We start from the raw sequence: 142,713 nt of genomic DNA on the forward strand, positions 1-142,713 counted from the left end.
TGGGCTGTCTTTTTTTTTTTTTTCCTGGAACAGCGTTAACCTGCCCTGAAGTCCTGCCTCCTCCCGTATTTTTTCCGAAAGGGTAATCACGACGGCACGCCGTTCAGCATTCTTCTTGGAAACATAGGAAAGGGGAGTAATCTCTATGCAGATGAATTGACAGAGCGTGCTGTATGCGCGCTACCTTCAATCACGACGCGAGCATGTGGGGTCGAGCGTGAATGCCTGACGCCTGTGAATACATTATTAGTACCGCGACTGTTGCCGCAAGAGATGCAAAACAACGTGTAAAGCTGCTAGACATCTGAAGGTTTCTCGTCAGGGACACTCTTAAATAGCCTGCTATTCGAGGCAGATGAGAAAATGAAAGAGGCAGAACACGCGAAATGTTTACATTCCACGCTATAGCTTTAGAGCATAGCTTAGAACTTTAGATAGCGTTAGAAGCTATATGCTTACCTGAGGTGCACACCTAGTACACCAAATCGCGAAGCAGAAGAATATGCGCCAACACACCAGAGTACTCTACTTCTCAGAACGGCCGTCTTTGCCGCGAACGCACGAATAAAATGAAAAGTGCTCAAATCAAAGCAGCCAGACCGACCAACTGGACCGGATACACAAAAGGAGAAGTGAAAAGAGAGAAGCCAGAGCAGCTGAGGGGGCGAGGAGGTGAAACGGATATACGTCACGCTCGGTCGACGATCCTCTCTGAAACGCTTTTGGTTCCGGTTTTTCACCTCACGCTCGCAAATACCGACTGAGATGCGTTTAGAGCTTTTCTTTTTTGTGTATGTGTAGGGTATGCGAGATCGGCATTTTAAACCGGTTGATGAGTGCACGCCTCAACCTGCACGAAGACACACATTCCACAAAGAAGTAGTTTCGCTGAACAGACAGTCAAATTCACCGCAAACTTCAGCGATACTAGTTCAGGATTACAACTGTGGTTTGCCTAAAGCTAAAGCTCTTGCAGTTCAGGGCCGAGAAGTATATACCATTCAACTACAAATTTCAAACGGGTTCAGCGCGGTTGGTGACGTTTTCTCGCTTGCCGATATCAGTGATTTATCGGATGCCGATTCCCTCACGCTTCCCGTGTGTGGGAAGTATACGTCCTTGGCAGATTTCACGAAGAAAAGCGAAGAGCACATGTAGAGGGCAAATAAGCACGCAGTTTTAAAATTACCATACAAAAATTAACACAATAGATACGGCAATACAGTGAGAGAGAGAGAGGAAAAAAAAGTTCTTCGAGGAGGTTTTGCGTGAGCTCGACACTCCATGTATCACCCATCACCAACACAAAGCAGGTGTTTATATTTACATCAGTAGGGCATTCCGTGCATGTCTTTTCTTCTTGTATACAGGGTGTTCCACCTAAGGTGATAAAAAATTCTAACTGGGGACGTATACTCGCCGGAGGACTGTGGGACTTTCGGCAATTATCTTCTGGAATCTTTTGCTGCCATTGAGGAAGGCTTTTGAACAATTTTTAATTCTGGGAAATCTATTTTTTTTCAATGGAACATGGAAAATTGCCAAGCGAGGGTAACTTTTTTTTTTACAGAAATATAAAGTGCTCCACGGATAACCGTAGACCCAACAAAAACTATGCACAGTATCGCAACAGAAATAGTCAGGAAAAAAAAAAAGTGAAAATTCCGCTTTGGCCCCGCGCGCTTAATTGTCGCAAAGAAGCGCACGGGAAATGTGCGTCTGAAAGAGAAAGTGTTCCCGCCTTCATTTATTTTGCCTTCTTTGTGATGAGACGATTGTTTTGTTTCCTTTGTGATAAGAGGGTTGTCACCAGCATCAAGGTCAAAGTTCGGGGAAAGAAAGGTAAAACAATAGGCGGGAACACTTCCTCCTCTCCCGGAACCTTTCTTGTGCTCTTCTATGGGACAATCAAGCAGGCCGGGCTAAAACGGGATTGTTACGAATTTTTTCGACTATTCCTGTTGCGATACTGTGCATAGGTTTTGTTGGGACTGTAGTTATCCATAGAGGACTTCCTGCATGGTGGTAAATGTTTCCAGACGGTAACTGCCGAAAGTCCCACAATCCTCCGTCAAGTATGTCGCCAGTTATAACTTTTTATCACTTTAGGTGAAACACCCTGTATCTATCAAATGGAATTACCTTCTTGGTGTTTGCCCATCAATTACAACTGGTACTATTGCACAGCATTGGTATTCACATCAATACAGGTGGAACGCTGCTCACTGCTGTTAAGCAAATGGCTTGATGCATTTCATACGAAAAGTTCCAGTGCTCCGCAAGACTATTCTTTTTCTTTAAAGAATACGACTACCAGAAGACTATTAAATTAATGTTACCTCCTATGGAAAACCTGAGGTCCCAACTATGCTGCATATGCCAATTATGCGTGTAAGCAAAGCAGAGAAATTCAAAGGGCTGTGAAGCATCTCCCCCACTTTGGGAGACCGTGTAGCAAATTTGGGGTTATGCCACGTGGAATGAAAATGCGATGCCGACGCGATCCCCTGTTCCAGAGTTGCTACGCAGGGATAATATGGCAGTGCAAGAGAGGCGTAGTCTTTCTCTCTCTCAGTCCAATGAATGTAACATGTATTACAGCAGAAAAATATGAGTCTCTTCATGGAAAGGTATGGAGTGTGCTGGTTACCATGGCGACAGTATACCCCTCTCCAGGATTATTCCCCACCTGGCACCACACCTGGCACCACACCTGGTCTATCAAGCTTTGTGAAAATGCTGTAAAATGTTGCTGCGAACAGTGCACACCAGAAAAGAGTTACAGTTTTGCATATCGAATATTTGGACAATAGTACTACAAACAGCACATTTAACACATGTTGGAAGTCAACCCTTTTCAAATTTGGTTATGCAGTAATATAAAGGCAGGAATACTGGCAAAACAAATATTTCAGAAATGCAAAAAATTCCATAGCATGTTATAAATATTATAATTCGCATTTTTTTAGTACACCATACAAAATGGTGTCACTGCTACGGACGTTAATCGCTTTCTTCTTCAGCATCTTGAAGCCACTCAACAAACTCTGCCACCTAAAACAGAACAGAAAAATTACAGTATTACATCCTTCCTATCAACACTTATATGTCGGACTACTTCATCATATTATTCTTGCAGTCCTGCCAAAGCATTTCTGCTGTGGCATATACGTACTGCTTTTCTAACAGTTCCTTGCTCTGTAGAAGCAGCTGCATCATGGCTGTTGTACCACTCCACGATTGCGTCCTCGCTTAAAATGTCTTTACTATACAGCCACTGTAACACATTCTTTAGAGATGACATGTGTTGCAGGTTATGCAGCATGCATTCCTGAAAGCAGGAAGCCATGTGTCAGACCTCTTTCCACGCAGAATAATTTCTGTGCTAGTCAATAAAACTTTAACAACTGCACAAAGTTAAACTGCATGAAAGTTTGGTTTAGACGAGTCTCTCCTGAACCAAACCTCCTGGTGTTCTCACCTCAAAGCCACTGAGGCAGTCCCGTTGTGCCTCCAGGCCTTTGACGTAGTTCTTCAGGAGTGGAATGAAATGCTGTACGCACTTTTTCAGCTGTTGGAGATAGTCTGCCGAGGATACTTCTTTTGCAGCCAACAAGGGTAGTTCAACCACCACCCTCGACACCACAGTGATTACACCTTTCATGGTGATGTTATAGGCATACCTACACATAATGCAGAGACACACTGTATAGCGGAGCAGAATAGAGCTACCCAGCTGTGATATGGCGGAGAATAAAAAGCGTACCTAGACGAATTGATTTCCAAAATGAGGTTGTCACATTTCACTTTCTCTTCCATTCCACGCTGCAAGCTTTCAACAACCTCATTGTAGAACACTGCCGGTAAACGAATCATGAACAGTGATGCATGCAGAAAAGAATTCTATGTTGCACACCCTAAACACACTTTAGCTCTCCTCTACTTTGGGTTACGGAGAAAAGTGTGAAACAAAGCACCGTAAATATTTAGTTGCATAGAATTTAAAGTGGGACATTCTTCACATAGCATATAGTGAAGTGAAAGTGAGTAACATATTCTGTTCCACAGAAGCTTATATACCATATTTGCTCACATAACTGATGCGTGCCCAGCTTGTGCACCAACATGTTGTTGCTATTTTTGCTGCTGTACTTAACATACCCTGATTTTAGCAGCATGCCCAGCCCATATCGCACTGTCCAGCCATAACAGTGCAAGTGAGTGCTGGAGACAGTACATCTTGTAGAGGAAGGGGGCCACACAGACAAACAAATATAAAGTGAAGACACTGCGCGTCAGGAGCACAGAAAGCCCTGAACAAAGCAATGCTGGGAGTGTCAGGGCAACAGCAGCATGGACGTGGGCGCCCTCTAGAGAGCAGATGAGGATGTCCTTACCTCACTAACATAATTTTCCTCATCTCACTTTTTGCCAGCAGGGGGCATTCAGAGGGCACTTGCAAACATCTGGCTACACATGCGTGTGGCTCTCTTTGTTCAGAGCACTTTCATTTTCTCAGGTGTCGGTGGACTATATGAACTTTCGGGTTAAATTTTTACCCCTGAAATTATCACGCCCCCTCTATGGTGGAACATTTTTTGGTAAAAAGGTGAATTAATTATGCGAGTAAATATGGCAGATATTTTCACTGTTCGCAGTTTTGCCTTTGTATCGGAGCTGTATTAAAATTCAACTACACTGCCACCGTATTCAGCGTGACACACTGTGCAGCGTTTATAGTCAATCCTATGCAAGTTCTAAAGCATCTTGACCGATATACATCCACTGATTTTCTAAAACTAACTCCACTGAATAAAGATCTTGTACATTCACAAAACCAAAAACACTTAGGATTGACAAATGTGGGTCTCATCCACTACTGAAAGTATTTTACAAAAAAAAAAAAAATTAGCGGCCTTTCTCTCTCAGAGAGGTCCGCGAGGTTTTGAGAATAGGATTAACTAGAGTCACTAAATAAGCTACGCTTCAGAGTATGGACACTGAGGCGAAAAGAGCCGCCATGTTGTTTCGGATGACCCCCAGCCCCACCTCTATTTTGGCAGTAGAAATAGATGAAGGTGAAGTTCAGCAGTGGAAGAAGACAACACTTCGAAGAGCGCTAAAGGGATGGCGCTGGAGGTCATCCGAAACAACATGGCGGCTGAGTGTCGATACTCTGAAGCGTAGCTTATTTAGTGACTCTAGGATTAACTATGCTGACTTTTAACTTAAAGGAGCAATGAGGTTAAATTTAACGTTGCTCGAAATCCTGTCTCATCTCTCAAGCTGTCCACCAGAAGTCACCATGCAAAATATTTTCGCTCTGCAGTGAGTTATAGCTGTGCAATCGAATTTACAAAGAACAGTCGGAGAAAGCAGCCGCAGAGGGACGATACTTTTCTTGCGTGACGTATTGGAGGCTCCGTGCCTTTTTTTTTTTTCTTCTCAGCTCACGCACCGCTTATACATGCTCGAGCTGTACGTCACTGGTCACGTGAGGGGAGTAGCCTACGTCACAACGTCCTCTCGTTCTGCGATGCGCTCTTTTCATGAGGAGAATAATTTTTCGAAGGTGTGCGGGACAAAGCCCTCGCTCTGTAGGTCACCTGCGCTAGTCGTTCTTTCGCAGGAACTCATTTTATTCGTTGGAGAACACTCTGCACCAAAAAAAAAATTCAGGGGTCACCGCATTGCTCCTTTAATTTTGCTACCTCATTCTATCTGTTTAATTAATTAATCAATTTGGTAAACACTACAATTAAATGTATTACGTTAAATTAATTTAACCTCATAACAAAACAATGCCAAAATGTTAAAATGCAATTTCTGAAGTGCCAGCCCCCACATAAACAATCAGAAAGATATAAATTCTATGTAAGAAAAAATAGCACGAGCGTTATCTACTCAGAGTAATGTAACATGGCATTGAAGGTAACAACACTGCAAGGCCATCCAAGCATGTCACCAGGAATGCTCTTCTGCTCGACATAAAGTTTCGATTGTTCAATCTTTTCAGACAGACCCAAAGGCACGTCTGAAATGGCAGCACATTCAAGCGCCATGATTTGAAAATTATGGTGTTGCAAACATTCGAACATATGACAGAGGTGTGGCACATTAAAACATTTACTTCAATCTTTTAGCATTAGAAAAGTTGATTAGCTGCCATTACTTACATTTGATATCATCTGGGGGCGGAAAACCACAATCAGCTTCCACTTCATCATCAGAGCCTTCCTGCTGGCTGTCTTCCTCTTCTGACGAGGAATCCTCCTTCCCCCAAATGTCATATACTTGATCTTCAGCTTCATCATCTGTTCCCGCATCAGCGACATATTTGTATGCAATCGACTCATCTCCGAACAGCGCTTTGTCACACTCTAAAAGACCGGAGAAAACAAATCCCAGAATATAGACTGTGAGGCTTACAGGACCTCCTGCTTCAAGAAATGCAATGAGTGCTAAGTTTAAAGCATAGCTGTCGATCGGTTTTGGGATTACAGTTATAGTCCGCTGCGAGCTACGTGTAGGTTAGACATACAGAATTTCATTCAACAGCACATCACAGTTTTGGAGATAAACAAGGAGCACAAGTGACACGTTCACATGACAGGCAAGCCTGAGTGATGGGCAAGACACGTAAACATGTTTACATGTTAAACGTGTTTACGTGTCGCGCCCATTGCTCAGGCTTGCTTATCATGGAGTTTATCCGCCAGCTAGCCTTCATCTACACCATTCTATACATGTTCACATGTGGCCCTGGTTTTGCAATGATGTAAGCACGGGCTGCTGCATTTCTCTGTATGTATGTAACAAGGGAGTGCCACCGAGAAAAAGCTACCGTAATTTCACGCGTATTAGCTGCAGCTCATGCGCAACATTTTTTCGTCTCACGGGAATTCTGCGGCATATCCATTGGTGCGGCTTATCTGATGACTATTTTTCCCTGGTATTTTCCCCATATGCCGGTCTTAACGAAAGGGCCGACAGTGTCTCTGGAACAGCACTGCCCTGCAAATGCACGTACAATACGTAACAGTCAATACGTCGTGTCTTCTGGAAGGCCACTGACCCGTCGATCCATGAAAAACACACAAGGGCACAATCCGATCTTGGTAGAACACTAGAACTGGCCTCTTTTGTTGTACACCATGCTGACCCCAGAGTATGGACCACAGGGCTTATGGCCTTCTCTATGGTCTCTTTTGTCGCACAAATCAGTCGTGCCGTATATCCCGCGGCTTATCTGCACGAAAATTTTCAAAAGGTTCCTAAAAAGGGGTCCTGCGGCTTATCTGAGGTGCGGCTTATACGTGTGGAAGTACGGTAATTGAAGATTGTTTTGAGATATGATAAAACGTAAACAGCAAGTTTCATCTCATATAGAAGGCATGCAGTGCAAGTTCTTCAGAATTCTCAACTATCGCTTCCCTGATTTTGGAGCTTGTAACTCAATACCCCTTTGGCACAGTGCTGGACAAAAGTTTACGGAACACACTCCGGCACATTCCTTCCCCAGAGTAACAGAGTATCAGCAAATGGGACCGTACGGACTTACAGATATGGACCTGGACAACCCAGTTAACTGTTTGCAAGTCCGTTCAGTACCATTCGCTGCTAGCATGTCACTCTGGGGAAGGAATGCACCGGAGCGTGTTCCGTCAACTTTTGTCTCGCACCGTACAATAGGAGGATTTACCGTGATCTGTTGTTTCTGTATAAATGCTCGTGTAATTGTACTGTACCTGGAAGTTTTATGGAAAACTCGCCTTCCATAAAGCTGCAGATTTTGTACAATTTTCATTGTAGTGCTGTTGACTCTTTTAATAATGACACACATGGCGTTGCTCACCTACTTCGACGGCTCATCTATGGTGCATCCTGAACGTACCTTTAACTAACGCCAGTTGCAATGGGGCTATAGTAAACACGGTTTTTGTATTTATCGTTTTAGTGTTGTTTTATAAGTTATTTATTTTAGTTGTATTTGTGTTTCAGTGTTATTGCAGGGTGCACTATTAGTGAGGCCCATTCATGGGCACCTTAAAAATAGATATCGAATAGAAATATTGGTGGCTTTGATGCTTTACGGAAACAAATCCGGAAGCTGCTGACTGTGGTGTTATGGAAGCGAGATCACTCGATGTAAAATTCAATTATAAATGATTGGTTTTAGCAATACCTTCTGCGGCGTCTCCTGCTTCTTCAAAATCATTCTGCATTGGTGAGGACTGAAGAAGTGTTCTTTCTTTCAAGGTCACGCTCGGACCCACTATAACCTGCAGTGGCACTTATAAGCACGGGAACTGAAGTGCAGTGAATACTTTAACAGTACGGGACTTACACCAATTCCTAAAATACAACCTCGCTGTACCGTAACACCCTGTTTTACGACCACGCCGTTGGACAGGAGGCACATGCTCAGGTCACAGTCGTCACTCACTGTGACATTGTCCCACATGTACACGTCACTTAGCTTGACGTTTGACCCTGGAATAAAATAATGCCTATATTCTAGCTACTGGTCAATCAATGCATTCATAGGGTTCTTCGTTTTCGGGTTTTATGATTTTTCAAATTCGGGAGGGAAAAATCGGGTGCTATTTACTCACGAGAATTCGGGGAGAAATCGGGCGCTATGATCTCTGTTTGATATGTGACCGGGGAATTTTCGGGTGAAACGAAAGGCATTAGAACAAGCCACAGCTGTGACACTAGGACGAGAAACAATTATCTTTATATTTCCGCTCGGAACTGGAATGGTGAATGACCGCGGTATTTAAACACTTGGACGAGCTCCACAGAAGCTCGTCTTTTGAGTCCTGCTGGAGGGGATCATAAAAGGAGGACAAATAGGTTGTCACAAATAGCTCTCTTTGCTGATATTTTGGTTCACTTTTCCGACGTTTTACCGAGGATGACAAGTTGAAGGACCGCAAGGATTTCGGGTAGATATCGGGTTTTACCTGAATTCTTTAAAATTTGTTCGGGGGGGAATTACTATCGTGAAAAATCGGGTTTAACCCGAAAACGAAGAACCCTATGCATTCACAATGAGTTTGTTGCGAGCGACTCACCTATGCTACAGTTCCTACCAATTACTGAATTCTTCACTACGGTTCCATCGCCTATCTTCGTACCATATCCTATCACAACATTCTGCTTAAGAGTACAGCTCCTGAGGAAAACAAATGAATGTAATTAACTGCTCATGATTTTATGGCAAGCCTGATATTGAGCGTTTTTAGTGAATGAATGAATTTTTGCTGTTTCAGGCAAAAAGAAAAATCTCGTAAAATATGGCACGAGTGTGTGTAGACGGACTGGGAGAAGTGTGACAATGTTTGTTTCTGATACATACATGCAACAACCCATGTAGTAGTGACAATAAATAGAGCGTAGAAATTGGTGTGGGAGGAGGTGCGTAGGAGGTGCGTAGGAGGGGCGTAGGAGGGGCGTAGGAGGGGCGTAGGAGGGGTGTAGGAGGGGTGTAGGAGGGGTGTAGGAGGGGGGGGGTCTGAATAAATCGCTTTTTGAATCGCTCGAGTTCTTCACATCACAAATAGGCATACCGAGAAAGAATGACCATGCCACCTGAGAAATCGAGTCACTAGGCATGCCTTCCTTAGAGCTACAAAGTTTCTTGCAAGGGCCTGCACGCTAGACCTTCCACTTTGGACACGTATTATAGTGCAATTCTCTTACAAAATAGGCAATTCTCTCACAAAATTGATCAGAGCGCACCGTGAAAGTTGGAGTCCTGAAGCTGGTCGGTACACGTTATGGCGATTGTACACGTACAACTCCTCATCCCCGATAACTTGATCCGGAACCAATGGATAGGTCCATCTTTGTATCATGTCCTTGCTGGAAGGTATACAAGGAATCGGTTATATCAGTTACGCTCGTAAAATGATGAGTTCAGCCTCGAAAGCTTGGATAAGGGTAATAAAAGCTTGTGGAGGTAACTTACCTAACAGAGTCATACATGATCACATTTGATATTGAAGCTGCATAGTTGCTGTCGGACACGTGGACATAAATAGAGTTTCCCATAATCTAGATCAATGGGGAAAAAAGCATCGATACGGCTGTATGTGTGACAATAAGAGCACAATTTTTTTTTTTTTTTTTTCTGAGGCTGAAACGCACAACATACAAAATGCAACACAAGGCTCACGGTGGCTAAGAACATGAACAATTTAAATGTGACAGTCAGCGAAAAAGACGGACAACAGCGAGACTCGAATGCAGAAGAGAATGGTGAATGTGTGATGTGAGTGTAGGGTACTGGTTAGACCACTTAGACAGGAGCACAATTCCCTCTGCTGTCTGGCTTTGTCGACGACTGGTTTGCAGCTGAAATATTTCCTATTACCTCTTCATGCTCCAATATGCCTTTGACAAAATCTTCACGTGTCTGGTAGTCGAAATTGTCAGAAAATACGGGAGGTACGTGAGGAGAGCATATTGCGATGTGTGTGTTCAGCAGATCGTGGTGGACTGTCACCTTGGCATTCTGCTGAAATATCTCCTAGAAGCGAAAGAACCGTAAGTCGGGTCTGCTGAATGTCACGCAGGATACTGCACAAAAGCGTTCGAACAAGTTGTCAGAAATAAAAGTATCGCGTAAGCCCAGGTGAACAGCACATGGTGAATGAATAGACCCTGAAGTTTTCGGGTTTTATTTTTTTCCAAATTCGGGGGTAAAATTCAGGTCATTCACTTGATGTCGAAAATTCATGCAAATTTGGGCGGAAAAATTACCATCAGACTGAATTTGGGGATAAATCGGGCTCTATTGTCGAACAAACGTTCGTTGTACAGCCTATCCAGACTATCAGACGTTGAGATCAACTGTGTATTTTGTGACAAATTAGTATGTCATTGCCGTGAGGTGCCTAGCTTAGGTGCAGTTTTGCGGGTAGAAATCGGGTTTAACCCTAAACCGGTGAACCTCGATTCGGGGTGCAAATTCGGGGAAAAATCGGGTTTAACCATAAAACTTCAGGGTCTAAGAATGAATAGACCCTGATGTTTTAGGGTTAAACCCGATTTTTCCCCAAATTTGCACCCCGAATTGAGGTTCACCTATCTAGGGTTAAACCCGATTTCTACCTGCAAAACTGCACCTAGGCTAGGCACCTCGAGGCATCGACATACTAGTTTCTTACAAAATATGCGACTGTTCCTTACTTCTGGCACTCTGGATAAACGGTACAGTGAACGTTTATTCTACAATAATGCCCGATTTCTCCCAGAACTCAGTTTAATGGTAACTTTTCTGCCCGAATTTGCGTGAATTTTCGACATCAATTTATTGACCTGATTTCTACCCCCCGAATTTGGAAAAATATAAAACCCGAAAACTTCAGCGTCTAAGAATGAAGCATGCAGCAACTGCAAGCAAGGATGCAACTTGAATGTGACTCTTACAAGAGGAAAATCGCATTTCTTCGCTCTTGACATTCGCTGATGATGAAGCACCTTCCTGCTTTCTGGGCAAATGGCAACAGTGCACTCGTCGTCCTTGCAACGTGTCTTATGGTCGGGAGCTGCCTTGCGGTAGATCAGTGTCATCAGTGCACCTTTGTCCTTTGCCACTGTTTTTCTTCGGGGCACATAACAAAATGTGCCACATCGTTGAATGTCACGGTTTCACTGTTACAGTGGAACCTCGTTAGCGCGTACCCGCATAAGCCGTAGTTCCGGTTTAGAAGTAGTCATTCGGGTTCCCCGACCGAACACCCATTGAAGCCAATGCATTTCATGACCGCTTTACACGTAGCATTTCTTGACGCCCGTGTCGCTTATCGCGTACCATTTTCGTTGATCTGTTCTTACGAAACCGGTCCTTGCGAACGGAACGCGGGGGGGAAAAACCCTGTCAACTTCTAGAACACGCGGCGATGGTTTCCGTAATCTTCCCCATATCTCCCCTTTCTTATCTGTGATCTCCTTCTTTCTGGGAGAAAAAATGGGGGTCATGACCTGGTAAGGTCATGCAGGACCACGTGTCAGCTTGGGATCTTTCTTTCTTGGGACGCTGCCAGTAAGCGTGTTGTGCGCATAGCTCGGCGTTTCGGGCCTTCGAAGCTCACGATCACAATCATCTGATAAGGCGTAAGATCGGGCCCTGCTACAAACTCACGTGAAGGTCGACATGGCGTATCGGTGAGCTCGATCATGCCGCATATTAGTGCGCTCACCGGATAACATCACACCTGTAAACAGAGTAGGTGTGATGTTATCTGGTGAGTGTTATCTCATTCCTGCTGCAATATCGTACAATGGCCTCGCGTTTTGAGCGTAAAGGCACGTAAAGGAGAAGGTCGCGACATCAGCCGAGTTGACGGACGACGACATTATCGCCACTGTTGCTCCCGAAACGGCGTCCAACTCTGATGGTGACGAGGACGACGTGCCGTGCCGAGGCCGGCGCATCGCTCAACAAAAATCACAGATTTCTGCGTTTGAGCGTGAAGTAAAGATCGTGAATTGGTGGCTTCTATAACGGCATGCATTTTTCGGGTTTCTCGTGACGATAAGTGACATAATTAGTAATTTTCGGTTATGACGTAGTACCGCTTTGCACGTACTTTTCCCGCGTCCCCGCCAGGTACGCGCTAACGAGGTTCCACTGTACTTTAACGCTATTACCTGTGTTCTTCAAATATGGGTCGCAGAGGAATGGTTGACACGACACCACCGTCAAGCAGCACGAAATCTGACCTTATCAAGCCCTTGCAGTCAAGGTCTCTGATCATATCTCCAATGGATAAGTACGTCTCTGATGATATCACGGTTGCTGTCATGGTACTGTGTGTGCGTGACCATTTTGAGTTCCTGAAATCAGGTGAATTGTAGCATGTTGCTAACTATCAAAAGGCTCTATGGCAGTGTAGAAAAATGATTTGTGCTTACTTAATGTATTCACGAATCTTCTCCGTGTGTGAGCAACAGAATATGAACACCTCCTGAATACCAGCATCATTCAAATATTCCAACGTGTAGTCTATTAGGGGCCTGTTGACGACTGGAAGCAGTACCTGTGACGGAAATCACAAATGTGGTTAATGTGGGCTTTGAAATGCGACAAAATATGGGGTCAGTTCAGGGTGGAAGGATTTTTGACTGAACACAGTTGCAAGACAGACAGCAGCTATGTCGTCTGTTCCGGAAACTGTTGACATTGGGTGATGTTGTGGGTAACAAGGGTAGAGCCCTGAGACTCGGCTCGTTGTTGACATATTATAAGAATATGACATCAATCCGAATTCGTCGCGTACAGGAATAGACGACTTCAGAAAATCCTGGAGAGCTTAGCACCACTTCGAACTCTGGGTAATTTGCTTATCAGAAAGGAGGAGAAGGTCTCCCCTGTTTTGATTTCTCCATTGATTTCGATTTCTCGGCATATTGCCCACGAGGTGTCAAGGTCAACAAAAACGAAACGTGAATGATTGTTCTCCCATCCTCGTGACAGTAATCTCCCAGGATGCAACGTGCGCGCTCCGAGCACTGGAATTTGCTGAAATCGTCTATTTGCCCAGTATAGACCTATCCCTGCTTGTAAACAAATGACGTCATAGTGTTCGACAACGCCACCAATTTGGTAGAGTTGAACTACGATCGAAGCTAGCGGCGAACAATGTCGCGCTCGAAAGCCACGGTCTTGAGGGGATTACGATGGTCCCTGAAAGGGACGCGACCTTCGGTCCTACTTTTCTTTCAATAGGAGGCAGCGAACAAGCGCCCATTCGTGGAACCCAGCCCTCCCCTTGTGATTTGTTTCGGTTTCAGTCTGTCTACCAACATCATGATGACGTTTCTCGGGTAGAGGTCTATTGTCATCTTGGAAAGGGGTGGGGGGTTGACACCCGTATAAGCTGGCTACTGTCATGCATTCATACTATATGCATTCATATCAGAATTTTGTGTGTGTGGTTGCTGATAAAATCCTAGCGTGCATATGGAAGGAGGAAAGAGGCAGCCGCAGTCTTCCGTACATGCCGTACATGACCACCAGGTTTTTTGGTAGCAGGAACCGAAGTCCCTGGAAAGGTTGTCTCTAGACATTTCACATGCATTTTCACCGAACTCCAGAATGTCACTGCTGTAACCGTAGTGTGGCGTGTACTTCGCTGAAGCTTTTGCTGCTGCAGCTCCGACAACGATATGGCCAAAGTGCGACAGCAGCTATAGAGTTTACGTAGTCATTGTAGCTTACCCACGGCTGTTCCTCAGTTAAAGGAGCAAATTTATCATTAAAATTATCTGCCGTAATAACTGCTTGCAGTACATCTTCTTGTTTCAAATCTTTGTCACTTTTCTGCGCTTGCAAGATCGCCATTTTGCGTTTAGTGTCGATGACGATTGGATCTACCAGATCTACTGTCTACTCTACTCTGTGTCGTCCAGAAAACGAAAGTGAACCATGTTTTTTTTTAATTCGACGCCCAATATTTATTACAAAAAGCTGGGAGATCTGCGCTGATGGCATCTTTGCACCCTTATGATTTCTATGCTAGGGCGATCGTTCTTAAATATATATTATAAGTTTCCTGAGAAATGCGAGATTGCAGAATTAGGGCTAGTCTTATTCAAATCCAACGTCCCTGAGATGCGAACGTACCTTGCGATATATTGCCAAATTTCGCTTATGCAAATAAGCCGAAACCAGAACTGCGCACTTTCCGAGCGCATAAACGATGCGACCCGCCTTATCTGGGTCGGAGAGCGGAGCGGTCTAGTTGGCCAACAGATCAGCGTCCCCACCAGCTCCCGTGGCATTGGTTAAGATGATCGATCGCTTTCCACGCCGAGACAGGGAGGTGACACGGGTCCGAATCCTGTCACCCGCTGTGCTGTCTGAGGTTTTCCCTGGGTTTTCCGAAGACTTTCCTGACGAATGTCGGCACAGTTCCCCGGTACAGAAGAAGTTGGCCCAGATGCATACTAACTACTAACCCCCTGACCCCCACTCCTTCCTGCTGTCCTCTCTCCACCTGTCCACATCTGTACGCCACATAGCCACAGTTGCTTCGCCGCGCTAACACGGAATAGAAAAAAAAAAACCTCACATTTTAGCTAATTAATCGTCCAGTAATTGCATACACTGTTCTACAGGATGTCGTCTGCCTGACTGCATTTCCCGCCCAGCCAAGATGGCATCAGCGCTGCTCTCTGGAAAAAAACACACACACACACCCTGAAAACTACCATGACATTTACCTTATGATTTAAGCATATGTAATAAGGACGAATGTTCAACCCTCTTTAAACACAAAGCGGTGACACAGAACTTCGTGCCTATCCTGCCCCTCCATCTAGTTCATATACACATGTGACATAGTTTACTGCACCTTTGTACGTGCAACATTGCCGTTATTCTTTTTGTCGAATAACCTGTATATAACAACGTTTACTATGTAGGCCAGTCACTTTGGTGCATTTATAGAAGTCACCCATACTCACACCTCTAAATGGTTAGCCCTGTTTTATTGAGGCGTATCACATGTAGGGCACACATACCCCACCACGTTACAAAAGTCTTTGGTCCCACTCACATATTTTTTCAAAGCACCTCCTGTTCTCACCTTGTAAATTAAACAAAAAGTATACAAAATCCCCTTAACACACACCACCCCCCGACACACACTAACATTAAAGCATTTCCACACTCACACGACACCCATCAGTATAATAAATGCATCACAAGAGAACTTAATGCCTCGAGGTATACAAAAATAGCAGAATATTTACTCTTTAAATCAGGCCTACAGATGCATACCACTACTTCATCAGTTTTAACACAAAATCATGCAAAAAGTGAATAAATAAATTCCAAAGACATAATATTGTCTACTAAAAATTAGTATATAAATATATACTAACTAGTTGCACCGAAACAAGGAAGGCTGCACCATAGTAGTAGTATCAAATATAATACAAAATGCTCATTGCATGAAACTAGTAGTTGGCGAAGACGAGAATAACTTTCCTGCGCCAGGAGTTTACCGCGGTCAGGTCTCTCTTATCAGGACACCTCGGTTCCCACCTTCTATTTTTTGCTACTTTTGTTTTACGTCCCGTGGGTCTCGGACACCTCTCTTCTGCTTCCTGAGGGGCATCCCTGCTTGTTGGTCAGTACAAGTCTGTAGTGACTGACCTGGCCAGTAAGCAAATAGGGGTTAAAGGAAGCCAAAAAGATGAAAGGCTTCTGCAAGGGATAACGGTCCACCAGGACAATGCAAGCCCCAGCAAACGTCAAACACAGAGGCCACTGACACGTTGCCACAAGAGAGAGTCAGAATAACGTTGGCTACAGAAAATTCCAGTACTTCATGTCCGGATGTGGAGAGCAAATTCCAGTTGCCTGAATAAAAAGTTCATTCCCAGTAACGCAGAGTGAATATATGAGACACCAATATATGAGACTATATACACCAATTCCCCCCATATCTGTGCTGCTATGCAAGTATGCAGCATGTGACCACATATTGTCAAGTACTTTAGCCCGCTTAATACCATCATGATATGTCATTTGGCACCAAAGGAAAGCATAAAAGTCGTAGCTGTATTACTGCATAAGACATGTACCCGCACATTGGTCCTTTGCCACACTGTTTCTCATGGATAATAAAAAAATAATAAGAATAAAAAAATAATAAGAATAAAAAAAAAACAGTGTATTCACTTGTACGTCGATTTACCTCCAAAATTGGTTGCATGCAGCTTGTGGAAGCATTTGCCATAGTAAATATATTAACAGCAAAGGTATATATCGAACAACATGTATAACATTGGCACATCAACAACGATGCATATATATTGTATGTTGCAGCTCCCATACGAAACACTGACAATTTGTCAGCCACTGGGATGCTGACAAGTACATTACCATTACATTCACTTCAAGGAAATTGACTGCTGTGCGCTCTTTCCTTTGGCAGTCGGACTTACTGAAGCCCAACACACAAACCACGTTATGTAAGTAGGAATTGCAATCTCTTACTTACGAGAAATTTGCAAAACACTATTTTAAAGCAGCAGCAGCAACAACAAAAATGGAATAACAATGTAAAGCCTAATGCTGATAAGATGTCACGGCCTTTCTCGAACTTGTTTCATCTCCTGGCCTTGATATGAAGCGACTTTAAATGTTCAGACATCTGCTGCACTGGCAGTGAGTCATCTTCACATAGTACATATGTATATAGGACACACATAGATGTTACCTAGTGTGCAATAACACAATATTCCCTGTCCAATTATTATGCTGTAAGTGGAGAGAGCTCATGCAGTTCCCCATCACGTGTAAGCAATGGTTCCCGCTTAGACTTGTCCCCTTTGTTGGTTAAATTGCTGAAGAGAATGCTGAACGTGGAGCCAAGTAGGGACGACTTAGTTGCCGGGTTTCTGGGAGGTCCATCGTCCAGGCCGCAGTGAATAGAAACACCATCGCGATCACGCTGGAGTGAATCTCGTGTCCCCAAACGTGATTCCAAGGAGGACCGTGTTGGCTTGCGGAACCTATGGGACACCAACATGGCATGTAATGCATACAATGTGTTAAAGCTTGGGCTTTACTGGTCCTCCCCATTGTTTCACTCAACAGGTAAAAAGTATGTACTTCAGTTAGTTGCGCTAAGCAATTCGCTGCCGATAACAGTTTGACAGCACAGTGATTGCAGTGATTTACAGGAATTTGCAGCAACTGGAAAGGCCATACATTTTTGTTGCCCCAGAAATGCACCCTTCCCACCAGCTCCTGTGGCATAGTTCCCCCTGAAGTCGTCCCAGGACGTATACTAACCCCCCCCCCCCCCTGACCATCACTCCTTCCTGCTGTCCTCCCTCCGTCTGTCCACGTCTGTACGCCGCTCATAGCCACAGTTGCTCCACGGCGCTAACACGAAATTGAAAAAAAAGAGAAGAAAAAAAGAAATGCACCCTTCCATCACCCTTAGGTGCGAGGGAGAACAAGCATTGCTTCTTTATCTCTCCCATATTTAAGGGCAAGGGAAGAATGTGTTTGTGGGAGGCAATAAAAATGGCCTCCTAACCTGCTGTTTTTCCATTGCCATTTCCTCACTCTATATTGGCTACACCCTTTTTCCGAAAATGGCAGCAGCATCGGCGCAGCAAAGGGAACAGATTTAATTAACCAATTAGTCAATTTTAATTAACTTAAAACTTAACCAGTCTGGTTAAGTGCCACACTTGTGACTTCCTGGATCATTGCCCTCATTAATTTTCAGTAATGAACTTTTTCATTAAAATTGACTAATTGGTTTCACCAATTACTGCGATTGGAGAAAAGTGTTCCCTATTTTTAAAAAGTCCTGACCACAGCTAGTGAGGCGACCCTCTATTCAACATGAATAGTATTAGAATTCACATTTTACAAGAAAAAATAATTCACGTACGTCTTCAGCAGTAGAGAGGAACAAACAACGGAAATGGAAGACATCGCCATAGCAGCTGACCCCATCCAGGGCTTCAGGACTATGCCAACTGGCATGAGGACGCCTGCATCCAAGAACCAGCACATAACAATTAATAACGTAAGCATTCAAAGAAATCTTTCCACTGAATGTATTTCCCACACTCACCTGCTGCCAGTGGAATTCCCACTAAATTGTAAACTGTCGCAAAAAAGAAATTGCAACGAATCCTCTGAACTGTAGCCTTGGAAAGGGTGATGGCCCCAACAACATCCAAGAGGTCACTCTAATGAACAAGAACAGATAATGCGGTATGTACAAATATGCATAAGGCTCAAAAGTAAATACGTAATGAACAGGTAGTATAGCCAGGGTGTATACTAAACTGCAGCCTTCAAATTCCCTGACTTTTCCCAGTTGGTACACAACTGGCAATGGAGACTCAAACACACGGGGAATGAAAGCGACGTGTCCGCGTTTCGTTCCCGATGAGTTTGAGTCGCCATTGCCAGTGTTTATGTAATGCCGGGAGATCGGCACTACGTACTGCCCGCGACCTAGTAGATTACAGTGAGCATGTCATAATCGGCAACCACTATGAGGAGCCCGTCCACGCAATTCTCTAGGGGGCGCTACTCATCGGCCCGCGAGATGTACATCGTGATTAGGCAATGGAAATTTGAATTTTGAACGTGCAGAAGCATACGTACGAGTACCGTAGCAGACGACAGCAACAGTGCATATGAAAACACGTAGAATGACGATGATAATCAACTTTAGAAAGAAGCATCTCTCGTCGGACATCCACTGCTTGTACAAAAATACTATGGTACGCTAAAGTACAAAGCGCTGTAGAAATTGAGGAAGCAGTAACAGGGCTGATGAGTAGCGCCACCAGCAAGGATGTCCACGTGATCCACTAGGGGTGCTACTCATCGGCCTGCGAGATGTACATCGTGATTGGGCAATGGAAATTTGAATTTTGAACATGCAGAAGCAGACGTACGACTACCATAGCAGACGACAAACACAGCGCGTATGAAAACGCGTAGAATGACGTTGATAATCAACTTTAGAAAGAAGCATCTCTCGTGGAACATCCACTGCTTGTACAAAAATACTATGGTACGCTAAAGTACAAAGTACTGTAGAAATTGAGGAAGCAGCAACAGGGCCGATGAGTAGCGCCACCGCTAGCTTGCAAGTGCGGCGCTGGGAAGGGGTCCATATGACATGGTCGCTGTAATCTAGTAGGTCGTGGTAATGCCAGGCTTCCAGTATCATATCTCATGGCTATTTTTTTAAGCACTGTTCTAAATTAAATTGCACAGTGACAAGACATCGTTCAGCGAACATTTTTTATTTAATTTTTTGCATGGTGGCTCCTCACAGACTGCTCGGTAAATGACACATACAACCGTATTCTTATAGAATCCTCGACTCGGTCTTCCATTCATACTGCTCCTCGAGACCAGTTTTGTGCTTTATAAATCGACCTTCACTCCTAACGCCCCCCCCTCCCCGAGTGGAGAAAATCCGTGGCACTTTCCTCGAATAGTACACGGTAGTGCCAGTGCTTCCTGGAAGCCCCATGGCTCCCTCAAGTGGAGGAGCGTTTCTTTCCTCCACTCGCAGCAGCTGAGGCGGGGTCTCGAGTCGAAGATCGTTTAAGAATATGGCCGTATGTGTTACTTCATTGCTCCTTTAAGTTGAGGTGGAGTTAGGTGAAACAAAACTTACAACACTGGTCTGTGTTAGTTTCCTTTCATAACATGGTAACTAACGCGAAGAAACACAGACGGTTACCATGTTACCCAACCAACGCGCTTTACATCTTCTCGCATTTGCTTTCATACTGCATTAAAGAGCCTCTAATTGTTCACTTTAACAAAAGGCTAAGAATTCGTGCCCTTATAGGAAGACCTGAACTTGTAAGGAGAAGGGGTTCCTTAAAAGTGCAAAGCACAGTAGCTTTATTCAACTCTAACACGATCACAACTAGCAGTTTTGACACTGTTAAGTTCTTTTGTTTAGCTGCAGGGATGACATTCTCAATATAAATGTGGGACTACCACATCAGTTAGATTTTCGTGCACTTCTCTGCCCCGTGACTTCCCTCAATGTCGCACCTGAAGCACATGCAAAGCTGTACAAAAGCGCAAAAATGGACCTGCACAAGATAATATAGAGCCTGAAGTTTTAGGGTTCAACCCAATTCTTCCCCGAATTTGCACCCCGAATTGAAGGTTGCCTCTTTAGGGTGAAACCCGATTTTTACTCGGCAAATTGCCCTCGCTGAGACGTCTGCGGGAATGCACACTAACTTGTTTGGCAGCAAATGCAGTTACATCACCATTTGTACCGAACCAGTTTTAGTAACTGAGCCCGATTTCTCCCCGAATTTGGCGTACTGGAGGTTTTTCCACCCAAATTTGCATGAATTTAGAGCACATTTATTTACCTTTTTTTTTTTTTTTAATTACGTGTTAGCGGCACGAAGCAACTGTGGCTATGTGCGACGTACAGACGTGGACAGATGAAGAGAGGACAGCAGGAAGGAGTGGGGGACAGGGGGGGGGTTAGTGTGCGTCCTGGGCCGACTTCAGGGGGAGCTGTGCCGACATTCGTCCGGAAAGTCTTCGGAAAACCCAGGGAAAACCTCACACAGCACAGCCGGTGACAGGATTCGAACCCGTGTCACCGCCCAGTCTCGGCGTGGAAAGCAATCATCTTAACCAGGAGCTGGTACCCAATTTTTACTCCCCGAATTTAGAAAAAAATATTTCCCCGAAAACTTCAGGCTCTATAGATAGAGAATGGCAGCTAACACCATTTGGGCGGGAAATAGGCCCATCAAGGAAGGCACGTACCCGCACAAGCACAACATCCGCCGCTTCCACGGCGACGTCAGTGCCGTTAGCGATGGCAATACCGATATCTGCTTGGGCAAGAGCCGGTGAATCATTGACGCCGTCCCCGACCATGGCCACCCGTTGTCCCCGTGCTTGGAGCTGCTGAATTTTTGCCACCTTTGTGTCAAGAAAAAAAAGGAAGAAAGAGCATTCGTTAGTTGTCCGTGATGTTCCCATACAGCCTTGCTGGACTTGTTATCACCTTGTGGGAAGGTAGAACCTCAGCGTACACTTTGTGTATGTCAATTTCCTTGGCGACTGCTGCTGCAGTCTTTCTATTGTCACCTGTAAGGAGAATCACTTCCAGTCCCATGTTCTTGAGAGCGTGCACCGTGAGTCGGGCTTCGGGTCGAATCTGGTCAGCGACTGACATCATGGCAACAAGGACCCCTTCAAGGAAGAACAAATGTTTAAAGTGTCGTGCACGGGGTACTCCTTCTCGTGGAATGAAAGATACAAAGAAAAACATAATGAATACAAATATATACGTAATACATTACATAATAATTCATTACAAACCGTTATTATTATACGGTATTATCATACTGTTACTCTTATTACATAATAACAAGTACAGTCGCCGTCCGATTTTTCGGACTCGGCGGGGATCGCGCAAGAGTCCGAATAATCGAGCAGTCCGAAAAAACGAATTTCGCTTCAAAATAAACTTTACTAAGCCCTAGTAGGCTGGAAAAATTTGTCGATGCTTTCCTAACGCGCTTCCAGCTCTGCCTGATAACATCAGCTTCTATTTCCCGAAGCGACATTTCGTCACTGTAAGTACACTGACAGAGGCACCGCCGTCATCAAGTCCGCAAGTCGGCTTCACCTAACGCATGCGTGCTTTAGGTGAAGCTCGCTTCACAGGGCTGTCGCGCGACTCGCGGGCGGACAGCACGTGCTGGGCCGTTGGCCAAAAACGAAGACGCAACAGCGCTACGACAGACCTCTTCTACTCAGAGGAATGGGAAATCAACAATCATCACTGCCTATTTTTTTTGCCTCAGTATTTTAGTTGGTTGATTTCTTTTGATACGAATTTCAGATGATAGAAGTGTTTTCCGTCACCCCATGAGAGAAATTCGCGGGTTGGGCAAACAGAGTCCGAAAAATCGGTCGGCGACTGTATATCCGTTATTTAAGCACGAAAGAAGCCGCAACTTGTGCTTTCCTCTTTCTCTCCTTCTCAACAGGCACAACAATGTGAGGCGGCCTTCCATTGGTCCCCTCAAACAGTTTCTTGCATTGATTGTTGATTGTACAACGTATTGTACAAGTTGATTGGACAACGTATCCGCACTGCCGTGTTGTGCCTATTGAGAAGGAGAGGAGAGGCAAAGTGCAGCTTCCTTTGCAAACAAGAAAGCTTGCACACAGCAAAAGGGCACTAGTCAATTTCTACTATTCACCTGCCATGCCTGTGGCAGAAACAGTGACATGGCATTTCTCCCCTGTAATTTTTTTTTCTGCCCCAAGAGTACAACTGTATGCAGAAGACTGACACGTTTCAAATTTAACCTGATTCTTGCCCATATTTCCACACCCAATTGCAAGCATATGCCTTTCATCTTAAACCTGCTAATTTTGTGTGAGCCACTGGTTTGCTTTATAAGTAACCGACATGTTTGTGAGTTCAAACTAGCTTCCTGTGGTTTAGCACACGCTCATCTTAATTGAGGGCTGTGGAAAACAGGACAGCGGGTAGGAGTGACTATGTTTAATAGCTGAAACAACGGGAGAAGTGGTGTCACGAGATGATGGCAGCTTTGTCGTCATCACAAAGATTTAACAAGGGATATTCCACGTAGCATTCAATGACCTGATGTCACGATCTGTCACTTTTCTATCAGGACTACGTTTCGTGGCGTGAACAAAAGCAATTCACTATTTGAAAGATAATGACATGTACTTACCATCAATGGCACACAAAACAGCTGTCTGACCTTTCTCCTCATGCTCCTCCATGACAGCATCAATGGCACCATATACTTCAATTCCATTACGGTTCATCCATTCACGGTTCCCAATTAGCACAATGCTGTCTGAACGCTTGGCCTGGTCACCTGTAACAAACGTTTGTCGGTAAGAAAGAGCACTGAATCCCTGACTAGCAGACAGGGAGTGACTGAGCAGGAGTGAGCAAACGCAGAGCTGCAGCGAGCGGTAACTAAAGTCTCCGGATTACCGCGGGCACTACGTAGATCAGTCGGACCAGCACCACAAAGTGGGTCCCTCCCCACTATCGTCCTAATCAACATGACAACCAATTAAGTCATTCTCGATATTCTGATTAGTTACAATGGCAGAAGAAGAACATGGGCGAAGGGTAGTCTAATGGCGAAAGCGCCTGCAGCTGCTACATGGTGAGACGTGGCATACCAGACAAAATTCACACTCATGAGCATGATAACTCATGCTTAGGGTTCTTTGTTTTCGGGTTAAACCCGATTTTTCACGATAGCTTCCCCCCGACGAACAAGTTTTCAAGAATGCGGGTAAAACCCGATATCTACCCGAAATCCTTGGCTTTCCTTCAACTTGTCGTTCTCGGTAAACCGTCAGAAAAGTGAATCATAATATCAGCAAAGAGAGCTATTTGTGACAACATGTTTGTCCTCCTTTTATGATCCCCTCCTGCAGGAGTCAAAGACGAGCTTTTGTGGAACTCTTGCAAGTGTTTGAACACCGCGGTCATTCACTGCCCCGGTTCCGAGCGGAAATATAAAAATTCCTGTTTCTCGTCCTAGTGTCACAACTAGGGTTGCCACCAGGCCGGTATTATACCGGCAAGGCCGGTTATTTGTTCGCTCTGCCGGTAGGAAGGTGATACCTGCAGCCTTTTGCCGGTATTTGTGGCTCAACACCTTTCCATAGGGGCTTTTACGGGGTTTTCCTTTCAACATTCCACTACAGCTTGAATAAATCTGGAGCACAGACACAACTCCGTAGTCACCAGTCATTTTCTTAGTTATTCATTATCATTATCATTGTTGTCTTGAGCGAGTACGCTCGTTCTTTCTTTCCCTCTCTCTGTATACTCTCCACCCCTCACCCACTTTCCCTTTCCCACAAACATTTCCTCCTTTCCCTCTATCCCACATCCTCTCCCTCAGCCGGTATTTTTCACTACGAAAGGCGGCAACCCTAGTCACAACAGTAGCTTGTTTCGCATGCCTTTCGTTTCACCCGAAAATTCCCCAGGTGACACATCAAACAGAGATCATAGCGCCAGATTTGCTTAGACGTTTGTAGTGCCTCACCTGAGCCATCTGAACTCTGCAGTGGGTTGTACTGTACCGAGGACAGAGTGGCATCACCCCCGGCTACAGACAGCCTATCAATAATTACGCCCGCGTTGTCCTCCCTCGAGGCACGCCCTTTGGATGCAACAAGGTACTCGGTGTCTCGCAATTTCGGCAGCTTTTCGTCGACGCCTGACACGCGGCAGCGCAACCCGCAGCCGGCTACGGCTCCAAAGTCCTCGCATCTGCCCAGGCTGTCTTCTCCGAGCACCTGAAAGTTTAATTTAATTCTCAAAATTTAATTCCGCGCGTCAAGCAGTAAGCGCAACAGGGTATGAAAATATTTTAGGTTGAACAGAAACTTTGGCTGCGAGGAAAAGAATTATACAGTCAAACTCCTTTACAACGAAACTAAGGGGACAGCAAAAAAAATCTGCAGTAAAGGTTGCAGTTTATTCATTATTGTTTCTGTTGTTATCGTGATTGTTGTTATAATTTTCTTCGTATTTCCTTCACCCAAGTAATGCCTTCTGGCCTTTGGGTTACTAACAATAAAATAAATAAATAAAGGTATTTTCGTTAAAAAGGATGTCCATTATTGGACCTATAGGGCTCCAGCGGGACCGCAAAAAACTTTGCTGTAGTGGTATTTTCGTTAAAAGGGTGTTCGCTATAAAGGAGTTTGACTGTACTTATTTCTACAAACTTCAAAATGTTCAGTTTAGGAAGCTTACACGCACACAGAAGATTTTACGTATGGACACAGGACACAGGCTACATGCAAGGAATCAGGAAGTTATCGCAAGCAAATCTGATTGATTACAGGTTCTCTGATGCAACTGTGATGCTGGTTATACCGCACTTACTCACGTATAAGATGCGCATTTTCTTTACCTAAAAACATCATGCCATTGAAGTGGTGCTTTCAATACACGGGAGAAAGCCGGGGTGCGTTTAATGTATGGGGCACAAAAATGCACCAGCATTTCGGCACTCAAGTTGGGGTGCATTGAATATTCGAGCGAGCCCAATATGTGAGTAAATACGGTATACGTACAAGCTAGGAAATGATGAACATGTAAAAAAAATTTAGTCACTAGATCGCTAATGCTAATACATCAGAAAATTATGCCAGATTAAACAAGACCGAACTACCATAAACCGGGAGATTATCTTACATCCTTGACGAATGTCGTGATGGCCAGACCAATGGGATGCTCACTGTTGGCCTCAGCTGTACCCACAAACGCAAGGAGGCGGGAAAGCGAGCAGACGTGGTTGTCTACAAACAGAGCTATTCGGGTAACCATGGGCATGCCTTTTGTCAATGTGCCCGTCTTGTCAAACACGATGCACTTGACCTGAAATAGTAACATTGCTCACTCCGAGCACCAGCTAGACAGGCTCATTTCTGATGCTCCTACAGATCATTGTTGCCTGCCCTTGGTGTAAATAAATAAATACGTAACACAGATAGTGGTCATGCTGCTTTCTTATAATAGAGCCTGAAGTTTTCAAGAAATATTTTCTTCTAAATTTGGGGGACAAAAAACGGGTACATATACATGTGCTCTAAATTCGTGCGAATTCGGGTGGAAAAACTTCCAGTACGCTAAATTTTGGGGGAAATCGGGCTCTGTTACTGAAACTAACTGCACTGGTTTAGCACAAATGGTGATGTAACTGCATTTTCTGCCAAACAAGTTAGTGTGCATTCCTACAGATGTCTACAGTCCAAGGGTAGAAATCTTGTTTCACCCTAAGGCAGCAACCCTTCAAATCGGGGTGCATAGTTGGGGTAGAACGGGTAAAACCCTAAAACTTGAGGCTCTACTTATAAGTCGCAGTCCACTGTCCATTTCTTTTGTGATTACGTTACGATACCATGTTCATGGGGAGTATTTTCCCCCTTATGATACGCAGCACACAACTACGCATCTCATCGGAGAGTAAGAACGTTCTTAGATACTCAGGAAACCTTCGTAATATGCTTGCCTTGTGTAGCAATTCGAGGGGTTCTCCACCTTTGATGAGGATGCCATTTGTGGCTCCCACTCCCGTTCCTACCATGACAGCTGTGGGAGTGGCCAGACCCAGAGAACACGGGCAAGCAATCGACAACACCGTCAGGGCACATCGGAATGCAAACTGGCAGATCAGCTCGGTGTCAGACGTGTGGTAGTCCTAGAGATATTTATAGCACGACATAATCTAACACAGCACCGCTAAATGCCACAATATCATTAGAGCCTGAAGTTTTCGGGAAATACTTTTTTCTAAATTCGGAGGGTAAAAAATTGGGTAAATAAGCGTGTGCACTAAATTCGTGCGAATTCAGGTGAAAAAACTTCCAGTATGCTAAATTAGCATACTAGAAGTTTTTTCACCTGAATTCGCATGAATTTATGCTATTATTATTATTATGAATTTACGCGAATTATATGCGAATTAGCATAATTCTATGCGAATTATGCTAATTTGGGGGAGAAATCGGGCTCAGTTGCTCAAACTAACTGTAGTGGTTTGATACAAACCGTGATGTAACTGCATCTGCTGCCAAACAAGTAAGTGAGTGCATTCCTACAGACATCCCAGTGAGGGCAATTTGCCGGGTAAAAATCGGGTTTCACCCTGAAGAGGCAACCTTCAATTCTGGGTGCAAATTCGGGGGAGAATCGGGTAAAACCCTAAAACTTCGGGCTGTAAATAATCATGCATGACACAAGAAATCTCCTAGAGTTTTTTTTTATAAAAGAGACAGCTGTTGCACTTTACCATATATCATACAAAGAACTGATATTCCGTTTCTGGATCAGTTTTACCACATTGAAACATGCACACCACACCTTCCAGTTCCATGAATAATGTGACAATTTGTATTACACGTTTTCACTTGGCTCACAGATGTGATGTGTATTTGAACATTGAGTGCATCTGTTGCTCCATTACGAAATATTTTCTAAGCGGCCTTCCACGATCTCACTGTTGGCCATTTTCAAGATTCAATAACAAGTTATTCCCAAAAAGAGACAGGAATGCTAACTTGTTACCTGTTTTGCAAAGAAGCGTGTAATGAGATTCACATCATGATAGCCTATTGTAACCCATACAAACAGGGTGATCAGTGAAATTAGCACAATGGCAGGAACAAAAAAGCCAGCCAGCTTGTCAGCTAACTGCTGAATTGGGGCCTGAAAAATCAAAATGACACATGTATAACAACAACAGGATAAAAATATGAAATGAGACACAGTGAATTTCTCCATCAAACGAGAAAGATTATGACTGATTAAGTACCTTGGATGTCTGGGCTTCTTCAACGAGGCGCACAATTTGAGCCAGTGTTGTGTCCTTACCGACGTGGGTCGCAACAATTAATAATGCTCCATTGGTGTTGATGGAGCCACCGATCACCTGTGAGCCAATCCTTTTGGCCACGGGCAGCGATTCACCAGTTATCAGCGCCTCGTCCACCATTGAAGCGCCAAAGCAGACGCGCCCATCAACCGGAATCTTTTCTCCTGGAACGACCTAGGTGGGAGGCATCTCAATGTGAGGTAAAATGTGCTATGTCTGGGCAAATACGTAGAGATGCTAAACATCAAATCCCACGATGACATATTTTACTCAGAGTTTGAACCAAATGTAGTATACAGTAAAATAACATCTGCATAATTTCTCGAACGGTGACAAGCAGTCGTGTGTGCTTCGGTGTTACTTTGGCACAATGCTGCATCGCAGACGACATGTATGTGCCATATTTGCACTGCTGAGATACTGTCATTACAGGAGTATTGAAATTTTGTACTTGTGAGTGATGCAAGTGTGCAAGTGCACATATCACTTGCATGGAACCTACTACAGTAGAATCTCGATGATACGATCACGGATGATACGATCACGGATGATACGATCACGGATGATACGATCACGGATGATACGATCACGGATGATACGATCACGGATGATACGAATTTCGGGATGATAGGAATTCTTTTCCGGTCTCGGCCGGAATGCCTATTCTTCCCATGTATTAGAGTTCGGATGATACGAACGCGTTATCTTGCCTTTACGGATGATACGAATGAGCCAAGGACGCGACAGAGGTCGTTCCCCCGTGACGCGAGAGCGCGTGAGTCATGCTGCTGCGTCTTTCGAAAAGGGAGGGCAATCCTCACCACGAACTCCCTTACATCATGTAGCGCAATGCAAGCAATGACTTTCCTTTTGGTGGTGGTGGTGGTGGAGATAAGATCAAAGGGATTGAACGGCCCGGAACCTTATCACCTTATCTCTGTTTTGACCTGTTTATCCCCCCTCGCAACAATAAACCGCGAAGCTGTGTGACATCGCTCTGGCGGAAAACACCGACCAGAACCCCAGAACACGTGGAGGGAACATATCACGACAACTTGTGGCAACATTACGCGTCACCATTCCGCAAGTCGGCTTCACCTAACGCCTGCTTGCTTTAGGAGAAGCTCGCTTTAGACCACTGTCGCGCGACTCGCGGGTGAAAAGCACGTGCTACGTCTTTTGAATCATCTCGCGTATTTGGGCAGCATTGGCCAAAAACGGAGACACAAAAGCGTTACAACCGACCTCTTTCATTGACAGTAACGAAAAGTGAACAGTCACTGTCTATTTTCTTGCCTCAATTTTTATTTTGGTTTAATTCGTTTGATACAAATTTTTTCCGCGACCCCGTGAGATTCGTATAATCGAGATTCGACTGTACCTGGTATCATGTATGTTGATCTGTTGAACATATCCACGTCATTCCTGGTCAAACATTTCGAAATGCTGTTGGGGCATGCCAACCTCACCTACTGCAAGCAACCTTTGGAACCTCTAAGCAAACTTTAATTGATTTGAGCAGAGAAGACACAGTAAGATAACATTCATGCTAGCAAAGTTCCCCCGTTTGGTGTTTGACTTTTTCCCATAAAAGCTATCAACTACAAGACCGTTAAACCAGCTTGACTGCCTTCTGCGACATTCAACACTGACTCTGAAACATATGTACAAACATCTACCACAGACACCTACAAACATTTATCAGGTAGAACGAATTATCAGACAACCTGGGAAAAAAAGAAAAAAACAGCAAAGCACAAAATTTGACATATACTCTCTTATTTCCCCAAACGAAATTCTATACTACACGTGGTACCTTGAGTATATCGCCTCTTTGCACAAGCTGCACATCAATACGCTCCTCGGCAGTAATATTCAACTTTGTATCGACTTGGACAAGCGTTGCCTCTGTAGCTTGTAATGAAATCAGTTTAGCCAATGCCTCCGATGTCTTGCCCTAAAATAAAACCACACTTCAGAACAGACACACATCAGCATATCAACAATAAATTACAAGTTTTCCCCCACTTACTTTGGCAATGTGTTCCAACCACCTGCCAAGAGAAATGAACAGCAGCAGCATCGGTGGAGTTTCAAAGAAAGTTTTCGGGCTATGATCAGCCCCGATGAGGATAAAATAAGCAACGACGATGACGCTGTAGAAATAGGACACGTTTGTTGCCAACATGATGAGTACGTCCATGTTCGTCACTTTGTGCTTCAGTGCCTTCCATGCTTGTATGTAGAAATAGCGGCCTCCAATGAACTGCAGAACACACCAAACTTTTACCCAGGGGGCACATGAATAAAGGCTTATTACCATATCTATTTGCATGAAGCCTGCACATCAAACTGGGGGTTGCAAAAAAGAAAAAAAATCCCCATGAATGTGTGCACGTGTTATGCGGTGCCCCCAAGCATGATCGGCTGTGCCCTAATGATAGGGGTACAGTGCCTTGCAAACCTCTTTCACAACTACAGTAAACAGTGTTACTGTTAATATGTAATCATTACAATTTCAACTATCAGAATCATATATTGCTATTTGCACTGGAGGTAAAGCATTTTCGTGATGAACACTTTCCTCACATTAAAATGGAAAACATTTGGTCCAGCTTATTGTCTGCTACTCAGAGCGAAACTTGGCATAGACACTTTGTGTACAGAGCGAAACTTGGTAATTCAAGTCTGCATACTGTGTATACAAAAACCAACGTGCATTTGTTTAGTAAATATAATTTTGAAACCGGCACTGCAACATACCGCATTAATAGAGCTTGTTTGGTGCGCAACGGTAGCACAGACGTTCCCGCATTCAAAATGCCACGGGAATCATGCTGTCGAAAGACTGAACTTACCTGTACAGGAGTGGCAAGTAAAAACAGGAAGAAATTTTCAGCTGACAACCCTGGAAGCATGCAACACAGGGTGTGCTTTTTCAGAATCATGCGCTGAGCCATGTAGTACATCATCAGTATCATGGAAGGCACACCAAAGACCAGAGAGAACAAGAAGGAGTTTCTCCACCTGCAGTTCAGAAACAAGGTGTGCAATCAAAAGAAACATTGCCAAGAACTCAAGCACATCATGTACAAAACACTTACACAAGTTCATGGGAAAGAATACGGGGATTCTAAAATATTGAGGAATTTGGGAAGCAAGTTCAGACAACAAGGTGATTAGCTCTGGTCAATGTAGGGCTTCAGTCATTATTTTATTTTTACCAAATTACAGTGGCAAGCTAGCTGGTGTGTGTGTGTGAAAAAGACGTCATTTTCCTTGATATTGAGGCGACACAGGAAGACGGGTAACATGATGAAATGGGCAAGACAGAGTCTCCAAAGCGGGAATGAAGCTTTAACATCACATGTGCAATGAAGAATATGAGAAGCAAGGGTGAAGAGAAAGGAGAGAACACACTGTTGCAAGACTCACAACTTTCCTGCAAGAGACTGGTATGTGACATGAAGGTCAACTTCATGATTGATTGATTGATTGATTGATTGTATTTTCACAGACACTGTATACGCAAATACAATACATCTTCTGGGGCACTTTAAGAAAAATATTTGACCTATTCTGGTTGCACAATATGAAACAACGATACTATACCATAATAAATGGTAAAATGATGATGAGTCTTCAACAACAACAACTTTATTTTTAAGATGAGGAATGGGGAGTTAGCTAGAGGAGGATAGCCGAGTCCCTTTAGCTAAGTAGGTCAGTCAGCAGGTCCCTCTGCAAACACAATAGACGAGTTGCTCACACATCCTGGCGAGCAGGCAATTTGATAGGATTCCAAGAAAATTTGCGAAAATTCAACTTCACAAGAAGTAAGAGCTGTGCCTTCGAGAAAACAGGCTGATAATTTTTGCAATTCCTCGTACGTTCACATGCACGTCTGAGCCGAATCACCCCTGCCTCGTTACACCCCTTATCAATACGCAGAGTTCCCACAAGCAATGAAAAATGACAGTGAGATTCCGTTTGAGTGTTCACCCCTCGGATGAGTACTCTACTTACTTTTTCACTTCTTCTTTCTGGCAGAGGTAGCTCGCATCCATTCTGTGGTCAGTGAAAGGTGTTACACGAAATCCCAAGTCCTACATGGAAAACCCACAACGACCTGTCAGCCCCCAATCACACGTTTCACTGATTAACGTTTGTCTAGCAATTACTGTGAAAGTGAAATTTACCTTAATCTTCTGTACAATTTGCCTGGGCCCAGTTCTGTCAGGGTCAAACCTGAAGTGCCCTTTTTGTGTCGCAAGGCCTACGGAAGCAGACACGACACCAGGGATCCCAGATACATTGGTTTCGATTGTGTGCACAGAATCAGCAGACGTCATGCCATGTATCTGAGTATAGAAAGCAGGCATAAATCTCCACGCATGCATCTGTGATACTTAGGCCAAGTTTCACCAATGCTGATTAACATTTGAACCAAGATCAACAGTCCCTTAACTTGAATTTATTGATTAACTCTGCTTCAATAAAGGGAGTTATTGTCAATGAGTATGTCAATTGTTACGTTAAATTCTAAGCTGACGTGGTCCGACCACATTGAGTCAATTACTTCAAAAGTTTTAAAGAAGTTGAGATACTTAAAGCGATCCTTCAAAACTTCTACAATGGAGACCTAACTACCAGCGTATAAAACCTTAGTACGACAGATTTTGGAATATGCTTGTGACGTTTGGGATCCTTGCACAATCCTTGGGATCCTTGCGCTGGTGCTTCTTCCCTGAGAAGTGCTCACAATTTGACTCTTGTACAGTATACATGTTGTGTTAAATATTTCAAGTTTAGTTTTTCCCCACGGTGCATTAATGAGTGGAATGCCATTGATGGTAATGTTTGCCAGTTGTCTTCTACACAGTTCTTTGATTCACTCCTGCTATAGCCTCGACAGAGGCTGCAGTATAGTATTCAAATAAATAAATATATGAAACATCTATCACGTCACCAACAAACATTTATAAAAAAGGAATTGAGTGTTGACTTAAGGTTTTAGCGACCGTTGATCTTGGTTCAAAGTTAAGCAGCATTGGTAAAACTGGGACACAGTGAGTCCCAGTGTTGCTTTCACCGGAAGCAACAACAGTGGTTGTAATATCTAAACATTGGGTATGTATGTTTCACACTCACCAGAACTGAAATACTGAACAGGTCTGAGCTGCACTAGTAACAAACTAGTACTGAACTCAAACATGGTCATCTGGAAGCATTACTGCTTGATGCAAATTTTTGACAGAGGTTCATCAGAGGTGGCGTTGCCTAGCGCTATGCCCAAAATTCAACTGCTATAGAGAATCGGTTGCTATCTACGTGTGCTGCTGAGGGAACAAGTATGTCACTGAATGCTCATGTCTTTGCTTCAATGCTGTGATGCTGGTATATTACAGTTCCGTCTGCTACAAAGTACCACATTTACACATGATTTGTTGATTGAGCAATATAATCCTGCTTTGGTTCATAGTGCTCTCAATCTTGCACCAGCTGTAGACAACGAATGACATCAAGGCCACACCTGCCACTGTGCACGCAAGCTTATGCAAGCTTGTACTCTAAAGAAAAATACACCCATAGAGGAGCTGTACATGAACAATGTCAAGACCAAGGACACGTGACTTAGCAATACAGGGTGTCTTTTTTTTCTTTTTCGATACAGACTTTTCACAAAAAAACTATAAGGGCTATAGACATCCTGTTTTCACTTCTATCATCTCTGGGCCGGCGGATGTTCTTGGCCATCTGTTCCTCAACCGTCGAGTGTCTAATTACCTAAAAATCGTGAATTAACTTTTAAATTATAAAAGCTACGAAGTTGTCCCAATGAGAAGAACTGTTCCCTTCGGTCACCTGATATCGTAGCTGCCGTTTTCAGAACAAAAATCTGTTCAATAGATCATCCGCAAGAAACTTGTGAAGGAACACCATTTTTTTCTTTATTCTGTTCATTGCGCATCCTCGGAGACACGTCTTTCCTTCACCCTCAGTGTGAGAGTGCATTTATCACCACTTAACGCCTTTACATAAGATGTAATGATGCATACCACTAGTTCAGTCTCCCCATGAATGACCTTGAAGTCATCTAGCACAGAAGCAGAAAACCCGAGGCTGTTGATGAGATCAACCAGCTTTGCTGGCTGCACAAGCATGGGATCATACTGTACTTCAGCCTTTTGTGCTAGCAATGCGACTAAAGCAAATTTCACACCTGAAAGCAAAAATGTAATGAATTAGAAAGAGAGTTCTGCAAACACTGTCGGATCAAACGAGGAAAAGCAGAATTTCGCTTTCGAATCAAACCATGTTTCTCTTTAGAGTATTCCAATTGATGGCAACTAAACAGAATTTCATTACAAATCCTTCAGTGAAAACGAAAAATGTCACAACCTTTGACCTTGATGAGGTTCTTCTCAATGCATGCCACGCAAGAGGCACAGGTCATGCCAGTCACTCTCAGGAAACACTTTTCAGCGTCACCAAAGTCTCCCAACGCCGCTTGTTTCTCGTTGTTATCATCCCCTCTTCTATCTTGGCTCATGATATCTGCAACGAGTCGAAAACTGCATTCACGTGTCAGCGAATGAAAACATATTCGTGTGCAGCATGATGAGTATGCATGAGACGACACACAGGGAACAGGAAAGGAAAGCATTCGTAACATCATTTGCGCTGCGGAATTAGAGAAACGGAGACAACTTCCGATACCTTGAAAGCTGCTTTTGGTAGGGAAACAGTTTTGATGGCCAAACACATTAGAGGAACCACAAAGAGATCCTAAAAAATGTTGAGTTCTCAATGGAGGCCGTTCTCAAGAATGCTTTTTTAAGACTCAAACATGCATAATTTTTGTCATACTGCATTCCACGTGGGTGCAGTTCACGGGCGAAAATAACGGCAAGCACCTGACACACCTCCTACAAGCAGCCTGGGGTCACTTGTATCTGGTCTCGCACTTGCTAACTCTGAGCTAATCCACGAATGGGAATTCTGATCATCTGGTGTGATGGGGATCACTAGATTCTGCCGCCACGTCTAGCTTCTATGTCACGCCGGCAGTGGTCTTGCTGCTACACTCACCTTTTTTGGCTGTGGCTTTTAGTTAATATCTCCATTAATGTTTGGTACATACTCTGCACTTCCAAAACGTGGGTTGGCAGACAGTTGCGCGTCACCACCCAAACGAATTGCCCGCGGACGAAGCACGTTCTGATAGACAATGCAGTTCCGAGATAGCGAGTATGATGATGATATGTCTGACTATGAATGGTATGACTATGGCACTGGATGACGAGCAAAGGGCGAAGTCATCGATCGCAAAAGGTGCGGAGCCTCACGTATCAGCGGGTATCAGCGGGTATGACGACCTTGAAAGAGCTTTCGACACAATTTAGAGCTAAATGAAATGCTTTTGCGATCGCAACAAATGCGCACAAGTTCAGCTGCGTTCTACTCTGTTGGTGTGATCCCGACCGGCGATTTCGCGAAACCTCTTTTTGAATGATAACACTGATGTAATGATTGGACTTCGCGTTCTCGTCCATATCATTCTAAACAGGCTCGAATGTATACCCCAGCATGAAAACGCAGATTTCGCTATACTCTTCCAGTGTCGTTCATAACCCTTCATTGAACAAAATGTGTTGTACGCACAAGTAACAGGACGCAAGAAAAGATGACTACCCCCCGCAAGACTCATTTTTTTCTTAGCTAAGCGGAATATATGAAAGGGGGCGCTTTGCTTCCCCAGAAGTTTGCTAGACTAAGAGTGAGATGTGTGAACTTGACGCTGTTTTAAAATATTGACGAGAGACCCCCGTGGAGAGATCAGAATGAGCTGTTGCAGACCCAACACATTTTCATGTTATGCACCAGTGATGGCATACTACACTGCTGCTTTATGCAGTGCACATGTGGAGATGAGTTTTGTACAAACAATATTGTACAGAATACGTAGAACTTTACACAACATAAGAACAAATAATGTCTCATCAGACTTGTCTTGGAAAACACTCATTGAGCATAATAGCACCAATGCAAAAACCGTACTTTGGGATATGTTAGGCGCACTTTTCATCAGGCACCTCAGTATCTCAAATTAGTCCCGTACACATCCATTGTTCGCCCGAAGCTTAAGTATGCAGTTTCGGTCTGGGACCCGAGTTCAGCAGTTCTTGTTCAGGCCATTGAAACCATTCAGAACAGGGCTGCCCGCTTCATCTTTGGCAACTACCAACGCACAGCCAGTGTAACTTCTATGAAACATAACTTGCATCGTACTAACCTAGCTTTGCGACGAAAAATTATCAGTCTGTGCCTGTTCCACAAAATATATTATCATAACGATAGCTTGCGATCTCGCTTTATATTTCCACCTAAATACATATCAAATCGAGCTGCCCATCGTCAAAAAGTACACATTCCATCTTGTTCAACCAAATCTCATGGAGATTCCTTTTTGTACTGTATCGCCATCGACTTGAACCACCTCCCCGGTTCACTGACATCAATTTCGCCCATCTCTCAGTTCAAAAGTGTCATTAGTGATTATGTAACATTGTAATCAACATTGTTATTCTTATACTTTGTATTCAGCGTTTTCTACTTTGTGTAACTCGTTTATTTCAACCACCACTCCCCTCTGTAACGCTAACACCCTGAGGGTATTTAAATAAATAAATAAATGGTGAACAGCTTAAGAACCTGAAAGGAAGCTCTATGGGGTTCTACTTTTCATATCGCTGTCTCAAGAACCGAATAACTGAAATAGAATCGAACCAGCGTTAATATAGAAGACTCAACTTGGGTCATAAACAAAATTTCTTTAAATTAAGGGACTGCTGCATACAGAGAGTTGCACCATACTTCCTGTGCAGAACATCAAAGACATTTTTCACACAACATGCTGCACCACACTCACCAGGGCGCTGTTCATCAGCACGAAATGAATCTCCCGAAGGGCTCGTGTTGCTTCCATACACAGTCAACACACCACACTCGAACCCCATATCGTCAATCGCTTCAGCTATACCGTCTGCCGTGTGCCTCGACGCGTCAAAGAGCACCACTGCACTTCCTTCTTCCAGGGAAACCCTGATCGCGAACACCGACGAGAGCTCTCCGATGTTGCCTTCGATGTTACGCACACACGACATGCAAGTCATACCCTTCACGCACAGCACCGCCAATGACACGTTTCGGTCGCCGAACCGTCGTTCGAGTCTCAGTTGTTCGGCGGACATTACCACGGTTTCCTTGACATGGCCCTCAAATCGAATGGCGAGCAGATTAGGATCACGAAACGTCACAACGGCGGCACTGTCGTCCCTGAGGACATCATTCAAAAGTGTTGATGCCTCCTGGGTGCCGTTCCTGGAGTAGAACGCCATCACTGTGCTGCTTGGATGTGCGTTGCTTGGCGATTTACTCGACTTCAAAAATTGCGCGTCAAACCCCATGTCCGAGATACTGTCTCGTATGGTGTTTGAGGTGACGCGGCTCGATTCAAACGTGACGAGTGCTCGTTTCGTGGAAAGGTCCACCTGAAACATAGCAGAAGACAATTACAGGGTGTCTACCAAACTGCAGCCTTCAAATTCCCTGACTTTTCCAGGTTTTCACTGACTATTTCGAGCGAATTCCCTGACAAAAACGAAAGGGAACTTGGTGCCTGCTCATACGTTTTGATACGAGATCCAACATAAAACAGACCATTTATTAAGTATTAGTGAGGCTACCCTACTTTTCTGCGTCAGAGCTTGTCATATTGGTGAACTGCTACTCGCAGTAACGCCTCTAAACCGCCGGTCGGCACTCGTGATTCGCCGCGCATCATCACGGCACTTGTCTGCGATTTTCCCTGATTTCAGCTGCTTTTTAGCGAAATTCCCTGACAATTCCCTGACTTTTCCAGTCTCATCAAAATTCCCTGTTTTCCAGGTTTTCCAGGTTGGTAGACACCCCGAATTAGAACAACACATGAAGCAGTGAACAGGAGCGAAAAGGACAGGAGGAAAGAGTGGGTGACAGGTGTTCCATTTGAGCTGGCATTTTTCTGGGAAGTCTGCTGAGTAGTACAGTGAAAACATTACGACATATATACAGAATGTTCATTTTTAGCAGCAACAGATTTTTTACAAAAAAAGCTACGAGAGTAACACAGATGTCTTTTTTGCAGTTGAGTTAAACGGTTAGGTGGTCATCTTCTCGAAGAAAGTGTGTAACTGCGAGATGACTGATTGCCTAAAATTAATGAATTATCTATTTAATTAGGGAACTTTGGGCAAAGGCGACAAAGCAGGATGAAAGACAATCTTGGTTGCGAGTCATTTCACATTTAACAAATCCTGAAACACACACGTGCGTCAAAATATCCATCCATGAATTTTGATACGCAAATGAGCCAAGACTGAAACTGCAGTGACTGGGAAGGCAGGGTGTACAGCGCTGATTTCATGACAGAGGGTCACGTGATTTGGAGCGATAGAGATGATTAGAGTAGGTGCCTACTGCTGGCCAGATAAACCGCACTCTGGCCCAGATAAGCCTCCATCGGCAAAGGTGATACGCTCCTGAGGTGCGCTGAGGTGAGGTGTTTCTGCGCATCTACCTACCAGAATTCAGCGATTGATATTTCACGGCATGCACTCTTTTCAGGATTTTTAGAAGGTAGAATGGCTTTCACCGACGATTGTCATCCATTCTGCTATCTCGCTTGTGTTGGAATTCCTTAATTAAAGAGTCAACTGCTGAATTTTAGGTAGTCAGTCATTAGTTACGTACTTTCTTGGAGAGGATGTCCGCTTGGCCATTTAAATCACTGCAAAAACGACATCTATGTTGCTATCGTTGTTTTTTTGTAAAAAATCTGTTGTGGATAAAAATGAACACCTTCTATACTCTTCCACATTTAGGTGCAACATTACAGCCACAGCTCAGGCCCACTATTCACACTGCCACACCTACCAGGTGCTTCCCAGCTGTGATTATCCCTAACCAGTCCTCACCGTCAGGCTGGCTTACCATGTGCCTGCAAGTTCTCACTCTGACTTTTCTGACATTTCAGACATTTGCTTCCAAATCAACAAATTTGCTGCATCTCCTATACACTTACTTTGGCAGATCTCACTCCTTCCAGCTTGGAGAGGTTCCCCTCTATGGTACTGACGCAGGACTGGCAAGTCATGCCTTCCACTAGAAATTCTGCTTCTTCCATTTTCTTTTGCCTCTCAGAACCTAAAGGAAAGTCACAATTATGTACACTGCTTGCACAAATACAGTCATAAAAAGAAGCCTTTCCGGAAAGCTGCACAGTCTGTTCTAGTCACACTATAACCAGAACATCAAACCACATCACAGCATCAGAGACCTGATCCAGCAGGGATCTCAAATATTTATAAGGAAGTTATCACTCCTACACATTGGCACTGTGTTTGCATCTAGCAATATATGACTCAGACTCATGCTCCTGGACAGCTGCCAGCGAGTTGAATTTTTGAGGTTGCTCCTCTGGGTGCAACGGTTTATGAATACTTTCCGGTAACAGTGAACAACAACAACAACAACTTTAGTTTGGTGATGATGACTGTGGTGCTTCATTGCTGTAGTGGAACTTTGTACACCACCAACACAATTGTATATCAACAGTGAAGAGCAGCATTGAAAACTTGATTTCATAAGGAAATTCACACAAAATGATGTGTAGTTGAGCACTTTTGCACTTTCTCATAGTCCTGAAAAACACATCCTCATATGGGACCTTTTTAAAGGATTTCCTGTTAACTTAAACGTTATATTTATACTTTGAAGCAACGTCATTCTAGAGGAAACCAACGCAAAGTTACTTCAAGGAGCAACAACAACTGGGAGCAATGAGCAGTGGCAACTGGAAGCTATAGAAACTGCTTGAAACAATGTCGTAACTTTCTTCAAAACTATAACAGATACTGACAGACAGACATCAATCGATTTCATCCCTGCTAAATTTAGATATTTCTTTTAGGCGATCACATTGTTATGGTCACAGTACATTTAGCTAAAGCCACAAGCCGATATTTTCTTCTCCAAGTGAGCAGGCATTAAACAAAATCTAGTAGTGCTTGACGACACATTTTTCTCTCCCACCCCTCCCCCCAACTAGATGTGTTAGTGCATAACCGACTGCTACACTGTCAGAGCTCACGAAAACGAGTTTGTACCACTCTTCTGAATGCAAGACTCATGGCTCTCGGTTGTAAATGGAAAAAGTAACAGCGTCACGATTTTCTCAAGCCAACTTTCCTTATTAGCACTAATGCACATACGAATAAAGATGCACAATCCACATAGACAGCATCCTGAGGCTCATAACCATGATTTTTTTAATGACATGTGACAAGCTATCTGCGACATTCTGTGGCTAGCAACAGTAGGATGCTGCAAAGATGCAGGTAGCACAGCATATGTTTCAAGTAAACAACTAGAAGTGCTCTAGAAATCAAATGAGAAAAACATCCTTGAATACCAAATCCATACAAGTTTATGAATAAAGGCACTGGAACCTGCATTACGTACGTTACTGTACGAGTGCTTGTAATTATACGCCACAGTGGAGGTTAGACCTTGTCATTCTGTATTTTACAATGCTACCGATTTAAAGCTATGAATCTGGCCAAGGTCACGGGGCATAGGTATGGGAACACTATTGTGGACGTCCAGGTGCTCATAAATAATTAAATACCATTAGATCTGTATACCGAATATGAATATCTGAACACCCTAGTTTTGCCTAGGAGCATTCTCTCCATTTATTACGCAATGATAAACATTCCAGCGAGCTGCGAGGGTATTACGAGGTCCTTACATACGGGAAAACCACTCCCCCTCTTGTACCACATTCAAAAGGGCTTGTATGACCCAGATAAAGCACACATGGATTAAATCAAGACAGCGCTAACACTTTGGAATTGATGTATTACGTATACGTGACTCTTTCAAAAGCTTTTCTTACTTTCGTTCATGTGGAGTGCTGGAGCACAATAACATCTCTGACTTTTGCACAGAGGATAGGAGGAGGATGATATCTCGGTGAAGCACTATGATCCAACAAGTAGTTCTCATGATAACATATCGAGATAGCTGCCACTTGTTGATTAACTACAGCCTCTTGGAGTCAGTCACCTCAAAGTTCAGACGGAAACATAATTTCCACAATGCTGGTACGGTAATCATCAGCATAATATTTGTACAGTAGTCATCACCAGCTTGGGAAATGAGGGAGGATTCTCGCAAAATGCTGCCGTAGCGTCAGGTACCACAGAAATAACAACTGAAGCCCTTTTTATTGTGTGCCTTGAAAAGATGTCATTTCAAACGTCAATATGACATGGGTTGCACATATGTATACAAAACATTTGCGTGTCAAACACGGAAAATCAATTGCATGTGACATCCCGATACGTCACTGCCATACAGACACCCACACCATAACGTTACATTGGATGCGAACTTACCTATTCACATTATTCAGTCAACAGATGTCCACGTTAGGTGTTACGGATTACTAACTTCCACCACACGACTGCCGTACTTACAACGTAGGCTATACAACACCATTTCCACACAAAACCGCATAACATACACCGTAGGAGAAGAGGCCATTCAAACGTTTCTTCGAAGCAGCACCAAAAGAGCAAAAACAGAAGTGATGACGTCGAGATCAGCCGAAAGCGACCGACCGAAAGCACCGAAAGCCGAAAAAAAAAACGTGTGCGTTCGTGAACTCGTCTTGGCTAGAGATATCAAAATGATCCGCTTCCACTGAGTACCGCAGCGGCATCTGCGGGGCGTCGGCTGCTGGCAGAAGTCCTTCGGGAAGATTATTGGACTTAATCATGGCAAAGTAGGATAGCATATAGTGATTAGTGAGCCTTTTGTTTCAGTCATCACCGATCAGTGGGTGGAGGGCCGGTCGTGCAGCTGTGATATCTGTGCGTAAGTACTTTTCTCAGTCTACAATCCACATTTCCACTCGCTGCGTTGGTAAGTGGTACAGCATTTCAACTGGAGACAGTGTGATGGCCCAAATTAACAGTTCCTCCGTAGCATATGGTGCAATCAGAACCGCCTAGAAGTTAGATCAGGTGAATCGTGAGAGTCCGACACTGGATGCAGCGAAGGTAAGAGAGACCGGTGCCGTCTACTTGTTGCGCTCGGAACGTAATCGGTCTGTAACGTGAATTACGAGCATCGAAAATGTTTCTTTTAAAAAGTAGGCGCGGGCCCGCCAAAATGGACACAGAGGAGTCCGAAAGACATTTTACGTGTATCTAAAGCACATTTCATGAAACAATTTCAAGGCAACAGTTGTACAGGGGTATACCCGGCATACGGCTTTAAATTTCTTACAATATGAGATGCAAAAAAAAGATAAACAGAATACTGATCAAAACTTCGTCTGTCACGTGTTGATAAGTTGCCACGAAATCACCTCGCGTGCTCGCACTACATGTACTTGTACGCGATGAACAGGCGTGTGCAATTTGTGTTCAATTGACAGGTCCAACTTGTCGATGTTGAGAAAAAGAAGAAAAGAGAGAAGAGAGAAAAAACTCCGGTGCTCGGTGTTAGTTTGTCCTGTAGATCCTAACATTCGCACGCTGTTACCGAATAAAATGGAAGGAACACAGGTGCACAGCTGTATTATTCCACTTTTTTGTGCACCATGTATTATAATCTTCACCTATATTATTTTGCTGCAGATACCCCCGAAAATGGCAGCTCCAGAATTAACACCAGCACCTGTATCACAGGAAGACTTCGACGAATTGAAAAAGAGACTTCAGGTGAGATTTTAAGCGACATATTTTGTGAGGCGTATACAGTGAACCCTCGTTAATATGACCGCGTCCGTTCCCGCAGATTTTGGTCATAAAGCGAATTGTCATAATAATGAGAAAGCGGTCCACTGGGGACCAGAGGGCATGCACGGCAGAACAAAACGTACGCATGATGCTGTACAACAATTTATTTAATAAAAAAAAGTCTGTCAGCAATGACTGCTTGGAGTAGCTTGCAGTGATCAGCTTTTCTAACTGTACAAGAGTATTATTGATCACGCAAACATTATTAATGTCATTGTGTTGCTCAAAAAACAATAAGGCAACCTTCAGTGCTTCACTGCTTTAGCAATCCGAGAAGAGGTATGAGTAATCTTGAGGACAACAACGCCTCGAGTCACCCTAATCCTTTGCGCCCCACTTTAACTGTGTCACTTTGTTCCTGAGAAACTTAAGCAGCCACTCAAAGGGGTGCGTGACGCGGTCATAATAACGGGAGGATAATACGTGTCTTTGACCCAAGCTGTGCCCAAAAATCTCGGTCATAGTCCGATAAGCGGAATGTCATATTAACGGGAAAAATTTACATGGGGAAAAAAACGTTCCCCACGAATTCGGTCATAAAGCGTGAATGTCAGATTAACGGGGGTCATACTAACGAGGGTTCACTGTATATACATAGAGCTCTGTGTTGTAAGGTTAAACCCAGAAAAGCCAGGTGTTCCCCCTCTCCATTTGCATCAGCACCACTCGGGGTAAAACCTGAAAAACTAAGCACCGCAAATCTTGCGTCGGAGCCCCACATGTTTTGTAGCGATCAAGTTGATTGGAATGAATGCTAACCTGTTGGGCAGATAGACCTCTTTCGGGACCAGATAAGCCGAAGCTATAGGGTTTCTGTGCTCGAGGTGCGAGTGGTTCTGGTTTTGTCTCATTTTGCGTAACAAGATTTGGTGATTTATATCTCAAAGTACGTGATCGTTTCAGGATTTTTTAGAAAGAGGGTGGATTCAAATAATGGTCGCCTCCAATTCTGCTGTCTCGCATTTTTGCAAAAACGTCAAATTAAAAAGTTAATGAATGAATTTTTAGGTAATTAGCCGTCCAGCAGTCACATGCTCTTTTTCACAGCATGTCTACCTGGCCGTATAACCCGCCTGCAAAAGAGTTTGGCATTTGGCAGAGAGTGGCATTTTTTTAAAATCTGTAACAGATAAAAAAGAAAAAAAAAAACACTGTATATGTATACATGTCAGAGTATGCCCTGATTTACAAGCTGAATGTCAAATGGTAATGAAATATATACGCTTATTTTCTGCAGATGATCTTTGATGCTGATCCAGAGCAGGTAAATACTGGAATGTCATATTTTCATTGTACTTCAAAGAGGTCCTCACAGACGTTGCTCCTCACACTATTTTCAGTTTCACAACGATTACTCGATCACCCGGTTTCTGCGAGCGTTTCGGACAATCGATAACGCTTTCCAAGCCATACTAAAGTGTAACAAATGGAGGAGTGAATATGGAGTAAAAAAGATCTCTCCCGACCAACCAGATATCAAGAAGAACCTCGAATCAAAGAAAGCCATGGTTCTGGGCAATAGAGACTTTTGTGGAAGGTAAAGTTACCCACTGTCCTCGGATGTTTTGTGCTTTCTTTCTTCTTCTTCCCCCCCCCCGACTTGCGATTTTCACAAACTCCATATTTCAGGCCCGTGGTGTACATCCCGGCATGCAAACACAACGTTCAAGACCGTGATATTGATGAACTGACTCGGTTCATTGTCTACATCCTGGTAAGTGGTTGAAGTGGGGGACCATAAAAATGTCTATCCAGGACTCTGGTCACTACAGGGCAGGGGAGCAGCAAAAAGGAAGGAAGGAAGAAAGAAAGACGCATGATCAAAAAATAAAAAAAAAGAGAAAGAAAGCATCAGCAAAAGCACACCAAAAGGAGCAGATGTTGTCATTGAGCCAATCTTCTATCTTTCATAATTAAGCTAGCTAGCTAACTCTTTAATTAGGATGGTAGACTAGTAATTAGGACAGTGCCCCACAAGGTTTCTAGTGCGGCCATAGTTTGCCCACTTGACCTAGCCGTTTATTGTAATTAAAAGGCAAAGCAACAACAAAGGCATTTCCCTATTCTAACCTCTGCTTACCCTTTGAGAAGAGACTGTTTTCTCCAGATTAAACTTTTTGCTTACAGGAGCAGCTTCATTTGTGTGCAGTTAGTCTACCTATCCTGCAACATTACTGTGTATTTAACAAAATTTAGTTTCAGCCAGCCTTCACATCTAAATCAGATAAGACCAAAACTAACTAAAAGTTACTTGAAAGGTTGGACCATTTGAACTCCGCTGTTTGCATTTGGGTATGCATGCAATGTGTATAGACCTCTGCTATTGGTATATTTTAATGTTTAGCATCTTTTCCTCTAATGCCTTCTTTTTTTTTTCACACTTTCAGGAAGAAGCATGCAAAAAGTGTTTTGAAGAAGTCATTGACAACCTGTGCATTATATTTGACTTGAAAGACTTTGGCCTTAACAGCATGGACTATCCTCTCATCAAGAACCTCATCTGGCTACTTAGCAAACATTACCCAGAGCGACTAGGTGTTTGTTTAGTTATCAACTCTCCTTCCATTTTCTCTGGATGCTGGGTTGTCATCCGTGGATGGTACGTAGTAGACAGTGGTGACGTGCAAAGTGAGGAATTAGCTGGTAGAAATTAGCTGCTCTGGCAACATTGGTCAGTGCAAATACATCCGCCATGTGGGCCACCGTTTTTCTCAATGCGGAAGAATGCTGGCCCACAAGTTTGGTTCACTTCCACCTGGCACACACGCTTAAAGGGACGGTTGCATCCATTCCAGTGGGTTTCAAAACTATAGTGTCAGTTAAAGTAGCACTAAAGTCATTTTTAACAGCCTGTTTTCTTCCTATAAAACTGTTTAGTAGGCCAGTAAGATGCACCATGCGAAGTAATTCAGACCACAGAGTCATAATTATCGGAGAAATTGAATTTAAAGTACGCCGCAAAAAGCGACCGTGCGCAACGGCGGTGAAGAGCAGTACCAGCCAGTGATCTGCCTGGAACCTCGCGCTGACTCTATAAGGAGAACGCTCGCTGATTGGTCTAGAGAAATGTTGTCTGCTACTCCTCTGTCGTCTGCAACTCGGCTGTTCGCAGCTCCGAAAAAGCCTTTCTCCTGGCTCTGTAATGATTCGGCCGCTCCTTCTATATATCCCCAATTCTCCAGGAGAACTGGCAAAACTGGTTTACGGCGGCAAAGGGACAAGGCGCTGACCCCCACCGACCGGCGAACCAGAACGAGTTCTTTTTAATAACGTCATCGGTGACGTGGCATCATACATCCTCATCCTCGTTATAGCTGGAGTGGGGAGTTAAGGGTGAAGGCGCGGACCCATGTTTATGCGAGTTTTTTTTTCTGGGAAACAAATTGCACACATCAAAACCTTTAGCGCCATTCGGTAAAATGACACACACACTTTCATCAGACGTCTTAATCTGAAAATTTTTTGGAAGACCTTCTGTACCCCTTAAATTCCTCGCGGACCACTTGCCACAGTATCGAAAATCCCTCGCAAAATACTGGCGTAGTTTCACTGTTATTCGACGGAATACATGAGAAAAAGCAGACGACGGATATTGAGGGTATGTCGGAATTCCCTCTCTGAAAAAAGAAAGAGAAAACGTCATTCTGTAACCAGCCAATGATGGCATGCCTTTGGGAAAAGGAATGCCGCGGCCGCGCGGGCGTCTGATAAGAGTTACGGGGAGTCTGTGCGCCGCCTGCTCACTGCTTTGCTTACGAAGTGACGTCGCGCCGCTGGAGCTTCTGCAGCCGCAGAGGCAGCGCTGATTTTTAAAGGGGCACTAAAATGCAAAAACAAGTTCACTTCAAATTACGTTACACGCTATATTAATTTAATACTTGTTATCATAATTCAAAACTTTGATTCCGTTTCGAAGCTACAATAATAATGTGCGAATATTCGAGTTCTCGAATTCGAATCGAATATCAAACGCTCGAACTATTCGATTCGCGAATCGAATATTCGACTATTCCACGAATACGACACAACCCGAAAGTGGGCTTCACCTGATGCCTCCGTGCATGAGGTAAAGCCTGCTTTACAAAATTGCCCTTGCTGCAGGACCAACACAGGTGGGACGGTGTTTAGTTTAAGATAAAGTTATCCAAAGTTAGTTTTGAAGACATCGTCTGTGTGTGTGGAAAGTTGGAAAGCTGGGAACACCCTCATGTAAAATTAAAGAGTAGGGGCTTTAAACAGAAGAATTACACGTCTCTCTTGTGACAGTTAATGCCAGAAAAATTACACTAAAGCCATGGGCTACAAAATGGAAACTTTTAGTGCGAAAGTCGCATTTTGTAAATTTTGCACGAATATTCGATATTTTTTCCCCCATTCGATTCGATATTCGATTCGACTTAAAATATTTGGATTCGCACACCACTAATAATTATACAGGACTCTTTCTTGCTTCGGCGCTAAGCAGTGAACGACGCTCCAGCTCGTGCATCAGTGTTTTTAGTCGAACATGCGCGTGCCACGCCATGGAGCATTCCCGGTTGAAAACATAGTGCACGCTGCAAAGTGGACTGGCGTCGCTGTCCGAAGGACGTGAAGATAAATGTTGTCAGTGGAACATTCGCGAGAACTGTTGTGGGTTACAATTCAGTGAATCTGTATTGAAATATGCAGCAGTGCGCGTCATGCTGCGCATATATGGAACACTACGATCAAACCCATTCCATATCCACACACGCACGATAGATATGCGCGCACGCTTCTCCCGCTGTCTCATTGGATGCTGCCAATCTTTGCCTCCTGGGGATCCCATTTGTTCCCACCAAAGACTGCTCTGTTTTCATTGCGTTTTTCTTCTGAACGGTAGCGTTGCGTCAACTAATTTTGTTCGATTTGTACTAATTGAAACATGGGCTTTCATTTGAGAGCAAGTTTTTCTTGCATTTTAGTGCCCCTTTAAAACTCGTTAATATCTAAGCACTTTTGGAACGAAAAAATTTGCCAGGTAGACCGTTGGCCGATGCCGAACACAGTGGTATCGGTTTCATATATGCGACTGTCCCTTTGATAGGACTGCCTTTAATTTGCTCCTCTACAAAACTGATGTCTTACAGGCTGGACGACGTGACAGCACGCAAAGTAGTCTTCATCAACAGCCAAGAGGAGCTGGTCAAGTACATTCATCCAGACATCCTACCAAACCTCTGAGACAACAGCTGGCATAGCTTGGAGCTGCTATTTTGTACCTACTGAACAATCGGTGCAGAAAAACACAGTCAGGCCCCTCCGCATGACAGACCAGCCCACAACTACTCTCCAACGGTCATCTGTAATGTCTAAAAAGGGAAGTTTCAGTGTGATAAGATAAGTGCGACATAGATAGACAAGGAACGTGTGCCACAAGAAGCTCCCGCTTTCAACGTTTGGCAGGCTAAAAAATTGAAAGGCTTCAAAGGTAGCTGGAGTTAAAATTCTCAATCAATGTTTTTTTTATTCAAAATGTCATTTCGTCTTCTTGGGTTGTTTTGCCATTGTTCCTAGTCCCTTGAAGCTCAGTTTCCATTCCAAAATTAGCTTCTGCTTTTACTGAGAACCGTTCTGCTCCAGTTCTACTCTTAATTTGTTCCAAATAACCAAAAACAAATTGTTCTTGCTATCCTGCTATATCTCACCAGACTTGGGGAAATGTTACCAACAACTAGCCAACGCCAGCTTTCTTTCTTTTTTGGTTCTATGTTCTTTTTATTGACAGGTTTAGTCTAACTGGAACCCACTTGAGTACGCCACATTAATGTACCACACTTTCTTTGGGCCTCTCGAATTTTAGCTATGTTTACCAATACAAGAGATAATTTAGTTAGAGGGCACTTTTGCTGCTAGCTAGGGTTTTCTTAACACACCACACAAAGTCTAAATAGATTGTAGTTAGGGTACCAGCAATGTACACATGGAATTTTTGACAGTCATATTTCTTTTTTTTCACTGTCCAGACCCACTTGCCATCTTCACGTTACTGTATCTTCGACCCGTATATCGAATATGTACATTTGTTACGGTGTACGTTATAGGTTGACACACATATAGGTTGACACACCTAATGCAGTGAAACATAGCTGCAATAGAATCACATTTTTTAATTCATTATGCCTCAGTTAATTGTGGCAATGCATTCAATGCTGCTTGCGAAAAGAAATTAAGTGTAATTTCTATGTCTACTACTTAAGCAGTGTTGCCCACACGAAAACAGTGAGGAGCCTATGTAGTGCACATCAAAAAGAAGCATTGGTTAAGTACAATGCTGATGAGGTTACTCCTCCAGCCATATTAATTTACTATATCGTATTTTATACTTGCCACACTACTTAAAGTCAACAGATTGAAGAGCATCAGAGCATCAGAACGATATCCTTTGTATGTTTGAATTGGGCAGCTACGCGGCAACTGATGACAATTTTGGGTAAAGCTCGGCTCAGTTTTTTTTTGGGTCACACAACTTTGGGGAGTGTAGCTTTTGCAACAAATGTTGTGTACATAATTTGTTATAACAGACGAAATGGCAGCTCAACCTGAGCTGATCTGAAGAGATTTGTAATTCCCCTTTATTTATGTCTATTAAAATGATGTACACATATCAATGAGAGAGAATGTGAAATCAATGCAGGATGGTGCTGAGCAAGACAATACAAATGATGCAACACATGCACTGACTTCAAAACACGCTAAATTGTTGCACATTTTGTGTCTTGAGTCATGTGACCACAACGAAACATTAGTTTCTTCCGCAAAACCCAGTATTGCCCGAAATGATCCCATCAACGTAAACCAAGTTAAACCAATTTCCTGCCGATTTCTTGCACCAGCAATAAAAAGACAACGAAAATACACTGTGCTCACAAAAGGTCCTGAACACAACAGCATGATGCAAAATAAACAAATGTGAGAGCTTTTGCCATTACATTAGTGTGAATGCAACAAGTTTGAATCTGCCATCATTATCCGAGCATGCTACAACAAAATCCCCTTTTCTGTGCATTACTGAGGAAACCTAGACCATGCTACCACCAGACTGAGGTACAATATTCATTTTCACTGCTCTCGTCTTCACGCATGAACTCTGCTCGCCACGAGTAGAAAGAATGAAGTGATTACCAGGACAATCTGCTTAATGTCCCCAAAGCCTGAAGAACATGACTTAAAAGAAATGAACACTAAGAACATGAAATAGAACTAACAATGATGAATAAGGTGAACAAGCCAGTTTTGGATGGAGTGGAGACCTGATCGTGGTCAGTCGTGGCCCCTAGGTCTATAAAAGTGAATACATGGTAACTGTGTAGTGGGGCAATACATTCACGTTTCGTCACCTGCCAACATGGTTAGCTTTACTTTGCAATCTGGTGTTCTATGTTGCACTTTAGCATGCCATTAGTTGCTCCACTATGAATAGGGACCTGTGTTTTAAGGTAAAACCCGTTTTTATCCCCGGTTTGCATCATCATCACTTAGGGTAAAATTCGAAGAAAACCCAAAACGAACTCTGCAAAGTGCCAATTTGGGCGCTAATGTGGGCACTGGAGATTGCTGAACACTGTTCATTCAGCATGTCATTATGTCAATCTAAAATGCAAGAAGCACTCTTTTTTTTTTTTTTAAATTTTCCACCTGATATCTCCCGATTTTACCCTGTTTTACGGCTCTTGAAATAAATCCAGATTTTGACACCCAGATTTTCAAAAAACATAAAACCCGAAAACACGGTGCCCTAACTGTGAAATGTTTCTTGTAGGGTCTGTATTTTCTCTCTCCTGGAGTTTTATGGCAAATGAAACGTAGCCACTCACAAGCTACCCAGAGTGAGCTTGCGAATGGGTTGTTTGCCGCTACAATTCATTCAACTCTCCAGGACAGTTGTCAAACTGTTGTATCCTGCAATAGCTCAAGTCGGGTTTAACCCAATCACTGATAACTGAAAGCTGGGGACGACAATCGGGCAATATTGGCTTCTGCCTAACGCAAATAGGGAACACCATTTTTGCTGTTCAGAACACACTCAATGTATGTAGTAGACCACATACAGTGGACTCCCATTAACCAAAACTTTGTCTAAATGAAAATTAGTGGAACGATAGGGCCATCTTTGGTTGGTTTCCTACACATGCAATGATAAACATCTTCAGAGGATTGAAACTTCCCATTTTGTGTTATTTGGTTAACCAAGACTGAGTGGAAGTATCGAGACTGCGACGGACGTGAAAAACTGTAGTTCAGGTCTCACAACCACAATGGAACAGTCATATCCAGTACAGTCGCTGACCGATGTTTCGGACCCCAAAAATTCTGACTTTCCAATTTTTCGGACAGAACACTTGGCACCATGAAACACCCGATTGAGCCAATGTATTTCCGCTTCCAATATTTTGGACCACATTTCGGACGGACTGTCTGCTTTTTCGTACTCGTTCGTCTCCGAGCATGCCTATTTTTTTTTACTTTTCGGAGGCGGAGCTTACTAGCGTGTGCCGATCTTCCGCAGGAAGGTTCAGACGTTGAGACGACGGTGGCTGAGATCCTTACGGCTGTTACTACGCTCATAGAAGTATATCACGACAAAGCTACGTTAGCAGAAATTGCCCCTGATGCATTATCCAGTGTCCGCGTGGTGAAGCAAACTCGTGTCGACAGTTACTTCAAACCAGTGCGAGTTTTTTTTAAACATTGCAGATTTAGGCCCTTGTCTTAAAATTCGGACCGATTTTGTGTCTCTTTCAAAGTCCGAAAAATCTGTCGGCGACTGTACAATTGAACCATGTTATGCTTACAGTTGCGAGCATCCTGGTGGAAACGGCCACATAAAGTGCTTTGGTGTGAGAAAATGTTAGAGATAATTCAGGAAGAGGATTGCGGCAGAAACCTAAAAACAGAAACAGCAAAAGAGTGCAACGCTTTCAAGGCATTGCACAAAGGAAAAGTTGTACTGTATAAACAGGAATATGGGTTGAGTTTTTTTTTCTTCTCTCAAACAATACCTCAGCCTATATTTCGGTTTATAGTAGGTGCTGTCAAGGTAGAAATCTTTGCCGCCCACTGAACGTGGATGTGGACAATGCCATACGATAAGATGGCACCAGGTGATCATCAAGACCTGGCTGTGGAAGAGGATGCAAATTTTATCAGCAGGAAACGGAAAGATAATCCTCAGTGTGAATAATTGCCCCGCCCATGGTCAGGTGGACAGACTCTTGCAGCATTATTCTGAACATGAAGGTAAGCCTCCCATACTTTACTTACTTGATAAGCTGTGTATATTTCGCTTAAATCAGACTTTCGATAAATGGAACAATTTCTGTCATTCCCTGAGAGTTCTGTTTAAATGGAGTCCACTGTATGTGGGAAGACAAGCTATTCCCACCCGCCCATAAACAGGGCCACTCATGCAAACCGTTGCACACAATGAGAAGAAACAGAAACACAACCACTCAATCCGTCGCAGGTACGTTCTCCTCAGGGCACAATCATCCCTGCCGGAAGAAACTTGATCCTATGTGGTACTCTGGAAGAGCCATGATTAGCTGCCTCCCAACCACCAGACTGCGAGCTTCCATCTGCATCACTCTCTGACGGTGTGCTCAATTGTAGTTCTGTAATGGACCATGTTTTTTTTATGAACAATGTGAGATATATGGTCTAACAGCGTGTAATCAAGTACTCCTGGGCTACGGAGGTAGAGCCTGAAGTTTTCGGGAAATTTTTTTCTCTCTAAATTCGGGGGCTAAAAATTGGGTAAATAAACATGCGCTCTAAATTCATGCGAATTCGTGTGAAAAAACTTCCAGTGTGCTAAAACTCAGGAAAAAATCGGGCTCAGTTACTCAAACTAACCATACTGGTTGGTGAAACTGTGACGTAACTGGACTGCATTTGCTGCCAAACAAGTTAGTGTGCATTCAGAGACAGGTGTCTCAGAGAGGGCAATTTGCCAGGTAAAAACCAGGTTTCACCCCAAAGGGGCAACCTTCAATTCAGGGTGCAAATTTGGGGAAAAATCAAGATAAGCCCAAAAACTTCAGGCTCTAGTTACAAGCCATATATATTCGGTGCAGGGTTGGGGAAATACCTTTTATATTGTACTAATACATCACACTACTCATTACTTTTTCACGCTTAGTAATGCATTACTAATGCCATACTTTCATCGAGTAATCAGAAGTAGTGAGATGTGATTAGTCTCTTAGTTTCTGCAAAATTCCTACATATGAATGATTTTGTCGAAACATGAGAGCACTATGCATTTCCTGCATTTACCATAGATAAGATTAACTGCAGCATAGGAGGAGTTGGTGTCCAAAGACTCCAGTTGGACTCTGTCCTCCTCCTTGGTGACCTGGTTGGTCACAAAGGTGTCTGTGAAAAACTAGGCCAGGGACTTTCCTTGCCGGTATAAGACACGATTTGTAACTTCCGGGTTTAGACAATGCCCAAATCTTCAACCCCAAGTAATGAGTAATATCATTACGCTTTGCCTGACCGAAATGTGATGGCATTACATCACACATTACACCTCCACAAAATGTAATGCATTAGCATTACTCATTACCAAGATGTAATGCATTACTCCCCATCTCTGGTTTTGCTGGCAGGTGTGAAGCTCATCATGTTTCATTGGCCTTGAGCAGTGCTACATCTCAGTGCTACTTGAACATGTCATGCTGTTTCCGATACAGTACTGTAGTTACTCGCATAATTTGCACACTTTCTCTAAAAAAATGTCTCAAAAGTTGGGAACATTCGTAATGATATTCAAACGATGCAAACTTCCAAAATTCTAGTATTCGCGACTCCAGCGAAGCCGTAGCCACCTAGTGGTGGAAGTGGCAACCCTCGAGTCCAGGTTTGGCATGCGCCACCTATAGTTCGCTGGAGTCGCGAATGCCAGTCATCTAGACTCCAGGTAGAGTCAGTATTGCCATTGTCACTGCATTGTACAAGCAAGAGAGATGTACTTGCAACTAGTGCTGGTACGGCGAGATGCTGCTGGAAGACGCCGCTAGTCGCACTGACAATCGAAAGCACGCATCATTCATCAACTTTGTCCTGTCGTTCTGCAAGTTCAAAGCATGTTCGTCCAGCGTTTCCTTCCAGGCTTGTTTAATTCGAGTTACGGTACCATTCATCACGCCAGCGGACCATCATCCGAACATGGCCGCAAATCGAACAAAGGCACCTCAGTAACTTGGGTAGCACCGACGGTGTTGCAAAAACCGTGTGGTATGCGAAAAACAATCATCGCGGTCACCGAGAGGCATGGGGCCAGAAATCCGCGTGTCAAAATTACTCGATTTTTCATCTTTTTTTTTACATTTTTTGCAAAGATATTCCAAAACATTTTTTGTGCCAAACGAGGGAAGCGCAAATTATGAGACGGCGCAAAGCATGCGAGTAAATACGGTAATCATAGACTTGTTGTAGAAAAAAATATTTCAGCTGGTGTGGTTTGCCTTACCCGTAGCTGCGCTGTCAAAGGACCCGTCTTCAGACTCGGCAGTGGTTTCACGTGGCGGTGTGGGCGGCATCATGAAAAGGGAGTCCTCAGGATCGGGCACGGGACTCGACACTTCGACGGTAGCACGTGGTTCCTCCTTGTGCCGCCACGTAGTGTCGCCGTGGGGTCCGTTGCTGGGTCGACCTCCCCCTCCACCATTGTGGCTTGACCTTCCGTTGTGGTAGTAGCGGTGTTGGCGACCCCACGGCTCTGGAAACCGCCTTCCACCGCCTGCACATATCAGGTTACACAATATTAGTTGTACTACCAATTTATTTATTTGCATTTCGGTAGCTCGCATGAACTTGAGATTAAAAATAAAAAATTCTCGGTACCATTTCCCTGAGTGTGTCCTGAGCAGAGTCCCCGATGCAGGGAAATTTCACCAACAACTAAAATTAGGTTATTACTTGCTCCATGTCCAAAGACAAACATACAGCCAAAAAGAACAAAGAAGAGAAGTTTTGGAAAATTTACATTTCAGTGCTCATTGACCAAACAGCTTATTAGTAGAGCCTGTAGAGCCCATTAGAACCTGAAGTTTTCGGGAAATATTTTTTTATAAGTTCGGGGAGTAAAAATCGGGTAAATAAACATGTGCTCTAAATTTATGCAAATTCTTGTGGGAAAACTTCCAGTACGCTAAATTCTGGGAGAAATCGGGCTCAGTTACTCATACTAGCTGAACTGGTTCGGTGCAAATGGTGATGTAACTGCGTCTGCCTACCAAACAAGTTAGTGTGCATCACTATAGACATCTCAGTGAGGGCAATTTGCCGGGTGAAAATCGGGTTTAAGGGGGCAACCTTCAATTCGAGGTGCAAATTCGGGGAAGAATCGGGTTAAACGCTAAAACTTCATGCTCTACTTATTAGGTTCCTATAATGAGAAGTTACACATCATACCGTTCATGTGGTCATTTCTCCGGTCCTGCCGATGGAAGTTGCCGTGTCCGTTTTGTGCTGACCACTCCTGACCATGACCCTGGCTTTTTGATGCCATCCTTATAGTATTGTAGAAGCCCGGTGGAAGCACATGTTCCTGCGTGTGACATGCCAACCGTCATTAAAAAATTTTGAGTATGTGCAGCAAAAGGGGCCCACATGGAGAGAACTCTACAAAAGATGAGCTTGCTTTGGAATAATTATGAACGGTATTGAACACTCCGCTAATGAAGCCAGTAAATGACCCATGTTAGACATGTGGACGTAGCAAATAACATGATGCTAAAAAGCACCACTGGCAGAGTCTTCCCAGCTCCACAGACAAAATTTAGAAATCTTGTTTTTTTTAAAGATTTACATAGATTTAAATTTAGAAACCCAGGTTTCGCCTGGGTAAATTTTGGGGGGAATTTTCAGGTCTAGCCTTTCTAAAGAAATTTACGAAGGCTTGATTTTGCGACTGGAAAGCTGTTTCCTCTTGAGGAACGTAAACATCTGCTAGGGCTTTGATCGGCCTCCAAGAGTTGGTTGTGTCAAGTTTTCCCATCTGTTCGCTAAAGGGAACCAGTTCCTTGTAGAATGTAATGAACCGGGACAAGCTCACAAATTGGTACGTTACACGTATGCACGTGATGCTGGACAATATTGTTCTCCTTATCAAGGCCTGTGTCTGGCCGATAGGCTCTCATGAAGAAACCTTCAAGCACAAAGGTGCTATTCCTAATACAGCAGCCGATCGACTTTCCAGACTTGACGGAGACGGTAAAGAAGTCCGAATAATACAGCACTGTGGAAAACCAAGTGATCACTAAATTCAACATTATTTCACCACAGCTGCACCAAAGAAGACTATAAACAGGGCCTGAAGTTTTAGGGTTTTACCCGATTCTTCCGCGAATTGAGGGTTGCCTCTTTCGGGTGAAACCCAATTTTTACCCACCAAATTGACCCCACTGGGATGTCTGTAGGAATGCACTAACTTACTTGTTTGGCAGCAAATGCAGTTACATCACAGTTTGTACCAAACCACTATAGGTAGTTTGAGTAACTGAGCCTGATTTCTCCCCGAATTTAGCATACTGGAAGTTTTTTCACCCAAATTTACATGAATTTAGTGCATACGTTTATTTACCCGATTTTTACCCCCTGAATTTAGAAAAAAAATATTTCCCGAAAACCTCAGGCTCTAACTATAAATATGCCCTGCCGCATCTGGTGCCTGCGTATCATGATATCCCCTTGCCTTTGCGCGAGCATCATTGTTTTGTCGCACATATTTGACAATGGCGACAACACGTTCACCATGACTGCGGTCGACAGTAGCGGACGGTTGTGGTTGGTCAAGGCGATCGTCTGCACAGTCTGACTCACCTTCTGGCTGCACAATTCACATGCCCATAGCGTCGAAAGCTGATGAACAGCGACAGCGTGTAGAAACAGAAACTCGCAGCATCACCCACAGGTACGGTTCGGAAGTTTTTAGAGCTGTCTCGCATGGGATTCCAATCGCCAATCCAATCCATGTGCACAACCCAAAATGGCGGTTTCGAAGGTGCCACCACAGTGCCGAAAATAGTGGCATTGGTGCTTCTCCGCAAGCGTTTTGGTCCGAAAAATCGAGCCTTCGGACTTTGATCTCTCCGGAAAAACAGTCTCAAAATGTATTAATGCTATGGCAACGGTCACTGTTCCCCGTGGGGGTCTGAAAAATCATTCTCCTTCTGTAACCCGAAATGGAGTTGTGTCTTATAGTAAATTTACTGCTTGCAGTAAGACCGCATAACCGACAGGACCGTGCTTTAAAAAGGGTTAAGCAGCACTCTGTTTGCAAGTAAAAACTTTTGCGATCATTTACATTAAACTCCTCGAAACTCATGAAAATTAGTATGTCGCAAATATTGACATATGTACAGCATGTATTGAACTATATCTTCTGCCATGCAATGTCATTCATGAAGCAAGGATAATGCTCACAGGAGGGACAAATTCCAGCTCCGGTTCACTGCAGTCCCGCACGAGGCTCTGGAAGTAGCGCACGCCATTGCGGAAGTCACGAAGGAGCTTATCGAGGCAGGCCAGCCGTAGCTCTCTTAGGTAGATCACGTCCTTGACAAGGCTGTCAATCTGTGATAGGGACAGGGGTCTCTGGCGCCATGCTGATGTGTCCTCCTGAAACCAACACAGAGATCAGCCTCAGAATACCAACTGGAACCAGCTGCTGATTCATTACTAGAGAACTGGTTCTGTCGCAGAGCTGGTTGTAAATTATCTAGCACAAGATTTCATGCTGTGTAAGATGATGTGGGGCATAATATAATTAGGGCCCTGTGTTTGCTTTTTTTAAATAGGGGGTAAAAATCAGGTTTTATGTCAGGAGCCGTAAAATCGGGTGGAAAAGTAGATTTTCCGGTCGAATTTAAAAAAAGAAGAAGAAGAAGCTTCTCATTTTAGATTGACATAAAATACGGAACAGCTGTGCTGAATGTCCAATGCATAGTCTTCTCCAGTGTCCCTATTGGTGGCTGAATTGGCACTTTGCAATTTTTGTTTGTTTGTTTTTTTATTTAAGGGTTTTACCGTAAGGATCATGACGCAAATTGTGGGTAGAAAGGGTATGGTTTTACCGCAAAACTCAAGGCGCCCTAGTATAATGCGTGTCATAATCAAACCAATGGCACTGTGCAAAATATAAGGAGCGAATATGTTAGATCTTAACAAACTTCTGGTGCCAAGCAGCTCTCTAAAAAAGATTGTCATTTCTTTGCATAGACTAAAGCAGGGCTGCACGGTTTAAATCACTCTGATTTACCTGATCAAAGTGATTTAAATCAGCGATTTTAATCGCGATTAAAATCGCCTCTATTTTTTAAGATACATATATATCACCTCCCCTTTTTTTTACGTTCCGCTTGAAAATGATGCCTGTTGGAAAATTAGATGGGAGCTGAAGGCGTAGCGCGGTGTCACGTGGCGTTTATTAGAACAGCCAATCAATTCAAGAACACTTGTCCTGAGATTTATTACTACAGTAAAACCTCCATAGTCCAACACCTCCCTACCTCGGACAACTTCCCATGTCGGACAAGATTTCATTGCACCGACGGGCTCCCACTGAAAATACATGGGACAAAATTCTCAATGTCGGACACCTCCCTATCTTGGAAGTAGGACAGGGATTTTTCCTGCTAAGTCAGACAGAAGCCTGGCCAAATTATCTCAATCTCGGCCCATCTTTGCACCGAAAATACCTAAAACGAGCTAGTGCTCTTGACTTTAACCTTTTTTCTTCCCTATACCGGTCTCAGCACTTTGTTGTTTTAGTTTTTGGAATCCAAAAAGGGGTACTGTCAGTTTACATTGTAACTATTCTTTAGTGTGAGCACTTGTATTCGGTTTGTCTAGAGTCATACGTGCACTGCACCAACGCAATCGAAAGTGGGCTGACGCCTCAGAGAGTAGTCCTTGAGCTTAATTCCAAGTGGGTTTAAACTCCCAAGCAAGCAGCATGCTGCTTGAAAAGCCCCAAAGGTACTGCCATTGAGTGGAATCCGCACGGAACTGAATCTACCAAAATCAGCAATACGCTATCAGTGAAGGGTGGGTAAGAGGTGCCACTAATGACCATGAAGAAGGGGGACGTTTCTGGCAACACAGCTGTGTTCTTTTCCATTTTTTGTTTCCCTTATATTCTGTAACTCTGACACCTCCCTAGGTAGGACACACTTAGGCTGCGCCGCGGGTGTCCAGAATAGGGAGGTTTCACTGTACTATGGTACAGCTCACTCCAATCAGGCCCGAGAAACACACCGTGCATGCGCACCATGCACTTACAATCTGCAAATACGGGAAACTAGAATGTTGTTGGACACGTAAGAGCATGCACTAACCGAAATCACTGCCAAATTGAAAAATCATAAAACCTGAAAATGAAGAACCCTATGTACAATATGTGAGGCTGGTTTAAATCAAATAAATTGGATTTCTTTGCAACCCTAGACTAATGGCACGAAAAAGAAAAAGTCACATTAGTAAGGAAGTCACACACACACAAAAAGAAATAGTACTAGGGTCACAGGCGTTTGTTTTGGACTGTCACAGTGTGTTCGTATAGTAGGCACCACTGGTACGTACCTCTTCAGGATTTTGTCTGCTGCGTGTGTACTTCAGCTGGTCGTGCGAAAACCCAAGGAAGACCTTCAGACAGTACTGCAGACCTCGTACAAATGTGGCCTCCTCTCCTCGTACATCTCCGCCTCTATTGTAGTGATTTTGATTCCGGAACACCACAACATCGGCGACCTAAAGTAATTAATGTTGCTAATTACGAACGTGTAACATTCAAAACGTGCAACACTCAGTACGTACCTGTGTGTCAAATATGTTGTCCAGCTCAACCTGGAAGAGGTGATATAAGCAGTCGGAGATCTGCCTGCAACCGTGGATAACCTAGAAAAATCCGTAACTGCATGTTAAAGTAGAATCGCGATGATACGAATCTCACAGGGTAGCGGAAAAAATTTGTATCATCCGAAATTCGTATGAAAAGAATTAAACCAAAATAAAAATTGAGGCAAGAAAATAGACAGTGACTGTTCATTTTCCATTGCTGTCAGTGAAAGGCGTGGTGAAAGGAAAAGAAAAACGAAGACAAAAAAAGCATTACGACCGGTGTCGGTCGTAACACTTTTATGTCTTCGTTTTTGGCCAATGCTACCGAAATTCGTGAGATGGTTCAAAAGGCCCAGGCGTGCTTTCCACCCGTGAGTCGCGCAAAAGTGTTCTAAAGCGAGCTTCTCCTAAGCAGGCGTTAGTTGAAGCCGACTTGCCGAATGGTGACGCGTAATGTTGAAGAAGTTGTCCTGATATGTTCCCTCCACGTGTTCTGGGGTTCTGGTCGCTGTTTTTCGCCAGAGCGATGTCACACAGCTTCGCGGTTTTGCGAGGGGGGTAAAAAGGTCAAAACAGAGATAAGGTGATAAGGTTCTGGGCCGTTCAATCCCTTTGATCTTATCTCCACCACCAAAAGGAAAGTCATTGCTTGCATTGTGCTACATAATGTAAGGGAGTTCGTGGTGAGGATCGTCCTCCCTTTTCGAAAGACGCTGCAGCATGACACGCGCACTCTCGTGCCACGGGGGAACGACCTCTGTTGCATCCTCGGCTCATTCGTATCATCCATAAAGGCAAGATAACGTGTTCGTATCATCCGAGCTCTAATACATGGGAAGAATAGGCATTCCGGCCGGGACCGGAAAAGAATTCGTATCATCCCGAAATTCGTATCATCCGTGATCGCATCATCGAGATACTACTGTATCTTGTAATACTAAGCTCATATGTGCAATGTCACACACCTTCGCAGTTTATTGTTGCGAGAAGGGTAAGAAGGTCAAAACAGAGAGAAGGTGATATGGTTCCCGGCCATGTAACCCCTTTGATCCTATCTCCACCACCACTAGCAAAGGGAGAGTCATTGCTTGCTTGCACAACATGACGTAAGAGAGTTCGCGGTGAGGATCTGCCTCCTTTTTCGAAAGAAGGAGCAGCATGACTCGCACGCTCACGCGTCACGGGGGACCGACCTCTGTCGCATCCTCGGACTGTTCGTATCATTCCAACTGTAATACATGGGAAGCATACGCATTCCGGCTGGGACTGGAAAATAATTCGTATCATCCGCGATCGTATCATCGAGATTCTACTGTATACCATCGCTAGACATTAAAGTATTCCCCATGTTACAGTTCTCAGTGTGTAAGATGTACAGTTGAAGAACATTTAAGGGTCAGTCCACATGAAGCGATCCATTCGCGTGGCTCGACCACCAGGGATCTTGTTTTAAATTTGTCTTTTACTGGTTGACACCGCAGCGAAACAATCACCTGAAGAGTATTTTCGCAGAATTTTGAGGCATTTTCACGTCAGGTGGTGCTAAATACGTGGGATTTACCTAAAAGTGAGGTGCATTTGAACGCTTCTCCTGGGAAAACGGCTAAAAGGAATTTAGGTCTGTAAACGTCAGAGTGGTCGTGAAAGATCGGTCTTTCATTCTGTATGAAGAAACTCTCATGTTGATGTGTCTTTCGTACCGTACTATAGGCCTAGAAATCCACATTTTTTGCGGTATGTTTGCTAGGGACATAAAATTTGGTAGAAGCTGGTCACTTGGTGAACATGTGAAAAAAAGAAGAAAGAAAAAGAAAGAGCCTCCCAGGATATAACAGAAAAGCGTAGAAAGCAGTGTGAATTATGCAGAATTTGATAAGTTAGCTGTACTGCTAGCTGAAAACGTCGACGTGGCCAACACGATATGAGCATTCTGTCAACGCTAAAATGATGGTACTAAATGTGTCTACTCGAACATGTTAAAACATTGGGAGGGTACTTTTTGTTGTCTTTTAGCAATGATTCAGTGAATTCATTCTTATCGACATTGAGCGCTTTTTAAAGCTTGCATCCCGTACAGCACAAACGATGGTACCAATCAAGAGGAAAAAAGAACCCACGCTCACTCACCTTCTCAATGTCCTTCGACTCGAGGATTTCTTTCAGACCTTGATCAAAGGGATCGTTCTTCAACACAAGGATATCAAACAGATAGACAGTGTCTGCTGTGGAAACCTGAGATAGATTCAGACAAAAGAGGATGCTAGTAAGAATGTATCATTCATGCAGGTGCATAAATACTATACACTTAAGCAAGTTGCAGCAAGTAACTGAACTCCTGCAGCCGAAAGTAAACTATATGACAGATTTGATTAAATATGTGAAATAATAAATTTTGACTAGTCTACATACTATCATATTACACCGAAATACCTTTGCTTCCACAATGAAATTTGTGGCGCCGTGCCTACTACGGCATCCAGACATGTTTAAGCTTGCAAACCACGGAGACCCTTGCCACCTCCACTGTTGTTACGATGCCCGAGCCAGAAGTGCTCAGCTACAGTTGCTTGATGGGCTTGTTGGTACATGACTCTGAGAACAAGGAGCAGTCAAAACAGGGACAAAAACACAAGAAGACACACAAACAGAGGCTCCACTATCAACAAGTTTTTACTGTACAGCACAAGCACATTTATAATAACCAATGGTAGGGATGCTCCTATCCCCCTCCCTACCATTGGTTATAAATGTGCTTGTGCTGTACAGTAAAAACTTGTTGATAGTGGAGCCTCTGTTTGTGTGTCTTCTTGTGTTTTTGTCCCTGTTTTGACTGCTCCTTGTTCTCTGAGTGCTCGGCTACGTTGTTTGAGGAATCGTTAACGGTCAACGTGGCAGACAGGGTACCTCTGGCTTTTAGATGGGGTAGCTTTTTTTTCGATTTCAGCATAAAAAGAAAGCCAGCAAAATATATATATATATATATATAAAAATCTGTTCAATTCAGTAAGCTTCATTCAATATACCGTACCGTATTTATCGCATATTGAACGCACTCACGTATTGAACGCACCCCAACTTGAGTGCCGAAATGCTGGTATTTTTGTTCCCCACACATTAAACACACCCCGACTTTAGTAGCACCGTCGGACTGTCTCGCGCAGAGCTAGACAGCGTAACACGATCACGCAGTCAATGAGATGGAGCACCTGGCACTAGAGTAATGAACGACGAATGCTATGGACATCGAGGAGTATTTCATCCACACTTGATAGAACGGAAGACCACTTGATGTGGGAGAATCGCAACGTACGATTCTGTGGATACTGCCGCGGATACCTCGGAATAAAGCGGGCGTAGCTGAAGTGTTGGGTTCCAATCTTTCCCAGCGTATTGAACGCACCCCCTCAAAGGTGCGCCGTTTTGGATAAAAAATGTGTGTCTTATACGCGAATAAATACGACAGTTGATTTTCCTTTCTCAGAAAATGCTGCAGTTCTTTTACATGTACGGTGTGGTAGCTGGTTTACCCAAATATAAATGACTACTTGAACTTTTGAGCTGAAGCAAGATATATAACATACATCAAACATTATTAACAACTAGAGCCTGAAGTTTTCGGGAAATATTTTTTTCTTAATTCGGGAGGTAAAAATCGGGGGAATAAAATTTTCTCTAAATTCATGTAAATTCGGGTCGAAAAACTTCCAATATCTTAAATTTGGGGAGAAATCGGGCTCTATTACACTAACGAACTGCACTGGTTTGGTACAAACAGTGATGTAATTTGTGTTTCCTGCTATACAAGCTAGTGTGCATTGCTACAGACGTTTCAGTGAGGGCAATTTGCCGGGTAAAAATCGGGTTTCACCCTAAAGAGGCAACCTTTAATTCGGGGTGCAAATTCATGGAAGAATCGAGATAAACCCTAAAACTTCAGGCTTCTAATAACAACCCAGGCACTCTACCTACACAGCGTATCTGGTGAATGGAACAGTAATACATACCGCCAGCAGAGAGAGGCAACCACTGCGCCCAATTTTAAAGCCATCGTAGCCTATTCCTATAACTGTCTGATTCTTCAGGACGTTCAGCTTCAATGGAAAGGAATTGAAAACATAAAATGAATGTGAGAAATCTTGACTGATCACTTAAATTGTTCCCAAAGCAGACAAAATGGGTGCTGAGGTCTGGGTGTCAAACCAAATTGTCTTTTGGGGTCGGTTTGGGTTCAGCTCTGAAGTAGAAGGATAACAATTCAAACTAATATATACAAGTTTGTGCCAGGTTGGTACATAGCAGGGAAGAAGTATGTAAAAACGCAACAAGGAGCAAGTTTTCTTGAATGTCATTAACAGATAAAGCAGCGGAAATTCCTTCCCTTGAGCAAGACTTATGGCCATGGCATCTGTCAAATTTGCACATACACTTGAACTTTGAAAAATGTTGATCTTTTGGCTCATTGGAATTCATAAGGTAGCCAAGAAGGGCAAACTGAAGAGACAACAGGTGAATGCTTCTCAGTTACCTCTTGCACAAAATTTGTTGTTTGTTTTTCATTCCTCGATCCAGAATTTCAAGAATAAACAGTCTATAATTGGCTTTGTCTTGTCCACATTAATTGTCTTCTCCCTGCCCACTGTCGCCCTAAGCAGTTCAAATTCAGTTCTAAAATGGCAGGAAAATATCGGTTCAGTTCTAGTTCAGGTCGGTGCCGTTGTCGCTGCTTTTGTCATAATGGTGTGCTAAGCACGCGGCTTGGAAAGCCCAGTGGGGAAAAAAAAAAATTTAACTGGCCAATTGGGCCAGAGCGATAACAAACCCTTTATTTAAACCTGCAGAACAATTACCGTTCCGCAGTATTTCAACATCATCCCTTACTCGCATGAACAGTCATCAGTCACTATGATGTGGGGTTCATGACCTGTGGGACCTAACTCAAATGCCTCTGATTACTGGCCAGGTGTACTGAGAAGAATGGTGCTAGAACTGGCCGACGTTTCGTCAACTGTAGCCATAGAATTTTTGTTTTGGCATTTGTGAGGCTTTAGCCGTGTGCTTGTCGTAAATGTATTCAATCGGTCTCTGCATTATTACAATACGTTGTTACCCACCGTTAGTGTTCACCTTACCACCCTGCATATTACCATTGTGCTCTACCCATACCTTGAACACGTCAAAGAGAAAGAAGTAGGATGAATGATATTTGTTTGTGTCTGACTTCTCCTTTGTGAGTGTTTTTTCTTTTGTGGGGACATATGCCTTTACTATAATAATAATTTTATAATTTTGGTGTTTACGTCGCGAGACAACTGAGATGAGCGACGCCACAGTGGTCGGTCTGTGGATTGCTTTTGCCCACCTGAGGGTTCTTTAACGTGCGATGAAAGCTCATCACACGGCACCCCGTATTTAACGTCCCTCGCGGAAGACGGCGTGTCTAAGCAACTTGTACCCTGCCACCAAATTGCTGGCGTCCTCGGCCGGGTTCGAACCCGCGATCTCGGGATCAGAAGGCGAACACGCTACCGACTGAGCCACTGAGGCCGGTATATGCCTTTACTGGCATGACATATTGAGCTTTGAGGAATCCTAGAGCAGCAAATGTCCCTGGAACATACACTATCCTCATAATCCCATTGGCCTTGACAGAAATGATGCTCTGTAGGTTGCTCTTCGCACTTCCCCATGGTAACGTCTTACCGCTTCATGGAACGTCTCGTCCATTTCGTCAACGAGCTGGAATTTCGTCGGCAGTGGAATCTTGAATATTGGCACCTGGTCCCCTTCACCAACCACTGTGTTAGAAATGAACTGTGTGAAAGCAATGCTTAACACCAACGGAAGGAAGAACGCTACCATAGCTTTACACAAACAAGATATGCAATGTAAAGCGTGATAATCCAAGAGGGCGCTCACACTTGATGTAGCCTCGCTTAACATCGTCCTCCGGATTATCGGTTTTCAGACGATGACAAATGAACTCTTTGACGCCAACAGACATGTTCAGGCGTTCTAAATGTGGTGGAATTGGGCGAATGCGTAGCAATCGCGGCCCGTCTTCTCTGAAAAACAGATGCAAATAACGCACTGACCTTACACAACAACAGCGTGGCGGAGGACCAAACGCAACCGTCTGGGTGTTTTCTCTTCACTTACTCTTTCGTCGAACTGACACGTTTTTGTTTTGTTGAATTTTCCAAGACGACACCTGCAAAGGGATACGTACAAGAAATGAGCACCAGAGGACCGCTGCTGCGAAGTGATTACTGCATAACGCACTGAGAAGGGTAGCAAAAATCGCCACCAACACAAAGACGCGCGGTTACGTTGAAGAACAGATGCATACACGTAACATTAAATGTTCAGCATACTGTCCGTACTTACAGGAGCTTATGTCATCGGCGTAAAAATGCATCACGCCAGCCATCGTAGCATTACTGGAAGCATCTGTGACTGCAAAAGGAAGCAACGAAAATATGAAGTGTTCGAATCCGCGCACCACATGCGTCTTTTGAAGCGCTCACTTTTTTTTAATGAAATCCTCGACGTCTTGGAGTTCACATTGTGCACAGTGCCTTCGATTTCACAGCTGTCAGTGCGTAAACGCACTCGACAACCTTCTAAGTGACTAGACAGCGCGCATGGACCGACAGTATTCATCACGGCAACGTGGAAATATAGCACATGGAAGCTGAAGCTGAAGCGGCTGAAGCCGAAGATCCAAATGCAAACAAGGACTGGATTGGCTTAGGTTGGCCAACATAGAACACCGCACCGCAATCCAATATGTCACTTTTGTGTGTGTGTGTTTTCTTTTCTTTTTTCTTTTTTGTCACTTTGCAGGAAGTGATGCTCGGCGTGGCAGCAATCAGTCCCTACATTTTCCGCAACAAAGCTTTATAGAAAATTGTTTCTTACCGAAGTATTGGCATATTAGCTCGTTAATTTTTAATTCTGCGTCGGACAAATCATCGCCGATGTCGTGCCAATCGTCTGCTGTCGCGAAAGCTCCGTGGAGTAAATGGCTTCACAACTGATGTGCTGACGAAAAATGTCGTGGAAAGTCGGGTTAGGAGGCACGCACGACGACCTTGATTTACAAGGAGCGATAGATGTTTCGTTCTTTGATACCGATTCCAAGGAGACACTTGGATGCTGCTCAAATTTGACGAACTGTGAGCCCACAAAGTCAACCTCTGCTGACCTCGCAGGCCTAGGTCAGAAATGTCACACTCGCGACAGCCAGCCTTTCCCATCTCAGTCAAACAACTTTACTGGTCATCCCATCGGGCAACATTACCAGCAAGAAACGGCCACCTACTACTCGGATTTCGAGATGACAAAACCAACGTCATTTATGCTGGGCGATTCCCAAGTGACACCTGTGAACACCGACAGGGATATGAAAGACGGTTCCCCCGTTCATAGGGATGACATGGGTGAAGACGAAGTTACGAGTCCAAATTCCAGTGTATCAGTGACTGATTCTGACGGTGTGTCATCTTTAAGCGAAGATTCCATGGAAGGCCTCTCTGAATCAGAGTCCATCACAGATGTGACACCGCTACATTCGCCTTACATGTGTGATAGCCCAGTGCCAACTACAAAAATGCCGATTAGCAAGCTCGCATTGCCTGGAAGTACCAACGGAAGAGAGAGAGCAGACACTAGTAGCGGCAGCGACTCCGATGGACCGCCCTACGATACGAAAAGAAAAAATAGCGTTAAATTGAGGGGAAAGGTTCGATTAGGTACCGGCACGAAACAAGAAGATTCAGTTGACCTGAGGTTATTAGTAGATGCAATACGGCAGCTAGAAGCGCACCAGTGTGACCAAACGTCTTCTGTGAGAACTCGTAGGTGTGAACCATCCTCAGTGGCCAAGGGGCGTAAAAATATGTCCTTCACTAATGAAGAAGTGCAGAACATTGACAGAGAGAATCAGAGATTGTTGAAGCGAATTTTGGCACAACAGAACCGGCCTAAACCAAAGTTTGACACACGGACACCCTCACGGTTAGCGCCGTCTGCTATCAACAGGCAGAGGCAACAACGACAGATCGAAGTGGAAAATCTGGTAAACAACCCCTTGTTCAGAGGGGTTGTATTATTTTTTCGTAGCATTGGTGGAAAGTACGTTTCACATCAAATGTTAATGTGGTGTATATGTGTGCTACTTGTGCTTCACACTTAAACGTGAAACCTGGGATAACTTGGCAGGGTGATAATGATAATCCACGGCTCTATTTCACGAGACATCTATGACCGTGACTGATGCCACAGCGGCCAGTCCGTGGAGTTTTTTTCTGGCTACCTGAGGGTTATTTTACGTGCGCCGAGATGTCGGCACATGGAACACCATGTTTAATGTCCCTCAATGAAGATGGCGCAGCTACGCAACTTGTACCATGCCACGAAGTTGCTAGCATCTTCGACTGGGATGGAACCCACAATTTTGGGGTCAGTAGCCGCTACCAACTGATCCACTGAGACCCGGTAAACTTGGCAAGGACTAAATGCTGCGCGATAAGGACCTCCTACATGATGAGTTGCCTGGGAGGGCTGAGATGTACCTGCGAAACTTTTCTGCTCAGCATTTATTGGGTTAAGGAAAACGATGAGTGCAGGCCAAAATCCCAACTCTCACACGCTAACAAAATTTTGAAGCTCGTAATTCTAGCATCGCATACAGAGAGCCCTAGCTCTAGTTGTAGTCAACGAGCTAGGGGAATAAAACACTTGTGAAGAGCAGCTTCTGTCTCAACAGATTTGTTAGATTTCCAAGATCTGCTGTGCGCATAGAAGCAACTTGCAGGAAATAAAGCGTATTCAGATTTTAGTGCATCTGTCAGCTCGCAGCTTCATTGCAAACAAGAACATTCAGCCATTGTGATAAGGGCGTGGTTTGCATGTCACAAAAATTCTGTCGCTATTTCAAAGCATATACAGGGAGTTTCACCTAATGTGAAAAGATAAATAAATAAATGAATAAAAAAACCGTCTGAACACTAAGGGGGTCAATGCTATTTATATCGGTGGAGATTTTGCACGACTCCTGAGCAGCTTTTTCAAATTTAATTCACGAGAAACTGAATTTTCCCAATTAATCTAAGAAATTTGCCAACTCATCCTTACTTTTTTTCTTTTTTTTGCAGAAAGAGAAAGTGCATGTTGGATTTACCCCCATTACATTGTAAAATACATACCCTACTGCTTTGGTAGTAGCTGAAAAAAGAATTGCAAAAAACGTAGTTTTGAGCACTGTGGCAAATTGTCGGCTGAGCTCAGTACTGTCAAATTAATGCATCATGCAGCGGAAGAAAAACGGTCACCTGCCCCTTCCTTTCCTGTTTCATCCTCGCTCTTCTTTCAGATAACTTTGCATTGCAACCATGCTGCTGTTATCAACAGAAGCTTGGAAAAGGGAAAGTGAAAGGGCAGGTACATGGCCTCCTCACACCCCTTCTTTCAGAGATTTGAGCGCGGCTGGCAGTTTGCATGCCTCAAAATGATGGTTTTCGCAATTTTTTTCCCCCGGGTATTACTAGGTATTATTAAAAAATCTACTTGTCCAAACACTATGGGGTCAATGCTATCTATCCGAGCACTTTTAACAAGATTAATTTGTGAGAAATTGAATTTTTTTTAAAATAAATTTTTGAACTCCAAAATTTGCCAAGTCAACCTTGAGTTTTTTTATTTTTTTACAGAAACAGAAAGCGCATGCCAAATTTAGCCCATTTTATTGCAGAATACAGTCACTACAATTGTCAATACAATACTTGTATTCTGCAATAAAATGGGGTAAATTTGGCATGTGCTTTCTGTTTCAGTAAAAAAAAATAAACGGAATGCAAGGTTGACTTTGAAATATTTGAACTCCAAAATTTGCCAAGTCAACCTTGCGTTCCGTTTATTTTTTTTACGGGAACAGAAAGCGCATGCCAAATTTACCCCATTTTATTGCAGAATACAAGTATTGTATTGACAATTGTAGTGACTGTATTCTGCAATAAAATGGGCTAAATTTGGCATGCGCTTTCTGTTTCTGTAAAAAAATAAAAAAAACTCAAGGTTGACTTGGCAAATTTTGGAGTTCAAAAATTTATTTTAAAAAAATTCAATTTCTCACAAATTAATCTTGTTAAAAGCGCTCGGGTAGACAGCGTTGACCCCATAGTGTTTGGACAAGTAGATGTTTTAATGATTTTTTTTTTTTCACATTAGGTGAAACACCCTATATGCTGCAAGCTGAGAAAAACAAATGTTCTGGTAGTTTTATAAAAGTTTGCTTTCTATCTTTCTATGCAATAGCAAGTATGCATTGGCATTGTGTGTACGCCTTGTATCAGGTATTGCATTTGAACACGTGCAGGCTCTGTTAAAACGCATAGAATCAGCCAAACCTTCCTTGGACATGGTGCCTGCGTCCCAGGCAGTCTGCGCGGAATTTGGAGGTGCTCTACCCCGGGCGAGGTCTCACTCGCTGTCGCTGACGAGGCACAGGCTGGCATCACCCTCCGCGGCTTCTACGACGGGAAAGTCGGTCGCATCGCTGAGTGGAGTTTCACACTTCCCTCATCGGCAGAAGCACCACTCTCATTAGCCTCGCGCACCACCGTGCCATAGTTTTTTTTTTTTTGTATGTTTGTGGAATATTTGAAGTGGATGACGTGAGTTGTGGAAAATGGTTTTTATTTCCTTTGCGGAATATCCTGTTTCAAACTTATAATTAGGGAGTGACCTTTTCGGATTAAACCCGATTCCGCCCGATTATTCCCCCCCCCGAACTGACCTCCGACCAATTCGGGTTAAACCCGATTTCTCCCCGAATTCCAGTCACTATGAAATCCCCAAGTGACGTTTCCACTGAAGACGAACAAAGGTCACCACGTGTAACGCATGTAAGAATGGGTCACTTACGTTCCCAGTAGTACACCCATGTGTGTCAACACTATCTATGCTTTCGGGGATTAGCGCTGGAAGGTCACGATCCCGCAAAAAAAAAAAAAAAAAAGAGAGATTAGGAAAGGTCATAATAGACAAGAGGAGAAACAAAAACACCCGAAGGCACAATTATCGCCTGATTTCTCCCCGAATTACAGATTTAAAAATAGCGCCCGATTTTTACCCCCCGAATCTGAGGAAGGCATTTAACCCGAAAAAGTCACTCCCTACTTATAATGCGTCTGCAGAGCTGACTGTGAACTGTGCACCTGGCACGCAGCTATCACTAGTCATTTGTAAGTTTCATAGTTTTGGTATCATTCTCCCCTACTAATTGTTTTGCCAAATCGATTTTTAGTGAAAGACTGAAAGCATTTTATGTCTGATGTAGTTCTCAGGTTTGCACTGAACATAACAAATCCATCAGTTATTGAGAGCTAATCTTAGCTCTCTAGTATTCATCTGCATTTCTTCCAGTTCTCAGGGTAAATTAATTTTTGAACCGAAGGCATAAAAAAAAAAAAGTGAGATTATCTCGATACAACTGTAATGAGTTAACGTTTACAAACACGAAGCCCATTTGCACTCGCAGCAGAAGCATTGGCCATTGACATTCCTGTAGGCAGTATCCTTTATTCATAGTTTCAATATAACAACGGTGAATTGCCAGTGTCCTTTTAATTCCCAAACACACTGCACACGATGTAACCGTCATTCTCAAAATGACATCTTGCATTTACATCAAATTTTACGATAAATAGTAGAAACATGCAATGGACAATGTTTCTCAGCTCGGGGGGGTAACAGTATCAACATGACTGAATTGTCGGATTGTGTGTTGATGTTTCTTTCCTACAAGGTAGCCTAAAATGTAAAATACTCCAGCCAGGTATGTGCACAGCCCTAGCAAGTTTGTAAGTCACTCTATAAAGCTGCCAGTGATTGATTGATTGATTGATTGATTCATTCATTCGTGCCCAAGAACAGCCACAAGGGCCTTGTGACAATGGGTGCACTAGAGAGAAAAAAATATCATTTTGACTTATAATGATGACGATGAAGCAGCCTTCGAGTAGACGTGAAAATTTGGCCAGTGTTTGTACCGTGTTTGAAAGGGTTATTGGTTTCCATAGAAACCCCACGCAAGCCTAGAACTTGACTACAGCATGTGCACGGGCGTACCTATGCATTTACAATGGATCAAGGTTTGCGTAGTAGTGGATTAGGTATGTTGGTACTACACCATGTAAGGCCTGAACATGCTCACATACTACATTGGCTACTGGTTTCCTTTCTGCAGCCTGCTCGAGCTGCATTTAGGACATTTTTCTTGTTTTGAAGCTTGTTTGCATAGACGTTGGTTCCCAGAAGTCAACCAACATGTGGTACTGCATAGGTACTGTTGAGGTACATTTCTGCTGTACATAGTAATAGTTGACAACTTTATTGTTGTACATCTTGTCCGTGCACAGTGTCCCAAAAGTGGCATCAAAAAGCTTTACCAGGAAACTAGTTTGGATAAAAAAAATAAAAAAAAATGTGCCATTCAAATGGTACTGAGCTTTACTTCAGTTGGACCCCGATCTTGACAGTCCAGGAGTCAAGCATGCTCTTCTGATCAGCAGTTAGTAGTGTCTGTGGCATTTGCCCCATTCCACTACAAGCCAATCAAAAAAGAGAAATTTTGCGGTTTGGTTGTGGGAGAGGTGGAGACTCAATTTGAGTCAATCTGAATCAATTGGAGTCTCCACTCACTTAGTGGATCAGGAGAAAGCAATGCCTATAGGTTAAAGAAAAAAAAAAGAAAGAAGGAGCTACCCTGTCTGTCTGTGACAGAGGCAGAAGGAACAATATTCTATTTTTCGCATCTCAGGACGTTGTGGTGGGACGGGGCAATCTTTTGTCTCTGTATCGTATTGCAGAGTTCACTTGCAAAATATCACTAAGCATGGATACTCTTTCATTAACTGCCAAATTTTTACTGAAATATTTTTGAAGACGTATTATTGTGCCTAGTAGATATTAGTTTTTTTTTTTTAAGTTTTCCTGGGACAGCATGTGCACTGTACGAAATGTACAATTAACTCTAGCAAAATATCTGGTGCTTCAAAGGGAGCTTAGGGTTGTTGATCTGCGAGTTTTATATTTGCTAAGAATGTTCTTCGACAGATTTTCTAAGAAAAAGATTTATGAGTGTTCCGTAGATCCTAAATATAGTGTTACAGTAATTTGTTATCAGTCCAATAACATTCCTCTTATAGAATTGTATAGATTCCACAGGAACCCTTCCTGCCTTGGCAGTTTGGAACGCAGCGCTGTAACAAACAAGTACTGTGTGGGAAGTATTTCCGTGCAAGTTAACTGAAGCAGGTGTTCAGAAGGCACAATTAATGCATGGTAGATGGAAAGGTGGTTGGCACAAGTGAACGTGCATCGCGGATAAACAGGAATACCAAATTGAGATTGGTCTAGTTCCAAAATATTTTGTACAAATCACAAACCCAATACATAACTTTATTCTGTATTGTTGCACTCTACTGCAAAACAGAAGTTTTGCATGTCTTGCCACTACCTCGTTTTTATCTACGTATGTGCAACACACAAGGGGGAAAAAAAAGCCTTCAAAGCCTGCTACGCAAAGTTGCCTTTATCAGGGTGCCTTCTACAAAATGACACGCGCGCAACTCCGAAACGGGGACAAAAGAATAATCTTTCAGCTCAAGAAAACAAAAATGTTACGTTGTGGTATCATGGCACGTGCTGCTTTCCAATAATGCCTCGTAGAGCATTGTCTAGTTATCACCGACATGTCCTGGTTTAGAGTGGTTTCATACTCTGTATAACCTGAACAAGAGGGCATAAGAAAATTACACTACCATTCCTTCCCTTTCCATGAAATGTATCTGCTGTCCAAAAATATGCCGTCATAAGCCCACAAAGTATTTATCTCATGCACAACACTGGTTAATGACATACTGGATTGTATGTGTGTGACACTGAGTAGTCTAAATTATACAGGTAATATATTTATGCAATCATGTCCATCAGAATAGTCGTAAAACATCTCAGAACCATGCTTTAACACAATGTCATATCTACTTAGCACAAGCAACACTTTAGTCAATTCCCATAATACAGAGCCTAGTCTTGTACAGTGAAACCTCGTTGATTCAAAGCATAAATTAAAATTAACCAACACTGATTAATGGGACTACTTCGTTGATGGGATTTCACTGTAGTTTGGTCTACCTCACCACAGAATTATCATAGAGGGTGCTATTGTAGCCAACGTAAAAGTACCACATTCCTCGCTATGCTTGGGCAGCCCTTCCACAAATCCCCTCTCAGAGCTTCTCAGGAAACGTGCATCCACTTAATAACTTTGTCAGAGAGCTAGCAACACGGGCTTTTCTACCGAGAGCAATCTCTCCTCTCAAAACTGTCGATTGATCTCGCGCTCATTTATTGCTGCACCCTCTTTTAAATTTGTGTGCGTGCATGAGTGCGATGAAATGGAAATTCACACAGCAAAATCAGCCACGAACAAAAGATCTGAGAATGCAGTTCTGGTACCCTTGCAAAGGATACCTCAAGAACTACTAACCCTACTTCCGAAAGTCTCGTACATGGTTCTTGCAGTTGCCCATAAATGTTTTCTTTTCCTCAAGTTTGTGGTCCGATATCTTTTACTTAGTGAGATGGATGTTATTCATTAAGAATAAGAGTTGCTGCAAACACTTGTTGGAAGTTCTCACTGAAAGTCATAGTGACTCAAGGATCATGCCCCACGTTACTAATCAATGCAAAGCTTCACTAGTGCAGCCATGGCAACTGCGCTTTTCCATTATGTGCCTTCAAAAAATGAAGAAAAATGTATAGAAAAATGCTTTGGACATCAGTATGGCATAGCCCGTATGTTACATTGGTGCAGACTTATTCTGGTGCAATTGTGTTATTTCTGTAACCAGTTTATCATGTGTAATAAAACAATTTTGCTTCTACTGAAACAACTGATACTACTGAAACAACGGGAGTCATTAAAACTCTTTATTCCAGGAAGTCAACATTACTAGCTGTCGTTGCACTTCACTGTCTTGGAATGCATGAAAAACAGTCGTCTCTAAAAGAATGGCACTCGAACGTAAAGCTGCTCACTTTCTACCTCGTATGCCAATCCCTTACAAAGGCATATCTTGAAGTACAGGGGCCAGAGGCATACCTTGGTAATTTCTACAAATTGCTTCACTGAAAAATTGTGTAACATCTATAATCTGAAACATCAGAAACAAAACATACACTGTATATATACTTTTTTTTTCAGTATTTTTTGTCTGCTTTGTCGTAAAATATTTCACATGCTGCAACATTCAGAGTGTGCACATGCAGTATCCCGTTTCTGAATGTTAACATGAAAAGCCTTCTACGTACAATAAAATGATTCAAGGATTAACCAGTACACATAATGCTCAGCTTAGAGCTACAAGTGTGATTCACGTGAATTTCTATTCTACAGGGTTAGTCTAGCAAACGTTACGCATTTCGACTGCATCGTAAAAATATAAGACGGGCTTTAGCCAACCCCGAACTTCACAGACCGATAGCCGTTTGTCTGAAGTTTTGTTGGAATTTTTTGTGAGCGTTATGGTCCTGTAGAAGAAAAACTAAAAAGCAAGCAAAATCTCACTCTATGCATTTTCTATGGCCAATCGCACTCAAAAGCCGCCATTTTCTCCTGTGTGCGCTTCAATTTCATTTCACCACACACCGGTGGCGTCAACATACAGAAGAAGAGGATTGGTGCATAACGTCAGAATGGACACGTCACATCGTTCTAGGCAGCGCCACATGTGTGAGGTGATGTAAATGTGAAGCAGACACAAGAAAAAATGGCGGTGTTTGCGCGAGATAGGCCATTGAAAATGCACGGGGCAAGATTTTGCTTGATTTTTAATTTTCTTTCTACATGACCATAGTGCTTACAAAAAAATTCCAATAAAACTTCAGACAAATGGCTATCAGTCTTCAAAGTTTGGGGAAGGCTAAACCCAGTCTTCTATTTTTATGATGACTATCTATAGACTAACCCTGTAGTTATATAATGGAGAAGTGACAACAGAAAATAAAAGGGTCATACTGAAACAATGAACTGATGACTCTTTTTTTTTTTCTCTCGTTGCCAGTTGACTCTGCAACCCCTCCTGGTACATAACGTTTGCTATCATTATCACAGCACTATCCACCAGAGGAGTTTCAAAAGTTAGCTGGACAGCAGGAAATATCAAACAACTTCTTACTTAGTCAACTTTAATCCCCTTAAAATTTAACAAGTAAAAAACAGTCTGCAAGGAAATCTATGATAAGCAACAGCAATATAGGGAATCACTTTTGAGGAAACGTCGGCCATCGATCAGTCGCACGTGAATCACACTAAGTGTGAGCTAAATATTGTTGTCACACAATAACGTAATGGCACTTTCATGTACTATTAGCATCATTTAAATGCAGTGTGGCATCTTTGCGGCTCAAATTTGTTTAATGGGAAGAAAGTAATGGGGCAAAGTAATGGGAAGATGCACTCGGCAATAGCATAGGAGTCCCTTAGAAACACCCTGAAAAAATATGTCCAGAACCGTGAGAGGACAATATATTGACAATGTAAGTGTTGGTTACCCAAATTTTACTGGATAGTTCACTTATGTGTGTAGCGGCTTGTACCACAGGTGTCAAAACTTTTGATGGTTGCGTATATCAGTAATACAAAGTAGTACTTAAAAATATTCGATTACACCCTTTTATGTAGGACACTCGATGATCACTTCACATGAAACATCCATGGCAACCTGTGCATACCAACACACTATGAACATAGTGAGCGAGCCATGTGCTATTTCTCAGTTTCTCGTGCTACCATGGTGCTTCAGTGCTATGACACATTCTTGACGAAGATGAGAAGCAGGAGAAAAAAGGAAACTGTGGATCCTGGTAGCGATATCCCGATTAAAAGATCTATGGTCACACAAATTTTCTGCACAGTGCATGTCGCACATCATTAACTCGACTCGAAAATAAGACCGTATCGTTTGTCACATTTTCAGCATGCTAAAAGAAGAGAACGAAAAAAAAAAAAAATCACATGACATCTACATTTCAAAAGAACCTGTTGTAAGAGCTACTGCCATTAGATGGGGGTGAAGGGAAAGGGGGATGAGGAAGTGGGGAGGGGGGGATGGGGTACCTTGTTACATGGGTACATGACTGAACAGGTAGGAAACAGATTCTCCGTTGTGAGTCCTGCGTATGGCTTCTGCAAGTATCATGGATACGTCGATACACTGCAAAAACAGAAGGGGGCAAAAAATTGGAAATCCTGCTGCATGTGTCTGACACTGTGTCTCGTTCAGTTCAATTCCGGCATTCAGAAATCAGCAGAACCCTGGTGGTACACTTCCCAAATACAACTGCAACAATAAGCTATCGCCTGCAAACGCGATATGAGGAAGTAGACTTTGAGAGCAGTGGCGAAAAAGCACAGATTTTGTGGATTGAGACCATGTTCAAAGATGTTGCAACGTGATTTTGCAGAGGGTGTCTTCCAGCCGTGAACTTTGTTCATAAAGCACGAAACTGTACAAACACGTACGTATTTTTGTTGTATGTATACCTGTAGCTTAATTTTAAAGACGCGGTTTCATGTTCAATTTTGATCGGCCAGCGGATCAGAAATCTTTTTTACTCCACATGCTTCTGCTTTGTGTCTCCCGTATTTACACGATGAGTCTCAAAGAGAGCAGCAGAATTTTTTAGACAACAAATGCGGAGGCAGCATCCACTGCATTGTCGAGGTCAATGTTTGATGTTCACTGGCAATGAAAAATTGTGTGGTTCATCTGTGAAGTGAAAATCGAATTGTTCAAATGCAAACTTTGCAATTTAATAATTTCCCTAACAAAAGTGTATTGAGGATAGGTAGGGCTGTGAGGTAAAGTCTGCCTCACATCTTACCTTACAGTATACCTAAGTACTTACTTAGGTGTGACCTTACTACTCACTTCCTCGCATTAGTATAGGGATCTTTCTTCTGCCGAAAGACATGCATGTGCTACAGTGTCTAAGACCACTGCTGGAACAGCTTGCTTGATGCTACATGAAATCACCCTGGAATTAGTACTGATTTTGTGCCATCAATCACATAATTTCGATTGTAAGGTATACTGCAGGGAAAGACAACAATTGGAGAGATGTATCAACAGGGTTCGACTGTGAAAAACCTTGGTAGATAAAGACATACAATATTTTGCGGAATTCTTGCATGCAGGAGATGAAAATATGTGCTGTTACAAGTATGTAGTTGAAAAAGGTCAACTAAAAATTTTCGGAACGAAAGAGTTTGCATAACCCGAAAAATGGCGTCAGACAGCAGGTGCAAAAAATTATTACTCCAGAGCGTGTGAGTGGACAGACAAGATATAAGTAGCAAACAACGATTGACTGTGGTTGGGATGGCAGTCGTTACTTACGCAACGGATAGAATAGCAGTCCTGTGCTGAACTAATCGTAATTAAGTATGTGTAACCAAAACTGTATTTAATAAAGGTCCAGTGTGGCCACAAATAGAAAAAAGAAGAAAACTCCTGCCTCAGAAAACAGCTGCTTCTGAATCTGCTTTGCCTTCAGCACATCTATGTGAATATTCTGTGCAGAATTCCATTCCCATAGTGAATCATTCAGTGTGGGAAATCCGCACTGGGAGCAAAGGTCCCAGCATCAGACTTATCTCTGGGCAGAGTCTAGACACTCGTTATCACACGAGACTGCAACTAGACAGTGTGCCAGCCGAGTAGCCGCCACCACGACTTATCTCAGAGATAACGTGTGTCGTTACACCCTTTTCAAACACTCATGTTTCAAGCTCACAATAATTAACTGTGAGGCAACTACACAAATTTGCCCTGCTACCCAGATAATTTAATTATTTTATCAATCAATGGAACACCTTGGTATACCGTGAAATAGGAGCGAAAGAGGGAGGCCCAGGAACTGTGTCATCAATGATTTCGCTCTACAGTGGAATCTCTTCAAATGGAACCTGATGGGACCAGGAAAACCTGTTCCATTCATCAAGAGTACCATTTACTGAAGAACTGTGGTGTGAGATATTAAATGCTGCAAACACTCCCTTGTGCACATTGTTGCAGCAAACATAGTTTACAATAAAGGGAACTACTGTATTGGCAAATACACAAAATTCTGTATTTCTGCAGGCTGCATTTAACATTACACTCACTGAGTCGAAAAGACGCATCCATCCACGTTCGTAGCGCAGATAGTAAAATGTTGAAAGTACAGTATTTTGCAGCTTTTCCTTGTCGTGAAGTATTCTTCTCGGGGTGCTTTTTGGAATAGCATATACTTTGGCGAACGCTGTTTTGGTGGAGCAACCACTATTGAAATTGTTAGTAACATTGACCTTCTCTGCATAGTGGGCACGCTTCTCCGCTGCCATCAAACATAAATCCAGCCTAACCACCTAGCCAAGTGGGATTCACCGCTGGAAGCGCAAAGGCTCGAACTAGAATGCACATAGTGATGACACTTGGGAAAAGTTGGAAATCGCCTAGAAACCTGTCCAGCGAGTTCAGTTTTCTGTTTCATTTACCCAGGGGTGCCAGAATTTTGCTTCCAATTAATGGAAACATTTTTGCATCGCATAAATACAAAATCAGACTGCACATGCCATGGCTGTTGTTAAGTGTGGCATGGATGTTGTTCCTTTTAACCAGCAGTTCCATTTAATCGACTTCCGTTTCGTGAGATTCCACTGTATTTGGCAACCAAAATTAATTGTAACATTCATGTACAGGAAGTAACAATTCTAGCTGGCTAGGAGTTTACTCCTGAATTAAAAATTAATGGAGTGCCACTTTTTTCTGACACACAATTTTCTTCGTCAAGAATTTGCTCAGCCATATACGAGGGGGGACCCAAAAGTAACGAGAATTGTTTTTTTGTTCCTTTTTCAAAATTCGTATATTTCTCAGAATCTTTCCCAAATTTAAGCACCCTCGGAATACTCTTCCCGAGACGCAACACACTTGTCCCACCACTTTTTCAGTTGCTCAAAACAGTTCTGGAACTCCTTCAATGCCTTATTCGTTTTCTACTTTACCTCCTCCACATCCACTAAACTCTCTCCTCTAAGGTCCCTTTTCAGTCTCAGAAAAAAAAAAAAAAATTGCAAAAAAGGGCAAAGTCCGGGAGGAGGGGTGGCTAACCGTTGTCATGACGCGCAAGCCACTCGTCAGACTTCCACAAATGAGAGCGTTTTCTCCGAACCGCATCACTCAACCGCTTCAGCACTTCTAGATAAAAATTCTGGTTACCCGCTTGACCTTGCGGTACAAATTCGAAATGGACAAGCCCCTTTCGTGTCTAAGGAGGAGATCAACATTTTTTTCACATTTGATTACACTTGTCTTGGCTTCTCCGGTCTCGGAGATGATGCGCTTTTGACTTGACTGCTTCTTGGTATCCAGGTTGTACCCACAACACCACGATTCGTCTCCCGTCATGGTTTTGGACAAAAAGCCCCGATCAGTTTTGAATTGATCCTTCAAATCGCGGGAGACGTCCAAGCAGTTGGCTCTCTGGTCCTCGACGAAGACAGTGACAGAAGCTCAAGAAAAACAACGCATTGATCTAACGAATGCTTGACCAACTGATGCAGAGGGCAGTGTGGTACATGCACCTAGCGGCAGACGTCTGTACTAACGCCCCTAGAGCCTCTATAAAAAAAATTCTCGTTATTTGTGGGTCCCCCCCCCCTTGTAAGAAAAAATTTGTGCAGATCTGATTTTTCTTTCTTTTCACGACTGTTGTAGTCAGTTGAACAGCTAATCCACGGTGGGTGCAAAGCAACCTTCCAGACATTAAAATACGATGTGGCATGCAATATCCATTCTATCCGTCCATGAGCTTTTCCTATCACATTTTGTTTCGGTGCGGTCTGACACGAAGCACACGGCCGTGACGAGCATGAGAAGAGCAATGCAAAATTCCAAGGTAGGAAAGTGTACCTACCTGAACCTTGGTGCTTTCCTTCATGTGCTGGTCTTGTGGAATTGTATTGGTAACGACAACAGCTTCAAAGCAGGCATTGTTGATTCGAGAAATTGCGGGACCCGAAAAGATGCCGTGGGTCAAGATCGCGTAAACTTTGCTGGCACCAGCTTCCATTAGCCTGTTTGTGAAAAAAGAAAGGAAGAAAGAATAAGAATGAAAAATAAGTCGTACTGTCGTCAGCATAAGAAGAGAAGTGTGGGAGAAGAAAACAAACAAATACATTCTTGAGCTTCAAATGGGTCTCTGACCAGATCAGAATGCCACTTGGCATACTTGGGCCCTGTTTCACCAATGCCAATTAACATTTGAACCAAGATCAACATTTCCTTAACTTGAATTTAATGCTTAACTCTGCTTCACTAAAGAAAGTTATTGTCACTGAAACATTCATCAAGTCACCAACTAACATTTGTAAAAAAAAAAGAAAAAAAGGTTAAACAGCATTGGTAAAACTGGGCATAAAAGCAGCAAAAAGATATGTACTATGTACCCAGAGATTAAAATTAAGATATTTTCAAACTCTGCATGTGTGCTATATGTTTTAGGTGAAATGCCAGCTTGCACAAGCTGAAATAACCCATTCAGAACTCCCCCCAGGGCCAGAATTTGATTGGCTGCCACACCACAGTCAATGCCAGCACAGTCCAGCACTCACTTGTCAGCAGCATGACAGATGGTCCCGCATGTGTCAGCCATGTCATCGACCAAAATGGCAACTCTATCTTTGACATCACCGACCAGCACCATGCTGGCCACTTCGTTGGCCTTCTTTCTCTCCTTGTGAATCAGGGCAAACTCAACGTTCAGACGGTCAGCAATTGCAGTCACCCTTGATTGGGAGGAAAGAAATGTCTTCAATAGGAGCGGCATCAAATTCGTTTTCAAATTATTCGCACTCAACTACGGGATATTTCAAATTTTTTCGTAATCATCTTAGTGTCCTTACCTCTTAGCCCCCCCAGCATCAGGGGACACAATGATGCTCGTTCGCCATTCAGGGATATTCTCGCGGACCCACTTGAGCACCGCTGGTTCGGCGTACAGGTTGTCCACAGGAATGTCGAAAAATCCCTGAGGCACAAAAAGGTAGCCTAACCTTAATAATTGGTACGATGGTGTTTATCACATAATGAGCGCCATGAGCAGCGTACCTGAATCTGTGAAGCGTGAAGGTCCATTGTGATGATGTGGTCTGCTCCAGCTACTGAGAGCATGTTCGCTACCAGCTTGGCTGAGATGGGTGCTCGACTCTACAGGAATTAAGTTCGTGTAGTTCGGTGAATTAATGAGGTGGAATACAGTACCTTATCTTTCTTGTCTTGCCTTGCATATGGAAAGCACGGTATCACTGCCGTAACACGAGATGCCGATGCGATCTTGCAGGCATTGATCATGATGAGCAGCTCCATGAGATTGTCGTTGACTTCTCCACAACCACTCTGTATGATGTACACATCTTCTCCACGCACACTTTCTCCGACTTCCACGCTGTAGGGTGTGAAAAACTTACGTTTATGGCCATGTATACTTTCTGTGTATAATAGGCAATAAAGCAACATTTTATTTCGATATGTCAAAGAAACACAAGCAACCATTGAGACACTTTCACAATATTACCTTTCACAGCGAAGACGTTACACGTATCATACTAAGAATCGTGACCTTGTAACCTTATCTTTTCTCGATCTCAAAAGCGCATGATAAAATCTGCCAATGGAGATTTCTTCAACGGTTTGTTCGGAAACTGAAAAGCACTGGCAGAAATATCAAACTCGAAGTTTTCATTTTTGCGCAACTCGTAAAGGCTCTAAATAATAAATTTAGCGATTACGCGCTACGTTCATACCTCCCCCCCCCCCCCCCCTTCCATCTTATCACACGCGCAGTGGTGGCGAAGCGCAGACAGGAGACACGCTTTTTGCATCTCAATTTCCATCGAAAAGCGATCATGTCAGCTAATGAAATGACGTTGTACTTGCAGTGTTTTCACCTCTATTCCACTCAGGCACCATGAACACGTGAGAAGTACACGCTGTAGGCTTAGATAAGAGCCGCAAGCGCTTACCAAGTTTCTTGATTGCTGAACTTCTTCAGCACCACTCTGCCCAACTCGATGCCTAACCTGTCGACGACTTTCTGTGCCAGTTCGACGTGGGACGATCCGGCGAACACTTTGATGTTTGGCATTTTGCGTAGAAAATCAGACTTCTTTGCAATAACGCTTTCACAACAGAGTCCTAAGCATGCGCTCAAGTCGACGGTCCGACGCTGCGATAGCGAACTTGGCTCATCTTGGGTAGGCTGGTTCGCCATTGATACCGTGTTGCCATCTGCCGTCACGTGGCCAAAGCTACTGTAACTGTACTCCGAAAACGAGTGGCTTCGGAAAGGGGGCCCCTTTCCCTTCTTACTCCCGATTGCTTGGTTTGCAGCCATATCGATAGCCTTTTCTACGCTACATTCCTGTATGAGAGACGCACAAGAGGCGCCTCCTCCGGTTGCACAGATAGCAGACGTCCAGTCGCGGAGACATAGCAGAGCCAGCCAGCGTCAAACGTTCAAGCTGCGCGTGATGCATCCGAAGGAGCACGAGTGGGGGGAAGGCGGCAACTTCGTTGCTTTCATTATGTAATAAAATGTGGCACATAAGATAATGAATTTTACCATCATACTTAGGTTAGCTTGCATGGAAACGTGACCCTTGGAGTCAAGTGAACAGCATTTCAAGCACCATGTGCTGTGCTTGAGAAAACTTGTTCACAGGAGAAGCAAGAAAAAGGCGTTGCGTACTGTGTGGGTGTTCAGAGAACCCTATTATGACATCTGAGAATAATTATTACGACCTATGGCTAAAGAGTGCACAATTTTCACAAGCAACCTTTGGAGTTCCAGGGGAGGGGGCGCAGCATCTACCCCCCCCCCCCCCCCGGTACGCCCAAGTGCAGTGGCGGTCCCAAGGGGGGGGGCACCCAAATGGATAGAGACTGGCTAAAGGCTCGCAGATGTCGCCCCCCCTTTCCCCTCAAAGTACTTCACTGGGACCGCCCCTGCCCAAGGGGTGGGGGTTATGCTCCCCCGCAACCCGTCAGATTATACACTGGATTTCCCTCTCTCTCCTCCCCCACTACGCACTACGACAAAGGAACTGCACCCCCTCAAACCGAGGGTCTGGACCCTGGATCTGCCTCTGACAGACCCTGTTCATTCCATGCTCCGTTTTGAGTTGTATGGTCTCAATAGAGTAGCCAGAAAAATATTTCGGAAGAGGTTCTGTGGGGACTTTACACTGGGGAGAGAATATACCTTCGTTTTCGCTCCCCCAAATGCACAACAAAAGGTATGGTTTTAGGGGTGGAGGTACATGAAGGTACTGAAGTGCATGAAGCCTTTGTAAAGATTATTTTTTTATCTTCTACATACGAGAGGCAGTATATTGTATCATGCAGACACATGCTCATGACACAGCTTCGTTAGGCACTTCAGATTGTAGCCATGTACTCGGCATCTAATTCACCGCAAGATATTTGCTTTACAGGCTGCGAAAAATAACATGCAGACTATACACAGCATTTCTGCAGGATTTCGGGTTTGAGCTCCGGTGCATAGCCACAGATGCACAACACAAAACAACTACGATTCTGTAATACGTGTGTTGCCCTTTATTTTATTTTTTTTTCAAATGAAACAACTCTTACCCAACAAAAATGCAATTGCGAAAACACAATTCACGTGGCATTAGAAAAATAGAAACATCTTGGGAAGGGTATAAGGCAGTTCGTATACACAACCTTAAAAAATCTACAGCAGCCTAGATGTTTGAGCTCCCCTAGTAATTATGTACTGGAATAAGCTAATCAGAGAGTCTGTTTGCATCAATTGCTCACCCTAGAACAAAAATGGGGTCAGACGACAGGATAAAAAAAAAAAAAACTAAACAATCCGTATAGCTCTCTCGTTCGCAAGTGCCACCCAACCGAATAAGGACACAGCAGTGGAATCGTAATAATCACAAGTGGTAAGTTTGGTTCAGGTAGAACTGTATATTTTTAACAAAAATTTTGCAAAATTAAAAATGCTGGAAGGAATCACCATCGCACACGCAACCAAATCCACGATCTCCTCTTCGACAGTGAAACTCCGAACAATTTTTCAACAAGATTTCGTCAGCTGGGAGGGGGGAAAAAATGAATTGGGATGAAACGTAGAAAGGAAACTCCTTTTCCATTCACGGTGCTCGCTTCCTTCACAGATGGTGGCATGTGGCTGAAGTGAGGACAACCCTGGAGAGGTGTGTGCATGTCGTTCGTCTTTAGCTGAAGATGGCTTCCGTAGCTTTTTCGAGGTCCCACGAACAAGACGACAGGGCTACCCTAGCTCTGTGCTGAAACAAAAGATGCCACTCATGTACACTTCCATATATATGGTAGGCAACGTGGCTACATTAAGCCGCGGCTAATACACGTGAAAGTACGGTGCTCCTCAGTTGTTAGAAGGTACGCGCCTTGTGTGTTACTTTTCTGTGCCGTCCGTATAATGAGCAGTGATTAGTGAGATACGTAATTTGTCTATGCAAGGCACCACTTGGACATTTAAGTGATAGAAAAAAAAAAAAAAAAAAAAGGAAGAGAGAGACCTCTCTCATTAAGTACAAGGTTTCACTAGCGTCTCTTGCACAGGGAAGGGTAACTGACGTATTTTCGTTACTGTTTCCATTTTTGTTACTGCCATATTTTCTGACAATGAAAAAAATGGCTAGTAAGCAAGCGAGCTGGTGAAGATGATGCATAATGTAAAAACACCCCCGAGACTAGTGAAGATAGAGAGGATATAAAGGATAATACAGCATTGTCAATTACACTCAGGTAAATCTCGGAAAGAACAGGTGCGATGCTCGAGCCAATACAGATACCAGTTTTTTGGGTGTACAGATTCCCGTCAATACTTATGGCAGTTGATCTCAGATAAAGTTCTAGTAAGCGCAAAAATTCAGTCACAGATATACGAACTTTCGATTGAAAGCGCACCAAGTTTTCTTCAAGAAATCTGCGTACTCTAATCAACAACACATTCTCTTGCTAGTCTCGGGTTTTTTACATATATTTTCTGTTTTGCCCAAGTGCTGCTTCAGTGTCACGCGTACACACTACCCAAGTAATATTACGTTGTTGGGATGCACACATCTTGCAAGATCTTTTTAAAGTGTAGGAGCATGTCTTCAGTCACTGAGTCCAGCACCCCAAGATATGCATAACTTTCATCCAATGTCGCATTCATAGGTGGACGCTCTCAGTAGTAAACAACACTGCCATAGCCACGGTGAAATGAAAACAGTAAGAAAAAAAAAAGTCAATAAGAAATCGTAGGCTGTCTAGGCTAGACATGTTGGTAAGTGAGGGATGCACCCTTGAGATCCAATATTGGGCTTTGTTTCCATGCTGTCGCGTAGTATTTAGAGCATTACTGGGAATGGAGTCATCAAAATACCAAAAATAAAATGAAAAGTTACTCAAATGTCGTCGCACAGCAGGACTAGCCATTACCCGAATTCAATACCGGACGATAATTTTCGTTTCCGTTTCTGTTTCCAGTAAAGGAGGACCGTGGTATGCATTTCCGTTTCTATTATTGTTGCCATCACCAATTTCGGTAATATATCGTTTCGGTTTCCGTTACCATTACTGTTACCCTTCCCTGCGCTTGCATTTGCAAAGAAATTGCAATAATTCGATATTTACTTGCACAATTGATGTACTTTTTACCTCAAAACCCCGTGCAATAAAAGAGTGCGTTAATTAGGTCACAAAAATTTTTTGCATTTTCTCGTCATCAGCCTTTCTGTATGACGTCTCTGTCAAGTGCTGAAGGTATATGACATAAAACCCCTTAGGTCCTGTTGGTAACTACTCATCTTGATAAAAGGGCTAAAAGACGGACAAAAGTAGGGACGAAACACACACAATGAGCGTATTTCGTCCCTACGTTCGTCGTTTTTTTTAGCGTTTTTATCAAGATGAGTTGTAGAGGTATTCCAGTTATCAGAAAGCTTTTTACAGTAATACTAAGAGATATCATGCATCACGCCACAACGATCCACTCACAATGTCCCTAACATCGGCTTGTTGAACATGCCCTCCGGGGGGTCTGTCGACTGCAACGGTTGCCTGGGACACGGACACCAGGCATCTCAGCATGAACGCAAAATCATTACGACACTCCAACCAGCACAGTTTAAGCATCATGGGAAAACTGTTCATCAACTGGCGAGAAACCGTTAAAGTGCCATGCGAAACTTGCAGCTACCCGCCGGGCCGGCTTCAAATAATATGGCGGCCTGTGCCAACTGCAGCCGCTTTGTGGTTATGACAATGTTGTCCATTTTGTTTTCGTATTCTTGCTTACCACATTACCGAGGAAGAGAATATCGTGTCGTACAACTATGGGTACGAGGAAGTCTGTTAGCTGCCCGGATCTGCTTGCTGCACCAGGCAGACCCTGGCACCCTGCGTGCCCGTTCACTGATGGTGTTGGCAGCCCCGACGAGGAAGACATAAGTGTCGTGCCTCTTTTTTTCACCATGCAGCGCGTTGTTCCACGAGCGTGTTCAGTTTGCGGAATTATAAATGGGCACTTCAGATGGACGTGTGTTCTTAACAAGCAGGCAGGTACAGTGAACCCTCGTTAATATGACCCCCGATAATATGACAAACTCACTTTATGACTGTTTTTCTTGGGAACCGTTCTGCCGCCATGTAAATACATCTCGTCTCATGACAACCCGCTTATCCGACTGTGACTGACATTTTTGTCACACAAGTAGAGTCAAACAAAGGTATTATCTTCTCGTTATTGTGACCACAGCTCATGACCCGCAGAGTAACCCCAGGGAGAGGCTACACGCATACCTCAGGCAGAGGGTGACACGTGTTGAAGTAGGGCGCCAAGGTTTGGGACGACTCCTGATGTTTTTGACCTCGGAATTACTCACAGCGCTTTTCGGACTGCCAAAGCACTGTAGTGCTTAAAACAGCAGTGACCACGAGACCAGGTCACAGTGTGCTGCTGCTGTTGTGCACCGAATCAGTCTCTGAGCTCAGCTGATTGTGCGTTTCTCGTTAGTGTGACAATTCGCTTTATGACCAAAATCTGCGGGAACGGTGGTGGTCATATTAACGAGGGTTCACTGTATTGGGAAGATCAGCCCTCCCCCGCTGACGGTGCTCTGTACGGCCACCCACCCCCAAGGCCGACACCCTGGCGACCTGCAATAACACCACCTAGATAGAGAAAGCCTGCTTACTCGTCGCCATGACGTAACAATTAAGAGTCAGCCAATGAGGATCGTGTTTTCAACGGCCGTAGCCAATCGTGAACGTGCTTTCAGCGGTCGTGGCCGTGAAGACGAACCACCGTCGTCTGCGAGTTGTGATTGAACGTCCCCGCGTACTAAATGGGAAAACTTGGAAATAAAGCGCGCTAAAGGTCTCACTCTCAATCTTTCTCGAAACTGATCCTCTGGAAAGCGTCTCACACTTTTTGTGTAAATATTTAGGTCTACAGGTTCCAGGCGAGCTGCAATCATTTGCGAGGTTCTTGAATTCGCAGAACGGTGAATCGCAGTAGCAGACGAATTCTGACGCTTAATTGAAAGAGCGAGAGGAGGCAATGCGCAGGCTTTTTCTATCTAGGTGGTGTTGCCTGTACGCAGTACCAGGCATTGCTCAATTATTTCTTCTCCCTTCTTCCCATTATTCAATGGTTCCAGTACATTGGTTGACTGGCACAGACCTTCGCCTCAAGGGCACGAGTTGTGCCTGGGATCTGGCTGTGGCTTACGCTGTTGCAGCAGGCTTGGCTTGGCTTGGCTGCAGCAGGCTGTGGCTTACGCTGGCAGTGCCGCGGGAGTTGCAGGACGTTAAATGCACGGGGAAAAAAATAAAGTACCCAGATTTTGGTGCCCAATTCGGTAGCCGAGATTAATTAGACGAGAGCATCAATCGTGAGAGTAAGTAGGCTAAGTCTGAAATGGGCTTCATTTTAAAAGAGTAAAATATTGTTGTTATCAGTGCAGAGTTCCCAAACCGAGTTCCGCGGAGCTCAGGGGTCCCTCGATGTCTCTCAAAGGGTTTTGAGGCCGGTTATCCAGTCTTACGGAAAAAATGGTAGCCGCACAACCGGTCTCCAAAGCTATTTGCAGTTTTTACCGTTGAAGCAGCGAATAATACACTACGTATGGATCCATACTTCGTGAAAAGAACCGACAATGCGTTGTTTGCAGAGAGGCCTTACTGAAGAGTCGTATGAATGTGCGCAGGGCAGAACCTACATTGCAGGTAAGGGTAGGGAAGTACACACTATGCCAACAAACGTTTAGGGGTTCCTTAGGCTCACAAAGTTGGAGAACCCCCGCAGTGATGGATCATTTGTGATTTGAGTGCTCGCACTAAGCAGACCCCAGTCAGCAAATATAGGGCATGCTTGGCATACACTGGGATGATTATCTGATGCACCCTTGGCTGCAAATGTTAATATGACGTACAACCCAACTTACTTCTTCAACCCCCATGTCTAATAACCTCTTGATCTTTGCATCAAATTCTGGAAACTGCTTTGGGCCTAGAAGGAAACGATGGAATGCAACATTCAGCAAGCCACAGGAGAATACTATGTACAGTGACATATCACGCATTCCTCACCTCCGGCATAAACCTGTGCCCAGTGCTGGGCTGTTAGCTTAAACATTTCAGGATTCTCTTTATACTGCCGGGCAACAACAGCATCTTGAGGGTCATCTGGTTCAGCTGCGGCTAAGAGCGCTTGTAGAGAGAGCAGCACCGTCCGCAGTGTCATTGCGGCAGCCCTAAGCAGAGTAAGTGGCAACATGTCACATTCTATACTGATGCAAAATAAATGGTGATAAACGCAAAGAAAACATGGACAGACGTTTGTCACCATGTTACTTAACCAACATGCTCTACATCTTCTCACACTTCTGATGCAATACAGAACGAAGCAGCCCTGGATTGTTTTTGTCATAGTATGCTGTTCATCTTTCCCACAAGCGTGTCTCTTGCTCTAGGTAAACACTGCTTGATGACACCCTAGTTCTACATATAGCAGAAGCCCCCCACCCAGCACCCTAGTTCTGCAGTTCCCCAAAGGGAACTGAAATATCCTTTTTTTCCTGCAGAGTTTTACCATTTTGGGACCTCCCCACTATCAAATTGTAAAAGCCACCCTAGCAGCACAACATGTTGGTCCAATATTGGTGCAATATTGGGCCAACATGTTGTGCTGCTTGGGATATTCCATCGACAGCTTCATCTGATTTGACACAGCAATGAGATTCATTACACTAAATTTGACGAATCTCAGTCAAGCTTAGTGCTGTACCAACACCTGTTCTAATGCCACCTTACCACTGGTCCTTTAGTATATCCAGGCAAATTGCACCAGTCACAGAACTAATGTTTGGGTGCCATATCTTCGTAATAAAACGCACCTGCAAGAGTATGAGTTGTCCTTCAATATGTTGCACATGATCACACAAAAGGCAAACAAAACTGGGACACATGCTCCCAAATGTAGTTCATTGCCTCTGCTCAAAAGCATGTTCAGAAAGAAATATTGGAATACTAGCACAAAGGACAGTCTGAAGCTGGCAACTGATTTTCGTATTACAGTTGTACTGGACCGTAAGTTATGTGCAGACGCCAAACACAAAATTTCATTCAGCAGATTGCTGTAGTTTTTGAGATTGTAGTAATCCGCTACCTCCATCCACATCATCCTGTGTGTGCGCCCTATCGATCACTAAAACATTGTTCCATTGAGGAGTACGGTTGTAGTACCTTGCTCTACAAGATTAAAAAAAAAAAAGAAAACGGCATGTAGGTCAGATTTCTGTTTTACGGTGACGTAAGCATGTACAACCGCACCTTGGAGAATGTCACAAGGGTGTGCAACCGAGATAAAGGTGAGAGGACCGTGTTGAGGAATGGTAAAAGGTAATCAGCAAGTTTTATCTCAGATCTGTAGCTTCATTCCTTGGCAGAACATAAACCAGAAGCCACTGAAAGCAATGTCACGGCAGCAGTGATTTATCCAGTCCCTGTCTCCGCCCAAATGTTTGGAGACATCCCCCCAACTTTTTTACCTGTGCACCCCCTACACGGGGACCTTGCTATTTCAGCTGTAATGACATGCCGGTAATGACACGTTAAGCTGTTATGATGTAACTGTAATAATGTCTCCCCCTCCAAATGTTTGTGACACCCTCCTGTGCTTGCAGTTGTGGATAAACCACTGCACGGCAGCAAAATAGCCATGCGGATGGCAGCGGTATTAATTTATTATTTTTATTTAGTTCCAGCCTGTTACTTTAAGCATCTTTAACAAGGCAAAAGGACATGTCGCATCTGTTACATTATGCAAGTAATTTGTCAGATACTGAAATTCCCTCAGTAATGGTTGCACTTTACCACAATTATCTTTGCATACGCAATGAGTGGTTACACCGTAGCAAGGATGTGTGCCTGAGCCTTCTGCTTGACATCACTGTTAATGAGCAGTGGCAACAGATTGTACCCAAATATGTGTCTCCTACTGTTTAAGCTACTATGGTGTAGCAGTGCACATAAATAACAAACAAATTGCATACCTTGGGTGGATTAAAGGGGTAGGTCTCTGGAACCTGTATTTCAAGTACAAAAGTTCCACCTTCGTACGGCGTTTCGGGAGGCCCCGCTATCTCTCCACGAAGCTCTGTGTAGTTGTCATTGACAAGTTCTACTTTGATTGCACACTTGGCGACCTTAGAGATATTCAGAAAGATAGTGTGAATCAGTGCAATGCATAAACGTTCTCAATAAGAATTGCAGCGGCAAAAGAAGCAGCCGCCGTGATAGCAGATAGATAACCGGTAAATGGAGATACGTATACGGATGGGAAAAGTGCTCTGACAAAGAATTTCCATATCCACCTTCTCAAGGTCAAGAGTTTCTTGTGGTCTTTACCTTGATTTCTTAGTGAGTCCGATATAAGGCTGTGCCCTACCCGGAAGCTCCGGGAACACCATTTCGCTAGAGATAGCGGACCGTGACATAATGGGCGAATTTGGACAACGAGAAAGCATTCGCTAAATCGATATCAATGCACCAGACTGCAAAATTGAGTTGCCCGTCTTCTCAGATACATGGTACCTCGGCAATATCGTTTGCACACGGCAAAGCACAAATACAATACGGACAAGGGTATGAGGCAACATTCCTGAACAGCGTGCGCTGATACCGCTTAGCTCATCATTAGAACACACACTGGTTTGTTACATTCTCTATAATCGTGCTGTAAAGACAGATACCTCATACAGAGGTTGCTTTAGAGTGTGAAACTCATCACAACAGATTTAAATCAGGCAACACAGCCCGACGACTGAAACCTAGACGGTAGAACGGAATAGCTCCGCAGTTACCTCTTCGCTCTTGACCACTTCCTTGAATTCTCGCTTTATTCTCTGCACTGCGATGTTAGCCATCGTATCGTAGTATCCATATATAAACTGTTCCAGATTCAAAATTTAAACCTATTCACTCGCTCAGCTGGGTTGACGGCCTGCACCACACGCATGACAGGAAGTTTGAGAGCGCTTGAGTGCTGCTCGAAGACGTGGGACGGAGCTTACGAAACAAAAATGAGTTGCGGTAAAATGACAAATTAAACAAACTTGTAAATATGCTTTGATTTTCGTGTTATATATTACAAATGTGTTAACGTCACACACACAATCCAATTCGATCATCTAGACAACACGATCTAGCTAGCGCCAGCAGAGAACCAGACACACAACCACAGAGGACAGCTACAGAACAGCATAAAGCTGCAGAACAAGATACAAACACATTACTGGTTCACGTAATAATGATGAATAATATTATGAACGATTTAAAAAAAAATATTTCTGGTTGTATTGCACTAGACTTGTCTTGGCAACATTGTGGTGTACGACGACGGACGACGGCTTTGGCGGCTTTGGTTTGGGCGACGTTGCATTTAGTTGCATGGCACGCAAGACCCAAGCGTCTCGTCGAAGACGTGGCGTTGATGTCGCCCGTTCCTTCGGGCACTAGCTTCTCGATGTAGCCAAGCTCTTCGAGAATAAGGACATCGTGGGCTGTTGTATAGAATGGTATCGTCGCATAACGGAGCTCGGCGTCTGACACACCCCTCTTGGTATAGACGTCATGAGTTCATGTCCACGTCCACTTGTGCAATGACGACACCTGCGATCTGCAGTTGTATCACGCAGGTATCCAGGTGACAGCACGCCATGAACTGGACTATCACCGCCCTCACTATCGCTTTCTCGTTGTTTTCTGCCAAATCTGAAACGCCAGATTCGTACGACGTCTTCTTCTACAAGCCTGGATTTTACGACCATCAGTATGGCAGCTTTCCCGAAGAAACGCGATTGGAGATGGTGGAGGAGGCTAAACGCATGTTTCGGTTTGGATATGATGGTTATATGACCTATGCATTCCCCAAAGACGAACTAAATCCCATCGACTGTACTGGACGCGGACCAGACTATGAGAACCCGAGCAACATAAACATAAATGATGTTTTAGGCGACTACAGCCTCACACTTGTCGACTCTCTGGACACCTTGGCAATCATGAAGAACTCTAGTGAATTCAAACGAGCTGTAAAGCTCGTCCTAGAGCACGTCTCGTTCGACAAGGACAACATCATCCAAGTTTTTGAAGCCAACATTCGACTACTAGGTGCCTTACTTTCAGCTCATCTCTTGATAATGGATGAAGAACAGCCATTTGGAGACCTGCGACCTCCTGGGTACAACGGAGAGCTACTGAAGCTGTCTAAGGACCTTGCAGTGCGTCTCCTGCCTGCCTTTAAGAACACTCGCACGGGAATACCCTACCCGCGTGTTAACCTCAGGAGTGGTGTACCGCAGGGTGTCTCAACCCACACCTGCACAGCTGGTGCCGGGTCGCTACTCTTGGAATTTGGTGTGCTGAGTCGGCTTTTAAGTGACGATGCTTTCGAAACAGTGGCGCGGAGGGCAATGCACGCCCTCTGGGGCCTTCGTGCAAAGGACACCGGCTTACTAGGGAACATCGTGGATGTCAACACCGGAGAGTGGGTGGGAAAAATGAGCGGCATCGGAGCTGGTCTCGATTCCTTCTACGAGTACCTTCTCAAGACGTACATCCTTTTTGGCGATGTTGAAGATTATCGAATGTTCAACGAAAGCTACACTCTTATCAAGCAGTACATGCGGAAGGGACGACCTTTGTGCAACGAAGGCTGCGGAGAGCATCCCGTCTACGTGAACGTCAACATGCAGGACGGATCGACATCCGTGGACTCGTTGTGGATCGATTCTTTGCAGGCATCGTTTTCGGGAATTCAGGTGCTGACGGGGGACATCGAAGAAGCCATTTGCAGCCACGCGCTTTACTACGCCATATGGCGGAGGTTCGGTGCCCTCCCCGAACGTTTCAATTGGTTGAGAGCCAGCCCCGAGCTTTTCTTTTATCCATTAAGGCCCGAGCTCATCGAATCGACCTACCTCCTCTATCAAGCGACCAAAAACCCGTTCTACCTTCACGTCGGACGTGACATACTTAACAGCCTCAACAATCACACAAAGGCGGCCTGCGGCTACGCAACCATTCACAACGTCCAGGATAAAACGCTCGAAGATCGGATGGAGAGCTTCTTTCTGAGCGAAACCTGCAAGTACCTCTACCTCCTGTTCGACGTGGAGAATCCAGTGAACAAACGGTTTGCAAAGTATGTCTTCACGACGGAGGGCCACATAATACCGATACTGCGGTCGCTTCGAATCAACGCGGACGTTCCGCGGGAGCTCCTGAAAGACATCGAGGGGGGGAAGATGCCGAACGAAACTCACCGGCAGTGCGACAAAATTCCCAGCGAGCGTCAGTACTTGTTGCCGCTCAAGCACAATTACTTGCAACAAATCAGCCAGACACTCGGATTAGACAGGCATTTAGCTCAGGGAATATGAACGAGCTGCCTATGAATGCACTGCAGTTCTGGTTCTGTGAGTGTACCACTTTGGACGAGCCATTGCACAAGCCCACAAAACTATATTTTGTTACTGTCTCAAATGACCAGAGGGATATTTTGCTCAAGTTTGTAACGACAGCAATACAATACAAAGAAGCCACCTCAGTTTTTTATTTATGCATCATGATGCATTTTCACTGAGCAAATGTGAATAATATATTGCTAAAATGGGTGGTTATATGTTTCCAGGTTTAGGATGCAAAAGTTGATTTTTTTTTTGTACAAGAGCACAGAGAAATAAATATGCAGGATTATTTATGTGATGTTCTCTTCTTAAGTTGACTAAACAGCCTGATTTAAAAGCAATCGAGGTGACATGCACACAGCGTTCAGATGCCTGACATAGGTAGCTCTTATTGCGGCACAACTATCAGTGTGGCGTCGATAAAGGCTTATGGGTAGTTTTTTTACGAAACACTATTTGTTTAAAAGTGCTAAAACCGGCCCTGGCACAAACAGCCTGGTTTTTTTTTCTCAGAGCTTCAGTGACCAACGTGTTGCTGGATGGAGAACCCATCATTTTGCTCTAACATGAGATACCTACAAGAAGCCTTGGGCTTATCACCGAGCTGTGGAGCTGAAACATCTGACCGTGCACTGATTAAATGTGCAGTATTGCACACAAGATATGGGACTGGGATCATTGCAAATTTGAATTGGCTACAAAGTACTAAATTTTGAATGGGATAGCTTAGCGTCCTATTCGGAAAATTGAAGCCTGTAATGAATGGCTTTACGGGCTTCTGTGGTTAGGTTTGATGGGTAGCATGTGAAAATTAATGTGTGTGCCTGAGGCACTTTGAATTGCCCTGCATAGTCATTGCATTAAAATTTACAAATCATAATAGGGGTCATTCTGATCATCAGGTGGACTACAAGCTAGGCTACAGTACAAGGCTGCCATATTGGCGGCAAATTGCTCATATGTTATCCCAAAATATTGGTTCTCCCTGTGATTCAGATGTATTTATAATATTAATTACGTCTGTCAACATTGCTCCCCGCAGGTCCAATTTCTGTCTCACTACCACAACCATACCACAACTGCTGGCAGTCTTCCAACGTGGGGTGGAGAGCAAAGACGCGCGCTGTGGGGTCTTGTCTTAGGAGTAGAGGTCCTGCTGATGTCACTTTGAGCGAATCCGTACCGTATGTTGTACGCACGTGACTTCTCAAGCAGGAAGGCTGAGAGGGAGAGTGCATCTGAAAACGGAGAAGCTATCTATCTGCAAAAAAAAAAAAAAAAAAAAGACAGAGAGAGGAAAAGCTGTCAATTCGGTCAAAATTCGTTCCTAGAAAGCTAATTACGTTAATTAATGCAATCCCCGTACTACCGATTTTCACCGTTAGGGGCCCCATCACTTGTTCATCTTCATCTTCTGGATGGATGAATACGAGAAGTCAATCCGGTTCACGGATGACCAGATTGCACCTTGTACGGTGTTCACGCTGCTTTGTAAGTGCCGGTTGACGTGGGGGAATACAAACACTTGAAAGCTACAAAAATGGTAGTCGGGTTGCTTATGTCACTGTATGCGGCATTGTCGCCAGCCGTACGTGCGCTGAGGCAGCGTACGTTTATACTCGTAAAACCGGAGGCAGTCCAGCGAGGTATTCTGGGCAAGATAGTCAGCAGATTTGAGAAGATCGGGTATAAGTTGGTGGGAATGAAGTTTTGCCAAGTAAGTTTTGTGTGTGCTTTTCTCAATCTATTTAAGGAAACTTGCGTCTCGTACTGAACAACTATAGAGAATCTGCAACTGCCAGAGATAGATGCACTTGCAATTGTCTGGGCGCGATGTACACATTGACATCAGCTCATCTGTGTGCATAGCAAGAAGGGCGACCTTTCCGTGTCTGTAGACAGGTCCCTGAAGGGGAAACAGTGCCACAAAATTTTCTACAATGCACCTGACCTTTAATTTCAGCCCTCAGATGATGTTCTTCAAAAGGCCTTAGCTGATATCACTCCCAAAACCTCACAGTCTTCTCTGGGAACAGGCCCTGTTGTTGTTATGGTAAGCAAAAAAAAAAAAAAATTATGTGGGTTTAAGTTTCCGTATTTGCAAAAACTGCATTGTTACAGGTCTGGGAAGGCAGAGACGTTGTGCAACGTGCCAGGGCAGTCATTGGTGCTGACGAGTTTGTAAAGTGTACACCCGGCTCCATACGTGGCGACTCAGTTGTCAATGATAAGAGGTGATTATGATTTTATTGCAATGATTTTTTGAGACGGCTTCACACTTCAGTAAATTCTACAAGCTCCTTGTCTTTCTTACACAACTGGAACATTCTGAGTGCAAACACTGGCGTACTGCAGCACCGGTATATGCACTTGTCCTTGCGTCTACACCATGCATATGAAGTACACTGCCCATACCACCATTGTCCATTTTCCTCTCTTGCAAACGATAGTGTCACCTCCTGCAGCCCGACACAGGGATGTTTTTTACACAGGAGTAAAAAAAAAAGAAAGGAGTAACTTTTTGTTGACGCTCTCATAGTCAGCCTTCCTGGTCACACGCTTCCTCTTGCTGTTGCCATTTTGCTCCCAAATGGATAAGATTTCTAGCTTGTTTGTGCCGATTTTCGAAACAGTCGTCTTCGGAATGTTGAACTGTTCAGCAAACTGGCGGCATGTTCCTCCTGCCTGAGGTCTGTCCAAGACTTCCTTCTTCTTCTCGACCATCAACTCCACAAGTTTACTCTTCGGCATCGCTAAGCAGATTACGTAGAGCTTTTCAGCGGGCTTTGGTCTGGCAAGCTCTAGCTAAACTGGGAACAAGTGGAAGCGTGACACATAAGCTGAGTTGTGAGCAACAGGACGTCAGTTCCTTTTTTCATTCAAAGGGCCGAAAGAACAATGAATCAGTCGGTTAGCCCCGGATTAAAAGAGGGCAGACGACAAAAGAGTGACCATCTTGGACTTTTGAAGACAGAAAGTCCAGAACAGGGAACGCCAACACCGCGTTTTTGTCCATCTTAGCAGGAAAAACCCTGTCCTACTTCCAGAATAAGAAGGCGTCCACGTGTATTTTCAATGGCAGGCTGCCTGTGAAATGGAATCGTGTCCGACGGAGAGAGTTGTCTGGCGTACGGAGGTGTCAGACTTTGGAGGTTTCACTGTAGCCATAACATGTGCCGCTGCATCTGTGCAAATATAGTATGCTGTGCGTCATTGTTGTACACCATTGCATCCACGTTCTTATATTAAGAGTACTTGTACGTTGCCATTTATGTGTTACAACGCATGCTGTGCTCATATCCATGTGCGATGTTGCACGTTGCATTAACATCTTTCTGCTATGGTGTCCATTTCAGTTAACGTAAGCTACATTTGGTTATTGGTTTTGTTTTACAACATAATGTCGCAATCTGTCCAAAAGCACAGGCTGTGAATTTGGAAAGGACCAAGTGAAAGTTAATTTTTCAAGTAGATGATGATAACCAATGATGTGGGATGCTTGCACATGAAGTAGAGCATATTTAGAGTAGGGGGGGGGCTCTTTAACACATTTCTGTCAGAATTTGTGAACACTTCTCAAGCAGTTATGGACACAATGTATACTGCACTTCCTAGAAGAATTCCTGCCTCTCTGCTTTTGAGCGTTACCCCATGTGTGACTTCAAGTAAGCACACACGTTTGTTTCTCATTTTCAGAAACGTCGTTTATGGGAGTGACTCAGCTGCCACAGCAGAGAAGGAAATCAGCCTGTGGTTTCAACGTGGTGAGATAGTTCAGTGGGATTGCTGCCTCGATGAATGGATATCAAGGGCAAATAGCTAAATCACTGAGGACGTTGCACGCCCTCTTTGTAACTGTTTATGTAAAGTGTTTAGTGCACATTGTCTCGCATTTTTTAGCCAAAAGCGTAATTCTTTTACCACATTGTTGGAATGCACTTTCTAGCTCTCTACATTTCTGTTTACATTTGTGGTGCTCAAGCCCTTTCTTGAGGGTAATGTACGTAAGTACACGTAGCGGTCAGTGTCATTGTGACATTTATTGTGATTCAGCATACTGTGAGTGAGAACTGGGTGATTCAGCATACTTGCATGAACATTGATGAAATTCCTCAGTGGCGTCCTCAGTAGCTTTGAGCACACGCTACAGTCCTCTTTGCTGCTCATCTGTAGAGCACGGCAAAGCTACGTGAGGGTGGTGCTGAATAATTTAGTCAGTGTTTTGTACAACCGGGCCCTGGTTTTCGTTTCCATTTTGAGACCCACGTTTATAAAAGCTGGGCATTTACTAACTGTGTTGTACTGTGACACAGTACTGTAATTGACTGGCTGTTCAGCGAAGTGTGTTGCAACGTGTGTTTTACAACATGTTGAAATGACTGTTGTAAGTGAGACTTACAAGTGGGAAATAAATACTGAGCAGGTTAAGAATATTTTACTTATTGTATGAGGTTGTGGTGGTGATTCAAGTTTCACACTGTCCCATAAATTGTAATAGTGTTAGTACACGCACAAACTTTCAAGATTCTGCGATAATGTTCCATCCCCTCATTATGGAGTGCTTGACTAATATAACTGGATGTTCTTGCCTGCATCTGTACAATACAATACAGTACAGTATTTATTTATTAATGAAATCATAGAAGCCATCTACTAGGAGTTCTGCTAGGATATCCTGGATCAACGTTATTGGGACATTAGTAATTGTTGCTATAAACCTGAGCAATAGGACTGTTGCAGCGAAGTTTGCACAGCGCCTTTTCGGGCCCACGCGGCCACGGATCCAACAGTAGGTAGCTTTATCAACAGGTACTGCATGGTGTTTCAAGCGGTATGGTGCCAAGGAAAGCTACAAAACCTGTAGGAAACCCACAGAAAAAGTGGTGCATCTTGCCAAGTGCAAACAACTCGAGACCATGCATTCGAAAGTGCATCGTCGTCTGCAAAAATACCGTGCATTGCATATTTTTGGGGCACTGACGTTGCTGCTCGCTCGCAGCACCTGGCCCGGAGAAACAGGTCTATATAAGGACACAAGACAATGTTTACAGCAGTGATGGTGGTGGTATCGTGCAGTTGGTCATATGATCGCATTGAAAATAAAAGGTGCACCAACGATTTAGCTACAAAAACATATTCTACGTTTTCTACAGCTAAGAATTTTGCCATTGCTTGGTGCTGATGCTGACCACTTCTTGAGTATTCCTCTTTTCACCATCTACGCTTTGGCTTTCTTGTCCAATCTGAAGAAGGGAGTGCTGTAGTGATCAGCCATTGTGAGTAGGTAGATTGTCGTTGTGGATAGGTGTAGTTGAAAATCTAAGTCAGAATGCTGCTGACTGATGTTCGTATCAAACTGACGTGGCTGTGAGTGGTTTGGAGCTTCCTAGTGACAATCTAAGCACAATGGAAGAGGTGGTGCTTGAACCAGAAGGAACCTATCTGTTCACCTTCATGAACATACACTCATTCGAGAGTGCATTTCCATGTACATCCTGCTGGCAGCCATAAAAGTAGCGAGCCTTGTGTTTATTTCCTTGTTCACTCTGGCCACCAGTATAGTCCTAGTTGCTTGTGTGCCATAAAAACTCCAATCATCATCTGCCACTAGTCAGGGAAGTAGCAATTCATGTGGGCATTGCCATGCCCTGCCTGCAGTCGTGGGTAACATCGTTGCTGTCCATGAGATACCCCTTGGAGAAGTTCTGTTCGTGGGGCGTGCTGTCTCTGGCTGGTTACTTTCAACTTCTGGCGCGTGTCTTTTGCTGACCAAGGAAATAAATGCCGGGATTCTCTTGTACCTAATCCCCTGGGGATTCACCTGGCAATATGAATAGGAACGATTTTCTGACGAAGGGGTCGGGCTATTGACAAGCAAGCCCAAGAGTTGGACCAGCCTATTGTACAAGAGGATAAATGACAGATGCGCGAATTAAAAAAAAAAAAGGATTTTCAGCACTGAGTAGCAAATAGTGAAAAAAAAAAAAAGTATTTAGTAGAGTACCAAAATAACGGAAGAAGTATATTTAAAATGCTGTATTTTGAATACGTGCTCAAGATACGCACAAGTCTGGTTATATGAAAGCACACAAGGCTGTGCTTTATGCAATCTTATGCCAGCAACAAGTATGTGACATAGAACAGCGCTTACACCATATGCAAGGAAATTAGGAGTCAGTATACTCTGCTCCATGGACTGTAAAAGCTGCTACAAAAACGGATTCTTCCTGCTCCAAGATCTGCTACAAGCAGCTTCATGTCGGTTCCATCACTGTACTGTCCAACCAGCCACACCGCAGCGGCTTCGAAGGGGTCCAGAAGAACCTAGACAAGGAAGCCTAGCTTGTTCCACAGGGGTACCTTTGCGGCTGGCGCCGCCACGGCTGCGGGAAGAGGGCCAGTCGTATTCTCGTGTGCAGAGCGAGCCGCAGCCCTCCTGACTACGTCTCTTCTCAGATCATAGGCGGATGGGAACCCTGTAGATATATTTTTCGTCGAACGACTGACGAAGCCAACCTCGCGGTAAGACGGGCGTTCCAATCTTTATGCCTGTTGGTATGCGACCAGCAACATCATTCCACCATGATATTCCTATTGACCCACTCCCCACACAACCAAGGCACATCCTGAGGATGTCTATATGATGTCACCAACTGGACAATCAGATGTCCGTAAGATATCCCGGATTGTCCTGATGACATACTATTGGACATCATTCGTACTTCGATTGCAACAGCCGGGGACTTGATTTGGGCAATCCTGGTGGCGTCCCTTATGACATTTTCAGGATATTTTTCTAGGCATCTCAGGATGTTTTTCTGGATACTCCAGAACGTTAATGCAGTATGCCCCCCTGCCCCGTATGTTGTGCATAGATCTTATGATGCAAGCTGTTCCATTACACAAGCCTGTTCACTGTGACAAGACATTTTATTGAATATTCTGTACTCCCACTCAAAAAACCCAACTGTATATCACCTGGCAATGAGCTAGCTAACAATGTATCAAGTTAACATGAGTTCTTGGAATGAGCAGCTGATGTAGGAACTGGTGTATCATCTAAGTGGGTGAGTATCCTGAGTAACGAAGGCGGTTAATTAAGTTACCAGCACCATAAAGGGCATATAAATTCGAGCTAGCCCAGGCACTTTGGTACACCAAAAATGTGAAAATTGCTCGCATCCTAACATGAAGATATCACAGGGTAGAGCTGACATGTAGTATAAACAGTAACTGCCACCAAGGAATATTGGAGGCATAGTTTAAGTAGGCAATTGTACTGAAACAGGTTTGCCACACAAACTTCCGCTTGCCCTTTTGAACAACCCAGCTGAACTCTGCAGCAACGCAGTTCGTCAGAAGGTACTCGAGTATCTTTCGTGTAGATTGCTTTACTTCACTACCACCAAGCTCATCAAGCTCTTGAACCTGAAAGCAGGAAATGTTCCAAAAGCTCATCACACTTACAGAAAAAGATTACCACTGACTTAACACAACACATAATTGAGACTTTTCCTCTCTTATGCGGAAGACTGTTGGTGTCCCTGCGGTCTGATGATGTTTCCTGCATATACTGTATCAACATCAGTAGAGCCCGAAAGGGTTTAACCAGCTAATTCCCCGAATTTACAATCCATATTGAAGGTTGCCTGTTTAGGGTGAAATTAGTTCTTTTACAAAGAAAATTGCCCTCACCGAAACTTACTGAAAAATAAACCGAAGAAAACATACTGAAAAGATGCACACTAGCTTGTTTGGCAGCAAACGCAATTACATCACCATTTCTATGAAACCTGCACAGTTTGTTTGAGTAATAGAGTCAGATTTCTCCTGAACTTTAGGATAAAGGAAGATTTCTACCCAGAATTCGCATGAATTTAGAGCATATGGTTATTTCTGCGATTTCTCACCCCCGAATTTGGAAAAAAAATATTTCCCGAAACCTTCAGGCTCCAGACGTAAGCTCATGTAATTATATGACGCCTACTTTGATATGTTTCTGCATACGTAGTTAAACTGACTGATAGAAAGAGTTGACTAGTACCGCAATGCTTCTGTTCCAGGGATCACTAGAGCCGAACCGAAACAATGCGATGCAAATCAGTATTTTCTAAGTGTTTACACAGAACATAGGCATATCATGCATCATTGCATCAGATAAACATGGCAAGATCACGTTGGTAATACTAAAGATTTTAAGAGCTTCGAGTGGAGCACGAGTACACATCATGAATGCAGTTCAGATAACTATAGATAAATATCTGGTCATTACTACACCTGCTGGTTCGGAACTTGCGACTTGTGTTCTACACACGCCGCTTCCCCTTTGCCGTAATAGAGCTTCTGCAAAACTTCAGGAACAAAATGCATAAGGAAGCACCTCACTACACAGATGAAAAGACGTTCACATTTTTATACGTTCGGAAGAGTTGAAGGACAGGAGGAAACACAATTCACCAGGCTGCGTAGACGCTACGCCAACAGAAGTTTCCACAACAAGGATAACAAGAGATAAACTGATGTTCTGAGGCTGGAACAACATAGAGCAACAACAGAGAACAACATAGAGCCCTGGACCGGCAATCCAGAAGATGTGGGTTCGATCCCTACAGCTGGCTAACCTTTTCAGTGACTTTCATCTTTCATCGTAGAAGTTTCCAAGTTGAAAACCGGCTCCGGGTTGATGCCGATGCTGGTTGGTCGCATGTGACGATGAGAGCACTGTGGCTATAGTTCGGTTTGAAGGACCGGGAAAGCTCACGTCTCGCAACGTAACTAAAGCCAGGAACTATCGTATTGCACAGTCAGTTTTTGCAATACTCAGGTATTTGGAGTTGTCTGCACAACTTTGTAAACTTTTGGTATATATTTATTTCATTATTTTACTTATTTGTTTTATTATTTAGTTAATTAATTTATGTCTTATTATTTTATTTATTTATTTTTATCTTTGAGCATGAATTATTTGCACACGTTTGCACACTTTGGACAATTTCCTAAATAGTGTATTGAAGACACAGAAACCAAACAAAGGGCTATAACTGCAGTATTTGAATTTCCTCTAAGGTAGTGGGATATTGAAGTGACTTGATAACCGCGCTCTCTAACTGCGCTGAAGAGTCTTATGACATCTACTGTTTTGTCTCGTCACACACAATACGCCAAGAGTGAGTGACGGGAAATGCTTCAATCCCCGTGTAACTTCGACTTGTCTGCTCAGACGTTTTTGCACAAATCTTGCAGTGATATTTGCCAAAGGACTGTGCAACCACAGTGGCATTTGACATTAACCATTTTAACATGCTGTTGTACATATCCTTTTGTGTTCTGTGCTGTTTGGGACGACACACAATTAGTGTGAAATCATTCATGAGTGAGATCAGATTGAGGCAAGACTCCATGCTTCATGCTAGTAAGAATGGATCATCCAAGAGATCCACAAAAAACATTAAATCAAATAATCAGAAACAAAATGAGTCTTGGGCTAATTATTAAAATATTCGTGTAGCATGTCAATAGAGCTTAGCTGTTTTGCCTTTTTGCTATACAATACGTACATTGTATTATTAATGTGGCATGCAAGTCAGCAGAGAATTACACCCACCACATACTTTGGGAATTCACACCACATGATTTCAATCGGAACTTCTGGTTTGACATCAGACATAAGCCACAGGATGACTGCAGGATATCTACAGGATGTACGGTTTTATTGTCCCAACGGACATCGCAAATAGACATCCACAAGACATCCTATTTACGTCACATTCCGACAAAGATATTCTGACCATTTCAGGACGTCCTCTGGACATTGGTGGTCGTGTGGGTCAGTAATGTTTGAGTGGTGATGACACGGGGGCGTCTTTTCATGTCGAATGCTCAGTGCAGAACATGAATCGACAAACACCTTACTTGTAAAGTAGGACGCGTTAATTGGTCCTGGAATCCAATCTGAGAAAAGGCGTCGAGCTGTCGGTACACAGGAACTACAAGGCACCAGCTAAGGCTCTCCGACTCAAACCTTTGCAAATGATGCAAAGTCCCAGAGGATACACACCACATAATCATGCACTGCCCAGAATATAGCCAAGCCAGACTTCAACTCCAACAGACTGCAACAGACTCTAGCGGCACTGGACAACAGGCCTTTCTCCTTCTGCACGATTGCCGGAAGACGGCCCACGAAGCAACAACAATCCAAAGCACTGAAAGCGTTCTGCGCTTTCTTAAAAGATAGCGGTATAAAAGACCGCTTCCAAATTACATCCCTCCCAATTATCATATTTTAACGCGTAAGAACTGGAGCTGTAGGCGGCGCTCTTAGGGCAGCCACTTTGCTCCAATACACCACAACCCAGTTAAACTTATCTATGACACCTAGTTGCTTCCGTAGTGACTAAATATCAACCTACTTTGTGAAGTGATCTGTAACGCCTAGCAGACAGTGGTCACCACGGGAACTCATTGGGAAAGGCGTTACGTGCGACTTTCTATTTCTGCCAAGACCCTTGGCTGACAATCGGCTGCAGCATGCCAGGTGGATGTCCACTCGCGGTTTAGAATTTTAGTATACCAGTTGACAGCTGCTACAAAACCGCAGAACATCATCCTGGCTACGTCTGGATACGACATAACCGCATCTACCATGTCCTGCAGATGCGAAATCATGGAAGTACCTCAGGAACGACTTTCTTAGAACTACGATCCGGAAAAGGTTGCCACTAACCTTTTCGCCCACATAGGAGATGTAGTAGTTCACAAGGAGACCATCCTCACTCACTTGATAGGAGTGGTTCCTCTCTTCAGCGTTTCTGGTGTCAGTTGGGACTGCTGTTTCCAGCCACCTTGCTTGACACATAGGACGTCAGTCCTCTGAGCTTTCTGGATGTCCACCCGGCTCACATGTGTCTCTATATACGCAAGCTCTCTTTCTGATCTGACTTGCTCAACCGCGGCCACGAGCTTCTGCGTGGTAACGACACGGGGTAGAGATGCAGAGGATAATTCGGGGCTTTACGTCGCGAGACAACTGCGATCACGAGCGACGCTACAGTGGTCGGGTCTGTGGATTAATTCTGCCCACCTGAGGGTTCGCCGAAATCTCGAATCACGGCACACCACATTTAACGCCCCTCGCGGAAGACGGCGTGTCTGAGCAAGTTGCCACGGTACTCGGCAGGGCTAAGAGGTGCACAGGACAGCGCATCTGTCACCTTATTACAATGGCGGTCGTAAGGGGGGGGGCGGTCGCCCCCCCCCCCCCAAAGCATAGCCTGGTACAATTTTCTCTCTTTCGCTGTGACACTCTCAAGGAGAGCGAAGAGGGCGCACCCCCAAACTTGTTACTCATAAGACCTCAAATGGATTACCAGTGATAGGATTTCGTGCGAGAAAAGGTTGAGCCCGTGTCCAGAACCCCTTCCCCCCTCGCACACAAATGAATAGCGGCTGGCTAAAGGCTCGCAGACGTCGCCCCCCCCCCCCCCAAAGTACTTCGCTGGGACCGCCCCTGCCTTATTAAGAGGTTCCCTACAAAGAGGTAAGTAGGTATAGCTACCAGGTCACCAAGTAGGTCCCTAGCAAGAGAGGTAGGTAACCTACCAAGAAGTCGCGTCGCTGCAATGTTAGGTGCTAACGTGCTAGTCTTCCAGCAGGGTTTTTCAACCCACGAGCAAGGCGAGTGCCTGACGGTCACTTTGGATTGCAAATTTTGCACCATCCAGATACATGTCGAACATGGTTCGAACATGAAGGGAAGTGCCTCAGGACGAGAGCCGCCGATATTTCGAACACAGACTGTTCTTCTTCTGGGCTCAGGGCTTCTTCGCCCAGAAGAACAGTCTCTGTTCGAAATATCGGTGGCTCTCGTCCTGAGGCACTTCCCTTCATAGTTCCTTACCTGTTCGCTTGGAATTCTACCCGTCTATGGTACGAACATGATGGCCACTCGTTTTCCGTAACGGTGTAATTCCGCTCGGCAGACGTCACTGTGCGACCTGATGGAAAGTCCACAGGACGGAACTCACCTAGTTGCGCTCTTGCTGCTTACATACTATGGATACTTACCAACCACCCACCTTCATTCCCTTAATGAGTGACTCAGGTCTGGTAGGCAGGTGGTATGCGCTATTACCTTGGTCAGGGAAGCTGCGCTCCTGTGCTCCTCCCCAGGTCCAGCATGCACCTTATGACTGCACAAACCATAGGATAAAAAAAATCACGATTGTTTCTAAGCACAATGAAAATCACGGATATACTCAAAAATGCTCGTCACCGTGCATGTTTTGTAATCATGGAACAATGATTGTGTTGATGTGATTGCATTAGCAATGGCGCGTACAGCCCCTTTTTGAATTGTCAGTAGACAATCTTAACTCGAGTAGAAAAATGTCCGTAACACGTAAAATGCCAACTGCTTTTGCGATATCGGCTAGAATAACATGTACATGGCACACATCAGTGCAACCGTACTCACACTTTTATTAGGATGGGGTTTCTCCACAAGCTAACCAGCATTTGGGGCATTTTACACTGCATACTATTCCAGCATTCGGGACTCTTTGTTGAACTTACAGGGACCGTGTCCGAAACGAAGTAACGAACGAATGTAAAATTTATGGAGGGCCTGTGAAGCAGAAAAGAGACAAGACGAACTATAGATACACAACTACGTATATTTGCAAAATGTTACATAAAGAACCAAAGAGAACACACTCACGGAAACAATCCAAAGGAACCCAAGCCGTCGAGGGCTTCCTGCTATTTATTTTGATCACTGTCATACATCAGCTGTGATCATCTGAGATTTTCAGGGATACGTCATTATTTAAAGAGCTTCCCATTAGAACTAAAGGAGCAAAAATTGCCCTAAGCGATTGAAGCATTGAAGGTCCCGCTCTTTCTTTCAATCTAACGAACGTGCCGCTCCCTATGTTCATGGCCATGCACTAGAACGTCTTTGCGGCAACTCTCCGCTTGCGGGGAGCAGATGGCAGAGCGAGCTCATTTAGCAGACAACCCACTGAGTAGGAGGATCCTTCGCTAAAAGAAAGCTATGGAATTCAATCCGTCCAATCCAGCTATCACTTTTGTTTTGTTTTTACAGCATGGACACCAGCAGTCCCGTGGTAGTGCATGTACGACGCTAACAGAGAGGCATCACTTCATCGGAAATGCTACAGGTTGCACGTAGACAAGGTGTGAAAACACAATGTTTTTCTCTTGTGTGTTTTTTTGTCTGGACCATTGAAAAGAAGACAAAAAAAAAACAAAAAAAAACTGACGAACTATAGAGAACAAATCATAGTGTAATATGAATTTTTATAAGTACTTGTTCAGCACACGAATACTAAATGCACCAAGTGTGCGTCACTGTAACCATTAGCGCACTGCTTGACTATACAAGTGGCAACACATAAAATTCCCCTTAATTGTGTCTTACTGAAACTGAAAAATTGTCTTCTCTAATTATCTTTTCTTTCAGTACTGAAGAAAAATAATTATTTTGCTATGTGTCGTAATTATCGAGATACAGGCCCTTGAACACTCGCCCGCGTCAAGCGTCAAGCTCCGCTTTCAGAGGAGCGAGCGCCTCGACCGTTCCAATTGGTTCTTGGAAACACGTGACCTGTCCCGCTGCCACCTCCTTGCCGGAGACGCTTTTTGCACGTGCTTGCAATAAAAATAATTAAGCCATGCTAGTGGCCAACATGTAGTATGCCTCTCGTCCGGGTTCTTTTTCCCTTTGAGGAGTGCTCAAAGCAGGGCCGGCGAATGGGGGGGGGGGGGGGGGTTGCATAGGCCCCGCGCACAAAGCCCTCAACCAGGGATTACTTTTTAAAAAAATATCAAGTATGCACTTAATCATGTGAAACAGGCCCCGCGGTGTGCCTTTGCATCGGGGCCCGCACACCCCTAGCACCGGCCCTGGGTCAAAGAGACGTGCTTTCTTGTAAAAGTAGCTGAAGGAACACTTCCGGTGCTCACGTAGGAATCATTGACGTTTTCTATCAACATTTGATCGGCCTGTACGTGTGCACCATAGATGGTGGGAACAAGAAAATAAAAACTGAGACAGTACTACGTTATAAGTAACACGCAAGTCAGTTTTCAAACCGAACATTTTTTCTAGCAGAGGGGAAAATCTATGTAGGAAAATATGTGTGAATAGTGGGACTGTGACCATAGTGTGTTTTCAATTTAAGAGTTTGTCTGATGGATTGTGCACCAGGCTTGACGCCTATATAGGCTGTCGGTGGGCACATATAAATAAATAAACAAATTGGTAGACCCCACTGTCATCAAGTGGCAGCAGCGCCAGGTAAGGGTAATGATTTTGTGCATATCGAACCACCCCGAAAGGGAGTTCAGTTATCAGTTAGACTCATTGTAACGTTAAAATTTTCTGACACTCTTTTATTTGAATTGCGATGTATTATGTCGCCGTCCGAAACAAATGCTGTATTTATCCAGGCTCGTGCTATAGGGAAACGTGGAATGTTTATGGGTTACACATGCTCCGCTAAAAACCCTACACATGCACATACACATGGGATGTGTCATGTGTGATAGGATCAATAGCAAACTGGTTACGTATGTTAAGGTGCGTCCTCAGTATGCCGATCGGGATAGTGAGGACGCACCTTAAGAATCATAGGCTATTAGTGGATTCGAATCCTACCGCCGGCTGTGCTGTCTGGGGTTTTCCCTGGGTTTTCCGAAGACTTTCCAGACGAATATCGGCATAGTTCCCCCTGAAGTCGACCCAGGACGCATACTAATCCCTCTGTCCCCCACTCCTTCCTGTTGTCCTCCCTCCGTCTGTCCACATCTGTACGCCGCTCATAGCCGCAGTTGCTTCGCGGCGCTAACACGCAATAAAAAAAAAAAAAAAAAAAAAAAAAAAGGTATTAGAGGCTTTGGGGTTTTTGTTGTCGGAGTTTTATGTTGTCATTATGCTTCAGGCATTTTTCTTTTGCCTATATGTGTGCTGTATCATTTTTAGTTTCAGTTTCTGTATGTGTCCATACGAATGAATGTATACGCTCCATTGGACGTGCTCGCCTTCTCGTGTACATTCCGATCTCCGGATGTCATATAGCTACAGGTGCAGTATCTTTTTATTGTAGGCCATCTTTGCAGAAGAAAATGGAATTAATCTTAAAAATATACGGTGCTTCGCAACGACGCTACTCAACCAAGATTACTTACAGGGTGAAGTACGATTTGCACAGCGCAAAATCGCTGCTAAGACAAAAAAGAAAAAACAAAGAAAAAATAAATAAATAAAAATAAAAAAGTATTACATAGCACTCCGGAGACAATGAGCCGCAAGGTTTCTGAAAGGGATAGTTCGCTATCGAAGCATCGATTCGTTTGTTGATATGCTGCAGACGGTAGCGTATTTCGAACTGTATCAGGTCCGTGCATTAGTTTCCCGCAACTCGAGGGGCATTTTGTTGTAGGCATCTGAAAAGGCAACGAGATCCACGCAAGCAGGCTTTGCTGCGGAGAGGAACGCACGCGCGCGACGTCTGTCTGAGAAAAACTTGACGTCAAGAGGGCGGTCCGTTTCCTCGGCATCGGGATGCGGCTTCCTATCGCTATCCCTGAAGCAACGTCACGAAACGTGACGCGAGCCGACCGCAACCATCCGTAATATGCTCCTCCCCTGGCGCTAGGTCGCGCTGCCGATGCCTACAGGAAGATAATGAAAACTCGGAAAATACGCCGATTTCGAACGAAAGGGATTGACGGGGGGTTATTCATTGTCTCTTCCACACATCCTGCACGTTTGTTTTTTTGTTTCGTTAGGGAACGAACTATCCCCTTAAACCTCGAAAAGCTTCCGCCATGCGTAAAGAACCATCTAGAACCTCTGAAGTCTCAGCCGCTTCAAGTGTAATAACTCGATGCGGTTAGCTCCCTTCACGTTTCTTCCAATGACCTAACCGCACTCGCTCGCAAATTTGTTTCGCGAATACACGAACACAGCAGACTCAATATCCTGCGCCATCCTCTTTCAGACGGTGCACATCCAACGACATTGTTATGCAAACTCTGCCGGCCTTCTCGCAATATTGACTCTGAGGAAGATGGGACTCGGAAAATGTGTGCCCGAACTTTCTTGTAAATGCTCTTATAGGAGTCTTGCATCCAAAATGCACGTAGTCTGTATCTTACATTGCTATACACGGGCTATTTTAGACTAAACAACAAGAACAATTTTATTCTCATAATGATTGTTGATTTGTTTCATCGTGATTAGATTATAGATCATTTTAGGTTGGATTATCATCATCATCATCATCATCATTAGATGAATGCAGTGTTTGTTACAATTATGTGTAAGTGTAGTCAGTAATTAACGTAGTCAGAAAAAATATTTCGGGAGAGGGGTTTTACGGGAACTTTGAATGGGGGAGCGGATTTCGGTTTGCCTCTCCCAACAACAACAACAACAACAACAACAACAACAACTTCGCTACCAAATGTACGGTTTCGGGGTGTGTGAACCTGTTACGCCACTGAGTGTATTCATGGATTCATGAACGGTAGACCGAGATTTAATAAATTTACCACAATTAAAATACAGTTTTGTTACGTACGTTAGGCCATAGAACAACAAAGTCGAAGAGAGTCGTATTGCGTGCTCCAGACTGAAATATGAAAATGATTATCAGAGGCAATTTTAGCACACCGTTGGTAAGGTTATCGTGCCTATATATAGGCACGATAACCATCACCTCATAACCTCATAATCTTGTCCACTGATTGGTTAGGGTTGATACGGTTCTACGCAAACCACGTTATCAACGGTTTCCTAAAACTCTATTAGTGAGCTTTAGTATATCGTCTTAGCTATCGCCTTTGCGTACGTAAGGGATAGCGTTGGTGGTTCTGCGCACTGCGCGAAGCTCCCTTTCTGTTACGGGCGTGCGCAGACGAGTCATCGCATCAACGCTATCTCTTACGCACCCAAACGCGCTAATAGTGAGTTTTAGTGGATCGTACGCTATCGCCTTTGCGTACGTAAGGAATAGCGTTGGTGGTTATGCGCACGCGCAAAACATAAAGAGAGCTTCGCGCACTGCGCAGAACCACTACGCTATCCCCTACGTACGCAAAAGCGATAGCGTACGATACACTAAAACTCTCTAATCTACTGAAACTCCCTATGTGTCGTTGCTTGCGTTTACTCGTTTATGTGTTACACCAAATAGCTGGCCGAGTCGACGCACTACGAATGAAGAAAAAGAAAAATAATAAAGACAAGGGATATCCGAATGAAACCTGTTCCGCTGTATCACCTGAATTTCAATCACTGCACAGATCGCAGCCGGTACCCAGTGGCACTCCGATACCACGAAGTGGAATGCGACCTTCTCGACCGACTGCCCGCAGAAAATAAACGCTCACGTCAGTGACATAAGCCATGATTGCCACATCACCGCTTCTCTCTCTCTTTTTTTTTTTTGCGCAGGATCAGCGGTGTATACAGGGTGTTTCAGTTAAATCCCCGGGCTAAATAATTCGCGAACGGGTGCACCAATCGAAGAACTTTCTTTTTACAAGTATCTATCCGATACCACCTAAAAGCTGCGCACCGTGTGAATGAATGGGAGGCGCTCATTATTTAAATAAAAATTCAAATGAGTTTCGTGAAAAAACGCAACTTCTGAAGCAGGGCGCCGTCGACATTAAAATGGGTACTACCCCTTTTGGGACCTTAACTGGACACCTTTTAGAGAATAATCTGCCACCGAAGCGGGTCATTTGTTGTAGTAATTAGTTGGTTTCGGTTTACATATTTTTGTCGCGGATGGTCGCGGTGAAGCGCAAAAGGACGTAATTCATTGGTGGATAAGGGAGTGAAAAACTTTTGCGCTTCACCGCGACCAGCCGCGACAAAAATATGTAAACCGAAACCAACTAATTACTGCAACAAATGACCCGCTTTGGTGGCAGATTTTTCTCTAAAAGACTGAAGGTCCCATCTTAATGCCGACGGCGCACTGCTTTCGAAGTTATGTTTTTTTTCACGAAACTCATTTGAATTTTTATTTAAATAATGAGCGCCTCCCACACATTCACACGGTGCGCAGCCAGGTGGTATAGGATAGATACTTGTAAAAAAGAGAGTTCTTCGATTAGTGCACCTGTTCGCGAATTATTTAGCCCGGGGATTTAACTGAGACACCCTGTATATACACATCGGCAACGTTTCTTCCTATACGGTCTTCGTAGACGAGTGAATATACACACTTGTAATAACGCCGGGTTTTACACAGCGAGACAGCTATGTTCATGATCGACGCCGCGGATACTCCATGTCCAGAGACTATATAGATTTGGTCACTGGAGGATTTGGGGACGGTTTCACCCGTTCCAGTCGATTTCAAAACATTCGTACCTCGTGGACCACTGACCACGCGCATCGAAAATCCCACACTCTTCAAACAGAACCACGTCGCACGGCACGCTCCTATATAGCCAACCATCATCTCGAATGACATCGTTCTCTCCATGGATTCGCTGGAAACGGGAGGCGTACGCCATTTTTGTGACAATTGTGAACCGCGTAAGCGTCACAAAAAAGGCGTACGCCTCCCGTTTTCAACAAAATCAACGGAAAAAACGATGCCATTCGAGATGATGGTTGGCTAGGAGCGTACTATACGGTGGAGATCATTGCCTTTCCGTCCGTCCGTCTTTCTTTTTTCTTTTTGGCTATTCGCCTCTCCAACTACCTGTAGAGACGCTCGCATCGTCTTCAAGATGGCGGAGAAAAGAATGATTGCCGATGAATAAGTCAACCTGCTTCAGGACTTCTTCCACGAGACTCGCTTCAAAAATTGTACAAATAACATAACTCGCGTGTCGTTTCTCGCTGTCCTCGCTGTTTTCGTTCACGCCGCTCCTGTTATAATCTTTTTTGAATTAAATATTTAATTGAATATTGAACATTGAATATTTTCCTTCGTGGTATTTTTGCGCTCCAGAATTGAGCTGTGCTGTTGCTGTGTGAGTCCTGTAAGCCGGGAAACTCCATCGCACGCGAAGGGAAGTTGTGGCCAGTTTCGAGTCAGCGCGAAACATACCGGTCGTCTGCTGCTACTATCATTCATTGAGTGATTCTGCTGGGGTCTACTAGGTGGCGAGCAGCCAGTTGGAGAGACGAATAGCGACGACGCCCACTTCTGTGTGGCCAACAACGGCGAGCCAATCCTGCCATTACCCCTCCCCACCTCATTTTAAAGAGGGCATGCGAAAGAGAGGCGTAGCTTGAAAGTAACTCCACGGAATAGATGACAAGAGTAGACGCCGGATGTTGAGAGTATACCGGAATTCCCAATGCCCAACGTCGCATCACGCCACCTTCGCAGCGCGCTTCTTCCGTGACTCACCGTGCCGCGATATTTGGGACACACTACGCAGGCATGTTATCCGATGCGTAACTCCGCTTATACACAGCTGTCGCCGTAAAACGATGAAACGTCACTTCCTAAGAGCCAAAGAGGGCCCGACCTTGAGAAAAGTAATGTCACGGGATTCTCACAGAGGGCGTCTGGACCACGCCTTTCTCCTGGCCTTTCTCCTCTGAATGCCGCCCTCTCACTCCTCCGCTTAGAGATTGTCGGCCCACGTGGTAGGCCGATGCCGAACACAGGGATATCGGTTTCATTGGTATAGGTTTCCGGATGCAACCGGCCCTTTAAAGTGCCACTACGGACTAAAAAATGTTATTTATTTGTTTTTTAATGACTCTCGTTTAAGGACTCAGTATACGCCAAATATAAGCGCAATCAGTGAGCATGCATTAGGTGCTTCCACGAATTTTCGAATGGAACCCGCAAAACTTCATAGTTTCTGATTCTCCGAGAGTAGGTGACGTCACCGGAAGCTCTGGTGTCTGTTCCCTTAACAACAACGCGCGTCTCCGCTCTCCATCCCACGTCGTAAGACTGCCCGCTGCTGTAGTGGGGGGCTGGGAAGACAGAATCGACCATGGAGGAGCAATGTTGCCAGATGCGTTGGTGGATTGGGCACCCAATGACGTGATACATATCGAAACTATAAATTAATTTTATGATACTTCCGTGTCACACAGAGAAAGAGTTAGTTTGGGATCATGCAATCGACCACCGCCCCTTTACCATTAGGCAAGGTGCTGGGCCCATGGTCCAGTACCGTTCATATGCACCAAGGTCTCCGTCACCTTTGGGATTTCCTGTCATCAACAGGCCTCTCCACCCTGCTTTGATTACCGGAATCCTCATCTCCATCATCATCTCTCACTACCTACAAATGGCACTGGGGCAGCGCCCAGCCTGCTGGCCGGCATCAGCCCCATGTCATCATCGTATCTTTATGTGTGCGTGTGTGTGCGTGTGGGATCACACAGTGTTGATTGCACAGCGTAGGTTGCTTGCTTGCTTGCTTGATATGGGGTGGGGAAGGTCAGCCTTCTTCGCGGAGGCCTGCAGCGACATGAAGTCGGTAGGATCGTGAAGCCATAAGATTCCGTCCGTAGTGCGGACTCGTACAGTAGGTCGGGCGATTCCGAAACTTCACTGAAATAATACTCACGAGTACTATGTGTACACAACCGTGCAGGATTGATTGGTTGATTGATTGGAAAAAGAACAAAAATGGAGATGTTAGTCCCAAAACACTCAGTTCTTGCTACTCCAGGACGCGTTAATTGGGGCTGACCGTACAGAAACCAAATGAAGGAACAGGAGGGTGAGGGAAAAAGAGGAAAGGCCGCAAATATGTACACATGTGAGGCACACACAGGCTCAGACGCGAGCAAACAAGAGGAGGGCATAATCACACACTTAGGAACAAAATGGAAGTCAAGGAAAAGTCAAAAAGGAAAGTTTGACACAATTGGGCCACTGGCACATGGCGCCAGAGGCAACAATGCAGGAGGAAAATTCAATGCACCCTCCCCCCCCCCCCCCCAAAAAAAAAGAAAGAAAGAAAAAGAAGTCAGAGTGTCAAAGAGGTTTGTCGAAACGAGGAATCGCACAAGGGCGCGCATGGCAGACATCAGTTGATTTCCAGGCCAGCACCCAATAACCTTTTCGGTATAGAACGGGCAACTATCCAAGCGGGCCAGCGACGGCACAACGGTACAACAGTGTGCACTGTACCTCGGGCAGTCTTGTAGGATGTGCTCCATGTCTTCAACTACACCGCACAGAGCGCAACTGGGAGAGGAGACACTGACCCTGCCGATGTTAAACAGGAGTCAGCCGTTGTATGGCACGCTGAGCCTTAGACTGTATAGTTGACAGATGACCGGTTTGCACGACCGGATGGTGACCGGATGCAGGTTTCATTCGGAACAACGAAGTAGTCTCTGAGAAAGTCGTAGAAATATACCCTATAGCAGACGATGGAAGTTTCACGTCACCTTCGAGAAGCATCACGCCGACGTTTTCCAGGTGGGAAGTTGCGCATTGGAGAGCAAACCACTTGTTTGCGGTTGCCATGGCGGTTGCAGAAAGGTTGTTCGCGAGCGACGCGGTCACGCGTGACAGCGAATTTAGCAGCAGCGTCGATTCTCTAAGTATGGTTTCATCGACTTTGATCGATTGAATAACGGGGACGTCTGCACACGGCACCCAATCCTTACCGGACTTTGTAGAGGACGACTTACCGACACGTCTTGTGTACACAAAGAACCCTTCGTAGGCTGCAGGAAGAGGGCGATTTTTGAAATTCGCTCTCGCGCAAAAAGTTTTGCAATGGACGAACAGAAAGGTGAGTGAACGACAGGCTTAGGGAACGTGCATTGAGTGTCAGGTGCACCTTTAATGGTCGAGTGGCATTGCAAGTGCAACGTTGTGGTCAGGGACGTCGGAAGGTGGAGACAAAGTAAATCCTGCTACCCAGCCCAAAAGAAGCGTGACGAAACCGTTAAAGATGACCACTTGTTTGAAGTGTACAAGAAAGAAGTTCAACGTTTTGTCGCCAAAATTTCTCCATTGTCAACAACAAGTTAGGGCTACAGTAATCAGGTCTTTGAGCGAAACCACAAATTAGTTTAATTAAAATTACAATTACAAGCTTATAGAAGCAGCAGCCTCTCCAATCATCCTTGTCACCCGCACAAACTACAGAAAGGAATAGCTATTGTTAGTTAGTTAGTAAATTAGTACAATAAAAACCTTGGAGCTTTCAGCAACCCACCATGGGTGCTACCTGCTCCATTGCAAGAGCTGTATAGCTACTAAATACTCACAGCAATCGAAACAAATCACAGCGCGATCCCTCATATACTCACAGGCACTCAATCAATAGAGCAGGAAAACAATATAGCACACTGCATATTTACAAAATACGGTATCAGCAGTTCACACTAAAATGGAATTCGCACTTCGTGTTCACAGTACGGTTGTGAAACCAGTCTCACTCAAGAAGGCTACCAGCAGACGGATTGCCTTCCGTTGACCGCGTGGAGTATCTCAAGGACCCAATAAATCAGTCAGCTCCACTGGGCGATTCGTCATGCGTACAATGCCGGCAAGGGGTGACTGTCTCTCTGATCTGAAGTGGCGGCACTCCAGCAAGACGTGACCATGCACTGTCATCCATCCACATCACACTCGTGGCACAACGGAGACTCAACCAGACCCATCCTGTGCAGCAGAGAACGGCAGAACGGGACGCCAGCTCGAAGACGGTGAATAAGAGTCTCAGCAGCTCGGGGTACACTCTCAGAAAAAAGGGAGTCGGAAAGGAGTCAAATGACACTTTGACACCCTAGAGAGCACAAGGGGTGTTGCTTGACACCCCTGAGTAGCCGTATTCGAAGTGGGTGTTATTCGAACTCTCTCGCTGGTAGGGTGTTAGGCGAATTCCCCATTGGAGGGGTGTTACCAGAACTCCTTCACTAGTTGGGTGTTTGGAGAACTCCGGCCCTGGTAGGGTGTTAGGTGAAGTCTCCATTGGAGGGGTGTTACCAGAACTTCTTCACTAGTTGGGTGTTAGGAGAACTCCGGCCCTGGTAGGGTGTTAGGTGAAGTCTCCATTGTGGGGTGTTAGCTGAACTCCTTCACTAATGGGGTGTTAAGAAAACTCCTTCCTGGTAGGGTGTTAGGTGCAGTGGCGTAGCCAAGGGGGGACTAGGGGGGGGGGGCTCGAGCCCCCCCTACCTGCCACGGACCGACCCACACAAATCGTGCAAATCCGAGAACATAATATATGTGGAGGGGGGTTCGTCACCAGTGTGACGATCGCGAAAGTTCTTGCGGTTCATGGCGTCTATCTAAGAAGCACTCTTGAATGCTTTTCAAAGTATGAGCTTTTCAAAATACTTCCAATCTCGTGACACCACCTCATTGGTCATGACAGCCAATATATGTAATCGTACTCTGAACGTCTAAATCAACTATTTTCGTTCCTTTTTCTAATCCTCAGTGTGCAGTGTGCACAAGTATGTGTGTGTTGTCGACACAGGATCAGCGGGGGGGGGGGCGAGTTTTCGTATCGAGCCCCCCCTACCTTGGAGGTCTGGCTACGCCACTGGTTAGGTGAGCCTCCACTGGTGGGGTGTTAGCTGAACTCTTTCACTATAGTGGGGTATTATGCTCCCTGGTAAGGTGTTGGGTGAAGTCCCCAGTGGTGGGGTGTCATGGTGAACACCGTCACTGGTGGGGTGTCTGCTGAACACCCTGCTGATGGAGTGTGCGCTTGATGCTCTGACTGAAAGTGTCTCCGCTCATTCACCAGTCACTTCACTGGTTGGGTGTTACTTCATCTCCTCCCTGGTAAGGTGTCATGCGGGCACTACAGAGATAGGGCGTTACCGGAACTTCCCAAGCGGGCTCAACTCCCTTATTGATAGGTTGTGGTCTGACTCCCTAATTTCTGTCGTATGCCCAACATGCATTGCTTATTCATTTATGCATAATCATACCTGAGGGACGCGTATGTAATTGCGCGTACAAAATTTTATTGATGTCTCAAGGTTATTCAATGGACACAGAAAATGATCTTCAGAAGCAAGTGCTGTGATTTACAACTATGTACAAGAAGCCAAAAGCGCGATGCCACTTAAAAACAGCAGTGGAATATGGAAATATGGCTGGCTGCAAAAAGTCACACATACAGCAAGACCAACGATACCTTCAAATCCTCTGCAATGAAGCATTACGAAATACTCTCATGCTACTGTACAGCTAAAAGAATATTTCCCATTTTGGTACAACAATCCCACCAAAACAAACGTCTAACGTCTGAAATGATGCTTCCTTTCCAGGCATACTGAGCACTACAATACCAGTATGACGGAGCTTATAAGCAAAAGTGTGTCGAGAAAAGGCTTCAGCGTGCATGTGCTCCAACTGAATATACAATCTGCAAGAAGAAACGAACGGTTCTGGGTCAAAATCGCGAGTCAAAAACCGCGACAGCAAAAACCGCGAGTCAAAAACCGCGAGATCCAAAAATCGCGACACCAAAAACCGCGAGTAGGGGAAAACAGCGGCAGGCAAAAAACGCGGCAGCCGAAGACCGCCACTAAAAACGTGACAGCTAAAAACCTTACTCACTCTCCTTTAGAAGGGAGGATGAAAGGGGGGCACGAGGATATGAAAAGTAGGCTAACTTCCATTCCGGGAAGGGGGCCCACAGAGGGCCATCCCTAAAAATTTCAGATTAAGACATTTGATGAAAGTGTGTGTGTCAATTTACCTGGTAGCACAAAAGGTTTTGTGTATACAGTTTCTTTCCCAGAAAAAAAGAAAAAGAAAAACTCACATAAACATGACGTTACAGGGTCCATACGTGTTCTGGTTCGGTGGTAAGTGGGGGTCAGCGCCCTTTCCCGCCGTAAAAAAAGTTTTGCTAGTCCCCCAGGAGAATTGGGGACAGAAGGAGCGGCCGAATCATGACCGATCCAGAAGCAATGCTTTTTCAGAGCCCCGTACAGCCGAGTAGCAGACGACAGCTAAGGCGTCAGCGCGAGGTCATGGGCAAATCACAGGCTGGTACTGCTCTCCACCACCGTTGAGCACACCGGTCCCTTTTTGCGGCGTACTTTAAATTCAATTTCTGCGATAATTATGATACTGTGGCGTGAATTACTTCTCATGGCGTATCTTACTGGCCTAATTAAGTTTTATAGGAAGAAAGCAGGGTATTAAAAATTACTTCTGTGCTACTTTAAACTACAGCTTTCGATGCGCTCAATCTGTATACTTCACACTTGTGCGTAACGCGTTACTTGTAATCAATTACATTTTTTAGTAATTTTTCGAGTAATCGATTACTCAGTAATTGGTTATATTTCCGGCAGAGTGAACGTGATAGCTGACGCGGGCAGGGAATGAGTGTATATGCCATTCTCTAGCTCTTCCATGTCCGTATTTGTACGGCGTCCGGCGGAGACCAACATATTTCAAGTCTTGTCAAATGTCTGAAACACTGCCAGTCAGCACCGGCGTGCTCAAAAATTATCTTCTTCAATTCTATGCAGGTTTGCTCGCGGGTTTTGGCCATCGCGGTTTCTGCCTATCGCGGTTTTGCCTGTCGCTATCTTTGGACGTCGCCTTTTTTGCTTGTCGCTGTTTTTGACCCTCGCGGTTTTTACCTGTCGCGGTTTTTGCTAATCGCGGTTTTTGAAAATCGCGGTTGTTGACTCGCGATTTTGTCTGTCGCGGTTTTTGACTCGCGATTTTTGGCGGTCACCGAAACGAACAAGTGTTGAAAGATGAAAGTCAACGATGAAAGCCAGCCTCAGAACATCAGTTCTCTCATGAACAAGTGTTGCTCTCGTGAATATTTTGGCTCATTCAGGGTTGCCGTCGCCAGCACATCACCTTTCGAGTATTCAAGGCCGTCAACCCTAGCAGAATCTGCAGTGTACACGGTACCAGATAACACAGCCCTCACACAGACGTGCAATGTTGAATGATCAGCATACCTCAAGTTTGTCGTTGTCATGCTTCTTTCTAGGAAACAACTGTTCAGGTGATAGCCCTCAAACAGCTGGTGTTTTCGGGCAAGTGTCAGGCGAATATTGCTAAAGTTGTGCACCGTTGACGCATGCTGCTTAAGAAACTGGTGCTTTGCCTCAAAGCGACGGCACCAGTACTGCCCGAGCGGTCCAAGTTCACGAATGATACGAGGGTAATGTACAATGTAGTGCAGTTTAGGGAGCATGTGAACATCTGGATACAATGCCAGAAATCTAAACAGAAATTCCGCTGTCTTTCCCTCTAGATACTCTGGCCATCCGAATAGTATCTTGTCAGCAAGCAGAATATCAGAAATTTCTCTGAAGCGAAGAAACGTTTCTCCAATTTTCGTTTCCTTCAGGAACTATAGCACCGAGAATCAATGGCAGCAAACGGAATAGGCACCACTTCTGTGAGGCAGTACCTCGTATCGCTCTGGCATCATTTAAAAATGCGGTGCTCATTTTTTCGGGTTTTGTCTCTTTTATCGTTGATACCTTATGGGAACATGTCCACACCAAGGAGGTCATCGGAATTTAGAACTTCATTTTGCACAAGTCCTCGCAGGGTATGGCGCATGACAAAGATGATAGTTCCTTCAAACATGTAATGCATGATGTCGGGGGGAAGTTGGTGTGTGACGTCATAGTCTTGTATCTGTAGCAGCGCGGATTTCTCGCGTACACCATAAAGGTGACTTAAATCTGGATTGACTTGAACGACCTCAAGGTTAGCCGCATGCATTTCCTCATTACGCACAACACAGTTCACTTCACTTTTGATTTCATGAAGGTCACTTGATCAGGCAAGACAGAACCCACAAACCTTTCCATTGCTGAAAGTACACGTGAAACCACCCATGGCATGCATTGACAAATTGTCACCACAGAAGCCAACAACTTGTACAAAAACATTCCGAGCACCTGCTGGGGTGACAACAACAACTGGAAGCTAGAAAGTTCAAATCACGAACAAGCGGTGCGAGGACTGCGTCAAGCTGACCTATCGTGTCCGGGTACTTGGCTATCACAGACAAGTGATTATGAGATAAACTGATGTTCTGAGGCTGGAACAACATAGAAGGGACAGATACAAACAAAGCCTGGTTTGTCGTCCCTTCAGATGACGCACCCCGAAAGTCACGGGAGAGGCGTGTTAGCCTAGCTCAATTGGTAGAGCCCTGGACCGGCAATCCAGAAGATGTGGGTTCGATCCCTACAGCTGGCTAACCTTTTCAGTGACTTTCATCTTTCATTCATAAGTGATTATTCTTGATTTGTGATCGAAACCGTCGATGAAGATCTAAAAAAGAAAATATACCGCAAGAACTTTATGGGCGCCATGCTTGGGCCCAATGGGGTTGACAACCTCCAATTCATCTGAGTACAGAATGATGTACATTCTGTACTGAATGTGTGACGAGAGTGAACACCCCCAAAGGAGTCCAGCATACTCCTTCTTTTCTGAGAGTGTACGCCGCCAGGCATGAAAAATCTTAGGTTGGGGTCCATCTGTCGTAGAATACGACAGGTTACGGCTACCGTCTGCAAACCACAGTCGACGAGAAACGTCGTACGCGACACTGTGTCGTAGTCGGCGGGCGTAGTGCGCTGTGAATGGAGTAGCACGACATGGGCGCATACTGTGTGCCTCTGTAGCTAGACAGTCAGCCCTTTCATTACCAGGGATAGCGCAGTGGCTGGGTACCCACTGAAACCTAACCTCGTGACCGTCCTGGACAACACCGTCGTGAACAAGAAGGGCGTCATACACCACCGAATCGCACGATGAGAATGGGTCGCGGCTGCGTAGCGCAGATAGAGCGACTTTGTTGTCGCAGTACACGACCCAACGATTGCAATTTGCTGTCTTAATGTATCGAAGAGCTTGGGTAATGGCGTCAATCTCCGCAGCAGCAGACGATAACATGTGTGATAGGCAATAACGCCTTTCAACGCCTCTCTCGGGTACCACAAAGGCGGACGAAGAAGAATCCGAAGTACATGACCCGTCCGTGTAGACATGACAGTGGCCGCTGTGGAACTCTGCCATCATCTCCAGGACTCGCTGTTTGATGACATCCGCATTGACGATTTGTTTACTTGGACATTCAGGCACAGTCAGGGATATACAGCCGTGTCCCGTAATATACATGGTGCAACCATTGGGGGTGCAGGCGGCCGAAAGTTTGTGGGTAGCTGGCCGACGTGTTCGGTGACGAGCGAGTGAAACTTAGAGTGGCACCTGTCACTAAGCTTCCGGACTAGTGGATGTTTTTCATGCCGAGTCAGCAGGCGCAGGTAATGGCGCAGTGTCTCTTGCATCCTCAGGGCTTGTACAGGTGGTTCATTTCCTTCTACCAATGTGCAACGGTCTGAAGCTGCTCGAGGTAGGCCCAGTACTGTACGCAGGCTTCTGGCGAGTGTTCTCTGCAGCTTGAGTTCCGATGCAGCCGAGAGTCCATGGAGAACGTGAAGAGAATAGAGTACCGCCTGCCTCACCAGAGATCTGTTAAGCCTCAAGAGAGACTTACAGAAACTACCCCATCTCATGCCACCCGAGGAGCGCAGAATGGTGCGATAAGCATCAGCTTTTGTGGCGATCCTTTTTATCTGCGGTGACCAACCAAGTCAACCAGCGTCCAGAGTCACGCCCAGAAAACGATGTTGCTTCACTGTGTTCAGGACAGAGTCTCCAAGGCGTAAAGAGAATCTCGTCATGCGCTTGCGCGTGAATGGTAGAACGACGGTCTTTGGCGAGACATCCATACCTCTTTCTGACAAGTATCTCACTACAGTGTCCAGAGCTTTCTGCAGGCGCTGCTGTATTTGAGGCCGCGCTTTGCCCGACGTCCAAATGCAAACGTTGTCTGCATACAGAGATATATGAACTCTCCGGGGAAGAAGCTTGGGGAGGTCGCATAGCACCATGTTAAAGAGCACCGGGCTGAGGACACTGCCCTGCGAAACGCCCGTGGCCATGGTGTGCTTTTGGCACATCCCATCTTCTGTGCGCATGAAGATGCTCCTGCTGGACAGAAAGTCACTTAACCAGGCTATCATTCTTCCCACGACGCCTCTCCATAGCAATGCAGAAATAACGTGCAAGGGCTGTTGTATTTTATTTTTGTACGAGTCATATTAATGTAATCATCCAGTTTCAATAAAGTCAGCTTGCTTTTCTCTCACACTGATTATGTAATTTCTTTTTCAAGCAGGAACTGGAAGTAATGGCAACAATACATTTCTTAAATAGGAGATAATTTCAGTGCTTCTGAACAGCCATAATCGTTTTGTGAAGGACCACGTATTTTTCTCGAACTTGTTTTACATTTTTTCAGAACCCCATTTGGGAAGGCAGCTTGCTTATTTCACTTGGCGTGTCAAGTGGTGTTTTTCAGAGATTAAATGCACACAGTCCGGCTTCACAGTAAATACATCGCTCTTGTTTTTATTATATCTCTCCATTTTATGATATAATGGGGTGAATTATGGTAATTATAGAGCTTGGATTTTCATGCAAATGCATTTTTTTTTCTCGATAAAGGTTTCGTATCTGGACGATGGAAAAAAACATTTTTGATCGTGGTTTGGGACAGAATAGAAGAGTTCTATGGTGCATATAAATGCGCATGTTTTGCACGTTCGCATATTCCATATGAAAATGCACGCATAGTGCATATTTTGCCATATTTCCAGATGGCCAGGTGCGATTCTTCTTCTGCTTTTTAATTCAAGTTTTGCTGGCTTTGGGAAGGTTTTGGGTCCCCTTTCGCGGTAAGAATAGAAGATGTTCGATGTTTCGGTGGGATGTGGTGTTCAGCATCCGCATTAGCTACTCCACTGCGCAAAAATACGACCCACAACTGTTCGAGAATCGAGGTCCTTTCTTCAAGGCTTGCGCCTTCTCATGGCTTCTCATGAGTGCGTTCGCTGCGCCTGTATGGCCGGTGAGCCGTATTTCGCCTTCGCCACTTTCTTTACCCGAGGTACCCGGGTTCGAATCCCGGTGCCGGCTGTGCTGTCTGGGGTTTTTCCTGGGTTTTCCTCAGACGCTTTCAGACATACGTCGGCACAGTTCCCTTAGAAGTCGGCCCAGGACGCACATTCCCCCAGGGCGTGAGTCGTGACGTTGCCCACATACGTGAGGCCGACAACGGCAAGCCCTATCACCACCACCACTACCATCACCACCACCACTTTCTTTACCGTTACGAAGAGGGGCGGCGTTCGCATTACAGTCTGCACTGTGGTACAGAAAGTGCCGAAAGTGAAGCCTTCAGCTGCATGATCTATGTCTGTGGCGCAAGCCTTCTTTACCGTGTGCTCCTGAACGAAGGCGGCTCAGTGTGGTCCGTAATACAATGCTCAAATTTTGTCAAATATGCATTAGATGTAGTGACATCATACCAAGAACGATGAAAAGCATCGCATATATTCACAGTTTTTGCTCCATATCTCCAGGATTTTTGGTGCATTGTTGCATGCATATTTCGGGCATGCATATTAGTGCATCATTTATCCCCTATCTCTTTATTAGTGCATATTTATGCATGTTAATGAAGCCCAGTGCATATTTATGCATATTAGTACAGCCTCTGCAACGAAGGCGGCTCAGTGTGTGGTCCCTAATACAATGCTCAAATTTTGTCAAATATGCATTAGATGAATTGAGATCATACCAGGAACGATGAAAAACATTGCATTCATAGTTTTTACTTCATAGCTCCAAGATTTTTGGTGCATTGTTGCATGCATATTTCGGGCATGCATATTAGTGCATCATTTATCCCCTATCTATTTATTAGTGCATATTTATGCATATTAATGAAGCCCAGTGCATATTTATGCATATTAGTGCAGCCTGTGCAACGAAGGCGGCTCAGTGTGTGGTCCCTAATACAATGCTCAAATTTTGTCAAATATGCATTAGATGCATTGACATCATACCAAGAACGATGAAAAACATTGCATTCATAGTTGTTACTTCATAGCTCCAAGATTCTTGGTGCATTGTTGCATGCGTATTTCGGGCATGCATATTAGTGCATATTTATCCGTTATCTATTTATTAGTGCATAGTTATGCATATCAGTGCATATTTATCGGCGCTCTAGTAATTACCGTCTTTTTTGTCTCCCTCTCTCTCTCTGCAGCCCTCCATGATGTTGTCTAAGGTCAATGCGGTCCGCAAATCTCACAAACACTAGCGATTAAATTATTAAGCACTCACTGTTCAACTAAACTGCAGAAATATGCATAAATGTGCAATATGCTGCACTAATATGCATAAATATGCACTACCTGCACTAATATGCATAAATATGCGCTAATAAATAGATAGCGGATAAATATGCACTGATGTGCATGCTCGAAATATGCATCAACAATGCACCAAAAATCTTCGAGACATGGAGTAAAAACTGTGAATATATGCAATGTGTTTCATCGTTCTTGGTATGATGTCAATGCATCTAATGCATATTTGACAAAATTTGAGCATTGTACTAGGGACCACACTGAGCCGCTTTCAGGCAGTAAAGAAGGCTTGCGCCACGATATAAATCATGTTCACTGTTCAACCATTTGAGTGATCAAATCACCATGTTATTGTAGTTTGATTCGTCTCTCGAAAGGAATCGCCCATATAAGTTCTCGCTGCTCTTTCCCTTCTCTTTCGTATATGAGTTGGAAAGTGAAAATGATGGGCTCTCAAATAGAGCGCTCTTGTGCTAGTGCATATGGCGTGTGGAGCTAAAAGCACGTAGGAGGAAAGAGAAAAAACAGCGTTTAATCCTATATGGCACCATTCATTTGGCAAATTGGGTTCCCGGGGATAAACCAATTACAGGAGGCCGCGCAGCCATCATCATCACAGCTGCGATTTATTCGAAACGAGCGAGATTATTCTTGCAGATGCGACGGCCGATAGCACAACAGAAAGAACGCTTACGACCGATACGGATATAGTATGGGCTTATCAAGTTGAACGAGCGTACTTCACAGAAATAAACGGAACATGGCACATGCACAAACTGCTGATTTTTTTTACCCCTTCTTTGTGTGACGGTCACATTTGCCTTCGGTATCTATAGCAGCCTCTCGTGGGAGAGTGGGAAAATTATTATCTGGACAGCTGATTTTTTTTTTTTTTTCAGGATCGTGGTTTTCTGTAACAATAATCATACGGCAAAAGTTCGAAGGTTCGCGAGTGCAGTTAATAAGGATGTGATGAAAGACATCCTTTTATTTGTTCAAATTGGAATGAAAGAGTACCACTGTACGTGTAGGAAATAGTATATAAAATGGCGGAGTATTTTGTGAACGTTTGAAAAGTGTAATGAACATTCCCCAGTTTTTCTTTATTTATTTCCAAGCCACCGTTCTGTATAGATGCATTCCTAATGAGCCTAATGCAGACTAGTACACTCTTCGGGGGAGGGGGAGCAAATTGGGGAGTAATTGCAGCTCCTAGTCCCCTAGACTGCAATTACTCCCCATTCTCATCCCGGTAATTTACTCCCCCACACCACCACCATTGAGAATAGTTCTTATACACTTCACATAAGCTCCCGTGCATTTTAGTCCAGTTGTGGTCATGCATATATGTAAACTTCAGCTGGATGTGTCGTTCTTGGGCCCATGTTGTTAAACGCTTTCTTGTCAACGCAGGTCCATTGGACTAAAGTCAAATAAGACGTATAGGACTAAAATTAAAGCTTTTTTCATCTCCAAGGGTTGGAATTTCGTAGGGGGTGCGTGACACCCGCGTCTGCTGGTATTGACTCCTTTGGTACGTACGCTTTTTTCTGTTTTTAAGGGGTCATTGTGAGACCTATGTTCTTGAAGACGGAGGAACCAGAGACCATTCTCCAACCAATCTCCTCGTGTCTCTGGTTCCTCCTTCTTCAAGTATGCACCAGCTTGTCAGCGTCCGCTCTCTTTTATCAACCTATGTTCTTTTTTAGGTGTGTGCGTCGGGGGGGGGGGGGGGGTGGCAAAATCCATTAGTGTGCATGTTTCCAATATTCTACGGGTGGTTTGGAACGTGATACTTTGAGATGTTGAGGCGACTGGCAGCATTCGATAATCAATATCGCAAACAGACAACCCGTTTCTTACGGAAACGTTCATTGCAGTTGTGGTGTTGTTGTTACCGAACTTTTCGCATGTCTGATATGGCGACATACTGCTCGAATGGGATCCCGTCTCCTGGGCGGGCTTAGCATGGAACCGCACCGACATTCGCCTTATACAGCTTCTGAGAAAAAACCCACGTAAACATACAGACAGCAGAGTTGGAGCCGGGGTACGAACCTGGCTGACCTCTAATAATCTCAAATTCCATATTGTTGTAAAGTGCAACTACGAATAATAATAATAATAAAAATATTTTTTATTTTATTTCGTATTATAAATAACACTCGTTCAAATACTCGGTTCGTAAAATCTAAATGCCGTCAGTGAACATTTCGTACTTCCGCGAATTTGATTGATTGATTGGGAAAGAGGAAAAAAAAATTGAGATGTTAGTCCCAAAACACCCAGTCCCACGAATTTTCCAAAGAAGCCACAAAACTGCATAGATTCGGATTCTCAAGGGTGACGTCATCCAGAGTTGCAGTTTCTGTCACATCTCCGCTCTTAACACAACGTTGGAAATCTGCCGCCAGATGTGGCGAGGAAACGGAAATCGACCTTCGGGGAGTGATGTTGCCAGACCCATTGTAGACTGTGCACCGTATGACGTCATACTTAGGAAAACTACAAATTAATTTTATGATACACTTCCGCCTCGCTTAGAGGAACAATATTTGGGGAAAGACCCGCATGATGCAATGGCAAAAAATTCGGTTAGACTTTGAAGGCACGTGATATTTTTCCGCACAGTGGCACTTTAAGCGGATGCATCATTCCCAAACACGATAATTAAAAAAAATAATTTGGAGCACCAATGACGGCAACACTTTTTGTGTCTCTCCACTCAACTCGAGGAGCCCTTTGTTGAGGCAAGGACCATGGAGCGGTGCTCCAAGCCCTTTCCTGCAAGATGTATGGGAAGAAAGCGCTTGATAAGAATATTTCTCTACATCCGGAGGCCCTTTTGATGAAGCAGCTCGCAATAAGGACGTCTTTTCTTTGACGCGCTTGGGGGAAAAAAAAAGAAAAAAAAAAAAAGAAACCGCCAATATCTCGAGGGTAACTATATGTTTTATTTCCTTACTCTTCTCTTTTTCTGCTTGCCTCTTAAAGCGTTATTTATTGGCGACAGGGAGTGCGGAGATTATCTTTCGAAGCCACTTTTCTGAAGCAACGGCTTATCTTTTTTTCTTTGTGCTGAGTTTCGCCGAAGTTTTGATTCGGGAACAGGTTTCACTGTACCAGTTAAAGCACATGTGCGGATGCAATCCGGCTCGATACACCTGTTGACGCAGTACCATGTAGCACCAACCCGCAGTACCGCAGTACCAACCCCATCTTACGAAACGAAAAAAAAAAAAAAAAAAAGAGGCCTCAGCGTAAGCGCGCACATAAACACGATATTCTCAACAACAACAACAACGACAAAAAAAAAAAAAAGAATACTGATCATCATATCAACATAAACACGAGGAATGAGTTCTTTGCGCAGTGTTGCAAGAATTTACAACTGAAGCGCACCCGGACGGAAGTTCTTATCGACGTTAGTAGAACCTTAATGGAGAGGTGACGTTAGGGGAAGGTGCGGTCAAAAGCCTGCTCAGGAGGCGGCTCATGGAACCAAGCAGAGAGGAAAAGGAAAGGGAAAGATACTGCTGGTGCAGTTCACTCTTAAAAAAAGGAGAACTTCACCACATAACACGATGAAGGACGGTACCAATGTGGGGGAGGTAAACATTGCTTCCAGCACCGTGTGTCGGAGAATTCCGGCGCACGTCATAGGAACCTCATGGTGGTCGAAATCATCCGCAGCCCTACCCTGCGGCACGTGCAGCGTGTCGTCACAGAAATAGCCTGACACAGCTTACGTGCAAATCTACTCCAATTACCTACTTTTACAATTAACATATTACATAATGCACCTGCTGTTTTCAACAAATCAGGGAACAGAACGATGTCATTCAGGATTACGGTTGGCTAGCCACGTGCTATGCGGTGAAGTTCTGCTTTAAGACTTAGTGTAACAAGCTAATGAAAGGCGGGGTATTCGTTAAGTATGACGAGTCACAGTCGTTGAGCATGAGTCAGTCAGTTGGAAAACAAAACAAAATAAATATAATGGTTTTAGACCGTATAGTGGCACTGCGGTGGCACTCCACAGCGACAAGATTTTTTTTCGCTCAGCTCCCACCCATGTTTCGATCGCTATAGACTCGCGATTCTTTTTTCCTGTGTATGGGTGTGCCAAGGAGCGGTCGGGCAACGTGTCCTCAGTGTGTCCGGGAAACACCTCAGCAAACAGCAAACATTCATTCATTTTTTTTTATTTTTTTTTTACAAGGACTTCTACGTGTTGCTCCGCCGATTTTTCCGACTGGATTTAGTCTTCCAAATTACAAACCCATCAACGATATGAAGATGCAGGAAAGCGCCAGCTAATTGCGCCCTGAGCTGGCAATAACGGACGTCATTAGCCTTTCTCAGCGAGTTCTTCGCTCGAGTTAATGGTGCAAAGATCGCACGCTTCAGCGAATGTATGGATATAGAGATGCCACTAAGGTAGACCGAAGGAAAAAAAAAGGGGGGGGGGGAAGAAAAACAAAACACCTGACGTATGTACTACACAAGCGCAACTTGATAATCTCGTCGACTAGATAAGAACGTGGGTTTTCATTAATTAATTGCCCTATTAGTCTTTTTGTTACGCCATCTACGCAAAGTCGTGGACCGCGAAAGGAACACGTGACGAGAGAAATTAATCCATACAGCTTTTGTATCTCGATTTTCGAAGCGTGATTTTATGTTTATTGGTTAATTAATAGATGGAAACGACCGCGCCACGCGTCGAGTCCGTCTGCCACTTCACATTTAGTCCGGAAGTTAGAGACAGACAACGAGCGCAGGAAGTCGTTGTGAACGCGATTTCGCAATCCTGAGAGATAAAAAAAAAAAAAAAATTGGAAGACCAAAACGAGAATAAACTCCTAACCGTGTATTCACCCGAGCGACATTTCCCCAGTATACTCCAGCGGAAGATGCGAAAAACGTCATAGCTTTCTGCTGTCACATGAACGCGAGCACTCAACGTCGTGTCTTCACGTGCACCGCCAATGCCACCTAGATAGAGAAAGCCTTCTTACTGGTCGAAATGACGTAACACCTAAGAGTCCGCCAATCGGGATCGTGTTTTGAACGGCGGTAGCCAATCACAAACGAGCTTTCAGCGGTCGTAGCCACGGAGACGAACCACCGTCGTCTGCGAGCAGTGATTGAAGGTTCCCGTGTACTAAATGGGAAAACCTTAAAATAAACCGCAAAACGGTCCCATATCTTACTCGAGACTGATTTTCTGGAAAGCGTGTTGCACTTTTTGTCTACAGATTCAGGTCTGCAAGTTCCAAGTTAGCTGCAATCATCTGCGAGTTCCTAAATTCGCAGAACGGCGAATCGCTGTAGCAGACGAATTCTGACTTTATACGTCCACGTAGCGAAGGAGGGAGAGGATTCAATAAGCAGGCCTTCTGTGACTAGGTGGCGTTGATACTGCTAACCGTGGGGCCACAAGGTGTCCCGTAGCAGACAACAGGAAAAGACGCTGACGGTGTCATCTGCTAAGTGTCGTCTGCTACGTGCGCAGGCTCCCGATATTCCGGCACCGTGTGAATGCTCAATATAACGCGGGACGGAACTTCGTCTCAGTGAGCAGCGTTGTCGCTTTTTCTTTAACTAGAATATTCCATGAGGATGTCGCTCGTGTGAATACACGGTAACGGCCACGTCTCACTCCAGTGCAGTGTGTCCTCCAGTGTCCTCCGCGAATGCAGTGTAGGTATAATACAACTTTTCTGTATTTCACATGTGTCACATGTTCACTGTATTGGCAATGTTGTCAGAAGTAGTACAGCAAACGTGGCTTTACCAACACAAGAGGCGTGAATCAAGAAGCCATATTAAAAAAAACAAAAAAACTACTGATCAACTTATCAGCAAGCGAGGAATGCTGGAAGATCGTCCCTTTAAAGTATAGTATCCTTTCCCGCGCTTCTTATCCAAATCATAGTATTAATCGTTCCGTTATCCTTTCCTTTTACCAATAAACTTCGCATAAAAAGAAAACGGCATAACGAAGCAGAAAAGTTCTCAAGCCGGCGCAGTGAAAAAAAAAAAAAAAAAAAAAGAGAGAGATCGAAGGCCGTCGAAGAGGAGACTCCATTTCACGCTAGTCAAGTCGAGGCGTCTGCGAGTAATCCAAACTACACTCCCTCCCCTCTCGACGTGGGTTCAGTGGCTATAGTCAGCTTCATCATACGCCGAGCAGCTAATATTCTGGCTCAGCCAACCAGCAACGGAGCACATCGTAAAGGATCTTTCGTCGCCGCCACCTTTTTTATCGACCCACGTCGTCGTCGTCCTTCGGTGCATCGGGTTTTGTCTTTGGAACCGAAAGGGGGCGATTTACCAAATTGCTGGCCGCAGGAAAATGATCGGGATCTCCTTGGGCCATCTTCGGAACAACGTCCATTGTTGGAGATATGGCAGTTTAACCGCTAGACGTCGTCCCGTATTCGCTATGCTTCGGCGCCGTGCATATTCGTATAGAGAGAGTAGCTTCGATTTTTACTTTGGCCCACGCACAGAAAGAGACGCTTGGGAGAGAGAGATTCTCGAAGAAAGTGCGTCAGTTGTTCCGGAATGGTTTTCGTTGGACTGCCCCATGATCTGCAAGAATTGCCCTTTGTGAAGGAAGCTCGGATTATTGGCGTTGAGGGTGTTCTTCTCTTTCTTGTTTTGATAGCCTAGTGTTTGGTAATGTTGTAAGAGCAATCCTGCTTGTCTGTGTCGACAACTTTGTTTGCAAGCGGAACTCGACTACAGCGTACGGTAGCTACGGTTGTCTTTGTAGTCACCACGCAATAAAAGGCAGATGAAATAATAAATATATTTTCATCCGGTCAGTTACTGTTAGTGGCTAACATTTTGAGGATAATTTCATAGTGCCGAAAATCACTGGAAAATTATTGGAAGTGCGTTCCTGGTTCTATATAGGGTGTCACGGTCAAAAGCCATTTTGACTAATCGCGACTTAGATTTTATAATGGAGATCATCTTCTCTCGTATAAAAACTTTTTTTTTTTTGGTGATGCGGAGTAATTTATGAAAACTGTAATGTGTTAAATAGGGTTAAAATGTGGGGTTATTAATGTGTAGGGTTAAAACATCTTTTTGTAATGTGTTTCATTTATTGAAATGCTTTATGAGGAACGAACACGTATATAACATTACTTTGGTGATAACGTATAGCGCACGCTACGTTATTAACTTCCAAAAGACACAGGATGTGCAGCAATCCATGACATGGAAGCGAAGACATTTGGAACACCACGAAGCCCAGGCGTGAAAGAAAAAGGGACAGGTATAAGCACCTGGTGTGCCTGTGTTCGAAAAAAAAGAAAAAAGAAAAAAAATAATAATAAAAATAAAGGTTAAGGCAAGAACGAGGGTCGACTTCTCCACATGGCAGGTGTATATGAGGGAAAGCACGCTTTACAGGCGCCGATTATTGAACGTTGCGGGAGTTCCAACAGCTGTGACGTCGTGACACTGATGCAAGGAAAATCTGGAATGGAAAGAACCCGGAAATGCTGATTCGAACGAGCATATTAGTCAGTAACATAAAAAAAAAACACAGAAGAAAAAAACATGTCGCACAATATTTCAAAGGTTTTTCAACCTTTGAAACAATCAAAAACGAAGATAAGGAAAGAACCTTCCAAAACGCCAAACGGATTATGTAGCTCTCTTTAAGTAAATAAATAAATAAAAACAACAACAAAAAACAAACAAGAAAAGAAACCGCGTGACATATAGGAAAACATTTCAAGCGCTTTCAACACAAAACGGAAATATGTATAACACTATGCTATCACAGCACTCAACAGCATATTACGTCTAGGCCACTTGCAAAGCTTTTTCGATTAAACGAGCCCATCCAGAAGGAAGTCATCCTCGTTCCGTTGTCCTCTACAAAATCGTGAAGAAATGTTGTCCCTCCGCTCGGTGGCTTGCAGAAATGCAATGCAATCAGCGGACAGACAACAAAGCAGACGCAGACGACAGTCGCGACAATAGCAGACGACAATCGCGCGCATGCGCGCGGTTGTCGTCTGCTACGTTACCAAGTTGAGAGCCGTCGTCATGACTTTACGGCAAGGGTAGCGAGGTCTTACACACACTAGAGGATGACGACTCAACCTCTACCATTGCAGTAAGTGACTCGGTCAGTGGGAGATGACTATGCTGAACCGCAACGTTACTTAGGAGTATAGAACGAAAACCATGCGCCGATTTCTTATTGAGGGCGATTTGCGGAAACAGCATTCGTCCATCGCAAGACAATGCATATGGCTTTCTCTCCTTGGTCTTTCCGGGTTCACAACGACCGACTGTGCCGGGAAGGGAGTCCATATAGAGCCCATTAGAGTGTTATGGATTCCTTCATCTGTATAGTGTCACTTCGATGTATAACTTGTGTGCACCGCTGACGGATCGCGAAAGCTGCGTCGGTCGTATCGTGGATTTGTGTTCGTCTGAGTGGAGGCTTCAGGAAATTAGGACTTGCCATGGGTTAGACCAAGTCTCTCAGTTGCTTCCAGGAACGATATGGGTTGCTTTACGTAGCGCCTCGAAGAAATGCAAACAGGGCTTTCCAAGATAAACTACGGGGTTTGTAATGAAATATACGTACATTAATAAAATGAGCTTTCTGGGTGTTATACTATAGTATGTTTCAGGACGTAGTATCCGTTACATATTCTTATTGACATTGGCATTTGGTCAGGTTCGTTTTCGAAGAATTGTGAAAATAAAAGAAAGATCGCTATCCTCTTGCACTAGTAATGGCCTCTACAGGCAGCTAAGCCTCGCGTGTAGTTTCGCTTGCGTAGTTTCGTATAGCTTGAAACTTTGTTACGATGTTTATTTTGCGGAGGTTTTACAATTTCGAGGCACCGTAACATGCAATTTCCTTGTTACACTTTTAATTTCAAAGTCTCACGGGTGCCCCGATAGTTCATGAAAAAAACAGAATCGACACCGTTCAGGAACGAGCGGTGTTGTCATAATACACTTTAATCATAGTTCAATTTTCATAATTTAAAATCTAGAAGCTGAAAAACTCGACACAACTTTTAGCGCTCTGTGCATCTATGAGGAAAGCTTCAACGACTGCTATGCCTGAAATATTTTTAAACGAATTTTCTTACTTGGGAAACCCCGTATTCATCTATTTAATATTGTTAAAACTGCGCATGCGACCCAGAAGACATATACAAGTACCGTATTGGCGCAGCGGCAGAGGCACGATAAGGTTAAAAAATGGCGACTAGAAGCTACCTCTGTCGGCCTGCCATTCGCGGGACAACGTGATCTTGCTCGTCCAATTTCCAGGCGAGCGATGCACGGCTGCGGTACCAGTCTATTGCGACTTTTAGTAGATCGGAAAGTGTTTACGATAACGGTTTCGAAAATATGATAAGCCAATCGCCCTGTGTCTTTAAAGCGAGTGAAATCACATTGCTAAGCTTGGATTTGATAATCCTTTGTCGTATCATTTTCGTAAGAGATCTTGCGATATACTAAAACTCGCCTATAAATGAGAGGGGTTTTACGAATCAGCAGAGCGAATTAGATGCGCAAAACGCCATCTGTGGAGTGTGGAGAGAATGTTCCGTGGCGCCCTCAAGGTCACAAGCGCCACGCGCGTGCACATAGGCAATTATGAAAGAGGTCCATTCCCCAAGGGACGAGAGAAGACAGTCAGCGCTTGTTAGCATTGTGCTTTGTACATAGAGCAATAGCGCCAGTCGCCAGAGTGAAGTAGATTCTACAAGCGGGGTAGTTGGTACACTGCAACCGTTTTCACACCTTTAAAGGTGTAGTAACGTGCATGACGTACGCATTTTTCGGTGTAATTTTGGTAATACATCATAATGGAGCGCGGTTTCGCTCTAATTTTCTTTACTCGAATGTGGTCTGTCCTCCAAAAATTCACTCTTGCAACTACTCAACATTGTTGAACAGTATTGTAGACACTTGCACGTGCTCGATTATCGCTAGCGATGCATATATGAATTAGCACGTATCTACGATATCCAAGACATAATGAAAGCAAGATTTACACTGACACTTGATCTTTTGCAATGCTTTCCGAATTTTCTAAAATATCATCCTGGAGATACAATGTTACGCAACCAGGTTGAATGTGCATAGCGCACACCTTTAAAGGTGTGAAAAAGTTTACAGTGATACTGTCACTGCTAGAAGCGTAGCCAAAAGACGAACACGCGGAGAAACGCGTACACACGAACGTAACTGACACTGATGCAGTTGTGTGTGTGTGTGTGTATTTCTTTGACTGCGTCTTCCTGGCTGCCTTTCTACAAGTGACAGTCGCCATAATATCCCACTTTCTTACAACCTCAGCGCGGTTACATAGCATAAGCGTCGTAACCTCGTAATAAGAGGAAAAAGGGTGCGTATTGATGCGTGACGTCTGCAGTAATTCCGAAGGACTTCGCTAGTGTAATGCGTATGACTATCCAGGTGCGGAGATGCCTATTAATGATGATCGTCATGATAGTCTGCGAACTCACATTAGTGTTGGGAACCACTGGAAGCACGAAGTCAACCTAGCGCGAAGAGAATCTCTCCAAAACTGAACCACTCCAATTACGCACTTGTTAGTAGAATTGGTGACCTTCCGTCGTGAGACCACTGTTATCATCGACACAAGCAAAAGTACGCAGACTAGCTGGCCGTCATGAAACTAGAAAAACCTGACAGATACGGAACGGAGGAATTGTTTGTGTCGTCTTCAATATTCCGTGTCTCCCGGTTTTTCCCAGTTCTATATCGTAATCACGAGCGCAGTGCGAATAATAATAGCACGTCGTAAGTGTGCATGCTACATACCTTCTGCACGCTACTGTTCTGGAGTCCTGTAAAGGCGTTTTCAGTTTCTCATAAGCCATAATATTGCGAAGCGACAGTATAAGAGAAATTTGTTCGTTGAACATTAAACGTGTACTCACAAAATGAGAGCGTTCGGAATTGCTGATGGAGCTATGTAAGTCGCGGTGCTCGGATCTTCTGAACTCACGAACAGCAACGTATACCAGGGAATAGGAATTGGAGGCTCGTGTACTGAAGTGCCAAAAACTGTGTGCAAAAGGCGCTGATTACGAGGAAGCCTTCTTTCGCTGATAAATCACAGGAGTCACTCGCTTTGTTACTAAGTGCAAGTGTAAGTACTAAGCAAGTGTAAGTACTAAGTGTAAGTGTAAGTGTAAGTATTGCCCTTTCCCCGCTTTTGCGCAAACTTTGTGACACACTTGCATAAACGTGCCATGGACACGCATCATTGGCTGTCACGTGACCTGTACTATTTTTATATATCTACCGTTTTGGGCCTTATATACCAGGGACCTTAGCATATTGGCGCGCACAGCATCAGACATATTGTCAATATTGACTCCGACATGCAACAAACAGCCAGCAATATCACGCGAAGAGGAAGAAGAAGAAGAAGAAGAAAACACGACACAAACTTTGTTCAAATATAAAAGCAAAAATAGACAACACGTAGACACGCTCGTTGGTGGTAGCCAAGGTCGTGCTGAAGACTGGGAGGTTGTGGGTTCGAATCCTGCCGCCGGCTGTGCTGTCTGAGACCCTGAGTTTCCCGAAGACTTTCCAGACGAATGAGGGCGCAGTTCCCCCTGAAGTCGGCCCAGGACGCATACTAACCCTCCAGTCTCCCACTCTTTCCTGCTGTGCTCTTTCCATCTGTCCACGTTTGTTCGCGCCGCTCATAGCCTCAGTTGCTTCGCCGCGCTAACGTGGAATCAAAAAAGAAAAAAAGACAGACATACGGTTACATCCCTTCTGAAGGACGCATAGGAACGGAACAAAACACTGTCACATGACTTGGAAATCGAGTTCAACAAAATTTCCATGGTAACGTATAATAGAATTATGGAGAATCTATCTACATAAAATGATGGCGGATCGGGAAATGCTGCTCGGGGAGGACAAAAGCCCAATGACTTAATAGGAAGGAAGAATCGACATTCGAATGTACACATTTATAAGTGTACAAAGCGTCAGTAATATTACGTCGTGCAATCAGTGAAAGCAATTTGAAAGGATTTCATAGAGCACGATAATCATACAATTTAAAGGGAGACTCCGGGACAATTCAAAATTGTTATAGTGACTGTGTAAATAAGTTCTGTACATTCCTGAGAAATGAGAAACAAAGTTGGTTTGGCGGTCGGGGACTCGTTAGTTGACAAAAGAGCTGGGAAGCTTAGATCGAAACCGAAACTCCTTAAGACTCCCTCTCCTGTACCCTGCGTGGAGTTACAGGTAAAGATGTAAAATTTCCGGAAAATTTGAGCCTTGAAAAAAAAAAAAAATAAACTGCGTGTTACTTTTTTAACGACATGTCTACAGGGTGTTTCACCGAAAGTAATAAAAAATTGTAACTGGGGAAGTACCGCCGGAGTGAGTGAGTGAATGAAAAAAAAAAAGGATAAAATTGGCACCACCAACGTGGAAGCCGGCTACTCCATACCACGTAGACAACTCAGAACACATGAACGTATTAGACACTTGGAGTGCAAACACTCAGATACGAAGAGTCACACAAAGTCACAACAGTAAAAAAAAGTAAAGAAAAGAAACGGAAACAGAGGCACTAAAGTCAAAACTTATCGTCGGCACCAATTTCACACAGCAACGAGACCAAGGCACGCAGCGCAAACTGACTTTCATGCGGTGGTCGGGCACCCAAAGCCGTAGATAACCCAAGAGGGCGACTGTCTAGGGCCGCGAGCGAGCGCTGAAGTTGCCCGAGCTCGCCGGAGGATTGTTTGCCTTTCGGCAATTACATTCTGGAAACTTTTGCCGCCATTTAGGAAGGCTTTGGACAATTTTTAGCTGAGGGAAATTTATTTTTGTCAATTGAACTTTGAAAATTGCCAAGCGAATCTCACTTTTTCACAAGTCCTCCACGGATAACCGAAGACCCAACAAAAACTATGCACAGTACAGCAACAGAAATAGTCGAAAAAAATTAGTAAAAGTGCTGCTTTAGCGCCGCCTGCTTGATTGTCGCAAAAAGCGCGCGTGGAAGGTGCGGCGAGAGGAAAAAGTGTTCCCGCCTCTCAAAGCTTTCTTTGCCCCGCTTTGACCTTGATGCTGGTGACGACCGAATTCACGACGAATCAAATTCGAGTTAAGGGGCCGTTGACCTCGGTTCGAATGCTAATCAGCATTGGTGAAACCGGGCCTTAACATCATTAACAAAGACAGTAGGAGTAACGGTCCAAGATTTAATCCCTGCGGAACCTGAGGACGTAGGCAAGTACACATTTTGAATGGACACAGACACATCATGGACGCAGACAGAATGCGAAGGATGATGTAAATACCATGCTAATGCTCGCAGACATAGATTTCTTTCTAATTATTGAACATAATTTCCTTCCTTTGGCCGATTACTATTTTTTTACTTGCACATGTGCATAAAGACATCATAGCCATATCTCAACAATGTTATAGAAAAACTGCACATTGTCGCACTAAATGAACGACAACCGCGCGATTAACGTCACCATTTATTATTCTTAGCCGAGATTGCCATCGATTTAGAATAGTCCGCAGTCAGGCACTACTCTATACGCGGAGTGCGCCTACGCAATCATCTCATTCTTAAGCGTTTTAAGCCTCAGAATCACGAGCAATTTATTTCTTCGACGTGAATGAGATCATGTGGGACACGGCTAAACACAATTGCCAATGGTTGCGAACTAAAGATTTTTCAGGTATAGCTTTTGTGGATTAGGACGCGTTGTTCCCCATCGGTTACCGTTCGCTTCCCTTAGAACAAATTCCGGACACACAACAAATGCTAAGCATGAATTTATACTCCCCGTTCATCATCGACCAATGAAATTGTTCTTGTCACTTTGTAGTAGCTGTGACAATCTCTCCTATGAATCACCCTTTGGGCTTATAGGCTGACGCTTGTTTGTAACGGTCCCGGGGCAGGTATTTTGACACACTTTCAGCATGGCCTGTTTAAAGGGTCCATGAAGAGATTCTAAAAAAATCTGAGTGGAGAAGGCCTATTATCTGAAATATATCATACGTTTGGCATATTGCATTCGATGCATTCATTCATTGCGTTCACGCGCAGAAAGAGCGTCGAACGGTGGCCAGACACTCACCCTGCAAGGGGTCTGACGTCATTTACATCTTTTGCTCACTCCAAGGTTGCAGCAAGCTAGCCTGACAGCGGCCAAGGTCGCCTGCTTTTGACCTCGGCCAGTTTCTACGCCGTGCCTGCAGCGGAGGCGTCGAAGCAGTCGCCTTTTTTTGTCCTGGTTTTTAGTTAGTATCTCCGTTGTTCGAACCAATGTTGAGTTCATACTCCACATGGTGAATGGATTAGCCGCTAGGAATGCATACGATAGTTCGCTCTTAACGGATCAGATAAGATCATATTTAGAAAGGGCAGTGCATTCCCTACTTTACCAAGGTTCTTACCAAGTTGTATAGTATGATTTAGTATCTGCATCATAAAACAATCTATTTTCTAGAGTGGTGCTTGGGACGCGCAAAGCAACTGATAGACAAACCACCCTAATTAATTTATTTAATTTGACGTGATTCGTAATGTGTAATCTGCGCATTCACTAAGTGCATATGCGACAGACCCTATAACACTTGGTATAAAGAATAGATAAAAGACGGGTGACTCCCTTGAGGTCATTCAAAGACCTCAATCCAGCGGGGTGAATTCAAAACAGGCCGGTATCGTACTGCTGGGATCGACAGAAAATACGGGGCTTTTCAGCGATATTCCACAAGTGCATGTATATCTTCTCCGTCGAAGCTGATACAGCACAACGTCGCCCAAGCAAAGCGGAGTGTGTCCCATTTCGCTATCTGGAATGCTCACAAGTTGCAGAAGAAAACGAAGTGCGCGCACACATGACATTTCGATAAAAATGCGCAAGCGAGATCATGTCACTGCTCCTGAGCCAAACTTCGTACAACGACAACAACCTCTCCAGGCGTAACTCACGCGTAGGGCTGCGGTTATGACATTTATGGCCGATGAAAGTACATTATTACTATAATGACATGGACACCCACGCGTGAGGGTATAAGAGGGTGTAAGGGAGGGCGTAGCACGACACGCATCTTACTGTGGTGTTGTAACAGAGAACAGCAATAAAATTACCAGTATAAAGATAAGTTACCGAGAAACCAGAAACCACTGCTGCGAACAGGAACAGAAGACGAGAAGGGAAGAAAGGAGGGACCGCGGTTGGCGTATCCTCTCCGTGTTGTAAGGCATGCATGATGATGATGATGTGTGTGTGTAAAAGGAAACGGCCACACAGGGTTGGTTCACTTGTTTCGTATCCGCGAGTTTTAAAAATCAAAGACCGAGATAACGAACTGGTATTGCACGCCACATACCCTCTCCTATATCCCCTAAAAGAAAAAGAAAACAAAAATGCTGTTCCTATATCCTATTCTTGAAGACAAGACGGTTTTCGTCGCGGTCATGCGTCAAGAGCAGATAGTGGTGGCTGCGCCGTTACTTTACTTGTCTGTTTCGTTACCCATATCGCGACTTGCTATACTCTGAGAGATTGTGCATCTGGGGCCGACTTCGTAGGGGACTGCGCTTGACATTTGTTGTCTGGAGGAAACCCACCCCACAACAAGAAGCTATTCCAGGGTATACAGGGGTTCCCGACCACCTGCATCGAATGTGAAAGAAGAAGAACAGGAGCGTGGGAGAAATCTGTTCTCGCTATTCGTCTTACCGTGACACCTTCTTGGCGGTCCCCTTCCGTTCGGCCCAGGACGCACATTCCCCCAGGGCGTGAGTCGTGACGTTGCCCACATACGTGAGGCCGACAACGGCAAGCCCCATCACCACCACCACCCCTTCCGTTCGGAAGACATTCCTCTCACACTTTCCGCCACCCTCTCGTTTGGTCGTCCTTCTGGGCGCTGCTTATCTCACACCATCTTTTTCTCAATCGCTAATCTCCCACATATCATCTACTCAGCATTTTTCATAGTGTGTTAATCTCGTGGTTAAAACAAGTGTTCCGCGGCCAATTGCCAGTGAGCTATGCGCCAGGTTTGACGAAGAGGAGGAAGTCACGTCATAGTCATTGTGTCGCTGTGCTTAGTGGTGGAAGAAGAAGAAGATAGTCAATTTCATGGTCAATCTAGCTTGTGGCTGATCGCCATCCTCCATGGGGAAGAAGAAGTAGAAGAGGAAGTGGTTCCGGCGCTATCGTTCGAGAATGTACACTCCTCATTCCAGCGACCGAGATAGTCCTCTAAGCCGGATACGAGCGACATACATCTACTCCATCTTCGTACTGGCAATCCTATTCTTTGCGTGCATCTGGATCCTCTACCAGACGTACCAGGCGTCTCCGATGTCCGCCCCGCAAAGAGCTTCTTTCTGCTGCCCGGAAGTTGTACGCCAACTAGCCAGGGGAGCCAATTTCAGCCTCAATCCATGTACTCAGTTTTTTCACTACACCTGCTACACGACGCCGAAGAAGATTGAAATCGAACGACTCAACGTACTCTGGGAAAAGATCGTCACTCCGACGTTTCAA

General features: G+C 44.2%; 10 protein-coding genes and 1 long non-coding RNA gene across 13 annotated transcripts in view; 4 read left to right on the forward strand and 7 right to left on the reverse strand.

The window, feature by feature from the left end:
• LOC135394691 (UDP-glucose 6-dehydrogenase-like) overlaps positions 1-679 on the reverse strand; it is a 15,820-nt gene extending 15,141 nt beyond the window's left edge. Inside the window, exon 1 of the mRNA XM_064625553.1 lies at positions 460-679. The gene's annotated coding sequence lies outside the window, so the exon portion shown is untranslated. The remainder of the gene's footprint in view (positions 1-459) is intronic.
• A 2,253-nt stretch (positions 680-2,932) lies between these two features.
• LOC135394692 (translation initiation factor eIF2B subunit epsilon-like) lies at positions 2,933-14,381 on the reverse strand. Its single transcript, XM_064625554.1, has 15 exons — positions 14,234-14,381; positions 12,928-13,052; positions 12,664-12,849; positions 11,440-11,614; positions 10,382-10,537; positions 9,977-10,062; positions 9,748-9,870; positions 9,081-9,181; positions 8,348-8,493; positions 8,186-8,282; positions 6,177-6,380; positions 3,767-3,857; positions 3,482-3,683; positions 3,176-3,331; positions 2,933-3,054 (listed from the first exon to the last, which is right to left on the reverse strand). Exons 1-15 carry the CDS (start codon positions 14,354-14,356, stop codon positions 3,004-3,006), a joined length of 2,022 nt encoding a protein of 673 aa, XP_064481624.1. The 5' UTR covers positions 14,357-14,381; the 3' UTR covers positions 2,933-3,003.
• A 1,106-nt stretch (positions 14,382-15,487) lies between these two features.
• LOC135394693 (copper-transporting ATPase 2-like) lies at positions 15,488-41,894 on the reverse strand. 3 transcript variants are annotated; one of them, XM_064625556.1, is made up of 21 exons: positions 41,466-41,894; positions 39,089-39,210; positions 36,896-37,517; positions 34,366-34,521; positions 34,023-34,186; positions 32,163-32,324; positions 31,990-32,069; positions 30,822-30,990; positions 29,996-30,229; positions 29,780-29,920; positions 27,904-28,137; positions 27,657-27,797; positions 26,602-26,790; positions 25,785-25,967; positions 24,625-24,877; positions 23,278-23,427; positions 21,567-21,754; positions 21,323-21,481; positions 18,621-18,738; positions 18,435-18,537; positions 15,488-17,538 (listed from the first exon to the last, which is right to left on the reverse strand). In XM_064625556.1, exons 2-21 carry the CDS (start codon positions 39,188-39,190, stop codon positions 17,280-17,282), a joined length of 3,807 nt encoding a protein of 1,268 aa, XP_064481626.1. In that variant the 5' UTR covers positions 39,191-39,210; positions 41,466-41,894; the 3' UTR covers positions 15,488-17,279. The 3 variants fall into 3 exon arrangements, with proteins under 3 accessions (XP_064481626.1, XP_064481625.1, XP_064481627.1); XM_064625555.1 differs by lacking the exon at positions 41,466-41,894 and adding an exon at positions 40,964-41,048; XM_064625557.1 differs by lacking the exon at positions 41,466-41,894 and adding an exon at positions 39,344-39,411.
• On the forward strand, positions 41,778-49,507 carry LOC135394698 (uncharacterized). Its single transcript, XM_064625562.1, has 7 exons — positions 41,778-41,946; positions 42,714-42,797; positions 44,113-44,139; positions 44,216-44,412; positions 44,505-44,589; positions 45,263-45,474; positions 47,987-49,507. Exons 2-7 carry the CDS (start codon positions 42,726-42,728, stop codon positions 48,078-48,080), a joined length of 687 nt encoding a protein of 228 aa, XP_064481632.1. The 5' UTR covers positions 41,778-41,946; positions 42,714-42,725; the 3' UTR covers positions 48,081-49,507.
• On the reverse strand, positions 49,454-66,488 carry LOC135394695 (piRNA biogenesis protein EXD1-like). Its single transcript, XM_064625559.1, has 13 exons — positions 66,269-66,488; positions 66,129-66,197; positions 65,901-65,952; positions 65,661-65,806; positions 65,445-65,539; positions 63,749-63,835; positions 61,872-61,976; positions 59,721-59,801; positions 59,487-59,654; positions 57,330-57,524; positions 55,317-55,452; positions 54,373-54,642; positions 49,454-52,510 (listed from the first exon to the last, which is right to left on the reverse strand). Exons 1-13 carry the CDS (start codon positions 66,402-66,404, stop codon positions 52,374-52,376), a joined length of 1,677 nt encoding a protein of 558 aa, XP_064481629.1. The 5' UTR covers positions 66,405-66,488; the 3' UTR covers positions 49,454-52,373.
• Positions 66,489-66,609: 121 nt separating this feature from the next.
• Positions 66,610-73,297, forward strand: LOC135394696 (cilia- and flagella-associated protein 97-like). Its single transcript, XM_064625560.1, has 2 exons — positions 66,610-67,821; positions 70,120-73,297. The coding sequence occupies exons 1-2, from the start codon at positions 66,796-66,798 to the stop codon at positions 70,348-70,350; spliced, it is 1,257 nt and encodes a 418-aa protein (XP_064481630.1). The 5' UTR covers positions 66,610-66,795; the 3' UTR covers positions 70,351-73,297.
• Positions 73,298-74,724: 1,427 nt separating this feature from the next.
• LOC135394697 (ribose-phosphate pyrophosphokinase 2) lies at positions 74,725-83,389 on the reverse strand. The gene is made up of 7 exons (XM_064625561.1): positions 82,876-83,389; positions 82,115-82,298; positions 81,962-82,060; positions 81,757-81,881; positions 81,466-81,639; positions 80,769-80,928; positions 74,725-77,023 (listed from the first exon to the last, which is right to left on the reverse strand). Exons 1-7 carry the CDS (start codon positions 83,244-83,246, stop codon positions 76,931-76,933), a joined length of 1,206 nt encoding a protein of 401 aa, XP_064481631.1. The 5' UTR covers positions 83,247-83,389; the 3' UTR covers positions 74,725-76,930.
• Positions 83,390-84,454: 1,065 nt separating this feature from the next.
• On the reverse strand, positions 84,455-92,603 carry LOC135394699 (ubiquitin-conjugating enzyme E2-22 kDa-like). The gene is made up of 6 exons (XM_064625563.1): positions 92,278-92,603; positions 91,468-91,620; positions 90,227-90,309; positions 89,504-89,667; positions 89,359-89,423; positions 84,455-85,191 (listed from the first exon to the last, which is right to left on the reverse strand). The coding sequence occupies exons 1-6, from the start codon at positions 92,338-92,340 to the stop codon at positions 85,120-85,122; spliced, it is 600 nt and encodes a 199-aa protein (XP_064481633.1). The 5' UTR covers positions 92,341-92,603; the 3' UTR covers positions 84,455-85,119.
• A 190-nt stretch (positions 92,604-92,793) lies between these two features.
• On the forward strand, positions 92,794-95,177 carry LOC135394694 (ER degradation-enhancing alpha-mannosidase-like protein 1). Its single transcript, XM_064625558.1, has one exon. The coding sequence runs from the start codon at positions 93,133-93,135 to the stop codon at positions 94,855-94,857; it is 1,725 nt and encodes a 574-aa protein (XP_064481628.1). The 5' UTR covers positions 92,794-93,132; the 3' UTR covers positions 94,858-95,177.
• A 1,118-nt stretch (positions 95,178-96,295) lies between these two features.
• On the forward strand, positions 96,296-99,322 carry LOC135394700 (nucleoside diphosphate kinase-like). The gene is made up of 4 exons (XM_064625564.1): positions 96,296-96,601; positions 96,848-96,937; positions 97,006-97,118; positions 98,581-99,322. Exons 1-4 carry the CDS (start codon positions 96,425-96,427, stop codon positions 98,705-98,707), a joined length of 507 nt encoding a protein of 168 aa, XP_064481634.1. The 5' UTR covers positions 96,296-96,424; the 3' UTR covers positions 98,708-99,322.
• A 33,891-nt stretch (positions 99,323-133,213) lies between these two features.
• LOC135396172 (uncharacterized) lies at positions 133,214-136,926 on the reverse strand. Its single transcript, XR_010423341.1, has 2 exons — positions 136,645-136,926; positions 133,214-133,610 (listed from the first exon to the last, which is right to left on the reverse strand). It is a non-coding gene; the product is annotated as an uncharacterized LOC135396172 (long non-coding RNA).
• Between the last annotated feature and the right edge of the window lie 5,787 nt (positions 136,927-142,713).

The sequence above is a fragment of the Ornithodoros turicata genome, chromosome 5 (genome assembly GCF_037126465.1).
Source record: "Ornithodoros turicata isolate Travis chromosome 5, ASM3712646v1, whole genome shotgun sequence".
Taxonomy (NCBI): domain Eukaryota; kingdom Metazoa; phylum Arthropoda; class Arachnida; order Ixodida; family Argasidae; genus Ornithodoros; species Ornithodoros turicata.

Bases quoted from the DNA above. Each gene is read 5' to 3' on its own strand.
- LOC135394696 (XM_064625560.1), top strand. From the start codon at position 66,796: ATGTCGTGGAAAGTCGGGTTAGGAGGCACGCACGACGACCTTGATTTA. The intron at 67,822-70,119 runs GTAAACAACCCC...GAACACGTGCAG, and splicing joins AGATCGAAGTGGAAAATCTG to GCTCTGTTAAAACGCATAGA.
- LOC135394694 (XM_064625558.1), top strand. From the start codon at position 93,133: ATGAACTGGACTATCACCGCCCTCACTATCGCTTTCTCGTTGTTTTCT.
- LOC135394692 (XM_064625554.1), bottom strand. From the start codon at position 14,356: ATGGCGATCTTGCAAGCGCAGAAAAGTGACAAAGATTTGAAACAAGAA. The intron at 10,063-10,381 runs GTAATAGGAAAT...CCATTGATCTAG, and splicing joins GCATATTGGAGCATGAAGAG to ATTATGGGAAACTCTATTTA. The intron at 3,055-3,175 runs GTACGTATATGC...GTTCTGTTTTAG, and splicing joins AAGGAACTGTTAGAAAAGCA to GTGGCAGAGTTTGTTGAGTG.
- LOC135394697 (XM_064625561.1), bottom strand. From the start codon at position 83,246: ATGGCTGCAAACCAAGCAATCGGGAGTAAGAAGGGAAAGGGGCCCCCT. The intron at 81,640-81,756 runs GTAAGGACACTA...CTCCCAATCAAG, and splicing joins GATGCTGGGGGGGCTAAGAG to GGTGACTGCAATTGCTGACC. The intron at 77,024-80,768 runs GTAGGTACACTT...CTGTTTTTGCAG, and splicing joins AGGAAAGCACCAAGGTTCAG to TGTATCGACGTATCCATGAT.
- LOC135394693 (XM_064625555.1), bottom strand. The intron at 32,325-34,022 runs GTATGCATCATT...TTCTATACTCAG, and splicing joins ATGGGGAGACTGAACTAGTG to ATACATGGCATGACGTCTGC. The intron at 28,138-29,779 runs GTACCACGTGTA...CCTCCCACCTAG, and splicing joins AAAGAGGCGATATACTCAAG to GTCGTTCCAGGAGAAAAGAT.
- LOC135394695 (XM_064625559.1), bottom strand. From the start codon at position 66,404: ATGAATACTGTCGGTCCATGCGCGCTGTCTAGTCACTTAGAAGGTTGT. The intron at 59,802-61,871 runs GTGAGTGAGCGT...GGATTTTTCTAG, and splicing joins AGTCGAAGGACATTGAGAAG to GTTATCCACGGTTGCAGGCA. The intron at 59,655-59,720 runs GTACGTACTGAG...TAATTACTTTAG, and splicing joins ACAACATATTTGACACACAG to GTCGCCGATGTTGTGGTGTT.
- LOC135394698 (XM_064625562.1), top strand. From the start codon at position 42,726: ATGGCAGCTCCAGAATTAACACCAGCACCTGTATCACAGGAAGACTTC. The intron at 42,798-44,112 runs GTGAGATTTTAA...TATTTTCTGCAG, and splicing joins AATTGAAAAAGAGACTTCAG to ATGATCTTTGATGCTGATCC. The intron at 44,590-45,262 runs GTAAGTGGTTGA...TCACACTTTCAG, and splicing joins GGTTCATTGTCTACATCCTG to GAAGAAGCATGCAAAAAGTG.
- LOC135394700 (XM_064625564.1), top strand. From the start codon at position 96,425: ATGGTAGTCGGGTTGCTTATGTCACTGTATGCGGCATTGTCGCCAGCC. The intron at 96,602-96,847 runs GTAAGTTTTGTG...CTTTAATTTCAG, and splicing joins TGGGAATGAAGTTTTGCCAA to CCCTCAGATGATGTTCTTCA. The intron at 97,119-98,580 runs GTGATTATGATT...TCTCATTTTCAG, and splicing joins TCAGTTGTCAATGATAAGAG to AAACGTCGTTTATGGGAGTG.
- LOC135394699 (XM_064625563.1), bottom strand. From the start codon at position 92,340: ATGGCTAACATCGCAGTGCAGAGAATAAAGCGAGAATTCAAGGAAGTG. The intron at 90,310-91,467 runs GTATGCAATTTG...ATACTCTTGCAG, and splicing joins ACCCCTTTAATCCACCCAAG to GTGCGTTTTATTACGAAGAT. The intron at 85,192-89,358 runs GTAAGTTGGGTT...CTTTTGTTTCAG, and splicing joins TAGACATGGGGGTTGAAGAA to CACAGAGCTAGGGTAGCCCT.